This window comes from Amia ocellicauda, chromosome 9, assembly GCF_036373705.1.
Source record: "Amia ocellicauda isolate fAmiCal2 chromosome 9, fAmiCal2.hap1, whole genome shotgun sequence".
Classification (NCBI taxonomy): Eukaryota; Metazoa; Chordata; class Actinopteri; order Amiiformes; family Amiidae; genus Amia; species Amia ocellicauda.
Window position 1 is genome coordinate 38,045,820 of NC_089858.1, and position 144,179 is coordinate 38,189,998.

At 39.9% G+C, this 144,179-nt stretch overlaps 5 protein-coding genes, 2 long non-coding RNA genes and 1 pseudogene across 10 annotated transcripts in view; 4 read left to right on the plus strand and 4 right to left on the minus strand.

The window, feature by feature from the left end:
• The window catches only part of LOC136759420 (lysosomal membrane ascorbate-dependent ferrireductase CYB561A3), an 8,699-nt gene extending 763 nt beyond the window's left edge, over positions 1-7,936 (plus strand). Inside the window, exons 1-6 of one of the 3 annotated variants that reach the window (XM_066714411.1) lie at positions 1,838-2,139; positions 5,209-5,405; positions 5,702-5,910; positions 6,028-6,182; positions 6,723-6,891; positions 7,217-7,936. In XM_066714411.1, the coding sequence (XP_066570508.1) occupies positions 5,219-5,405; positions 5,702-5,910; positions 6,028-6,182; positions 6,723-6,891; positions 7,217-7,240 (744 nt within the window). In that variant the 5' untranslated portion in view covers positions 1,838-2,139; positions 5,209-5,218 and the 3' untranslated portion in view covers positions 7,241-7,936. Of the gene's footprint in view, positions 1-1,837; positions 2,140-5,208; positions 5,406-5,701; positions 5,911-6,027; positions 6,183-6,722; positions 6,892-7,216 lie in introns of those variants that run through there. The other 2 variants (XM_066714413.1, XM_066714412.1) reach the window with 2 other exon arrangements.
• Positions 7,937-16,844: 8,908 nt separating this feature from the next.
• On the minus strand, positions 16,845-18,061 carry LOC136758298 (D(1B) dopamine receptor-like). The gene has a single exon (XM_066712545.1). It carries the CDS (start codon positions 18,044-18,046, stop codon positions 16,871-16,873), a length of 1,176 nt encoding a protein of 391 aa, XP_066568642.1. The 5' UTR covers positions 18,047-18,061; the 3' UTR covers positions 16,845-16,870.
• A 3,084-nt stretch (positions 18,062-21,145) lies between these two features.
• Positions 21,146-71,255, plus strand: loxl2b (lysyl oxidase-like 2b). Its single transcript, XM_066714414.1, has 14 exons — positions 21,146-21,445; positions 26,662-27,054; positions 28,753-28,928; positions 46,318-46,529; positions 50,158-50,374; positions 55,349-55,532; positions 60,570-60,721; positions 61,502-61,669; positions 62,451-62,616; positions 63,556-63,796; positions 65,688-65,803; positions 66,335-66,471; positions 67,081-67,192; positions 69,098-71,255. The coding sequence occupies exons 2-14, from the start codon at positions 26,712-26,714 to the stop codon at positions 69,166-69,168; spliced, it is 2,295 nt and encodes a 764-aa protein (XP_066570511.1). The 5' UTR covers positions 21,146-21,445; positions 26,662-26,711; the 3' UTR covers positions 69,169-71,255.
• A 3,043-nt stretch (positions 71,256-74,298) lies between these two features.
• Positions 74,299-75,239, minus strand: LOC136759423 (uncharacterized). Its single transcript, XR_010820025.1, has 3 exons — positions 75,132-75,239; positions 74,739-74,787; positions 74,299-74,367 (listed from the first exon to the last, which is right to left on the minus strand). It is a non-coding gene; the product is annotated as an uncharacterized LOC136759423 (long non-coding RNA).
• A 4,488-nt stretch (positions 75,240-79,727) lies between these two features.
• Positions 79,728-89,238, plus strand: LOC136758299 (uncharacterized). Of its 2 annotated transcripts, none has more exons than XM_066712546.1 (4): positions 79,728-80,121; positions 82,425-82,567; positions 82,952-83,057; positions 87,651-89,238. In XM_066712546.1, the coding sequence occupies exons 1-4, from the start codon at positions 79,869-79,871 to the stop codon at positions 88,946-88,948; spliced, it is 1,800 nt and encodes a 599-aa protein (XP_066568643.1). In that variant the 5' UTR covers positions 79,728-79,868; the 3' UTR covers positions 88,949-89,238. The 2 variants fall into 2 exon arrangements, with proteins under 2 accessions (XP_066568643.1, XP_066568644.1); XM_066712547.1 differs by having other exon boundaries at positions 82,425-82,516.
• A 20,118-nt stretch (positions 89,239-109,356) lies between these two features.
• LOC136758300 (E3 ubiquitin-protein ligase TRIM47-like) lies at positions 109,357-111,436 on the plus strand (annotated as a pseudogene).
• Positions 111,437-120,183: 8,747 nt separating this feature from the next.
• Positions 120,184-124,834, minus strand: LOC136759424 (AF4/FMR2 family member 4-like). Its single transcript, XM_066714416.1, has 6 exons — positions 124,025-124,834; positions 123,069-123,548; positions 122,650-122,694; positions 122,174-122,260; positions 121,761-121,831; positions 120,184-120,712 (listed from the first exon to the last, which is right to left on the minus strand). Exons 1-6 carry the CDS (start codon positions 124,124-124,126, stop codon positions 120,673-120,675), a joined length of 825 nt encoding a protein of 274 aa, XP_066570513.1. The 5' UTR covers positions 124,127-124,834; the 3' UTR covers positions 120,184-120,672.
• An 11,385-nt stretch (positions 124,835-136,219) lies between these two features.
• LOC136758302 (uncharacterized) lies at positions 136,220-137,962 on the minus strand. Its single transcript, XR_010819954.1, has 3 exons — positions 137,532-137,962; positions 137,139-137,187; positions 136,220-136,767 (listed from the first exon to the last, which is right to left on the minus strand). It is a non-coding gene; the product is annotated as an uncharacterized LOC136758302 (long non-coding RNA).
• Positions 137,963-144,179: the final 6,217 nt, after the last annotated feature.

Below are 144,179 nucleotides of genomic sequence, written 5' to 3' on the forward strand. Positions count from 1 at the left end.
CTGCAGGATTTCCATGGCCTTATCCCTTTAAATCTAAGATTAGCTTAACATGTGGCCTGAACTAGTTCTAGTGTAGTTATTTCTCGGGTCAGCAACAACAAGGGCATGGTTGCTTCATTGCAACTCTGTGTCAGAGCAGTTATGACTAATTGAGCATTATCATGTATCTTCTGACAAGTCCTAGCAACTACTTGTGACTTTAATCTGATCTTCATCTTACCTACAGCTCTGGAAACAATTAAGAGACCACTCCAAGTTTAGAAATCAATGGTAAATGGTCTCTTAATTTTTTCCAGAGCTGTATATGTTGCAATGGGTAATAAACACATCTAACATGTGTTACAAACTGGGGGACGCATATAACTATTGTATTACTCTTTCAAGACTACAGTATAGCTATCCTTTCGACCAGTTGAACAAGCATGGTCAAGAAGATCCCTTGGGAATTCCTGGGAAGCATGTGAAACTTGCACAATAAAATAAATAAGATCAAAAGGGGAAATGCAAAGTTGCTTAAGCTACTCCCGACAGTCTATTTATTTTATGGCATTGTGTTCAGATGAGATAAAGCAGAAGTAAAATGTGTGCAAGCAAGTGGGAGTGAGCATTAATAACACTGTGATAGCTCTCGCCACTATAAGGTGAGCTGACCATCACATTTCAGTGGGATCTGAGAAAGTAGATAGACGCAGCTGGTATTAAATGCTATACAGGTGAGGGCCGTGCTCTACTGTCCACACAAGTGCAGGTGGTTCCTCAGCAGCTAGACGTTCATCAGACCGCAGTAAAAGTGGGTTAAGCCGCTCTGGTTATTTATGGCTGAGGTTTTGCATTGGGAAGGCTCTCGGTGAGTCACAATACAGTCTTTGTGATCCACGGCAGCCACATGACTTGGCACAATCCAGCCGGGCCCATTTTTTTATGAATCTGTTGGTTTTGATGCTCTTCTTCGACAATTAAATAAACAACATGATCCCATAATCGAACTTGAGCTTAAACATCCAAATTTATATGCAGTATGTGATGTCAGGTTTGATTTAGCCCAGACATGTGCATTCTTGCTCAGTAGATGTAATTTTAAACTCATGATAGAATTATGATATTGTGATAGAATGTACACCCAGTAAATGAAGCCTTTTGTGTGTGCGCTTACATGACATTTACTAATTAAGTTAGGGATAATTTATTTCAACTCTAAGTCTTGTACAATCATGGGTAAACATTGAAAGGCTTTATAAATGGTATAATGAAAATGCAGCAAAATTGAGCTTTTATAGCTGAAACTAAACAATACAGGTTTGCAAGGTCAGGCTATAATAGGTCTTAATCCTTCTATTCTTCTTTTTATTCTTTCCAGTTGCTTTGCCATTTAAGAATCTGTAATTATATGTGACTTTGTGGAAATAGTCATATCAAGTAAACAGGATACAGGATTTGCCTTGGGGAAGGTCGTGACAGTGATACAGGTTTTATAAGCGGGCGGAAAAAAATAAAATCTAAATCACTCAAGTTATCAAACACTTGTGTAACAGAGAAGCATAGCTGGCACACAAGTCCCTCGAGTCAATTACTTGAGATTGATAGTGCACTCGAGATCATGAATTTGTATACTTTTTATGCTCCTCGAATGCTGCTTAAGCCCCCCCCCCAGTTACATAGGACACAGCTGTGTGAGAGAATGAGGAAGCAGTCTCAAATTTCAGTTCCAGTCACCTGCCTCTCTCTGCGCTGGTGGGTTGTTATGGTGTGACAAATAGTCACTCACTCTCTCTAGCCCTAAAATAGAGGGGAAACTTCAGAGAGGTGGGTGGGGGTGGGGGGTGGGGGGGGGGGCGAAGTGAGGAAAGGTGGAGGGGAGGCAGTGACTGAAGAGAGAGAGAGATGTCAGGCGAGCTGAAAAAAGTAAAGTGAAAGAGAGAAGTAAGTGAACACAAAAGAGGAAGGCTGCACCAGAGGGGTGGATGAATGGAAACAAGAAGCAAGACTCAAAAGGAGTGTAGTTAAGAGACGGAGAGAAAGAGTGAAATAGGGTCGAGTCTGATAAGAGATACAACTATATGTATTGGAAGGTCTTGGGAAGAGAGAACAGAAGAGGCACACAGAGGCAGAGTCCCTGCAGTGTGGACATAAAGAAACGGAGTGAGTGAACTGCAGGATTTTAAAAGTGTACTAAAAGTGGTAGTCTGTGAGCAGTACATTTGCTTGTTGAGGGACTTTCCCTTGCCTACTGTCTTTTGTTTTTATATTCGATTTGGCTCTGTACAATATTTATTCTTTTAGGGTTTCTTTTAAGGATTATGTGACAAAATATTCTGTTGTCATTTTACAGCAATCATGATATTACTGTTTGTTTTCAATTCTGGGCTTAAATTCTGCTATTCTAATTGTCAGAAATCAGGATACTGTTTCTCAATGGCAAGAACAAATAGCTACTTTTCACTAGTACATAATACTACAGTAGTTGATGTTACTCTTAATTGTAGTTGAATAACTAGAGCATAATATATCACTGTGTCCGGTTATAACGCTGCTGTAATATAACTGATCTGAACACAAATAATAATTATGATTTATTATTAACTGGGCAATCTCTGAAGCTTTTCCTATAAGAACACTCTATCCAGGGAAAGCTGTGTAACTGCTCAGTCTGGGTGCTGATTATTATAGCTGCTGCAGATCCTTTGCAGTGAAACGAAAAGTATTCACTTCAACGTGCCACACAGAAAACCAGAGTCAAATGTCTCTGTTGTGAATCATCAACTCCACCAGGTCACTCAGTTTTGCTGCCCTTAGATCTGACACTTTCTCCAGCCAGTTCTGAGACGATGATGATATTACTAGCATTGCGCCTGGTTTGATGATAGCAGCTTACAGAAGCGATCCTTGCAGTGATAAAATCTTGCTTCGTAAGCATTCTGTGTTTGTACTCGTGTTCGTTTTAAGCAGTCAGGTCCTCTGACGTACTTGCAATGCCGTCCAGTGCACAATTTTAAAAATCTTCACAGCACTAAATGTTCATTGATTAGTTGTTTTTCCTCATTGTACTAGATTCTTTAGCCATTGCTTGTTCCTGATTCAGAGAGATGCCTAAAGGTTAGTCCACATAATTAATGTATATCAGAATGAATGCACCACAGTGAAGCACCTCCGTGAAGTAGATTACTTATTCCTTAGGCCTATTCCTTATTTTTCAAAAATAAGTAATGGTTCCTTATTCCTTATTTTTATTAAAATATGTAATGATTTCTCAAAATAAGTAATTTTTAAATATTACATTTTTTCACTGTTTCTTGATAAATTAATAATGGATAAGGTAAGTGTACCTATTAAGCCCACCAAAATCTAAGTTGAGACATTTTAAAGACATAATTCACTGGTTTCTGGAAGAGAAGTGATGAGAAAATGAAAGATGAATCCCTCATGTGAAGCTATTTTACGTCACTTTTATATTTTCAAAATAATTAAATAAAGATATATTATTAAAAATGTGAAAAGTTCTGACTGAGCATAATGGGTACGTGATTTACCATTTAAGCCCATGTATGCTCCAAATAAGCCCACTACATGAGTTTTGTCAATTCATCTATTTTAATACAGAGTAACAGTTACAAAAAGGGGCAGGGGTCTATGACAATGCAGAAAGCACAAAAACGTTGAAAACCAGGCAAACTGAAAAAGTAACCAACAAGGAAATTTAAAAATAAGTAACCGTTACTTAGGCTATATTTCGAAAACCGGGAAACGGAAATAAGGAATAAATAACCATTACATATTTTTACAAATCAGAATTAAGGAATGAGCCCATTCCTTTTTTTGGAAACTGGTTCAAAAATTTTGTTGAAAATCTGAAAACAAGAATACGAAATAAGTATCCATTATTTATGAAATAAGGAATAAGGAATGAGTAACCATTACTTATTTTTCAAGAACCCCAAATCAGATATAAAAAATAAGTAGGCCTAAAAATTACTTATTTGGCAGAAAAATTGACAATAATAACAAGAAATAAGTATCCATTATTAATTTATTGAGAAACAGTGGAAAATAAATATTTAATCATTACTTATTTTTAAGGAACCATTACTTATTTTTTGAAAAATAAGGAATAAGGAAAACTGAATCAACTTCACAGAGGTTTGTGAAGCTGGCTGTGCTGCACTTTCCAAAGGAAGATCTCTGATGCTCTCTGTTGGAAGTAAATGGAATTGAGTCTTGAGTAATCTGCAGTAGCTTTGTACTGCAAGCAGGTTTTTTAAAATATTTGCATTTTATTTTTCTCGTGCCAAGTCAGCAAAAGCTCTTAATCCAGTGTTTACCATACCACGTAGATGTTCATTAATGTTGAAACTAGTCTTTTGCTGACCACTCTTATACAAGTCCAGTGATTAGCTGATTCATATTCCCTTTCCAGCAATTGAATGTGTGACATCAGTCGTCCTGTTTGTGTGTGAGTGTGTAGAAGATCTCCACATGAATGGCTTTGGGAAAGACGACATTGAACTCTATAAATCTCAAGTCAGATTTACTTCCTTTCTTTCAAGGGAATTTATTATTTACCGGTCTGCTTCTGTGCATTGTGTCCTCCGATTGCCCCTCAATGGCATGGCCCAGTAGTGACATCTTAAAGGGATACTTAAGTATTTGGGCATTTTAGCCTGATGTCTTACCCACTCAAAGCCATACAAATCCATGGAATCTTTTTGTGCGCCCAGTTTGAAGGAATTTAAATGTATCATTTTGTTAGCTGAGCACAATTGCTGGAAGCAAATTGTCCCAAAATGCTGACTCTCAAAAGTGGCTAATAGACCTTTTAAATACTCAAACTTGGCCATTTGTCATTTGTACTATAGTAAATCGTTCAATACACTTGTTAATTTACTGGTAATCGTAAGACATTCATTTCCTCATACATCCTTATTTACGGACTACTTTCGGATCTGACTGCGCTCAGAAAACGTATACTTGTGCCGACCTCATCACAGCTGATGAAATGCATAGTTCGGCGCGAGAGTTCTGAAAGAAAAATGTTTAAATATATTCATCAAAATACTTTTGATTTTGTATATACTTATGGAGAATACTTAATGTACAAATGTGTTATCCACCCAGCTAAGTTTCCCTTTAAGACCATGACCCAAGTCTCACATGGCTGCCTGTGCGAAACCCCCTAACGTAAACACCCTGTCTCTATCTTTTTCTCCCACCCAGGTGCTCCAGTATGAGACCACTACTCCTCTTCTATGTGTTGTACCTGGTGTGTGTGTGCCTGGGGGTGCTGTGCGTGGCATTCGTCTCCTACTGGAACCACCATTGGCGCGGGGGGTTTGCTTGGGATGGCTCCGGGCTGCAGTTTAACTGGCATCCCGTGCTGATGGTGACTGGCCTGGTTGTGTTGTATGGGAATGGTGAGTCAAGGGTGGAGAGTATTATTACTGACTGTGTGGCAGGGATAAAGTTGACTTCATTGCTATGTTATGCCACTGTGAAATGCATGGATACAATTATTGTTTATTGATTGATTTTGAGGAATTTAATTAAAACATTATAAGATGTTATAATGTCCCATTCCAGCTGTCCTTTGCATGCATAAATACAATGTACACATGAGCATTAAGCAAGAGCAAGCAAGGATGCCACCTCCTGGTTAAAGACATGTATATTGTACTTCATTAAGACACTCATCTCTCTCTTTGTGCTGTAGCGGCTGTGCTGTACCGAATCCCCCTGACCTGGGGGCAGAATAAGCTGCCCTGGAAGTTGCTGCACGCTGTGCTGATGTTCATGGCCCTAATCATGTCCATAGTAGGCCTCTGCGCTGTCTTTGACTTCCACAACAAGGGTGGTACCCCCAATGTCTACTCGCTGCACAGCTGGCTGGGGATCTCCACAGTGGTGCTCTTCACTGCGCAGGTAACTGAGGTGCCCCTCTCTTCTACAGCAGACTGGTATAACTGTAGCACCATCCCAGCTCCGCAGTGCAAGAGAGGCGTTCTTTCAGTAGCAGACTCTTTTCGTCTCTTCCCACAGTGGGCTCTGGGCCTAGGTGTGTTCCTGCTGCCCTACTCTCCAGTAGAGCTGCGCAAATTGGTCAAGCCGGTGCACGTGTGGATGGGCAGTGCCATCTTCATCCTGAGCATTGTGTCCTGCATCTCCGGTATCAACGAGAAGCTCTTCTTCTCTCTGTAAGCCACCTCGTCGCTCTGCGGTGTCAGGATGTGTTGTGTCGTTTTTTGGGTGCAGTTCTAGTTGTGCATGGGGTTCCATTTCAGTGTGACATCTGTATCTATTGCTGATCGGTACTGTGCATTTATGTGACTAATTATAATAATTATACAGTTTAATTGCATGTGAGAGTACATCTGTGGTTGAGTGTGAATGTACGCTGTAATTATATAGTGTGTGTTGTAGTTCTCGGTGTCAACAAGGCATTCGGATCTTCTGTCTATCTTATATCTCCCATTCGTTATTTGGGGAGGATTGTATAGTCAAGTACGGCAGATATCTTGAGTATGTGTTAGTGTAAGGACAATGCTTGTCTTTGAATTGTATAGGAGTTGCAGATTTTGAGCGGTCCATTTTGTTCAGCAGAAAATCCAAGCACAATGATCTAAAATCTAATGATCCTTACAGGAGACGTGTTTTCTTGTAAGTGCTTGCTTTTATATGCAAATTTGAAGCATTTTCGGTGAATCTGTGTGTGTTTCTTCGCTGCGTCTCTACAGGAAAGGGGGCAGCAATGTGACGAAGCCATACTCGGCCCTGCCCCCAGAGGCAGTCTTTGCCAACTCATTGGGCGTCTTGATCGTTGCCTTTGGACTGGTCGTCTTGAAGATCCTGTCCAATCAGACGTGGGAGAGGCCGGAGGCGGGCCAAGTGGACGGGAGCTCTCGAGTGAGTATGGAGACTCGTTCAGAAAAGGGAGACGTACCTGCTTCCTTTCCCACTTCCTGTGTAGTGCACAACGACTTGCTAGACTATTACACCATTTTCTTGCAGTGACAGGACACTCCATTTTACACAGTGTTTTTTCACTTTATATTCAATATGTGTGTCAATATGTAAACTAGGCCTCTAGTGAAAAATCCTAGAATACATTTTTCTATGTAAATACATGGGTTAACAAATTGTAGTAATACTCTGATTTCCATCTGATGACTTAGCTAGAGAGTTTTCCAGTATTTCTTGTTTTGTGACCACATGTTTTTCTGATTCACAGCCGCTGCTACATGACGAGAACTGATATTTGCAGAGAATTAAGTTTCCTTTGAAGGCCAACACCAGGATGTGGGAGTGAGTGTAGCTGGCCTAGGGCAACAATGAGGAGTTGGCACAGTCCCCACACAGGTGCTGCTTCTAGATCAGTGATGCTAAATGGAAAAACCCTGCTTTCACAAAAATTATAATTATAATTTATATTTATAGGAGCTGATGGGCAAATATTTCATCAATATACAGAATGGAGAAATGTGTTCGTCATTATCGGTATTAAAGAATCAGAACATACATTCCCCTTTCAAATTGCATTCCGCCTGTAAGTGTGTGTGTGTGTGTGTGTGTGTAATATTTTATATCATTATATATATATATTTGCGTGTGTGTTTCAATGGCTAAAACTGCATTGGCTGACAGCTGTGAGCTACTGCTGGTGAGGTTGATGTGATTAAGCAAACAAAGACTGCAGGAATGTTAAATGAATTTCTGAATGTTAAATAAAAGTATTTTCATTAAAGGTTTGAACTGTCCTGCTGTTCAAACATGCTCAGAAATCGATTTCAACATTTGTTTGTTGTGTGGTGTACCACATTATATTAAAATCACATTTAGGGTACAATTGGAAATTATGTATCTGCCTAGTTGTTAGCATTTAATTTCAAAATTTTATATGATGATCTGCGATTAATAAAACATTTACCCTGGATTGCCATTGAATAGTCAACTGATGCACTGGGCCCTTTTGTGTGTTTAAGTTCTGTAATTTCTCATCCATCCTTAATGATTTTCAGCAACCTATCTATTCTTTTGTTATTCTGTTCCTGATTTTTGGTTTTGAGATTCTGTTTTATAGCCATGCCACAAAGTTTTATATCCTACTTTCACATGATGTACCCTTTGTATAATAGGCAATGTGATTCCCATCCTGTTGAACAGCATCCAAAGGTAGCAGGAGTTAGCAGTCTACCAAAGTGGTTATCTTTTGTTTTTCCCTAAACATGAGAAATGTTGACTCGAAAGCTTTCTTGTATATATCAAAGTGGCAGCATCCATCTAGAGAATATTTGGAATTGGGAAATTGGACAGCTTGGGAAATATCAAATCCATCCAGCCCCCCCACCCCCTTTCTTGTCTGAAGCTGTCTTTTGAATTCAGTAGCTATTTCTAGCCTTGTCAAATTCTAAATGCCTTTTGATAAGTCAAAAATCCAGATATAAAGATTCTTTAACTTCTTATTTATTTATTGATCTTACCCCTCCCTTTTCACTCTCAGTGCCCTGTAATCTTTGAAGTATTTTTGAAGAGTGGGTGTCGGGTTTGTGTTTCCCTCTGAGGTTGTGTTTCTGATTCCAGTGAACACTTATGTGCCTAAAATATGTGACCAAACATCCCAGCTTCTTCCAGCTGTAGCTTTAAGCAAATATCACGAAGCTACGACTGATTTCAGCTGCTCTTTAAAGAGGTAATCTAGCAGGGCTGTCTTGTTGCCAGTAAACTGGAATCAGAATCAGTAATTGTAAGTATTAGGTGATGAAGGATCATGAAAGGATTTCAGGGTAAACCGTTCTGACTCCAGAAGCGCACTGGCAAATTAAATCCAAGTCGGTTAGTGTCTTGTCAGCAGATGCGAGTCCTGCAATTTGGGAGATCAGAGCAGGGCTCCAAGATGTGAACATCTTCACAGTGGGGGGGCTCCTCTCTCTGATCATGTGCCTGTGGATCAGGCAGGGTACAGCTCGGCAGGAGGTCGGCCCAGGGAGACCCTCATCAGCACAGAGATACGCCAGCTGTAACTGATCACATTATAGAGACGTGCACAGCAGTCTGCAGAACAGCACAATCCTGGTGGACTGGCCAGCTGAAGTTGGCTGAAGCCTTGCTACTTGTTGTATGATTTGGATTGTGCATCCCTCAAAGGAATTAAACACTTTACCATATGTATTTAAACTTTTCAAATGCTGCTTTGATCATTTTGATCCGTTTTAATGAATGAAATCATCTGCAAATAGTGCTTTAGGTATGTACTAGCCACCATAGTTTGCTTGTGGAAAATAATTAAATATAGACACACTCACGTGATACCAGAATATCGCTGTGACTCTAATTAAATGAGCAAATGCCCAGGAAATGCAAATTAAACAAATAATAATAATAATTTTGCCTAAAAGTAGATTTTTCTTTTATGGTCATTTTCTTTTCATAGTTTAAAGCAAAGCACAAACCTAAAGATTGTCTAATGAGAAATCTGAACAGGAACTGAGAAGACTCGGTGTGTTCTCGGATGTGAGGGTCTCACTCAAGGGGAATTTGTTGCGTCACAATGAAAGGCTGGAGGCAGAACAAGGTGGGTTATTAGACGTTCTAATGACAAAATCTGTCAGTGAGCTGGAATTCAAATTATATGTATGTAGGTTTATGAAATCAATCACTTGGGGATATATATATATGTTAATTGTATAGTCCTGGATATATATCAAGCACAGATTTCAGCTGTGGAATCATTCTTATTTCGATCCCATGTATCTCTTGTATGTTTCACATGTGTCTTTGAAAAGGACCTATTTTCAGTGAAACATACACAGGAAACTCGTAGCAGCATTTACAGAGGAAATGGGTCTCACCCATATACTTTAAAGTGTAAGTTGCAGTTATTCTTCAGGCTTTGGCCATTTAACACTAACTACAATGGGGTACTGTAGGAAACTAAAATAGCAGATTAAATAGCATTATTCAACTTAATTCTTCAAAATTGATTCCAATAATCTCTTGCTCACCAAAAACTAATAATACCAACAACAACAACTTGGGAGCTCAGCATGGGGCTCTCCGTTCATTTCATACTTTTCTGATTTGATTCCCCGCCAAGCTGTCTCTCTGTATCCAAATACAGGTCTGCATGATGTACAGAGGATCAGTCAGAGATTGCTGAGAAACTCCAGGAAGTAAAAATCCCACATCGTTTTTAAAGATGACAATATTACTCTATTTTGTTTTCCATAAGGGTCATTCCTCTAGGTAAAATCCAGAAATTATGAAAAGGTAATCTTACACATTTCTAGTGTGTAAAAATAATACATTTCCATACATATCAGTTTGGTTTGGGCTGGTAAATGCACCCATGTATGTTTTGTAAACATATGCATAAACTCACCATACATTTCGGGCAGAAAGAATAGTTCAATGGCACTAGCTGAAGTAAAATCCCAGTAAAATATATTTATTCTATTGTACTCTTTTTAAATAGATATTACACATCCTCGGGTTATGTCTGATTTCTCCCTTCCTTGTACAATTCTAGGAAAATGTTTTGATGAACACATTGTTTTGACCTGCTCATGTACAGCTGAGGGATTTTCTCATGCTATATGTAAATGCTTTCTATTTATGCAAACTAGTCTCTTGGTGACTTGTTGGCCAAAACAGCATGTGGCCAATTCCAATATAATAAGCCAATTCAAATATCACCTTTCCCTGTAGTTGGAGAGCAGCTCTTTTGTATGGATATGGATGGTATAAGTTAACAGACCGTAACTCTAAAACTGGAGTTTGTTTTTTCATGCTTGACTTGAGATAACATTTCTTAATTCAAAATTTGGCGGAGTGAACTCGCAGTCAAACGGATTTGCAGCCTTCCTTGTATAAATTCAGAAGAGTGGCTAAGCTGGTTGTTGTGTAATGTATGACACTGATGCAAATGAACCACATGAGCTTCATTAGGACTGACAGCAACAAAGAGATGGGCTTAGGAAACGCCATTGCATAATGTTCGGGTGCAATTTAAATTCCTCGACTCGCACATCTAACTGTAATTGACCAAACATGCTGAACGCAGCGTGAAAGAACAGTTTGAGAGCGTGCCTTTTGGCGAAGGGGTTGATCAGGGATGAATCACAGTGTAAATGGAGACAGTAGGGGGCTCAAATGAGTGATTCCTGTGGTGATTCATTGAAGACAGCCTAAGCAATTCAGATGGGTACTTTAAATATACAAATTAGGCTGCAGTATGTGTACTATTCTGGTTTTGTTCTGTTGTTCTTAGCCGATTTTCTGGTGGGAAAGGAAAAATGTAAGTAGAAATAAAGCCATGTTTTAGATTTTCTATGAAAGAGAGTCCAATTTAGTGCCTGCTTAGGTTTTAAAGCCACTGTGTTTTGTGATGCTGAAGAAATGAATGGTCCAATACTTTCTATTTTTACTATCTCCTGTGTGGGTGCTGGCAAAAAACATCAGCAGTCTCCCACTTCAGCGTCCCATGTTTTATCATAGGCGCTGCATGACAATTAAAAAAAATCTCTTGCATGTTTTTCCGTCACTCATCTTGTTGCCTCTTGAAGCTTTTTGGTTGGCCCTCCCGGTACATGGCCCACATTGAACAAGCAAATGCCATAATAAAGACATCAAGTTCAGAGCATCGTTCAAACTCCAGAAAATGAGGCATAGCCTAGTGTAGGTGCCCTATATATAAAATTAAATCTTTCTTTTAGGTTTGTGTTGGGTTTCTGTAATAGCATTTTTATAACAAAGGTTCAAAAAGCACGATTTGAAAGTTTTTTAATGATCTTTTAAAAATATTTTCCTAACTACAAAGAGATCTGAAAATGCTAATGCCTTTTTATAGTCTTGACCCTGCCTTAACGTTCCTATCCTAAACAGAATAATGCATTTCTTCAGGAGGCAGTACATCATATGACAGCACAGCAGGTGGCGAGCTCTCATCTGTAAAACCTTAGAGGGATGACTGATATATGTTCTTGCTTCTGATTGTTTTATGTCCGAGACTTCAAAAACAGGAAGCTGACTTAAAGCACCGGATAGAAACACTGGTTTGCCGGTTCGCTTTGCTGAAAACAAACAAACAAACAAAAATGTGGATGTGGACCATATATACTTCTATATATACTTTTAAGTAATAACTGTCCTAATTAAATCAAACTGAATACAATAATCCACAATGACTTTGGATGAAAATATGTCCACTAAAGAAATATGATTTATTTTCAGCTACTAGTATTTTAGCACAACAACAAAAAAAAAAGATTTTTAAGATTTCTTTATTTATTGACATATGTGCTTAATTACTTATTTACTTGTATATATTCCCACTACATCACCACACAGTGGAAAGGAGTTCTGATACAGTTATCTTTTATAACTGATCCTACAGTTGCAATAAGTGTCGCCACGTTTTAACATCTTGATTCTATGTAACTTGTTGCATTGATTATTATTATTGGGTCAAATGTACCCATAATGCAGCTGTTATGCGACTCCAGACAGACTTTGATGAAATGCTGATTCTATTCAAACTCTTTCACAATCATGGCATTAGAGTTTGCGTTTTAGTGAGAGAAAATATCTTCTAAACCCCAACCTTACCTGCACTGGTAAACATTTTCCGTTCGATCCCTCTTACAGTTGGTGCGTTCCTTTGGTAAAAAGTTTTCTTTCTTAGAGAATTATGAGAATTATTCAGAGATGCTTAGGTTACCTATTGTTGTTGTATCTCTACATGTTCAAAGGGATTTTATGATTCATGGTCCAACAAGGAGCTGAAAATGCAAGAACGCTGTCAGACTTTTTTCTGAAGTCTCCCTCCCAGTGTGCCGGGGTAGAAATGTACATCAGAGAGCACGATACAGAGGCTAGAATAGGAATAGTTACGGAGTGAGGCCTTTATATTACACATGGAAGTATTGTGCTGTGAAGCCAGATGGGGAAGCTAGGGGCAAAGCGGGGGACATCAGACGATAAAGTACAGAGGCTAGAATCGGAATAGCTAGAGGGAGAGGTCTGCAATTTACAGATGAAAACACAACTCTCATACGTGAATTTTTATTTTCCTCCTCCCCGCACACAAACCTCAGCTTGGAGAGCACTGTCCTATTCTGATTAAGCCCGTCTGATCCAATTTCATAAATATGTTTTGTTTCTTCTGGAGAGGCCTGAATGGCCGTGTTTCGCATGGCCAGCTATGTGGGATGGTTATCGGTGCAGTGAAAGATTCTTTTAATTCACAGTTTCACAATTGATGTATACGCCAGCAACATGTGATGGCCCTTCCGGATCTCATTTCCTCAGTTAATCAAGATATAAGCCATGCATGGACCATAACACAACATCAGTACCGAAAGTGACAACACCATCCCATGTCATTAACTCCTGAGGATGGGGGACCTCCCAACTAACCCACAGGCCTGGGAAGTGAGAAGTATTGATTAATATTTCTTGGTTAAATACAGCAAGAGCACAGGACAAGAAGTCTGTCACTCTCTGACACAGGGTAGAGGGGAAAAATATCTATCATATCTATATCTGTTCTCCTAAAATCCCTTTAATAAAAGATGGGTGAATAAAAAGCTGTAACCTAATCCAAAATAAGGAGAAAGCAACCAAAACTAAACCTAGAACTATTGCTTTTCAGACTCTTTTCTCCTTGGTTCAATTCAGAGAAAGACCCTAGCTCCTCCGACAATGGCAGGTAAGTACTTTTCATTCAGGTGGGCTTCCAGACTCCCCTGGGACACCGCGCTCCCCGCCGGATCTTCTCCAGGACGACTCCACCAGGCAGCAACACTATAAAACTCACTGGGAGAGAGCAGGTTCTTGTGGCTTCACCTTGGCACAACAGGTAAGTAGTTTAAAAAATGTATGTACAACTTGTCTTTGTTATTCCCACAGAGCAAAGAGTCCTTCTGGAAAGCAGAGATGGAGCCTAGGAATGTATTTCTCAAAAGAGACCTGTTTCTTCTTACACATCTCCCCAAACTCTGTTACTCTATCTCATAGTTACACCACAGAGCTATACTTGTTTTCTCGGCTGCCATGTCCGGTAGCCTTGTTAATCACAGGTGGATCTCGTTGATGTGAGACTTTGAGACTTTAATGATTATATAAACAAATATAATCATTAAATAATCACAACTAATAATTGGAACATACTCAGATAAATCTAACAAACCAATACATAAAAAAAATAAAAAAAATAAACAGTGATTAAGGCCTGTGCTTTGGCACTTCACAATACAAACGCTCTGAAATGGGTGGATAGCTGGCATCAAGTGATCAAAAGGCAGAGAGTGTTGAGGCTCCTTTTTTGGGCAGTTCCAAAGCAATACCCAACACCTGCAGTATACAAATTCCAGAAAGGCATGTGGATTAAATAGGACTGAGCTTTCAAACCACTGACTGGGGAAATGATTCATTAATGGGCAGATGGACTGCATTTGAAGAAAATAATTATGGTGAGCGAGCAGAGAAGGGCAAGCCATAAATCAAACAGATTCAGAGATTTCCATGGGAGATGGCTGATCAATTGAAACAGTTTAATCAAGAAATGGCAGTGGCATTAAAGTAATACAACAAAAGACCCAAAGGCTGGTATGATAACATATAATACGATACAAAATGGGGGGAGAGGGGAGGGGAGAGACTTACGTAGTGCAGAAAAAAAATTGCTGAGGATGCAGGAAGTTGCTTAATCCATTTTTGTTGTTAAACATGGCCAATAGAAAGCTGGAGTACATAGCAAGATCGAGCAACTGTACAGTAAACCAAACCATGTTTAACATTTGAAATACTACATTCATTATAGTTGTCATTACTTCACAAGAATACAAAAATACAGACAGATAAAAAGATTAAAAAGTAGGTTGAAGAGTAAACAGACTTGTTCCTTGTCTGAAGGGAATGTGACAAAACTAAAAGAAGACGTAATGTTGTCAGACTTCTTAAAAAAAAAAAAAAAAAAAAAGGACAGCTAAAAAAGTTTTTAACATCAGAAGGAATAAATAAATATCCATATCTTATTTCAAAGGTTATCTAAGTGCAAGGGCATAACTCAAAACTTGTTGAGGACTTAACCAACATGAACATGAATTAAAAGTTTAAACATACACACACACACACACACACACACACACACAGTTAATATTGTAGAAGGTACAAAGCTGCAGTCTTACCAATTAAATCTTTGTTTTATGAGAGAGCAGCTAGGCCTGACTGAATGGCCTATTTAAACAGAAAAACATCCTTAATATCTGATCTCACGTTACTCTTCTATGTTTAGGTAAATAAATGAGAGTAAAGCCTTTATTTTGGTGTTTTGTTATTGGACATGTACATATATATGGAGTTTATATTAACCCTTCCACTAGGAAGCCTGTCTTGTGTAGGTTACACCTAAGATCACAGGATATGTGGGATAAGGTACAGAGAGCTGTAATAAGAATACAAGCTTTTCAAATGTGTAATGGTGATATTAAATCCACAGTACACCTCTGGAAGGAACTGCAAGAGACCAGCTTCTCTCCCATTAAGCTCTAATGATACCTCCTTGAAGAAAAAGAGGTAAGCTAGTGTTTTCTTCTATAATGTTATACTGGCCAGCTCCAAGTCTGAAAGCAATGTTATTTTAAGCATGAGATGCACCAGTGTTTCATCCTAGTTTGGGCCGGGTGCTTGTCCTTCAAGCCAGTCATTAAAACAAACTACAACAGTGTAACCAGAGGGGGCTTATTCAGCACAAATGAACATGATCACTGAATCTTTTAAAAACAAGATCCCTGCAGGAAGCTAAATTATCCTGATCTATCAGCTGAGTGTAGCTAAAGCTCAGACAGGTATCTCACTTTTAGGATATTAGCAAAATAATCTAATTTTAGACTCCTCTGGATTAGGAGATGTATTTTTTCTGCATCAGCTCTGTATATATTCTACAAAAAGCTATTTGATAAGGTACCATTTTTGCTAAGGACTGTAATTCAGACAGAAATTAATGCTATGACAGTTACTTGGTGTCCATGCTAAGCATACACTGATAGCCCTGCTGAAATATTCTTTGTACCAAATTTTTACTTTGTCTTTTTAATATATACTCATGCATTTCCTTTGGTTTTGTGCTATTTATCTTTAGAAATATTTTTGTCACACATTTTAAGGATATAGTGTTGTCTAAGCACAAAAGAGGCAGTAAAATAGAAAATCACAATTTGTGACATGACTGTTGTATACTTAACATGAACAAAACAAACACAGAAAGCTTCCACAACAATTGTTCATGATGTATCTTTATATACCATGTTGATATCTTTTACAAATTACTCTCATAAAGGTATCTAGATGTTAAAATAGTCCTGGGAACAATGCAAGATTTATTGTCTATTGATAAACTGATGCTGTGGTATTACTTTGTGTGACTTGCAAAGAAAATAAAATCTGTGCCACAAAGAGGTAAATCAAAGCTCTGCATAGATACAAAAAATGATAATACATCATAATGATACATCAATATGTCTTAAAAAGAAAGAAAATACACATTACACGTTTTAATGGCAGGTTTATTTAGCAAATCAATTATCGGATTGATTTTAATATTGACCTGTATCCATACAGAGCTCGTTGTCTATAAGCATTATCCACTCACTGCAGAATATTTCTTACCTTATTCTGCTCTTCAGTCTCAGCTCCTTTCCATCATTTGTGTAGAATAATAAATAAAATGGTAAGAACAGAATTATGTTTAACTTTAACCCCCATGAAATATATACTAATAGTGTGGTACTTGTAAACAAAAATGATACCATTAACCTCACTTGAGTCTAAACCATGCTGAAGGAATTGACAGATTGGTGAATGCTGAACTGGAAACTGGTAGCTCTTTTCATAATATCGCAGAACCAGTGCTTGGTCTCTGCCCGTGGGTCAGATGGCTCTTTGTGCAGAAATCTCCTGCCGGAGGTTTTTCTGCTGGGGTAAAAGGAGTGATCTTGTCCAGTGACACATCTGTCTCGCAGTCCGTGTGGACGATGACTGGCAGGCCGTCCACATGCTTGAAGCCACACTCCTCCCTGCAAGAGGTTTGGGCGATCTGGGACACGTCATCAAAAGAGACCTCCTTTTCACTTGGCTGCCTGACGACATGGGGAAGGAGGTAGGGGTAGCTGAGGGTCCGGATTTCCTTGTTGTTGTTGGTGGTGTCATGGTGGTAGGACACCAATTCATTACTGAAGTCCACGGTCTCCACTATGTTGCTGGAGCACAGCCGCCCACAGCCCAGCAGGGCAGCGAAGGCCCGGCGGAAATCAGCATTGAAGGCGTAGACGATGGGGTTGAGGGTAGAGTTGGCCCAACCGAACCAGACAAAAACGTCGAAGGTGGTCTCGCTCACACAAGGGAGATGTTCAGCGTGGTGGATGCCTGGGTTGCAGAAAGGAACCATGCAGTTAAGGATGAAGAAGGGCATCCAACAGCAAACGAAGACCCCCATGATGATAGAGAGGGTTTTGAGGACCTTGGTCTCCTTCTTGAAAGTGCTCTTCAGGCCAGTGTCGGGTAGACATCCGTCGGCCCTGCGGCTCTGGGCATGCTCAGCTGCTCTCTCCTGGCTGGAGATGCGGCGGATCTGTCTCTGAGCTATGCGGTAGATGCGGGTGTAAGTGACAATCATGATGGCCACTGGGATGTAGAAGCTGATCAGGGAGGAGGTGATGGCATAGGTGCGATTCAGGCTGGAGTCGCAGTTTTCAGAGGAGATCCGGGGAGGTGATCCAACCTCAGGGGGGCTCCCCTCGGCTTTGTGCCAGCTCAGTTGCACTGGGATGAAAGAGATGAGAACTGAGAGGGTCCAGGCCACACCAATCATGACCAATGCTGCCCGACGGGTCATCTTGCGCTCGTAGCGGAAAGGGCTTGCGATGGCCCAGTAGCGGTCCACGCTGATGATGCACAAGTTGAGAATGGAAGCTGTGGAGCACATGATGTCGAAAGCCACCCAGATGTTGCAGAAGCTGCCAAACGGCCAGAACCCTGCCACCTCGGCCACAGCCCGCCAAGGCATGACCAAGGTGGCCACAAAGAGATCGGAGACGGCCAGAGAGACCACAAAGACATAGGTGACCTTGGAACGGAGGTGGCGGAATTTCACGACGGCGGCGCACACCAGAGTGTTGCCCAGCAGAGTGCTGAAGATGAACAGGAAGAGCAGGCAGGCGGTCAGCGATTGAGTTAAAATCCCTTGGATCTTGCTGCCAGCAGTCTCTGAGAGCAAGGTTTCATTGGTCATCTTTCACTCCTGCTCTGTCTTGCCTTTTCTTGTTGAATTTCAGATAGAGATGCCCATATTGACCCTGTGCCAAAATCCCACAGCACCAGCAAACAATACCTTTTTTAAAACAAAACTCATAAAGTTGTATCTGTGTTCCAGGTGCTACTTCCTACTTGCGATCTCCCCTTTTCGATTGCTTTACTTTACTTATTCCAAAGCCACTATCCCATTTGTGCCTCCCGGTAGACATCCCAGGCAAGTCCATTCTGAACCATGAAGAAACTGTGTCTGCAGCTCAAGCTAATGAACTGCCTGCCAAGTTGAATGAAAAAGGGGGAGGAGGTGGGGAGAGCAACCGAGAGAGAGAGAGAGAGAGAGAGAGAGAGAGAGAGAGAGAGAGAGAGAGAGAGAGAGAGAGAGAGAGAGGTGAGAGAGAGATAGAGGGGGGATAGAGACAGAGAGAGAGAGAGCAGGCAAGTGGCAGAAAAATTAAGTGGTCGGTTGCTTCCAATTCAGGGCTCAGCTCCAGTCTGCTCACTTTCCCTCCCCTTCACTGAAATAGCTTCTTTAAATATATATATATTTCAAGATTTTTTAAATAGAAACGTGAAACATCAAAGCTGCCTCTGAACCAATACCAGAGGGGGGGCAACTAAATGTACTGAAGTTTTCCTCTGAACACTGCTATCAGCAACATTGCTTTCCCTCTGCTTTTATTTGTTTTATGTATGCTACAGTAGGTAAAAAATTCCTTTCATGGAGTACACATAATATTAGATGGTGATTTAAATATTTTCAGTCTGCTGAAACCAAACAAACCCCAGACTTGGTATGTAATTAACTGCTCACAAAATGTAGGGCATGTCAGGTGTTAAAATGGAATTGCGAAATGACACCTGAATAGATCTGGGATACAATAGTGAGATGAACAGATGCACAATTAACTTTGAATTTGCATCATAGTTAAAGCCCTGTACAAGTCTTGGGCATTTTGTTTCAAACAGCCAGACTGCAGTTTGCAGTCTTATACCTTGAGGTGTCAATCAAACCTCTCCAGTCAAGTATACCATAAATAATAATAATCAAGTAATGTACCATAATATTCTGTAATCACACAGGGAGATTAAATAATCTCATTAATAAATAATGCATACAAATAACCAGATGACGTAGAAGTATTTGTCTTTGCTAACAGGTCCCAGATTTAAACAAGGAAAGCAAAGGAATGTACATTCTTCAAATGCAGCTGTGGATTGCACATCTGTCTGGAATATGCCATTGTTATTGGCTCTGGATGGTCGTGAAGATGATGTTTAATGGATTGCGAAATACAGTCCCACTGCAGGAAAGCATGAATGTCTCAAAACATACTGTGTGGAGCTGGGGGCATATGAGCCCATGACCATATACTGTCCTACCCCTAGCTGAAAGAGTCTGGCCAGCATATATACACTGCTGTAGTCAAAAGTGATGAACCTTGTACCAATGGACACATAAAGTTTAAGTCTAAATGCTATACACAGTTGTAGAAAAGTTAATGGGGTTTTGAGCTTGCATACTTATTCAATTCGACACAACATTAACCTGCAATTGTTCCTTGAGATTGATATGTGGGTGGGGTGGGGTTGGGTGATCAGTTACTTCAGACAATTACTTTTACAGTCTATTTTGTCTGACTACTTTTCCCTCTGTAAAATACAGAGCAGCAAGGGCAACAGAACCCCATACAGCCTATTTTCCCTTGAAACCAAACTCTCCAGATCGTGTAGTTTCCATATTCATCTTAAAACTAATTACAAAGTTTGAACATTGCTGTACAATGTTTTGGGCACTAAATAAATAATGAAAAAAGGAAAACAATTGAAGAAAATTCAAAAGCTTTTCATATTTACACATGTACTGAGAGGGTCCAGGCACATATGTACACAAGAGGGCACCAGACAAGTAAGTTCTACCCCGAGGGAGGAATGCACAAGTCTGGTGTGTGTTCTAAGGTTCTTTAGCACCCTCTACCACAAAACTGTGTGGGACAGCACAGAGCCAGTCCGTTTCACAATTGTTTGTGACTTCTGATATTGCCGTCTTTAATTAAAATATGCTGATGAATTCCTAAGAAATGCAATATATTAAACTGCAATCTTCAGCTTTCATTTCAAGATACAGCTGGGACAGCTTAAATAGTTTAGTTGTTTCCTTATACATGAAAGTATGGATGGATTGTGTATAAAATAAAACAAGGGCTATAATACATCTTCAGACCAACAAACCTTTTTTCACCTGTGTCTGCATAACTTTTTTTGTTTGTTTTCAGTTAACCTTTTGTTCAAATTACACTCTTTGTGTAGACAAAACCCCTTACAACTGCTATTCCTTCTGGATACATGCCAACATCAATAACTTGATTTGAGTTTTTATAGCAATCTGTGATTACTTGTATTACTTAGTTTTACTAGATGGACATAGTTAAAAAAAAAAAGAAAAAAGAAAAAGTAAAATGTATAATTATTTTACTGTAATCCAGTATAGACTTAATTGTTTGCACTCAAGGTCAATCTTATGCACACTTATTTATGTGAATATCTTAGAATGACAATTATTACACCTATTATTATTATTGTTGTTGTTGTTGTTGTTGTGTTATTATTGATATTGGTATTTGTAATATTTTAGTTTGAAATGCATTACCCCAACACCACTGACGCCCTGTTCAAAAAGTGGTAACCTGCCCCAGATATCTGATTGAAACCAGGTGGGGTCTCTGTGCACTTAACAAATAAAGACACAGTGTAATGAGACGTGAGAGGTACCACGTAAGGCTTCTGGAGTTGTGTGCACTTTGTTTCTTGACAGACTCGACAGCAGGGAAGCTGCTGCACAGACCTGCCAAGCTTTCCATGTGCGGAGCCAAGCCGCGGCGATAAGGATGCGGATGATGTCATTGTTCCACCGGAGTGGGCGTGGCCGGGGCTGCTCCTCTAGGCGTGACGTGCTCTGCCAGGCCAGTGAAAATGCGGGAGGTGGTGAAAGTTCCCAGAGAAACTGGGAATAAAGGGAAAAGTAGACTTCAGAAGACTTTAGTGGGATGTTTTTTTTTTTTTTTTTTGCATAAGAAAATCCTCACTGTCATAGTCGGACAGCGCCTGTCTTTAGGTGTACATAGAAGGAAACGAAGCAGTTGACTTCCCTGGGAAAGTAAGTATGCATGGATTTAAATTGATTTAAGATGAAGCGTGACCATTTTTCCCCCATGCATTGTTTTGCAGGTACATCTTTTTCTTTTATTTGTCTTCTTCCACTGCAGAAATGATTGTTTTAGTCCTAAACGTTGGTAAGGGAAACTCAGTTTGTCACTTTGTCACAACATACATTGCTCTTAGAAGGTATTAGTGGTTTTACTTTAATGTACTGAAGCAATACTACTACTACTACTACTACTACTACTACTAATAATAATAATAATAATAATAATAATAATAATAATAATTATTATTATTATTATTATTATTATTATTATTATTATAAATTTAAAAGCACAGCTCACAGAAACGGCTGTTTACAGTGGTCATGGAATATGTTGCAAAAAAAAAAAAGAAATAATAATAATAAATAAAAAAATCTTGTTTCACTGCTTGGCACAACGGTGAATTATTTGGTTGGTTTGCCTGCAAGCACCGAGATGATGAAATGTGCATAATCTGGGGCTTTTCAAATTGCTTTGAAAGTGTTTTTCGGTCCACCAAGTGTCATACCATTCATTATTTGTTAAGGCAGACAGATTAACTTTTCGTTTTTACTTTGGCTTTATGTGAAATACTTGTGAAATGTACTTCCTTGTCTATATACTCTAATATGCTGTATTCATATACCGTAATGAATGTTTGCTTTCTTGCACAGACCTTCTCTCTGTAGATTTGCCTGGTTTGGTGCCAGTATGACATTTTAATAGTAATGAATCAATTTTTAAACTTGTGCTTGTCCTTGTTGATAATGTTTTTCTTGATGTACCATAAGTTAGACAAAAAGCAGCTTATAGAGGAATACTGTTATCTAGGTTTACAAAGTTATGTTGTTTTTAGGTTCAGGTTTTAGTCCCTGAGTTCGTATTCTTATATGAATAATTGTGTGTGTATATATGAGTAACAGTGGTCGGTGCTGTTTTGACTTAATTTTAAGTCTCCCATAATTTCCATAATTTAACCATAGAACTACTTGAGCTTGACATTTGGTTTATATAGTTTTATTTATTGCAATGGAAGTTAGTTGGGAATGCACTGTAGTCCAAGGAAGATTGCTTTTGCATTTTGTTGTAGTTCTATTGTAGCTCTTAGTAGTTTCTGTATATCTTTCAGTACTTCCCCCCTCAGCATGATTATCAAGACTGTGAACATAGTGATATACAGTAGACTTTGCTTACTTATAATTATGAGGTTAAATAAAACAGACAAGTAAAAGGAAGAAAGGCTGAACTGTACCTGGGTTGTACATTTTTCAATGAAAGGTACAATCACTGTCTCAACGGAAGTAAGCTTAAAGGAAAAAGCCTTTCCTAACATCTTAAATCATAAAACAGAAGTCATGGGCAATCATTTTGGCATTTCGTATCGACAAAAACATCTATTATTGTGTGTCATTTTAATCCTTTCCTATTTCTTACCAATGGAAAGACTGAATTGAACACAAGAACATTTCTCAAACACTCTTTCTTTCTTTCTTTCTTTCTTTCTTTCTTTCTTTCTTTCTTTCTTTCTTTCTTTCTTAAAACTTCTGACAAACTGGTTTGTCATGCACAGGCTATTCAGCACTACTGTTAATTTCTGCCCCAAATTAAACTTGCCAAAATTAAGCATTGTTCATTACTGGTAACCAATGCATTTTGTCTGATTTTATTTCAATTGATTTGGAAAGAATGAAAATGTTGCAAATCCAAACTAAACAATCCCACTTTGCTGATAGGTTAAAGCTACTGGGACTAATTTATAATTATTTTTTAAAATCTTGTATTCTTGACAGTCATAATGTTTCTTTGCTTCTGCTGATATTCTTGATTTTTATTTGTTGTTTTGTTTTGTGTGTTTTTTTTTTGGTTTCTCGTTTACAGGAATCCTAATGAGCCATATAGTTTCAGGTTGCGGTTGCATAAAAGGATGATATCAGTTACTTGCAATTTGTACCATATCACTTGTCATGCAATGACAGGTGTTCCTCATAACAGAAGGACGCGAAAAAAGGTTTATATTCCCCCTTTGCATGCCTAAGCATGCAAGTTAAAGTTAAAAAACACTCAACATCAAATAAAGCTCTTCAGGAGATCTGTAGTAGCAGGATTAGTGAATGCTCTTTTCATAAAACACACAATTTAAAAAGACTGGGATTGATCTTAAGTGCTAATGTATTTATTCTTGCATGGGTTAAGTATGAAAGGTGAGAAACAACAGCTGCTTTAAAGAGGGGAGAAGAGTCATACTGCATTATAACTGTGGTATTAATATCCTTCAGCTGGACAGACAGCTTTGTTGTGATCAAAGTTCATAGCCGTGAAGCCAATATGGTAGTTTTTATGGCCTGTGTGATATTTTTAAATGTCTTCCTGGTCGTGAGATTTTCCATTGGTATACTGCAAAGTTCTCTGATATCATTGCTTGTTAGAAGAAGGTATGGGTCTGAGAATGCTTTCTTTTGTCTGAATTATGGAAAAGAAGGAGAGCAGTAGATGTTTTGCAGCACCTCTGGAGTTTTTTCCTAGCTGGGAGGTGCCAGACTTCTTCTACCCCCAGCTGAGGTGAAAAAGGTTAGAAGTGTAGTTGGCATAGCGATGGCATTTCCTCTACTAAAACTGGCTGACCCTTGAATTCTTGCCAGTTCTCCCTGCTGCTTGGTGGGGGGGAAATGAGCGATTAGCAGTCCTTCTCAAGTCTCAGAGAAAGGATAATTACTGTCCCACAAACAAGAGCCCATTCTTCTGACGTGATTGCAGAGCTGCCGTGGAGAACAGCAGGGCCAGGATGAAGCTGTGTTTAAAATCAGAATTCCCTCATTACAGGCGCACAAAGCCTGCAGCAGAGAGAGGAGTTATAAATCTAACAGTGAGTTATTTCGGTTCCCCTTCCTACCCTCTCGCCAGTGGGAGTCTGCGCTTCCTGCAGACTTCGAGTTGTTCTCTTCTGCGCTGCCGTTGCTAGGAGATCACCTTCAATTGCACCCATTGCTTTGCAGTTGAAAATGACAGTGGTCTGTTTGTTATCATGCCTTGGCACTTAACCCAGGACTCACCGGATCTAGGACCTTTGCAACGCTGATCCAAGAGCAGTTATGGTCCGCTACAATTCTTCCCCCTGGATGTGTATTTTTCCCATCAACCATCCATGCCTGAGACACCCATGGGAAGATGGTCAGTGTTGGAACCTCCTGTGATGGCAAACATCTGTGCAATGGTAGCTCCCACTTGGCCACCGATAAAGAAGCCCTTCTGGAAGTCTCTGACGTGGAAACTGTGACAGGATCTAGTCTACACACTTTTAACTAATCAAATCACCAAGACTTTGAGACTGGATGGCCTTCCAAAATCTACAATCTAGTTGGTAGTGGAGGCATGGCTCTTCAAAGTCCTATGTTCCACGCTGAGCTTATCAGGTGGTCACACTATGAAGATACATATACACATTTAATTAAATCCTCTAGGCTAGGCAGGATTCTCCATTTGTATTACTTTGTGTTGGATTCATAATATCTGTGTGGCAAGATGGGTTTCCAAAGGGTTAAACAAGGAAGCCAGGCCAATTCTGCAGTTTAAATAAGTGCAATGTTAAAAAGGAATCTGCAGGAATCATGAGCAATGAAAACAAGACATGATGAGTGGACTAGAACTTTCTCCTTCACTCTCCTGTCAGAGTCTAGGGGCCAACTGCCCTGAGGCTGCTGTGTAATCGGCTGTTTGCCACGTCTGACAGAACGCTTAGAAAACCAAATATTCCAAATGTCAGTCCCTGTAGCCCCAGGGGATTGGAGGTGCCTGTGCTCGCCAGAGTTAAAGTGAAAGAGAGAAACGCACAGCCAGCAGGATCCCATATGTGTGGGAAATTGAATGCGGATGACGATCTGTAACAGGTTACATGCGATTTCCGTTAAGTGTGATAAAATGTATACTAGTGTAATGATGTGGTGTGATTTTAAGAAAGAAGGTACAAGAATATGATCCCCAGTCAAATGAAAATAAAGTCCTGGCGCAGATTTCATTTCCTTTGAATTGGTATCTTGTGCAGAAAACTCCCAAAGTGACCTTGCTGACATTTTACACACAGTCCGCACACAAAGACACTCTTCAACATGATAATGTAGTGGTTCCAGACATTTATTAAAAAGAAAAATATATTCATAACATGGTGGATATTTTGAGTTCTTCATTTTCTAATGGAAAGTACTGAATGTCATACTGGTTCTCTTTCAATTCATTGGCATTCTCCTCAGTCCCCAAGTCCCCAGTATTGCAGATATGTTGAAGCTGTGTTTGCTCACCAATAATAAAAACCATCAGCTCTCTTTTATAAGATAAATTCTGTGGTATTTTTTTACATTACTTGCCTTTCTAACTACAACCGAATGGAAGTAGACTAGACTAGAGTCAGTGTTTAGTCTAGGTGTAGATTTTTTTATTTTCTGAACGAACCCATTTGTGTGGTGTTGTACTTCTTGAAAACCAAAGAGGGTGGGTCTGTTTTTGTGCGTGTGTGTGTGTGAAGTCATGCGCGAGCTAAACTTCAACCCTCATATGCAATTCCCTTTTGCTTAGCTCTAAGTTTATGCATTGGGGTGCTCAAAGGATGTATACCATATCACAATGATTTCTGTGTCCTTGATTTCTACAGTCTTGTTCTAGGCTCTGTTTATTTATTTATTTTTTAACTTTTTGATTACCATAGGGAATAATTAAACTCTTGGGCTTGGAAAGGAAGGAAGTGTGCTGTCAGCCTTGCTTTTGGATCTTGCGGGAGAGTCTGCTTCTTTTCTACGACTTTCACTTCTTCAAAGCTGTCAGCCGAACCTTTTTTTATCTTCACCAGAGAATCTGAGTGAAAGCACGCTAAGTTCACTCGTAGTAAAAGACAGCCAATTATTGTCTAACAAGCCGATGGTCATTCCAACAGTGTTTGCACTAGGACCACTTTATCTCTCCCGTGAAATCAGACAAAGCATTCCAGCAACAGCGGTTATTTACAGGTCTAAAACGATTGTTGTTAAATAAATCCATAAAAAAAAAAAACCTTGAGCGAAACTGGGTTGTTTACATTGACATGCTATTCATGGTACCTTAGTGGTTTAACCTGGAACACTCCATCAGTTTTCCACCCTTTCCCCCTAGAGCCCAGATGAGTAACTTGTTTTGTTTGTTTGTCATTTTTCCTTCCCCTCAGGAAACCCTTGATGCTACACTGAAAGAAAACGTCTGTGGGAAGTATTCACCATGCCAGTGTCTGCGCTCTTCCATTTGGTTGCTGTCCTTTGGCTGACCCTGCAGTGCCAAGCCCAGTATGAGCAGTGGGGCTACCCTCAGGGCTACCCAGAGCCTGCCCAAGAGCACTACCAAGCCCCCCAGCTCCCCCCTGACACCCCCAAGATCCAGCTGAGGTTGGCGGGTGACAAGCGGAAGCACAACGAAGGCCGCGTGGAGCTGTACTACAACGGGGAGTGGGGCACGGTCTGTGACGACGATTTCTCTATCCACGCCGCCCACGTGGTGTGCAGGGAAATGGGTTACCTAGAAGCCATCTCCTGGTCCCCAGCCTCCAAGTACGGCAAGGGAGAAGGTAGGATTGGATGTCAATATATTACACACATGTCGAATCAATTAGCTCAGCCAACTAGAGGCACATGGCCATCCCTAACGTCCTAAAACTGTGAAACTGATTCCCGTTTGTAGGGCTGAACTCTGAACATTTAGTGTGTGTTATGCTTTCTTTTCTCACTTGTAAGGCAGTGTTTCCGTGACTTCCCCCGGATGAATTCCGTAGCCATCCAATCCAGCTCGCCAGAAAGTGAGACGTTCTTGTCCTGTGCTAATTTACAACCCCCGACTTATGATTATACTTAATCCTCTTTGTGTGGATCGCCCAGCTCCATAAATCAGCACGAGAGCAATAAAGACAGCACTGGATCTGCGGAGGGCTCTAGTCTTTTACACTGATATTGGAAGTGGGGTCTTAATAAAAGCCAGATGATGCCGAATTCAAAGTTTCACTTATTTTACTGCTCTCCAGTTTTTTGAAGTTCGTTCACCTCTCGTGAAGAGGTTGTTGTTTGTGGTGGAAACAGTGGAAATGTTGCAGCTATGTAGCTCGTAAAGGTGTGCTGGAAAGTCCCCTGCATTTAACCAGATGAGCTTGGGATCATTGTGCGATTGAGTTGCTTGCCGAGACTGTGTCCGTCCCAGTACTGTTACAAAGAATGGGAAAATACAACATGGGCCTATGACTCATTTCCTTAACCTCCCTGCTTGACTGATATTTCAGTCCCACTGAGCCCCAGTTTAAAAGAACCAATATCATCTTTGCAATTTCTATATAAAAAAACATAAACATCAGAAAGAAGTTCCTGGCCTCATCCAAAGGAATTATTGTGGTAGGAAGCTGTAGCTATTCAGCCTCAAAATGTCTCCTGCAATAAAAAAAAGAAGTCACATATGTAATTTAGTATATGTGTATATGATCTTAAATGTTATCTAGTGCAAAACAAGATGTCAAAGCAATGCATTCACAGTGGGTGTGTGAATTGAGAACTTCGGGGAGAAAAAAATTATGTTTGGGCAAAGTCTGTGTATTTGATCAATTTCAAGTCTTGCCTTTAATAAAGCACATATGTTCTACACTTGCTTGTGAACTAAACACCACCGTTTCTGTCTGACAATACAGTGGAAAATGGGCTTAGGAGATGTGAAGAGATTGGAGGTTTCTCTCCAGCTGGATGCAAAATAACCACCCTGTTCCCCTGTTTGGTTTCAATTTCACTGGTTTTAATTAAATATAAGATTCCCAGTAAAATCCTAATATGGCTTCAGGAGCTCAATGTATGCAATCCCTCATCCTGAGACCCAGCTTCACCGTATGTTTGTGGTTTGATGTCCCTAGTGATCTTCAGCTGCCCCTTTCCAGGAGTTGTGTTCACCATTGATATCCATGCTTTAATTTAATTGGCTGGTGTCTCTGTGTTCGGATGTACTATGTGCATATTTAAAGGACTGCCAAGTTATCCCATAAGACTGGAATTCGAAGCCTCTCAACCAGACCTGTTGAATGAGCTCTTACATAATAAGCTGGAAATTAATTAATGACTGCTTGAGATTACAAGCAGGATTAGTCAAGTGTTTTGTTATTAACAACTGTCTCTATTAGAAACTAAATCACTCAACTACATTCCAGAGAAAACAGGTAGAATCGGGAGATAAGTTTCATTAAGGAAACTAGTGGTTCCCGATCAGAATGTATCATCCATTCTCCTCTTTGTTTTAGGTCGTATATGGATGGACAATGTCCACTGCACAGGCAAGGAGAAGACCCTGGCACTGTGCACCTCCAATGGTCTCGGCGTGTCCGACTGCAAGCACACTGAGGACGTGGGAGTGGTGTGCAGCGACAAGAGGATTCCCGGCTTCAAGTTCATCAGCAGTCTGACAAACAACATTGAGGTAAACCTGCCCTTCAGCTCATAGCATTGCCAAGCTTTACTGCTTATTCACGTGTAACTGTGAGTACACCATTGGGTTGGAATCCCACCTTGGGCATGGATTTGTACAGTGTCCTTAGGCTGGAAACTGCTTAATAGACAGTCCTGAAATCACATTTGCTGCGGAAATGACTATAAACCCAAAATATTTGTACATACTACTTTTTTTTGTTTTTTATTGCAACACTAGTACATACTACAATGTTACAAAACTACGCCTTGATGTCACACACTACACCGCCACCGTTCCCACTTTTGGGTATTTTCAGTCTTGCCTGCATTCCCCTCAGATTGTGTTGCTCTGCTTTTCCGTGCTTTTAGTCAGCTGCTGCACTTTGATTTGTGTACTTACTATAATTTTCTTCATTTTCTAGTATTACGATTATGACTTAACCATGTTATCGAAAATAAAATAATCTGGTACAAGTGAATCTACTTCACAGAGTTCAAAGAAAGCGATGACTATCACAGAAATATGAAGTGTAGAAGTGTCAACTGTTGGCCGCATGTTTGCTGTTAACAAGTCCACTGTATGCTCCATTAAAAGCAAAGAAAAAAGTCAGTTTGTTGAATATTTATATGGAATTGATATGGAATTTTAAATACATTAAGCTTACTGTGCTTTATACACGTAATCTATAGTATGTATAGTATATCTAGTGCTCAGTTCACACATTTTCATTTGCTTTTCACTGTTTTCTATTTTTTTCCTAGATTTGTTTGGCCTGAGAACTGTAATTTAAGGGTTAGTGTTAATATGTGGCAATATGAAGGTTGCATATTAAGTGGGGGCAGTATAATCACCTCAAAATGCTGCGCATTCCTATATATATTTATTTATACATAAAAATATATAATCTCATCACTATCTCCATCAGCCCATATCGATCCACTGCTGGATGGAGGCCTCCCCAAGATGTTTCCACTTGCTTCGATCTACAGCTTCTATTTTCCACGCCACGCCTGCAAAGTGTATGATTTCATCTTCTATGTGGTCGTCTTCTAGGTCTTTTTTCATTTCTTGGGATCCATTCAATAACTTACTTTGTCCATCTTTGATCTGTTCTTCTTGCAGTGTGTCCGACCCATTGCCATTTTAAAATTTTCACTGTTGTTCACAGATCCATTAATTTATTTTCATTATTTTCTTGTTATTCCAAGCACACATCTTTCCATGCTCTTATGTGTCATCCGCAGTTTCTGTATCATTTGTGCATTTTGTGACCAGGTTGCACTTCCATAATTGAGCACTGGTTGTATGCATTGAACAAATATTTTACTCTTGAGTCAAGTGGGTAGATTTCCTCAACAGTGTGCTGATTCTTCCAAATGCACTCCATCCCATTTTTACTCTTCTTCTGATTTCTTCCATAATATCTCAGTCTGCACTAATTTGTTTATATACAGTTAGGTCCATAAATATTTGGACAGTGACACAATTGTCATCATTTTGGCTCTGTATGCCACCACAATGGATTTGAAAGGAAACAAAGTTGTGCTTTAAGTGTAGACTTTCATCTTTAATTTGAGGGTAGTTACATCCAAATTGGGTGAACGGTGTAGGAACTACACCTATTTTTATGTGGTCCCCCCAATTTTAGGGGCTCAAAAGTATTTGGACAAACTAACATAATCAATCATGAATTAAATTGTGCGTTTCAATACTTAGTTGCAAATCCTTTGCAGTCAATGACTGCCTGAAGTCTGGAACCCACAGACATCACCAGATGCTGGGTTTCTTCTCTGGTGATGCTCTGCCAGGCCTGCACTGCAGCTGCCTTTAGTTCCTGCTTGTTCTTGGGGCGTTTTGCTTCAGTTTTGCCTTCAGCAAGTGAAATGCTGCTCAATTGGATTCAGGTCAGGTGATTGACTTGGCCATTGCAGAGCATTCCACTTCTTCACCTTAAAAAAGTCTTGGGTTGCTTTCGCAGTATGATTCGGGTCATTGTCCATCTGCACTGTGAAGCGCAGTTTTGAAGCATTTGGCTGAATCTGAGCAGATAATATAGCCCTATTGATTTCTAAGGCAATGTTGTTTCCTTTCAAATCAATTGTGGTGGCGTACAGAGCCAAAATGATAAAAATGTTGTCCTTGTCCAAATACTTACGGACCTAACTGTATATAATATAATATAATATAATATAATATAATATAATATAATATAAGTATTTAGTGTTTCCAATTCTGAGTAGTGGGGGGTGTGATAAGATATTTCAATCCAAATCCAAATTCCATGCAAATATATCTCTTTTGGTATTGCATGGATTTCATTCACTGTTTTATTCTTTCTGAAGTACTTTCATTGAAGTCTTGCTGCTAAACTGTTAAAGTATGAAAGGGTCCCGAAAAAAAACAAAAAACTGTTCTTCTTGTAACCTTAGATTCAACCATTTTGATCTGAGGGCAGCACAGTGCATTTTCACTGGGGATTTGCAGTTGAGAAGGACTTTGATAAAAAGCAGCAGACCACAGGGAAGAAAGATATTTTAGGAGGGCGGGCGTTTATTTGCCATTATCTCACCTCAAAGATATTTAAGGTGTTGCTCCATGGCCCTGTAACCCACAAGGCCTCAGCATTGCTCTGCCTAAATGAGTCCTGATGAATGATACAGCAGCAGCAGCCCCCAGTCTGTCTGTGATTCACAGTATTCCTGTAAAGGATCCATGTAACAGCATCTGACTTAAAATACGGATGTTAAAGTTACTCATATTCAAAACATTACAAATCCACTTTGACACCCTCTCTCTGTTTGTCATCTAGTGATTTTTATCTGTTGGGCCTCGCTGGTGCATTTTCTCACACAGCCAAGAGGAATGCACACTTATTCAGACTTGGGAACTCCATTCTAACCTCAGAGTCCAGCTGCATTGGGAAGAAACCAACCTCCTTTATCCCAGTCACAGTCCTGCTCCATTGTGCATTCCTCCCGCTCTGAGTCACAGTTCTGTTTTCCAAATGAAACCATGGAACCAAAGAGATCATGCTTACAAATTGCTTGTACACCTTATATAGCAATGTAAAACTACCAACAGGAAAATGCACTATAAAGTTAAAAAGAAACACCACACACAGGAGTAAAACAGAAAATCAAAGAGGATAGTCTTGGATGTTTGTTTCTGTCTGTGTGGAGACTTGAATTCTTTTCCATAAACCAACTCTGGGATCAACTTGAGTGGTCAATGGACAATCACACAGAGACCCAATTCTAGTGAGTTGCTAGGGAAGTATTGGAAGAATGGGACACTATTCAATCTATGAGAGAGATGGCAGCTGTGATTCAGAACAAGAGTGGGCCTACACCCTAGGAAATGCATTGCAAACAGCTGTCTGTTGGCCTTTTTGTTAACACACTTTTGGTGTCTCAGGCTTTTTCAGAAGCTGGTTCACCTGTGATTTAATGTCAAGTCAATGTAGAAGCAGCCAATTCAAGAATGGAGAAACACATTCATGTCTGGCACTGTAGAGCATGGTTGGGGTCAGTTCCGCTTGTGTTTTTCAGACCCATTCCCAATTACAAGATCCAGTTCTCTTTGCCATTGATGTAATATGCTCTCCTGGAATTGGAGTTGAATTGAAAAAGAAATTACAGACAGAAGTGGAATGGAAAAACTGGAATTGACCCCAACCCTGCTTTAGAGAAAAATAAATAAAGGAAATAGCAAGGAAATTAATGTATCAGTCTGACACTCATTTAAGTCTGATCCGGCTACTCTGACAAGTGTTCATTCAACTTTATGGCACTGGATATAGAGGAAACAGGGAGATGTTTGTGAGAAGCTACAAAAAAGGGCACAGAAAAGTCTAGACGGGGACAGCCTCTGATGGCTACAGCAAAGGTATTTACTGAGAGCATCTAGCTCAGCTTTTCCATTCCTCACACTGTACCGTGGGCTTCACTAATGGCTTAAACATACCAAAGATCTGTTCATGTTAGACCTCTCTCAATGCTCTGTGAATTTTAATAAGATGAATCACAGCTGCTCTTGCTGTCTATGGGGAACTTATGACATCAAGTCTCCTGTGGTCTGTTGAGAGGAGAGGAGAGGAGAGGAGAGGAGAGGGAAACCCTGAGATTATTATGCAAACATGGGGGAACATATGGGAATAAAGTGTAATGCACAGTGATGTTACACAAAGCTGGAATTCATTGTAGATACACAAAGGACAAACAATCTACACAAGACAAAATTCAGAAAACATCTGAACTATTCATATCACATGAAAACTAAATCTACAGAAGATATACAATTATTTATCTTTTTCCAAAAACAACATGTTTGTAAATGTACTGGTTAAAAAGAGAAGTGTACCAAATAATGTTCTGTAGGGGGGAGTTCTTGAAAATATATAAATATATATTATATACACGTGCAGGGACGAGAATTTATGTTTTTAGCAGATGATATATGTTAGAAAAACATCTGGTTTACCAATTAAACATATATATTTTAGTTTGAAAAGGAAATATAGTTTAAAAAGCTGACAATTCCATAGTGACCTTGCTTTTCCCTGTATTTCAAACATGTTATTTACATAAAGCCCTATGAGAAACAAAACTTCATGTAGTCACATTCTATTAAATGAGAACAACATTCACATTCAGTTAGTGCGGGTTTGTATTTTTGCAGTTGAAGATTACAAAATACACTTCAAAAATAAGTTTCAGACTTAATAGCCAGGCGCTATGTATAGTTTTTTGTTGCTGATACCTGATCTTATTTTGAAGCGTAATTTGTATTTGTTTGTCATTATGAATTTCATATTCTTCACAGACTCTTTAAATTCCAGAAGATTTTTCTCAGGTTTCCCTGGAGCACTAGCAAATTGCAAGAGAACTAGTGAAACTAAATGGGAGGCAAAATTAAAGGGAGAAACATTATTGATCTTTAGCAGCAGCCTACTTTTTCTGGTGACCTGTTTTCCACTTTAGACTGAAAAGAAACATTAGCTATACATTACATAGAAAACATTTCTTCTTCTTAATTTGTAAGATTGTCACCTGTGCTTATTTGATAGTCCATTACCAGTCAATCAATAATGACAGTTTTAATGTTTATATGCAAGTTCCTTTGTAACACTCACTCTCATTGTTGGTGTAACACAACTGGGCATTGGGAAGCATTTTACATGCTTAAAAATGTATTTGTTTGTATCTTCATTATTTTCAAAGTAGGACTCAAACAAAGTGCTGAAAAAGCATCTGTACAGGCTGCTTTGGATAGTCTTGGAATCTGTCAGCCCCTCTAAATTTTTCCCCTCATATATTCTGTATACATAGTTGCACACTTTATACACCTAACCCTGTTTATGTTTGGCATCAATATTTATGTCTCACAGAAGATATTTTTTATGAATGCTTCCTGCTTTCAGCAAATATTTTCTCTGATTAACCTGAGACTTTCAAGTATTGCAGTGGGGGGAAAGCTACAGAAATAAGGTGTATTTTTAAGCAAGAGATCACATACATCACATTCTATTTAACCGGAAAGAAGTCTGCATAACTGGTGAACAAGGAGGTCTCTCTTTCCTATTTCTGAAATAGCTAGATATGCTGGAAGCCGGCATTACCCAAAATGTAAACCACGTGAAACAGCAGTCTATGAATGGAAGGTTTTATGTAGACACACCTACTTAAACATGGGATAATTTAATCATCCAATCAGGTCATCCAATGTTTTTTTTCTCTTGGGGTGGGAGGTGGTTAAACACTCAAAAAAAGAAAATTCATGGCTTTTCTGCACTGAAATGTTTATGCAAGTGCTAGAGGAAATATTTTATTTTTAAAGATTTGAATGCTGAAATAAAAAAAATAAAAAATAAACAGCATTGCAGGTAACATAACAAAATATATATTTCTGACATTCTGTGGTTTGTGAAATAAATAGACAGTTAAGGAAGTACCAAATTACTAATTGTAGAGTGGAATTGCTGTATTAATAGCATTTTATGGGAATTTTATTAAAAGCATTTTAAAATCATTTAAGCAAATAGTGAAAAGCTGTAATTGTGAAAAGTCATGTGGTAATGATTTGCATTGGGATCATTCCAGTTCCTGTATACCTAAGATATTAGCAAACAATCATTTATAAGCTTATAATATTTTTCTATAATCCACATCCTTTTCATATTGTAAGCACATGATTTGTTTTTATAGCTGCTTGGTAATATTCAGGTAGACGGTCAGCACAATTACCTGTATTTCTCATGCTGGTTGTCAGGTTACAAGAACAGAAACACAGGATTTGGTTTTCAAAAGTTTTCAGTTACCAGTTTTGATATTGTCTGCTGTACAGTATCATGTTCTGCTACGAAACATAATTGTTTTCAAAAACAATAGTTAGTCACAACAACACAATCAACACAATCAACATAGTACATTGTTTTTCTAAATGGTCAGTACTATGTGACATAATTTGAATGCATATGCCTTTTGGAAATATGGAAAATTACTGTATACCATTTCTTTAAAAGTACCCCTAACCCCAGGTTGTCAGGGTGAGACCATTTTTAAAACATTGATGGAATTAAAGATATGCTGTAAAAAGAGAATAAATGCACAGAATAAGTAAGCAAAAAAGAACACTGGAAGTTTAAAATTCCCCTTGGCAAGTCTGTCTCTCAGGCTATTTACTCCCCACCAAAAACGTACTTTGGAAGAATATTCCATGAATGTCTTACTTCAGAGAATGACACACTTGAAGTGACTTTAGCTTGGAGTTCAGTCTCCATTCCTTAATTGTTCACTTGCGTCCAGTTGTTTTGCTTCAGTGGATCCATTACTGATCAGTGGCTGTTAACCTGTTAACCCGGTCTAAGAGCCACCCCTACGATATCCTGTCATCAAGCCTGTTATAACGCAGTAGCAGAGAGATCAATAAGAGGGGGGCTTTGTGGGATCATTCAGCACAGAAACATTTACTGACCAAGAATGTAAAGGTTAAGCTTCCAGCCCACTTTGGTCATCAACACAAGGAGTCCTCTGTCTACCAGGTGCATTGCAAGCAGCTGCATTGCATTGTGGTTCTCCCCAGACACTGGCAGTCTGCCCCCAAGGCGCTTCCCTATTCAGGAACGAAGGCTATTTCAGTCCACAGACCCATCTATCTTCAGCCTCATCTTCAGTGATCAGGAGCTCCTAGGCAGCTGTACCCAATAATTGGCAGAGTGTGGCTGGGGTTGGTTGGGCTGACTTGAGGGTGTCCTCCTTGTCTGAAGTGCCAGAGAGTTTGTTAGGTTACGAGCTTTTTTTATGAGCTGTCTCCAATCCCATATCCCATGCTGTCAAAAATGCCTGTGGAGGCTTCGCATGTATAATTTTTACCTCTCCTGGGACTGGTTATGCTATGGAGAGCATACTTGGTACTCTGTAAATCTGTGAGTCCATGGGAAAAGCGCTCTACAAAAGGGCTTTTGATCGATAAGCTCCTAACAAGCACATTGAGCCTCTTGCCCATGGCCTCTTTTATGGTCTTTTAAACTACACGAGACACTGAGCCTTCACCGCACTGGCCACTTAAATACAGTAATTTAATCAGTTTCCAATCTATCCAATTCGTCACCGCTTGCACTTACTCACCCCCACCTACCAATTATATTTTCCTCAAGACTGTGGCATTTTCTGTAAACTGCACGTGACTGCGCTTGTGCTACATTTTGTGGCCTTAGGGGGGATTGATTAATAGTCTTAGAAAGGAGTCTTCTAATTGCCATGTAAACCTCTAACCTGGCCAGGGTCGCCACTCCTACATTTTCTCTTCTACGTGTTCATGCTAAGGACTAGGGCATTGTGGCTTTTGGTTCTAACACTTAAAATGTCAATGGCATCGCACAATTTCTACCCTTCAAATGTAACTCGATAGCCTGCTGTACATCAGAATAGTTAGGATTGAAGATAATGAAGTATAAATGTACTGCTTTGGTGGCATATTTCACCAAAAATATATGTTACATTAAGGAACCTTTTTGTTATGTTTTACCCGCACTGAAAAAAGGCATCTGTGTTTGCATTTGCTAATAGTTACCCACTCTGTTTGTATCCAAGAGACCGCTAAGCAATAGTCACTCACTATGGTGTTATGCTGTTCCTCCAGTTTGTCTAAACAATACACCATGAGAATGCAGTATATCTTTCAGTGTGTACACTACAGAGAAAACCAGAGCAGCAGTCAGTCCTTAAAATGCGTTTATTCATGTCTTCTTGAGAACATGCTTGGGTTGGAACAATTAGTCATTGTATTGTAATCCTTGACTGCGAGATTCAAGTAGCCAATCTTGAAGTGGAACTTGAGAAAGTTAATTATTATTAATAATATTCAAATAATAATAATACCATTCCTTTGTGCACTTCCTGCCAGGATGCTTTGAGCAGTTTTTGGGAAAGTTCTTCTTTGTTGTGACTGTAAAGTTGTTTGTTTGTCCAGCAAGCAAGCTAATCAAAGCAAATCCTACTGTGAACCCCACAGAAGGGACACACTAGTTTATGAAAGAAATAAGCAATGAGATCATGGAAAATGAAGACATGACCTGAGCTTCCTAACAATGAACTAATCAGTAATACTTTCTCTTCTCTTGATGAGGCTGTCTGTAGTGAAGTTCTCACTTTAAGGGGAACTGAAGGTTTGACTTTTTGAGAAAACAGAACCAATACATTCCTTCAGTAGTCACCTTCATTATCTTCTGTCCAGTAGCCAATGGAAGAGATTATGGTTCCTCGGCTTTGAAAGAAGAGATGGAAAAAACACCAGCAACAAGAGACTGAAGCTAAGCTATGGGTCATGAAAGCATAACCAACTTGATCCACCATAGTCAAATATTCACAGTTGGCTTGTGTGCCTCTTCTTCCACACAAACCCCGTCCCCAGCTTTCCAAAAATATGTCAAATGAAATAAAACTGCTGCTACAGTTTGCCCAGGGATATTTGCATTCTCTAGTAGAGATAAAGGATACCATTCGTTGTGAAACTGCAATCATTGCATAGGCAGTGCTTTTTGCAGCTTTGTTCTAGCCTCTGCCTTGGAGCTATTATTGTTCAATCCTTTGTCTTCCTACTATGTGTTATTGTTTATATTCCCCTTTCTTGGTCTGTCTACTTCTGAAATTCCACCAAAAATATTTCAAAACCAAGAAGTGGGTTGGCTATCTGTAGGTTTTCCATCTAAGTAGGAGACTGAAAACTGAAAATCCAGGTAGTAGCAGCTGTTTAAGAGAGTAGGTTTTGATTCTGTTGATCAAGGGTTGCACAAGTTTGGGTAGTGGAGTTTTTTAAGCTGTGAATGGGAAGAAGTTATATATAGTTTAATAGCATTTGTGTTGTTTCTCATCAAGCACATTGTCAGTGACTATCACAATGCGTAAGAGTGCTGTAGTCTGTGAGCTAGAACCCGTATTCTGTGTTAATGGTGAAACCCATTTGCTAAGGTAAACACTGAAACCAACTCTTCGGCCTGTTGCCATAACAAAGAGAGAGTGTGGGTTTTCTGCTTTGCGCTGTACATATGGGGCACAGAGGTTACATATTTCTCCTGTTGAGGGAGTCAGTTTTCACTACTGGATTCCTTGAATTCCCAAGAGAATATCAGAAAGCAACCTGATCCTTTTTTAACAGTTACTTGGGTTTTAGTATGAGCCTTTGTGAACATGACCAGTTTGAAGACGTGACCTCCCACTGAGTCAAGAATGAAGGGTAAGGCAGTTAGCCTGTTCATCAGAAGCTGCCCTGTTGATAAATGGGACAGGTCAGACCTCTGCTAGGCTAATTTATCTGCCATGGGGTTGAGGCAGAAAGGCGTGGCAGAGTGAGTGAAGGCCTCACTTTGGATCTGTTCATGTTTTGCTGTGAAATCTGCAATATCAAAATACTTCTTAGGGTCATATCTTTTCAGTGTTTTTTTATTTTATTTTAATTGGTACATATCAGACTTATGGAACATCATGTGAAATTTACCCCCAAAAAATGTATCAGAAGAAAAACAAGCACCCACTGAAAACATGTAGCTTTTACACTGCTAAAAAAGGTTTTGATTTACTTGTTTAAAGTGTAATTAGCACTCATGTCTTAGGTGACATTTCCATTTCCATTTGTGTTTTTTCCTCGTAAGGGAAAACAGGTGGTAAGTCATAAAAGTTTTATGAATAGCATGAGGTATACCTCTTTGCAAAAGTGTTAATTTTCCCTGCTAAAATATTGTCTACTGTACTATATGTTGCACATAGTCTGCACACAGAAATCATCTGCAGTACATGTATTAATCTAAGCATGCTTGAAAGCTAAACAGAAATATTATACCTTGATACTATATTTGATACTGCTTCAGCCGAGATCCTAATAAGGTAATAGAAAAATAAGTATTTGCTTAATTCAACCACTGTAATCCTTTTCCCAGGTGGTAAGCAATTAGAATTAGAGACTTAAACCTGCTTTCCTGACACATTTGATACATGGACTGTGAGGCTAATGCTAAACTAACTGGAATTCAGCGTTTGCATTGTTGTGGCTGCACACCTTGAAGACGCACTGTTCTCACATCCGAGACAAGCGTGGTGCATTGCGGCATGTAACTAATATCGTGGAGGGTAGCATGTTTTTTCAGCCTAAAATAAGGCAGAAACATCTTCCACTCTAGAAATGTAATTAAGAAGGATCATCCAGGGTGATTTTTATTTTGCCAGCTGCAGTGGGGAATTGCAGTATTTGACTTTGATGTGTTCACAAAGTGGAGGACATATGTTACGCATTGAGGACTGTGTTTCCCTTATGTACTGGGTCTCCTAGTAAATACATAACTGAAATGGTTCGATTAATAAAAATCACCATGTCTGTTTTAATGTCTGTGTAGATGTCTGTGTAGACCATAAAAAATATGCTCTGTTTTGGTGAAGTCATGCAAAATATATTGTGGCATTAAAAAAAAAAAAAAAAAAAAAAAAAAAAAGGAGACCAGAATAGTTCCTGGCATTAAAGGCACGTCGTGCACAGACAGGTTAAAAGGAAAAGCATTCTCTGTCTTGAACAATGGACAGGGTTAGTGGATTGTCTTCAAGTCCTATGGGAAAAGTCAATGCTAACAAAGACTTCAAGCTCATATCTGACACAGGGACCTGAATTCACTTATTGAAATTGAGGAGAAGGAGCATGCAGCACCGAAAATAGGAGGCATAAAATGATGTGGCTATGGAACAAACTTCCCAGCCATGTAATTGAAGCACTGGGTTCCTTCAAGTAACAGCTGGAGAAGATTCTGGGATCAATTAGCTGCTTCTAATCCACTGAAGAAGATGAGCTCAAAGGCCTTTTCTTATGTGCCCCTTTTCTTCTGTTCTGTGGTTTCCTGTTAATTTGTTTCTTACTTTTTGCATAACCCGTTTAATCTTTATTGAATGCTTTATTTAACCACGATATCCTATAGAGATGAAGATAGTTGTTTTCTCAAAGAAATACAACTTATGGTTTGGTACTTAAAAACATGACCCAGGGTGGATGTAATGCACATTTTAACAGGCAGAAGGAGTCAATGGAATTGGGGTCTGCTCAGTTTTCTTCTCAGGAAATGAGAGTGCATGTACCCACTGCACAATCTTAGAAAACTTAGAAAACAGGTACTTTAGCTACAGGTCGCTGCACGCACGCTCTTTAAGTTTACAGAGCGTGTCGTGAAAACAAAAGTTCATATGCCGTTGAAACACTCTGACAGAAACGTCTGCTGTTTTCCCACCACTTGTGCCTATAGATCCTTCTGGATTTGACTGGGTGGCCAAAGCTGGTAAAGCGAGGGGGTGGAAGTTTCTCCACGGCCTCTGCCCCCTCTGAAAGTCGTCTATCTAAGAATCGATATTCCAGCTGCACATTTGCCTCCTTTTCAGTCCCACTCTCTTCCCTTTGTAGGAGGTAGGGTGAGGGGTGGAAACGGCACAGATGTTAAAGGAATCTCAGTGTTCTTCCGAGCTCCAGCCATTACGTCACAGTAGGGGCTGCTGGCAGACAGCTTTTTTTTCTTTTCTTTAATTTTATTTTGCAAGAGGCACGTGCAGCCAAAACGTGAACAGTACAGTGGAACATTTAGGCAAGAGAAAAAAAGAGAAAGAGGGAGAAAAAACGTCTGATAGCTGGGGGGAAAAAAAGAAGAGCTTGAAGAGTTTGTAATGTAATAAGTGAGTCACCAGTGAAACAAGCCTTGCCACACGTTCACACAGAACTGGAAAAAAATATTTAATAACATTTTATACAAGGCTTCCCCGCTGGCTGCTGATTTAACAGAAAAGGAGTCATTTTTTTCCAGCCTAGGAATGTGGTTGCTGAGCAGAGTTTTGCCTTCCCAATCTCTTGGGTCGACTTTTGGCTCAACTGTTGCAGATTCCTGAACTGAGGATTATTGTTTAAGTGGATTTTGGTGGAAATACAGCTCCATGTTTTGTTTTATTGCTGCATTTGCATTATATACAATGTCGTTTCTCTTTGGGAAAAGCATACACTCTCCCAGAATGCTGTCATGTGAAAATAAGTACATTTTATTTGAATTTTTTAGATTTTGAAGTCTGTGGTCATGGTCCTTATAATGTTAATATGAAACGTTACATTAATTCTATTCATATGATTTTCCATTAAACGGCACCAAACAAAGCGTCCCATAGATAACTTTCACTGTCAGAACTCCGAAGACTCCATTCACTGACACTAAATAGATTTGAAGAAATGTATCTTAAAAGGCAACTCTCAAAATAAATAGTTATTATTTATTTATGTATTTTCTTAAGCAGCACTGCACAGATGAGGAAAGGAGCAAACACAAACACTGTGTAAACAATTAATTTCTACATAAGATTGAGACCTCTTTTTCTCTCTCCACATCACCCCCATTTGAGTCAAACCCATGAGTCACAGCATCGAATTGCTGTTATTTTACTGTCAAAATACGGCCCTTCGTGTAAACAGACGGCTCCCTTCCATATAGACACTGCACTGTCTGAGTGAACCCTGACAAAGACGCCATCACCTCAGAAGTTCAAATGATGCAATTACGAAGGATGTCAGTTGAAATGATTGATGCAAACAATAGCACCACTGAAACATGTCTCTGAACCTTGTGCCACAAAATATGGAATTCCAATACAGCTTTTTTGTCCATCCATATTGAGCTCCCACCCCCAACTCCACCAGCCCAGCGTTGCTTTACCTCCCATTACTGCTGCCGCCCATGTGCACCAAGAGGAAATGAAATTCAGATAAGTTTCCCCCATGTTCACCTACTGAAAACCAGATCCTGATTTATTTCTGTCTTTATTTTTTGATGCTGGGATCTGTGTGTGTGTATGTGTGGGTGGGGGGAATAATCCAGCAAGCTCAGGCTCAATACAAGCGATAATAGTGACACTCTTGTCATTTTTGTCGTATGGGAATCTAAACATGAAAGATTACAAATGGCAGGAAACTGTCTTGTTTAGTGCGTACTCTGCAGGAGTTCCCCCATAAATCGTCAGCTCTTATTATAGGGGCCATTTGTTGTTTAAGGAGTCAGGTTTTAATCACTTAGGCCTTCTGTTTTCCCAGCTTGGGGGATTTACACTTCTTCTGGCAGTAACATCGCCATAACGGGCTCACAATCACAATGATCCCTGTTAGCCCTGACTTAAATCCACCTAATATAGTTTATTTATTTCACCCTGAGCTGCAGGGGAAAGACAACAAAGATGCCTAATTCGTGGGACATAAATTAAGCTTTTATGAAGTTGTCAGTCAATGCAACGCTGCGTGGCGAGATCAGTGAAACGGCTCTGCTCCCTCGCGAATGGGCTACGGAGCTGGGGTTTGAGCGTTCCCTGCCTGTCAGTTCATGTCTGGGTTCAATTTGGAAAATGCCGTTTAAACCCCAGGCTCCCGAGTATTCTGGTAGCTTAAGCTAATTAAGCCTCAGATGGGTTGATGGCTGATAAGAGAGTTGCTTGTAGCTAGCTCCAGTCTGTCAGTGAGAAGGCTAGATCAAATGGGAGAGTGGGAGAGCTGTCAACCACCTCGTCTGCGTAGGAGAGGTCTCGGTTGACTGTTTCCTGTTCATTTCATACCTCCCTCGTGCTTCTCGTCCTCCCCCTCCCTCTGTTGTTGGGCTTCCATTGGCATTTCTAATGGTAACTACCCATTCCAGCCAAGACAACTTCCTGATTCCTTGAGGTTGTAGGTGAGGGATCAAGGTGGGTAACAGAATCGGGAGAAGTTAACAATGTTTAGCTTAGGAGTCTCTGTGTCCAGCATGATACAAAAAAATGGGTTTTGTTTCTTCAACACTCTTTAGCAAATCCAAAATTAAATGTTTCCCTCTATATAGACTACCCCCAAATATATTATTAATTGATTCTAGGCTCAAAATAATCCTAAATGTTTCTTTTTCAAATACCATCATAGGACAAGGTCTTCATCAGAGCATATTCTACTCCCAAAAGTGTCTTAGAGAAACAGTTTTTAGTACATAGTGACTAACAAGCCAAAACAGTAGCTGCAACAGCTAAAACTCCCTATACTCTGGAAAAACGGCATCACGGGGTATGAAACTGTGAAGAAAAGGTCTTGAAGGAAAGTCTCACGTAAGTCCTGCCTTGATAGTAGGAGAATATTGCTCAGTTTGATTTGGGAATTCTTTTGTGAAGCTGTCGCCTTTTCCCTCTCATTTGCTGCCTGGGGTAGAGACAGTGGCAGTTAAATTATGGTGCTGCAGTTGGTTCACCCCCCCCCCCCCCCCCCTTCCACTGTGTGAGGCAACGGCCGCTGCCAAAGAGGATTGTCAGTGGGTAGCCGAACAGTGAGGTCACTCGCGCCACTCTCGCGGGTTTGGAGTTTGGCTCTGCTCGAATGCCGGCCTGGTTGCTGTTCTATTGCCACAGGGGAAGCCTGGAGGTTTCCTTTTGGGTTTGCTTTGGTTTTGCCACAGTTCTCTTGTCATGCTCTCCTCTGCTTCTTCTCCGTGAAGCATCTAAGACAAAGTACCAGTGTGATTTTTTCTTCTTCTTTTTTTACCAAAGATGTGTTCATTTTAGGGATCTCCAATTAAAGGATTTAGTCTTTCCAAAGCCCTCTTGAATCTTCCCCAAGATGTTGTTATTAAACCAAAGAAGTGTAATGGGGGGCTATGAGAGTGTGCTAGCATATAGTTATGAACACTTATCCTTAAGTCTGCCTGCCTTCAGCCACCTCCTTTTCATTTGTTTATCTAAACAAAATTGCTTCTTTTGCATCTCCATATTTTTTCAGCCTAAACCGCACATCCCTTTTCTCTCTCTCTAACCTAAATTTGTAGTGGAATTTGAACACAGAGGAAGGGTACTTTTGCAACACAGACACTGGATTCAATTATGAACACCCTATTTAATTCCTTCCCCCTTCCCCCTTCCCCTTTCCTCTTTTCCCCTAACCAACCCCCTCCATTTTGGTTAATGTGGTCGTTTAAAAAAAAAAACAGAATGGCAAGTCATCTCGCTGCAGTGGAGCTGTTTTGGTGTGGTGGGGCATTGCACATTCCTTAACACTGATGACAGTTCAGGAAATCATCTTTTGATTATAAAGTAATGTAAGAGGACTTCTGGGTAGCTTTTGGTGGGAGGGACATCAGGGGAGCAGCCTTTCCAAACGTATGAAGTGCTTATCGCAGCATTTTTCCTGGGGGATCGGTTTCAGAGCTCACAGAGACAGAGGTTCTGTGCCCTGTGGCCTGTGCCGTCATGCACAGCAGGAATGTGGTTTCGGTCTTGGGGAGTTCCAGCAGGAGACGTTTGGAAAGGACAGCTCTGTGAGGACTTCTATAGGCCCACCATGTCAGGGGAGATTTTGCCCTTAAGCGCATTACAGAATGAGTAAAAAGACACTGATGAGTTTTATTGCTTTATTTGGTGACGAGAGGTGAAAGAGAAAAGGTTTACAGCAGCACCATTGCTGGCAGTAGAGATGTGCCAAAGAGACGGGATGCATTTTTTGAGATTTGAGATTTGACTCAAAAGCAATTAAAGAAATGAATTTGTAATAATAATAATAATAATAATAATAATAATAATAATAATAAAACTTCCTTGGAGCTACTGGCTTCCCTTATAGAAGTTTATTGTAGTATAGCATGGTCAAACCATAGTTAAGTGTTGGAAAGCATATTAATAGGTCATGGAAATGCATTCAGAGATATAGTAAACAACTTGTAGAAACCCATCTAACTCCATGTATTGAGTAATGGGTTACTGATGTGAATCAAAAGAAAAGATGAAGTGGAAATTCTCTTCTTTCTGATATTAGAGGTCTGTCCGTCTTCACTTCTGACCTCCTCTCATGCACAGTGACAAAATTACTCTTCCCCATTACATCAAACCATGTTGGCGAATTTGCAGCTTGTCAAACGGTCAGGGTCAAGAGTATGAAGGCAAGCAAGACCCCAGAAATGTTTGAATCATTGGAGACACTTGTGGTTTGGAATCTGCCTAGCTTGCGGTCTTCCTGCGGGATTTAAATCAGAGACTTTGTCAGTATTTTCCAGTCGGATTATGAAACAAGGTGATTTATTCGTTTCCATTCCCATGGGAACAGGAACATTTGTTTGAAGTAGCAATTACAAAGTTCTCAAAATGCAGCTGTGCAACCCCCCCCCATGTATTTCCACCATTGAGAAAAAGCAAAGGGTGAATGTATTTTTTTTTTAAAGAGAGAAACTTCATAAGACTTTGAAGGGTCTGCTTTAAAGATTAAATGTATATGCGATGTAAAAGAATAGCACCTTTCACCTATGGGAGCAACACTTGAAGAGACTGCATGAAGCAGATTTTAATTTTTGATAAAGTCTATTTCAAAGCAATAACACCTGAGGCCAAGAAAGGGAGGCTGACTGAGGTTATCTCTCTTCTTTTTCTTTTTCTTCTCACATTCCTTTGGTACAGGCCTGTGCTTTGTACAGGCAGAAATGTATGCCTGGAAGCTTTACCCACAACTGTGCAGACATAGAGCAACCTCTGACCTTAGAGTTACAATGTCGAGAAGAGCTTGGACTGAGGTTTTTGAGAGGACGCTGTCTTGGTGAAAGTTGATAGTTTATCCCAGAATTTAGTACTACCTCCAATTGACCTCGGGGGAGCCCAAGTCATGTTGAGTGACCTTCACACCCACGTGGCCTTATTGAAGTAGCTATTAAACCAGCAGCTCGAGGAACCTCAGGGCTCGTTCAAAGTCTCGGCTCACCAGAGCTCAGTAGACCGAGGATTCTGTTAATGCTTTGATTGATTGTTTTTGTTTTTTTTTTTGGTGCCATAAACATTTCAGAGTGAAAGTTCAAGGGCTTTAAATCTTTATCTCAGCAGAAGATGACATCACTGGTTTATCTCTCCTCCAGAGTTTGAACATCCAAGTGGAAGATGTTAGAATCCGTCCGATCCTGGCCACCTATCGCAAACGGATCCCAGTGACAGAGGGCTACGTGGAAGTGAAGGATGGGGGCAGTTGGAGGCAGATCTGCAATGAGGAATGGTCGGAGATGAACAGCAGGGTCATCTGTGGCATGTTTGGGTTCCCCGGGGAAAGAAAATACAATGCCAGAGTCTACAAGTAAGGGGTACACTGTCCACACACACACACACACACACACACACACACACATCATGCACAAAAAGTTATAAGGTGTGATCTCAACGTAATTGTTTCCCTACTTGTCTTTCAGGTAACTGATGAATTGTATAGAACTGCTTTGGAGATAAACAAATATCCACAAACGACACAATCTAAATACACAGAATTCACAGTTTAAGTGAAATGAATATAATATATCAAAATATAATGTATGCCTGCAAAGTAATACAGTTGTGCTTGATATGAATTGTTCCAAAGAGGGACCTATGATATGGGCAGAGAGCATTATCATGCAACACACAGGGAACATTAATGTCTCCTTATGGTTAGGGTAATATATTAGTGCAATCGTCTTTGTCAGAAACAAAATACTACCTAAGACAATGTTGCCAGATAGAAATATAAGAGCTGGGCTGTTTGCCAGTATCATAAAAACCCTTATATAAAGGTTTCATATTGAACTATTTTCAGAAGCTCTATGGTAGGAACCCTAGAGGTTCCACAGCATAGAACCAAATGGTTCAAAATGGAATCATGTATGGTGTGAAACACTCTTTTCACCCATAAAAGCTGAATTATAAAATATATTAGTTTAATTGTACCCCACTTTTAATAATTTACAGATGAAATAACATCCACACAAGCATTTACAAGTCGACCAACCCCCTCAGTCCTGTCCACCATGGTCCATTTTCCTGTGGATGGCCACTCCATTATGCTAATGCTAGAGCAGCCGCCCTCTAGCGCTACAATATATAAGATTAACTTAAGGGAAGGGCAGAGAATTTTCATCTCATCAAGCAACAATAAACAACTAGAAAAGGAAGTTTGAAGACAAACAGCATAATTAAGCAGCTGTGCACATTAAATCTTATCACTTTAATACAACTTACAACAAAATGTTTGCTAATTAATTAATTAATAATTGCTCCTTGAAGGTTATTTTCTTCATTCATGGAACCGTTTTCTCATAAATGGTTCCAAATTTGGATGCAAGAACCAAAAGGTGCTACATAGATCACAATTTTTGATTAACGCTTAAGCAGAGTAATGCAAAGTGTCATTGGACTGTAGTATAGTATGATAAAACCAAATTATGTCACCCATTTACAAATCTGTAAAACTTTGCTTGGGGATGTGTAGCCTACCGCTGACTCCATTCGACATGATTCCCGTCACATATTTTGGAAAGCACTTCTTGACACAAGCCTAGCGTTCTTTGCTCCCAAATTCCTGGCAGAGTCAAACAGGATCAACACCCTTTAATTCAAAGCTAGCAGATCACTGTGCAAAGGCCTCGGTAATCAGCTTTTAAGACTGGCCTTTTGAAGATCCAGATAATGTCCAAAGACATGGATTTTCTTGAGAAAGATAAACGATGAGTTACAGTCTGCTTGCAAAAGCAACAGCCCAAGGAGCAGACTTCATGAAAACATTTGAAACACTGTGATAACTTCTGGGATTTTGCAGCGATACAATTTCAAGTTGGGATGTGTTGCCAGCAGAAGAACTACAGACATAGTACAGCAGGATGTTAGTGCCGGAGGGCTGCTTCTTATTTCATTTTTTTTTTTTCCAGTGAGGAAGCAATTCACTCAAACTTTCCAGTCTAAAGATAATCGTAGTAATAAAAAGAAGAAATTAAATGTGTCCGTATTTTCCATTTAGTACAGGGAGCTATTGAAACCACGGGCCATTAATTCAAATATGTAATTTGTGACCTTTGTATGGCTTCTTGCTGATGAATGTCTCTATTTTCTTGTGGGCCTTTTTCCTATTATAGATAAGGTTTCCTATGTATGTTTCATGTGAGTGTTTAGTAGCTGTGTCTTGAGATCTCAATAACAGTTTAAAACTGATGTAGGTGCTAATTTAATTCCATATATCTCTTACTGTTGAAGTATGAAGAGATTTGGTTTATCACAATAAAGTTTTCTTCTGTGGGAGGTCAGATGGACCTTGAGGACAAGCCTCCTGCACTAATGCCAGCTGCCATCTTGATTTCATATGACATCATATGCAATCATGGTGCTTAACAACAGGTTAAGAGATGATTTTCTGGTAAACTACATGGAAAATGAACTCTGACCAGACAAAGGGAATCATGCCGATCAGATATACAGCCATGGAAGGAAGAAGAATCCTAGGGTTCTAAATGCCTTTTTTGATAGCATTTCTATAACAGATGGAGTAGACTCATTGAGTACAGTCAATATGTATATTAAGCCCCGACACTCTCTACAGAATCAGACTAATTAAAATAATTGTCTGGGACAAATTTACAGTACTTTTTCTTCCCACATGTTTTTGAGAAATCCTAATTCAGAAAGACATTTGATTTCTTCTGGCTGCAAGCATGTATACAGACAAATACATCCCAGACACAGTGACTGGAACTAAGAGAAACAAAAGAACATTCATACCCCTCAAACTCCTTCAGAGAAATCAAACGTGCAGTGTGTCTGTGTAATGGACTGTGCTTAAAATAGCCAAGGCTTAAGGCCCGGGTCCGGCACTGTAGCTTTTAATAAGGCTTCAGAGAATAGCCGCTATTCAAGCTCTGTACTGTACCCTTCAGTTAGCAGTCTGTCTGCTGTGATGAAAGCGCCACTCAGGGCAGACAGAAAAAGGCGGACGGAAAAACTATGAGAAATATGCAGCAGCCAAAGGTCAGGACGATAATTGTTGGGTGTGAGTATTGCATTGTTACCCTGTGTGCACCAGGTCCTGACAAATAAACGGGTACCTTGCAGTGGCACAGACTGCCCTTTGTCATCATTATCAAGTCAGTGAGAATAAGACTAAAACAGATCTTGCGCTGATGCTAACTTGCCAAGCGTTTTGGAGAAGCTTCCAAATGGCATTCGGTAGCTCAATCTTAATGAAGGCCACTCTAAAACCACGTCCAAGGTTTTCCACGTTGCCCCAGCTGTCATTATCTGAGGCTGTCTGAGAGTTGCAGTCTCCAAAGCCATGTACATAGCAAGCTCCCCTTCAGCCGCGCCAGTCTGGCTTGGCAGTGCGGTGCGAGGGCTGTTGGGGACCGCAGTGATTGAGAGTAGATAGCAGTTGCAGAAACAGAAACAAGGATATGATTTTGTTTTTGTTGTTCTCACTTGTTTTCTTCTTTTTTTCCATTACACCTAACATTAACAAAAATTTCTTCACTGCCTGGGACAACACTGCAATTTTCTGTTGAACCACTTCCAGCTGCCACAATACAGGACACGTGTATTTTAATTTTTAATTAAAACCAAATGTGCATCCTTGTTAGGCTACAGAAACATGAATACAATTGCGGTTGTAGTGCAAACTGAACCACTGGTTTAACAATGTGCATTCTTGTCTAAGAGGAGCCTGGTATGTTGGCTGGTACCAGGGAAGGTCATGTAATTAGTATGTATTGTTATGAGGCAAGAGGCATCCAACTGAATGGAAGTAAAAATGCATCATTCCACTGTCTTTCTTCTATATTTTGCATATTGAATGAGAAAAACAAAATAACACAAAAAACTAAATTTTTCCACAACAAATCTTGAAGATGGATGGGATGCATTTCAGAGGCGAGACTCACCTTCTCACCTTCCCCTTGTTTGTGTGTTTTTAGGATGTTCGCCAGGAAAAGGAAGCACAACTATTGGGATTACTCTGTAAACTGCACTGGGAACGAGGCACATGTGTCTGCTTGTAAACTGGGCCATACGGTGGTGGAGAAGGGAAATGGTACCTGTCAGCAGGGGATGCCTGTGGTAGTGAGCTGTGTCCCAGGAAGAGCCTTTGCTCCCAGCTCCATGACAGGCTTCAGAAAGGCCTTCAGACAGGAGGTAGGCCTCAAATACACTCACTTCATAAGATAATAAACTCCCTTTTTTACATTTTATTTCTTTAACTCACAAATCTGATGTGATTTATTGTATTCACTGCTAAGGGTTTGTTGGTGAACTTTTGTTAAAATCAATTAAAAAACAACATGTTTCTAGCTGTCAAAACCATTTGAACCATTTAAACGGTAAAACAGTAAAAGTTAAGTAAAACTTTACATGTTTAAACTTCTCCTGTCCAACATTTAATAACATGATATAAGCAAAATTGGTGAGACTTTGTCAAACTATTTTTGTATATTGATGTTTTGCTGCTGCACAAATGGGATCTATAGTAAAGGCATGATTTCATTCTATTTATTCTTTTTTTTAAATTAAATATCACTTATCAAGCTTTTTTAACACATCTGTAAATGCTTACACTGGTCACGGGAATGCAATCTTTTAATTCAATGGAAAGAAGTATTTCTGACACAGCTCCAAGCAAAACATCAAATATGAATGCACCCCCATTGTCTGCAATATGTTCTTTCTAAGAACATAGAAAGAGTTGTTCTGCATGCCTGAGTTCAAAACCAATCAATATGTGATATTTAATTCTCTATAACTTCAACAAGAATGTATTTTCCTCTTATGATGTAGGTACACTCTAATCCCACAAGGGTAATTGTTTGTTTCAGTTTGAATTGAACTTCAACCTGTGTAACTTGTAAGCATTTCCACAACTGGATGTATTTAACATTTCAGCTATAGGTCTTATGATTGAAACAGATCCTTGTGATCCAAGGGAAAATATCCATCTATACAATCTGATTGCTGGAAACAAATGTGAAATGTGAATGCTGAATCAAATCCTTATACCTACCAAGTAACTGTGAGCAACAAAAAGCGAGCAACACTGCATTCTGAGGTTTGAAACCTTTCATTTCTGTAAATCTCACAGTAGCCAAGTTTGTTCACCTGTAAACACACTGTTCAACGTGACGCAGATATGATCTAAACACCATCTGGATGCACAGCCTCACTGAAATCCTGGTTTATACAATTTGGGGCAGTCTATATAGATTACACTGTCTGGCTCTGTGATTCTGCTGTCCCAGTGGAAAGTTTTAAAGAGCTCTTGAGAAGGGAGGCCACATTAAAGCAATTACCCAATAAAATAAGAGGAGGCAATGCTTCTCAGAGAAATGCCAAATTTGTCCACTGTAATTCACTGCCATGAGAATAACAGATCACAAACTATCAGAGACAAGAACAGCTCTTGCCTAATTTGCAGGGGCCTGTGCTGAGAATCAGCTGTAACTTGTATGACACATGAAAAAGATCAATCTCTCTTTTGATCTAGCTTCTTTCATGTGCAAAACAGAATTGCAAAACATCCAGAAAATGTAGAAAGATGCAACATGTGAAGCATTCTTGTTTTAATATTTTAGGCACTGTGATGTGAAGTATGACAGAAATACTGTAGTAGTGTAATAATTTTTTGGCCGTGGAATTTTTGGAAGACCAAGGGCCGGATTAAATCAAAAATTCGACCCACCCGCTAATTGCAAACTACAAACCTGTACATCATAGCGGTTACATTTCTGATTAGAAGAAAGTGGCATCTAACTAAAAATTAAGCCGCAACTGAGTACAGTTGTGTAGTTTTCCATTAGCGGGTGGGTCGAAGTTTTGATTTAATCCCAGCACAAGTATGATATTGAGCCAAACTATTCATTGGGATAAAATGTCATCCACTTACTTAATCTCGTACCTGCCCATATTAGAAAACTATATATATACACTCACCTAAAGGATTATTAGGAACACCTGTTCAATTTCTCATTAATGCAATTATCTAACCAACCAATCACATGGCAGTTGCTTCAATGCATTTAGGGGTGTGGTCCTTTGGCTTTTACCAAAACGTGGATGGTCTTGTTTTGATCAGAAGACTGTCTGGTTCCAGAATATGTCAATATGTTCCTTACAATTGTCAATATTTTCTGAGATTTTGTATTCATACTCAGACCAAGTATAAATGAGGGGGAGGTGGTATAAAAAACTGATTTTCATCAGAGAATGCTTCACATCGTTAGAAAGCAGTTTTCATGGGATACCAAACACTTGACAAACAACACACTAGTGGAGAGTACACTTGGAATTGAAGAGAAGCACACGGATTTGGTGCCCTTCTAAGGTACCAGAGGGGTTTGTCAGCTTAAGGGGTAAAATTTTGTTAAACAAACCGATTCCATGATTTCTTTATCTCCAATCATTGATTTGTTCTATGCTTTAATTTCAGAGTACATTGGGACATTAAACTGTGTACATTTCAATAAAAAATTTAAAATTGAGGTGTTCTAAAACTTTTGACGGTAGTGTATAATAAAAAAGGTTGTCTTTTCTTGCTTTTAAAAAGATTCATGGCTACTTTAAAGCAGTAGGTAGTGTATTCATATATATAAATCTAAAACTGTTACCCAAAAGTCCATACAACTAAAATGCCTATACTTCATTGCCATTTTCAATAAAAACAGATTGTTTTTTAATTGCAAATTGGATTCAGCATATCTTGGGTTAATATATCTTCCATCATCTTGTTGGTTTCCCTGGTTAGTCTTTGCAAATAGTTTTTCCCAGCCCATTGTATTGTAGAGCCAAGATAGTGGCAGAAATGGCCAATTATCTTAACTTTAACATTATTCCAGGACTAAATATCAGGCAGGGATGTTATTAATAGGCCCTGTTGTAAAATGAGATTCTCGCACCTTGCCAACAGCAGTTCATGAAGAGCAACATTGAAGAAAATGTGAAATGATTATAGAATCTGTCTGTGGCTATTGTAGTCTGGTGCGTTGGCTTTCTCTCCTTGGCAGGCCCAAATTGAGACTCATTACCAGTTTGATGTTTGGTTTTGCAGTTGGGTATCCAGTTGTTTCCAGTTATGTTGCAGCATGTTTTCTATTGTTTGCTTTTCATAACCACGCTATTATGTCACTCCTTATAAATAAAAAACAATGGCATGTGTTAAACATTTTAACTCATTAATGTGTCCTATCTATGAGACTGTGTGAAGATGTGTTTCAAATGATTAGGTCTACATTCATTACCGATTTTTTTTTTTTTTTTTAAATACTACCCTGACAGATCTGATAACTTCTTGTTTACGCTATATATATCCTTTTTTTCCAAATTGACGGTTATGTCCAATCAAATGCATCCCAGTTTATTCATGCCAATTACTCTCATTCCGACTCCTGGATTACTGTCTGCATCATCTATATATAACCATTGTATTATAATTATTTCCACAATGTTTTAATGTACCTTTATTAGCCGTAACTAATTGGAATAGCTAGATTTTTCTCATAGGCATGTATTATACAATTTACTACTGAATGGTTCCATTTCAAAATACATAAAAGGGAGTCCTACAGATTGGAAAAGTGACATTTAAAATAGTGTATGTTTCTACTCTGTTTAATCTTGTCTTGCACCAAATATCTGCAGTCGCACTTTAAAATGCACTTCATTGTTTATTTTCCAGCACTTTGGCTGCTCTGCCATTGACCTAATGGACTGACTCACTTTTTCTCCAAGTGCTTATACGTGTCTAAACGAAGACTGTAATTTATGTGCATAATTCAAAACTGGGATTTGATTAGACTTTTCACTTTCACATACCTAAAAAGCTCCTCCTCGTGTTCATCAGACAGTTGTACCTCTAGCATTAGGATATATGTGCAGGTCCTACAGTCTTACTCCTAGTGTATGTCCTTCAAATGAGCTTATGTCATGTGTCATTGTAAGCTGTCACTCTCTGTCTGCACCAATAACGTGGATATCCCTCATACTGGAGAAGAACAGATAGAGAGAAGGAGATGGAGAGAGAGAGGCCTTGGCTACAAGACTGGCTGTAGCCCACCAGGTTGCATTAGTCTTTAAACAGGCTGTATTTGTGGAACAGTGTGGCACTGATAGTAAAACATACTGGATGACTCAGCAGACTGCTCTGAGTCTGAGACTACATGTGCATGACCGGGGTCAATGAGACAAGGGGAGATTCTTCTCAGTGGTTTGTGTCAGACAGGCAGCCTGGAGAGACAAAAAGGGCCCCTCCTGCCCAGCGCTGTTATTTTCTCAGGCGGACGCTAATCTCTCCTCTTCTCCCCTTGTCTTGCCCAAAGTCCTCTGAGACTGGTGTGACTCAGGACTGCAAATACCGGGGATTTTTCTCTCTTGCATGTTTATTATGAAGACAGCTTGTTTCCCCTCATTGGGAGAGCAGGCAGACTGTGACTAGGGCAGTCACGGATGGCTCTTTTCTACAGAGACATCTGTGACAGATCTTCCCCCCCTCTTCCCAATCCTTTCTAATGACCCTCCTCTTAGGCCTAGCAGTTCATTACTTCAGTGCATGACTGCTTGCTAAACGGGTGCTTTGCTGTGAAGTGTCTTAAGATTATGCGTTGAAAAGCGCTATGAAGGAGGACACAGTTGGCAAGTGAAGCTTGGCAGACTGGCAGACATTGGCAGAGGATGGCATGCAGTCTATGCTGAACAAGTAAAACACTCACAGAAACACTTCTGACCTTGAGGTTGACTGTCAAGTTATTTTTTCTCCTTTGCAGTTCCTGTTGGCACTGTACTGATTTGAATGGCATTCATTTTACTTACAGTGTAAACTACAGACAAGTTGATAAGTCTGTTCCATTGTTTGTTTATTTCTGCTTTAATGAGGTTTGGTGGGAAATTACTGTTTATTTATTGAATAAGCATCTGCAGTTTATATCATTGTAATTATTTATGTATTTTATTTATAAGCAGATGCCCTTACCCAGGCTGTTGTATATAACAATAATAACAAAATAAAAACACTATACAATTTCAGTCCTGATCCAAGTAATTTCAAACCAATCTATCTTAGTAAGCCAAGAAACTGACATCGTCCAATAGAAATGCCCCCTCCTAATTGCCCTCCTGTCTTCCCAGCAACCTCTGGTGCGTCTGAAGGGCGGTGCAATCGTGGGTGAGGGCCGCGTGGAGGTCCTCAAGAACGGAGAGTGGGGCACCATCTGCGATGACAACTGGAGTCTCCTCGCCGCCACTGTGGTGTGTCGGGAGCTGGGATTTGGTAGTGCCAAGGAAGCTCTGTCTGGTGCCAAGCTTGGGCAAGGTAGGCCGTCGCCGTCAGTCTCTGATTGTCTCTCTGTAGCTTTCAGTTGTTTGTTGACCCAGGACAGGAAAATGAGTATAATTTGCAATAACTGACAAAATGGTCCTGAAGGATTAAAAAAAAAATACTTAATTGCAAAGTCGACACTGCAGAGACTCCGCTCCAGTTCTGCTGACAAACTCAACCAGCATTAAAAACAGAAACCAGTACTAAGATATGTGCATTCAGCTGTTCGCTGGCCTTCAGTCACAAGTTAGCTCAGTGGTGGAAGAATCAACCTTCATTCAATGGTCAAAAAACTTAAAAAGATGAAGACGTTTCATCCACCCTCTTGTTGCAGCAGATGCTAACATGTGTTGGCCAAATGCCAGTCTGGGGAAGGAGAAATCTTTTACACATGTCAGCAGTAGCAGTCTTTTATGTAATGTCTCCCTCCTTAACTGACTGATCTGGGGCCACGGACTCCATTTTGAGCCAACCATGCTTTGTAGGCAGTATCTGACTTTTAATACTTGGGAGACAAGCCTTTTTACATCTACATATTTTAAATGGTAACAGTCCCCAACTGAGTTTTGGCATCACTAAAAAGTGAATAATCAATTTTACAGCAAGATGTAGATGTAGTGATTTTGGAATTTGTGCACTTACTAGAGTCACTGAACAAATACTGTAGTTACCTCTAGGTAAAGTGGCGATATTTGTGAATTTTCTCTGTGTTTCTCAGTACCCCAATATTAAAGACTTATTTCAAATGTGAACCTTAATGGCATTAAAACATTAAAAGCTCACTAAGAGAGCAGCTCCAATGAGATGATCTGTAAAGAAGGTCAAACCTGAATGGAAACCTTGTTTGCTTGTTTGGTGTGTTTGGTTTTACTAAGGACAGCACCCTAACAGGAAAAGTATAGTTGTACAATAAAAGTATAGTAAGGATAGTAATACTAGAAGGCATATTTTCAATTTGGTAGATAAGAGGTATTCCGGGACATGTAATTCAGTGAAGGTAATAAAGGTTTTTTACAAGGCTGTATTTAAGCCTTAACACGACACTAAAAGACTGTATGAAATAGAACCATGAAGGCTTGAATATATGCTTTAGGAGCTGTACAAAAAACTTTTTTGTTTGGTTGCCAGATTTGTCCAAGGTGGCTCTCATTCAAAAATGCAAGCAAGTAAGTGGAAGTGAATGTCACATTGCACATAGGGGCTTTACAAACTATGTATAATCACGCAGTAAGTTATTTAAGTAAGATTGTTATTTAACATCATGCAGAACATAATATAGTTGACAAAATTGGTTTTCTTGACATAAACAAAAAATAACAATTCAGTAACTTGTAAATGTAACATGAATATAGTGGCTTTATTTAATATTATTAACTATAATCAGCAGGATGATCTTAATCTGTATGTACAGACAGGTGACAGATTAAAGGAAAAACCAACATAAAGTGTCTCAGTAAGGTGTTGGGCACCACGAGACGCCAGAACAGCTTCAATGCTCTTGGCACAGATTCTACAAGTCTCTGGAACTCTATGGGATGAACACCATTCTTTCAAAAGATATTCCCTCATTTGGGGTTTTGATGATGGTGGTGGAGAGCGCTGTCTAACACGTCGGTCCAGAATCTCCCATAGGTGTTCAATTGGGTTGAGATCTGGTGACTGCGAAGGCCATAGCATATGAATCACATCATTTTCATACTCATCAAACCATTCAGTGAGCCTTCGTGCTCTGTGGATGGGGGCATTGTCATCCTGGAAGAGACCACTCCCATCAGGAGAGAAATGTGTCACCATAGGATAAAGGTGATCACTCAGAATAACTGTTTAATGATTTGTAGTGACCCTTCCCTCTAAAGGGACAAGTGGACCCAAACCATGCCAGGAAAATACCCCCCACAGTATAACAGTGTCTCCGGACCCCCTCACTGTAGGGGTTAAGCAGTCAGGCCTGTACCGTTCTCTTGGTGTCGCCACACATGCACTCGCCCACTTGTTGAGAACACTAGACAGTTGAGCGTCTTTGTGACTGAAGCTCCTGCCATTCGTGCCCCAATAATGACCCCTCTTTCAAGGTCACTTAGATCCTTTCCTCTTGCCATCTTGATCCAAAATTGAGGTCAATTGGGCCTGCTCAGCATTTTTATACATGTCACAGAGCATGATAGGCTATTAATTGCTTAATTGTATCATGCAGTACACCTGTTTGGAGGCAACTGCATTCTTATGTTCCTCCACTCATTTATTAATGTTTTTCCTTTAATTTGTCACCCGTCTGTATGTATGTATTGCTTCTTTATCATTAACACTACCTGAAATGGAATGGGGAAAAGTTGCTAACCATTGCTATTGTAAACACTCTACCATTTTGTCCATCAGAATTTGATTTCTTAAAGAAACATTAACGAATTTAACCCCTAATGCTAAGAGCCTGTCTCACAGCTCACAGCCATCTCATTCTTAATTTACCATGACAACAGACAAACGGCCCTGGGCTCCCTTTTCTTGTCGTACTATAAAGTCATAAAGGCACCTCCTGTTAATTGAGTCAGAGAAGTAGCCTTGGTCTCTATTTATGTAGTCCCCTGTTTGTAGTGCCAGCCTTGATCTACTTCCAGCTTATTTACATTCTCCAGGGGTTGCCAGCTATTAGACTCGATCTTCAATAGTACTAATTAGAAAATGTGGCAGACTGTTTTGGTCTGGTGTTATTGTCTGCAGGCATTTTATTTCACTGCAGCGCTGTGCTTTTTGATGCCTGTAGAAGATGCTTGATGAGAAGATCTTTGATACAGATCCAGCCCAGACAAAGACAAATCCCACAGTGTCCAGAAATTGTCCTCTCTACTGTCTCATAAAAGAGTCATCAAGGGAGACGTCCATTTCAATGGAGAAGAAAGAAGTTTAGTTTTTTATGGTCTTCATTTATCTAGCTTCCCTTTGACAACAGCACTTTAAGCAGACCACTTCTCTTTGGAAGTGTTTTGATCACGGACAAACTTTTTGAACTGTCCTTAGAATGTAAAAGCTTTCTGATTGATGGATCTTATGTTGCTGCCTTGGGTGGAAACAATTATTAAGTAGTTTTGCAATAGTAGGTGAAGAGACGCAGAATTTGAAGTCCTGGTCTGTCTTGCAACTCTAATGTTGTCTTCTCTCCACTGTCCAGATAGTGTGGGTCCCTGGCTGTTCACATTCCTTCCAGCATTTTAGCGTGTTCGTCTTCTTACAATGAAATGAAACTCCACCTCCCAGTTTTGTCCCATAAAAAGTGCAAAACGCATTTAAACACATCTTCTGGTTCAGTTACAGCACCCTGTTTCCAACAGGTTGTTAAACTATTAAAAACATCACAAGCAGAATGACTTACAAGCAAAATCACATAGGTAAATAACCGAAAAGCAAAAACACAATTTGGAAATAAATTCCAGAATGATGGCATACCCCTTGCGGATTATGGAAAATCAATTATTATTTAAGCTTTGGCAACATGGGGGAAATAAAGTAAATTTTGTTACTAAATGTTCTTGGTACTTTTCAATTTGTCTGTGTTCCAGTAACGGGAATAACAGAAGATGTTTTTGTGAAAATGTTTTCTGACCTGACCAAACGCATTGGACTTTTCCAGAAAAATAAGTACTCATGTCAGAACAAACCTGGACAGTGGTCAGATTAAAGGAAAAGTCTTTGTGAGCAATATTAGTATAGCTTATTATAAATATTGTAGCTGTTGTTTAGAATTGTATGTGTTAATTTTATTTTTCTGCTTGGATCAGCTTAAATCTTTCCTAAACTTACGACTTTTTTTGTTTCACGTTGTCCTATTTCCTAATTAAACTCATATGGAGGCTAATAATGTGTTCCAATATTTTTTAGTGTTCTATTGTTTTAGGCTTTTAAAACATTGCCTTTCAAAAATCATATGTGATCTTTAAGCCTTCCAATTGTATAGGAGTTAAAAACAATGCCAAAAGTCCCAATTCAATTAAGATCTGAGAGCTTGGTCCAAATGAGAAGAACCTGGACTCTCAACCAATCAGTTTTTGTGATTCCCTCCCACATCTGAAAAGACACCATGCACTAAGAGTATAGTCAGACTGAGAAAGGGAACAGTAGCTAATATAGATGGGTATCAATAAATAGGTACAGATTCAGTGTTGCAACACTAATGGTCAAGTTATTGGAAGGCCTGTAATTGAGGCTTTCTGTCTGCCAGAAAATGAAATTGTTATAAATGTGCACTCAACCGCATGCAGAGTCTCTTGAGGGGCGAGTTCAGATCTGGAGGAGGACATTCCACACCGTGTTCACTACCTTCTTTCGTTCCCATCTGGCCTCACACTGTAAATGCACATTTTTAACAGCCAAGTCTAATTTGATGTATGAATGGAGAAGCAATGCTCAGGAATGGAACACTCAACCTTGTTATATAAAATCACTTTTTTGTAACTACCTCATAGTCTCCTGGTTTTAGTAGGGAATTATATATCTGTGTAGCATCTGAAACCAAATTTTCACTACCAGTCTATTGTGTAACCTTTTGGAATTACATATTGCAATGGAATGCATTTGCCCAAAGACTGACAGTCATGTTTACCTGAACATAAGAAAGAACCAGTCTGCTTGTCTTTTTCTGGCTTGGCTGCTCACTTATTGATCCAGGGACTTATCGTGGTCTGGAACACATATGAAATATGACCCACTTGCCAATTCCACGTTCCACATCTGTTGTTTAATGTTGGCTTCCAGAATCTTCCTAATGGAAAACTGGCACCCCCTGTTGGCTTTGGAGTTTTGTTGGCTTGCTGAGAATACTTTTTTTATGTAATACAGGCCCCTGACATGTTTCAATACTGGTTTAATGCACAATAAATATGTATTGTTCGATCAGCTACGCAAAAATAAACAAAGCCTGTGATCATATCTGGATTTACATATCTTTCAAACCTATACACTCACAACTCAGGCAAATATAGAACAGCTTTGTTCCTGTTCACTGGTTTGTGATCGCCTGTGTTTTTGTGATTTCACCAGGAATGGGTCCAGTCAACATGAATGAGGTGGAGTGTTCAGGGTTCGAGAAGTCCATAACTGAGTGCTTCTTCAACAAGGACGCCCTGGACTGCAACCATGAAGAAGATGCTGCTGTGAGGTGTAACGTACCTGCCATGGGATTCCAAGAGAGGGTAAGAACCATCCTTTGGCTACACAGTGCTGGTCAACTGTGGTTCTGTGTTGTAGCACTTAGGAATACATGGGCACCTGAGATCCTTGCCAATATTGGTTTCTTCCTGGAAGCTTTGTCACCTTATATCTGCAAATGGCCAGACTCCTACAGTCCTAATGAACTGACATATCTCCATTTGTGATTCAGACTAGGTATGCTGTTGCTATAATGTATGTGAGATGGATTTTAAAAGTCTGTCAGTTCTCACAGGGCATGTGAACCAGCTTATTAAGATCAGATTGTCTTATTTATAATATGGATCCGTGGTTTATTTTCCCAGTGAGACTTCTGGCTTGCACAACAAGAGTATGAGCTAAACCTACCCTCAGATTCTACCGACATGTATTTCCCAGAATCCATTACAGTCCCCAGCTCCAGCTGTGAGTGCGGCCTAGAAAAGCAGGATGATAGTTCCACACTTTGCAATGGAGATTTCTAAAGCCTTATACTAGTCTGAGTGTTTTAATTTGTGGAGCATCTTCTTGAATTATGATTACAGAGGAAGCCACAAAGCCTGTTTGTTTGCATAGCATGTGTGTGTGTGCGCGTGCTTCTCTTTGCCAATTGCATATTGATTCTATTACTGTTTTATTGTGGCTATTGTTAACAGATAACATTGCATAAAGTTTAAAGAAAATAAAGAATATAAAATATATGTGATAAGGTGAATTTTGAATGGATTTACAAAACAAATCACAGCAAAAAGACTAAACCAAAAGGATGCCATTTCTTGTTTCAGCTGCGCCTGACTGGCGGCAGAAACCCCTTTGAGGGCCGGGTGGAGGTCCTGGCAGAGAAGAATGGCACTCTGGTGTGGGGCACAGTGTGCAGTGAGGGCTGGGGGACCATGGAGGCTATGGTCGTGTGTCGGCAGCTAGGCCTGGGCTTTGCCAACCATGCATTCCAGGTATTCCCGCTGAAATACCAAAGGTGCTAGAAATTGTTAAGGGAGTTTCACGTGTACAAATTATAATGGATAATATTACTACACATTATATTTATATATCAAATTATAATACACTTTGCAGGCATGATGTGGAAAAGAGAAGCTGTAGATTGAAGCAGGTGGAAACATCTTGGGGAGCCTTCATCCAGCAGTGGAGATATAGACAGATATAATACAATGCTCACACATTAGCCTGTCTCACTGCAACAAAAAAAAAAGTGCAGCAAGAAAACCATAGGAGGAATTCTTACCACGAGGAAGATTGATACTGTAGCAAAGACATTGCCCTTCTTTAACAGTCGTGCATTTTTATTACTTGTTCATCATGTGAGAATGTTTCAAAGGATTTGTGTTTGGTAACTGAATAGGTGAGGCCTCCATTGTCAGTACTGTCATGATCTCTGTAACCCCAGCAGTACGGGTAAGGACAGAAACTGTGTTTAGATTAACAGCTGCAAGCACGGAGAGTTGTAATTCTACTCTGTTCTGTAATTCTTGTGCTAATGTCTTTGCCAAATCCGACTTATTCCAATTGTAAAGCGGGACTGGGTTTATGACTAAGAACAAGAGAACAATGGAATATTGTCTCAGTTGGAAAAAGCCGCTGTGGAGCATGGCTTCAAACAGAACTAAGAACAAAATGTACAGCCCTTCTAAAACATTAATAAATAATATTTTGTCCGATGGCCGGGGATTGTTAGATAGTAGACGTGTAAGATCTGTCGCTCTTGCTTCTTCGTAGGAAACATGGTACTGGCCAGGGCAAGTGAGTGCTGACAATGTGGTGATGAGCGGGGTGAAGTGCTCGGGCACGGAGATGTCCCTGTCTCATTGTCTCCATCACGGACAAGACCTCGTCTGTCCCAAAGGAGGGGCGCGCTATGCTGCCGGAGTCTCCTGTACAGAGAGTAAGTAAAAAATGATGGTCAGCTAATACAAGAACAACTGAAATACCTATGACTTACATATAAGAACAAAGGCCAGGTAACAAAAGGTCAAATCCTTACAGAGGTAGTAGGTTTAGTATCCCAAATCAAATCCCAGTTAAAAAAAAGTAGACACGGGCTAATCTTTGAAAACCTTTGGAGACAGTCTGTGTATTTTGCATACTCTTTATATATACTCTTTACTCTTTATAATCGAATTTCGGTGGTCGCACAGTGTTTTACATGACTTTCCAAAGCAAAACATTTTAGAAGTGCTGTAGCAAAATAGCACTTGGCAATCAGCATACAAAATGTTTTTATAAAATCATTCCTTCTAAAGCTGATACTTAGAAATCCAAACAACACTCATAACAGGAAGTGGGTAAAGTTCCCTCAGATATATTTGTATCATCCTGTGGTTATCATTACATTTTTAAGTAATTTTCACTCCAGTGGAATTTCTGGTTATGGGTTTCAAAATATCTTTTCTGAATTCCGAACTGTGATTGCCTCATCAGCAGCAAGCTTTCTATTTCAGCACATTAAATAGAGCTGCCAAGGGAATGGTTGCACTTCAGAATTTATAGCAAATTGAATTGTAAAGAGAATGTGTGTATTGTAAACATTCAGTAACAGTAAATATTTTCAAGAGGTTTGGTATCTGTGTAATACTTATATGTGAAAACACAGCACATTTCTGCATTTTTGACATATTGGATTTAACGGAATGGTTGCGCAATATGCTGTCAACGATTTCACATCCAAATAAACACCATCGTTAGCACTTACCCCGGCTTTAAACAATCTGTCGCAAAAAACAAACAAATTACGAAACTCTTAATTGTCATGACTTTCTTCAGTGGACTCCACAATGGTGATGACACAGTGGATAATGTGAGCTCCTCTTTGTTTCTTCCTCAGCTGCCCCTGACTTGGTGCTGAATGCAAATGCGGTTGAACACACCACCTACCTGGAGGACCGGCCCATGTTCATGCTGCAGTGTGCCTACGAGGAGAACTGCCTGGCCAGCACAGCGGTCAACGCTCCCGCCAACTCCTATCGCCGCCTGCTCCGCTTCTCCTCGCAGATCCACAACAACGGCCAGTCTGACTTCCGGCCCAAAGCAGGGCGCCACTCCTGGGTCTGGCACGACTGCCACAGGCGAGTAACCAGCCCACCTAGATATATTTTAAAAGAGAAGCCTTTGATCTAGATCCCAGATTATTTATTCCATAAATTAATATTATTTTTATTGTAGTGAATTAATAGGACTCACTTTAGCCAAATTGACATATGTATTCAAAGATGCATGCAAATTCACAAATCTCTTCACCTCACTCCTAATAAATGAATATTTCCTTCGATATCCATGTAAAATATGGCAACTCTAATGTGGCAGCTGCAGATTGAGTTTCACACCATCTTTGGTAAGGATATCAGGTTCTATCCCACACCACCCTACCCTATAATCTGACTGTCTATATATGTATACATACATGTGTTGTGTATACTTTACCGCAGTCCTACAGTCCTATGACGTGGGCTCTCTCTGAAAAACGGGACTAAGCTGTCAAAACCTGGCAGCAACATCCAAGCTTTCAGCGTTGATAGTCGGGTGTTGTTCATGGAGGAGAACACAGTTGAACATTAGCAGTTGCTTTGCATGGGATCATATGAAATTGTTAAATACATATCATTTAGGATAAAAAGTTTATTCTGGGGGCTGGTGTGTCTAACTAGTGGTAAACTCCTCGATTTCAAATTAAAGCCTGTCGTTTCGGTTGAGGGAAATTGGCCTTGAAAAACATCACGTCTAATATTAGCCACTGTTCTGATGATCACCATTTGCGGCTGTATTTGGGTCTTCATTTTTGCAGGGTAAGTCTGGTCTGTAATTACTGAATCAAGGGGCAGATCGCTTGGGTTGTCAGCAGGATTCGTTTTAATCAGTTCTGTTGACCTCTTTGAGCAGGTATCTCGGCGAACACTTGTAACAGAAAAAGCAGCACAGCTCCCAGACTCCCCTGGAGTAAACATGAAATCAGAGGAAAGTAATTGAAAAGATTTAGCAAAGAAAAGAAAACAAGAACTCAGGAGCAGTCGGGGGGGATATTGTGTGTGCGTGTGTGTGTTTGGTGAGGGGGGCGGGGTAGCATGTGGAAGGGGAGGGGGGGATTGTTTTGGAAATGAACAGTCAGTTTTAATAATATAATGAATTCCTGAAGCCATACTTTTATCCTTCTCACATTAATAGCATTACTACCAAAAATAAATGCTGAGAAATATACTCCTTGCAGAGAGGTTTGTGGGGAGTGAGGGGATTAGAGGGAGGAGGGCCGAGGAAACAACTGGAACGGAGGCGCTTTGGCTGAAGGGCTGCGTTTGCAAGGCAGAGCAGCTGAAGGAACATTCTCTATTTTAATTTGTATTCCTTTTTATTTAATTTGGGGAACAGACACGATATTGCTTGGGGCAGACTTTTTTATCAGTAGTAGTATTATGGAAACATACAGTTCAAGACTCTGCAACATCATGGACTTTTGAACCTGGCAAATAGTATCCGTCTCTCTCCGGAGGGCAGACATTGGAGCTTCAGCTCACAAGGACCCCAACCGTGCATCTGAAAAGGTCTGTTGGCATGGAAACACACCTGCTGTTGGCTGCTGACCTTTGCCAAATGACCCTGAGCCTTGACTTCATTGTACAACTTAAGTTTCACTATTCAAACACACTAACTGTGTAGTGTGATTCCTAGGTCGTCAATTGAACTACAACATCAAAAAACTAAACTTAATGTTAGATGACCACATAATTCACAATGCTCTGAATGATGAATGACAAGAGATAAGATAAGACTGTCCCTGCCTGCTCTGTAAATGAGAGAGATTCAAATGTACGTTCCCTGAAATATAATAAATGTTGAATTATGTTGCAAATTATGTTATATTATCCGATCAGTAGCAAGCGTTGGTATCTTGAGTAAGAGATCTGGGTGTCAGGGTGTCTGTAAGAAGCACCGGGTCCTAACAGACGCACGCGGTCTCCATTCCAGGCACTACCACAGCATGGAGGTCTTCACACACTACGACCTGCTCAGTCTCAACGGCTCCAAGGTGGCTGAAGGGCACAAAGCCAGCTTCTGTCTGGAGGACTCGGAGTGTGACGAGGGTGAGTGTGTTCTCAGGGATTCCTCCTGGAGCGACTGCTTCAGCAAGGTGGCCAAACACATGTACTGCTGTAAATATAGATTGAATATGTTAAACAATATATTGATTATGTTCTATTATTGTGCGCCCCCTTGGATAAAGACCTTTTCCTAATTAAGAATAATAATAATCCTCAAATAGCCTGGTTAGCTGACTTTACAAACCATTTTTTATCAAGCTATTATTTGGAAACGATTTCCAGAAGGGAGAAAGACAAATAAATCTTCCCACTTGCTGGGCATAATCCATTGTTCTTTACCACCTTTAATCGTTGCCAAGCACGAAAGCCTAAGAGAATGGAGTTAAGCTGGTTCAGCCCAATGAATACAATTGTTGGAATGAACACCGAAAATGTATTGACCCCCCGAGGACTGGATCAGAACAGCACAGTTTCTGATTGTGTGTGAAATTGTTTTTTCTTCCAGACTGAGAAATCCTCGTGTCCAGGCAGTTTCCTTGGTCCTGACTGATCTTGTTTTGCTTTGTGTTGAAGGGATTTACAAAAGGTACGAGTGCGCAAACTTTGGCGAGCAGGGGATCACCGTGGGCTGCTGGGACACCTACAGGCATGACATCGACTGCCAGTGGGTCGACATCACAGACGTCAAGCCTGGAGATTACATTTTCCAGGTGAATTTAGCAATCCAAGGTCTGCTAACAAGGTCTGTTACAACAGATAATTTTAGACTTAAAAAACAAACAACAAAAAAACTGCCCTTTTATATACAGGCCTCAAACCACCACCAGAAGGGTTTTATATACTCATTACTAAGTGGAGGTAATTGTTGGTTTGTTTGCACATTGTTCTTCTAGTTCTTCCATTACTGAAGCAGTTGTTTCATTTCCTTTAGTGCCAATGCTGGAATGGATAGCTGGACACGGCAAAAGGTGCCACATATACAACTGCAGCAAAAACATCTTAATTAGATGCAGATACAGTTTTGTAACACTGTTAACACTGAGCAAGGCAAGGGTTAACAGCCAATGGAACTGTAGCTCCTGGTCGCCACCTACTGGATCTTACTAGTCATTGCATGTCATGTTTTGTAAATAGTTTTACTGGTTAGGATTTAATTTCATAATAACAGTTATTAGTATTATATTTCTTAGTGGATTCCTTTATCCAGGGTGACTTAAAATTGTTACAGTATACCCAGGAGTATTCCACACTGCTGCCCACAATTGCTTTTGATATTGTAGAAAAAGTTATAACAATTGTATTTTTCTGTTCTCTTTTAGGTTGTAATCAACCCTAATTTTGAAGTGGCAGAGTCCGATTACTCCAATAATGTCATGAAATGCAGGTGTCGATATGATGGCCACAGAATATGGATGTACAACTGTCATATAGGTGAGAGCTTTTATTAAAGGATCACTGTAGTCTAAACCTTCCCCACCGTGTAGTGCATCGTACTGGATGTACTTGTACTGGATATATTCCTACTCAACAAATTAACGTTTATAAAAGTTTGTATAAAACAACAACAAAAATACTGGAATGACAACAGATAAAAGTTCTTAATGCATGTATAGTTAATCAAATAATATTAATAATGTTTCTCAATCAGTAATATATATATATATATATATATATATATATATATATATATATATATATATACACACACACACACACACACACACAATTCAGTTTTCATATGAGAGATACATGTTCTTTCTGTTTTCATTCAAAATATCTCTTTTCCTAGGTTTACTGAATGTTTAAAAGGAATCATTTTATTAATTTGTTACTTTTATGTTTTTTTGTTTTGATTGTTTGCTCTCAGAACTATCCTTTGTAAATAGAGATGCTATTGTCTTTTCAGTGCCTCAATTTCTTCAATAAATAAATCGCTCCCCTGTAGCCACTGAAACAATTCCTCATAAGTCAACAATGAATAATAATACACAGACACTTAATATTCTGGTTTTGCCTGAGCCCAAAGGCTTCCTGAATCAATAAACCCTATTTATAAAACCCAGGAATTGGTGAAGGGTGAGTATTCATGTATATTTAAGGGGCGAAGAACATTTCTGAAAAAATTAATCAAGCAAATGCATGAGTTAATTGATTCAGGGAGCCTAGGTAATTCACTGCTCCGTTGCAATGAAAACAAGAAAAGACAGAGATTCCCGAAGACCAGGCTTGACAATCAGTGTTTTATGCTGTTTCAAGATGGTCTGGATTTCTCTCCAGGCTGATTTGAGACAACATGCAGACAATTCACATTGAAGAATAGCTCTCCTTCTCCTAATCAGGTTTAAGCAGTAAATGTCCTGACCAGGATAGTGTAGACTTTTTTTTGTACTGAAGTATAAACCCAGAATACAGTCATCTTTATGCAAATTATGTTATATGATTTTTTTTTATGTATCTGATGTACATAGATTAAAATTAACTTTTAGGATGGGATCTTCAAAACATAAATAGCACTGTATGATTATTATACAATCCTTTTAGTTTTCTTTAGTTTTTCTTTGTTTTCACTAAGATTTAAGCATACTACATTTTGCTAGTATCACAATTAAACTTGCAAAAAAAAGCCTGTTTTGCAGTCTCATAAAAATTGCAGATATGTATTGTCTTCTTAACTAATATAATTGTTGCTCCTTAAATATTAAGCCAGTTCCAATGCTAAAATTCAAAAAGGCTAATTAAAACATGCACTCTGTATGGCGGTTCATTTTTCCTCATTGATTGAAAGTGTATATAAGACTTGACAAGCTATGGTATAGTTATTTAAGATGGCAGTGTTTCCCACAGAAAACCACATAGGCCCGGCGCTTAGTTGTCTGTTTTTCTGTGTGTGGGTCTGTGTGTGTCCAATCCCTTTGCAAACATGGCCTTTAACGGCTTCGTTATCACGATATCATGCATGTAACCCTCAATCCAATCACTGTACCCCTTCTTCTGCTTTGACCTTGGAATTCCCCCTTCTTCATCTGCCCACTTATCTATTTCCACCCGAGTGATTTTTGGTAAATACTCAATATCTTTTTACCAGATTGCCATGTCTGTCTCGGCAAACTGTCTGCCAGAATATTTGTTTGCTTTCCGAGCCTCGTTTTCAAACTAAGATAGCGCATCAAAATAAGATGGTGTATGAATTCTGTTGACATTGTTTGGAGGGTCTCTGGGGTGGTTTTGAAAGAGAGGGTGTAAACCATTTCATATCATATAAAAAAATAAATAAGAATAACTATTTTCCTTGTGACCATGACATCTAAGTTTTACTTCCGTTTACTTTTTTTTCAGGTGGCTCTTTCAGTGCAGAAACTGAGGACACCTTTCCAGGACTCATTAACAACCAGGTATCCCATAGGTAAAAGGACAAGAAGAGCTGAAGACCAACCCAACCACTAGAAGATGGGTCAGCCTCTTTCTGTCCCTACACCAATTCTGCACAATCCCTCTTGCTCATTTGCAAGTCAGAGGTGCTCGTTCCACACAAAGAAAAGAAAACGAAAGAAACAGCATCAGACAGACACATTTCCACTTGTTTAACATCATGTAATCAGAACCTTCTTGTGCTTTATCCTTCAATATACAAACCCAAACTGCGCCCCTGTTTTATTTATCCTCGTGGCAGTTTTATTTGCTCGAGCTGACAGATCAATGCCCCCGACAAGAAAGGTGCATCATCGGCAAATTCACAATGAATGCTTTTTTCTTCTTGCCTTTTAAAATAAGATGCACTATGAAGACTCTCTCTCTCTGTATAAGTGTGTGTGTGTATATATATTATACACACGCACACATACTAAAGAATTCTAAAATAAAATGGAGGGATAATGCACATTTGTAAGCTAAAAGTCAGTTTTCAAATAGGGTATGTGAGTCATTCAGACATAAAAAGATTATTAGTGCAGTAGTGAAAATATACTTTTTTGTTGTTTGTTTGTTTGCTTAAGCTTCCAAAGCTCCACAACTCTGCATGGAAGCTCAACATCTAAAGATAAATCAATTCAGATCTCATACAATACATAACTGACATCTAATACATGAATTAATTTAACCTCAAACCAACCTCCATTATGCTACATTATACAGGGCATTCGACTGAGCTTTTAATCCTGATCAATTTCTTTTAGCATCTGAGGTAGAAAAAAATTACATTTTAGCAGTCCCTTTATGGGTTTACAGTATTGTAAACATATGTTACACTAAGGTTTTATATTCCTTTGTATATGCATCACTCTTGAGAATATTCCAAATATATACCTCGTGAAAACAAACTTGTTAATGCCATCTAGAGATAATATACAGGGAAAAGAGCCATTGCTCATTATATTTCCATACGTTCAGTGAAACTATATAATAAATGTTCTGATTACAGTGTTTATGTGTAATAGCCACACTGATCCACGAGATGGTATTACATCTTTATCAAGAACAGCATCTTTTGCATCCTTTTTCCAAATTTCCCGCAAACCAAGTACTATAATTTTCCTCTTGTAGTTCAGAAAAAATAATCATTTATTAAAGTTTCCTATTGGCCCTCAGTGGAGTTCATTCCAATACGCACTAAACTACACTACTGCAGCTTAATGCTTCTCTCGGAGCCAGTTCTACCCAAGCCTGAATACAATTGAGAACAGTATTATAAGAGAACTGGGTGAGTGTTGTTTCGCCATCGTTCCTCTGGGATACCACTGTCACCAGCCATCTTATTCAGTATTAAATTGTGTGCGTATTGGGGTGATTCCTAAAGATGAAAGTGCATGTGGGCCAATGACATAGTCAAAATTGCCAAAATGGCAAAAATAAGATTGATCCTCAGGTGTATCAAATATCAGGAAAATGCTGAGATGAGTCAGAACATATGCCAATGATGTAATATAGAAGCACAATCTTTGGTCATTTGTTTATAAAGGTGCAGAGATCGGGTGCAAACAATAAATAATCATTTTAAAGAAAAGGATATTTTGCATTCAAACCGCAGTGCCTCTGTTACACTTTTGAGTTTTTATAACCTGTTTATTATTATTACGATGTTTTATAAAACCACACACATCAATCAGTGTTGCTAATAGTTTCCTACCTTTGATCAACAATCTCATCTGTTACAGCAAGCATTTATGAATAACTTATTGTTGTAAAAGTCAGGGATTTGACTGTTGATTTTTCCATGTATTTTTATGAAACATTTTTCAAAGGATAAGTAAGGAGTGTAAGGATATTTCATTATTTTGTGAATTTATTATATATCTATATTTTTTGTTTGTTTGTTTTTGTTATTATTGTTGTTATGGTGCTAATGAGCTGTGTTCCTCTGTTTTATGAGGATACACATTTTTGCCAGCCGAACGGTTACGTATGCATATACTTGAATGAGAAAAAAAGGAAAACAAATCCATATTGAGCTTTTTTTTTGGTTTCCCATAATAATAAAGGTATGATTTATTAAGCAGAACCTTGCAGTTTCCAAGCCGGTTGTCTTTATGTTTGAAGTTAGTTTTGGAATTTGTTTAAGTTCAGTCTCTGATAGTGTGTTTCACAGGAGTTACATGCATTTTTACCTCACCAGTTTCCCTGGTAATATAAAGATCAATCCCCTTACAGGTCCCTTTCTCACCAACCCATAAAACCTCATCCCATCTGTGGTGATTATTGTGGCACGAATGGCCGGAGCTTCAGTCACAAAGACGGTCAACTTGCTAGTGTTCTCAACAAGGGGCCGAGTGCATGTGTGGCGACACCAAGAGAACGGTACAGGCCTGAATGCTTGACCCCTACAGTGAGGGGGTCCGGAGGCTCTGTTATGCTGTGGGGGGCATTTTCCTGGCATGGTTTGGGTCCACCTGTCCCCTTAGAGGGAAGGGTCACTGCAAATCATGACAAAGTTATTCTGAGTGATCACCTTTATCCTATGGTGCAACATTTCTATCCTGATGGGAGTGGTCTCTTCTAGGATGACAATGCCCCCATCCACAGGGCACGAGGGCTCACTGAATGGTTTGATGAGTATGAAAATGATGTGATTCATATGCTATGGCCTTCGCCGTCACCAGATATCAGCCCAATCGAACACCTATGGGAGATTCTGGACCGACGTGTTAGACAGCACTCTACACCACCATCATCAAAACTCCAAATGAGGCAATATCTTTTGGAAGAATGGTGTCCATCCCTCCAGTAGAGTCCAGAGACTCGTACGATCTGTGCCAAGAGCATTGAAGCTGTTCTGGTGTCTCGTGGTGCCCAACACCTTACTGAGACACTTTATGTTGGTTTGTCCTTTAATTTGTCACCTGTCTATATAATTATATATGGCTTCCTCCTCGCCACTCTACCATACAGCCCCGATTTATGGAGTACTTGAGCTATTGTTGACTCATACACAGTTACTCACATCTCAGTTACAGCTCTTGGAGGGCTGTTTTCAGCATCTTGGTTGCTTCGCTGACCAATGCCCTTGCTCGGCTGGTGAGTTTTGGAGGACAACCTGGACATAGAAGATGGTGTGGTTAGTTTTATGTGAAACTTATCCAGGTTTTTATGTTTTTTTTATTTTTAATGTATTTCTTCTGAGAGAAGCTGTTCTGGTTTAAGAAGACTTAAATCTTGACTCCGAAGTACAATGTTGCAGACAAAACCGATCCATTTCCTTATTTTACACTTACACGAAGCAAAAGTTGATGATGTTGCCCTTGAGGCCATTGCCATTTTTTGTATATAAATAGATACATAATTCATTTAATTCATGTGAAACCACATTATGGTTTCCTCAGTTTTCCATTGATTATTCAAAAGTGACTGAATGTAATGCTTCGACAGGTATTGAGTTTTGAGTCTCTAGTGACTGAAAGGCATCACTGCTGTCCTGCACTGGATAACACACTACAGGTTGTTCAGTACTAAGCTCAGTACTAAACTAGTATGCAAGTTAAATACCCATTGCAACCAATGGAAAACCAGTGTGACTGCAGCAGACTGAAAAATGTATCCATTGCCATGAAGCCCAACAGAACTGCTGCTTCCCTCTAGAGGAGACTGAGGGGACTAACTCTTACTCCTGCTATGTACTAACTATGGGTAGTACTGTACTTAGTGGAACAGATAGTAAAAAATCACAAAATTTATAGACAGCTTTTGTAACTGAACTATTCAAAGCTCTGTTCATAACTACACATCTTTTAGTTTTTTACATATAAAATACATTTTCGTTTATTGACATTGACAACATATTTGTAATGAGTTAGAAACAGCTGCACATGCTCTGGTGCTCTGGTTCTCAACCCTGGCCCTGTGTGATCCTCTATCCTGCTGGTTTTCGTTCCAGCTGAGCTCTTAATTACTTAAGTGGACCCATAATGTAAATAATGATTTCCTAGATCAGAGCCTTTTCATTATTTTAAACAGTAGGGGGTTTAATTTAAATATAAAATTGGATAAAGAACTTATTAAGGAACCAACTTTTTTTTTTTTTTTCCAAGAACTTATCTATTTGTTTTTCTTTTAAATGTTGTTGGCTACAAGATATGAGAAATAGAGAATAGGGTGGGAGATAGAGAAGTGTAAACCTGGGATGGGCATGGCACCACCAACTCACATTGTCCCAAATGAGGACATGCTTGTGCTGCTGAGGATCCCCTGGCCCCGTCTGCTCTTGCTGAAAATATTGTTGTATAGGGTGTTGTTGACGAGGACAGTGTGATTAGGACTTTCAAACACAGTAAAGTAAAAAAAATCTCAAGGGCCAGATAAAATAGGTGGTCATCTGCTCAGATCCTGGGCAGAGGAACTAGTACCAGTATTCTGTGACATTTTCCATATATCACTCAGGCAGCAGAAAGTGCCCATCCTATGGAAACAGGCCACAGTAGTCCCCACAGCAAAAAACACACATCCTAAGGTCCTTAATGACTTCCATAGTTATGAAAAGTTTTGAGAAACTGGTGAGAGAAGAGCTACTGTCAAAAACCCAGAATCTCTTGGACTCATTACAGTTTCTCACACAGAGATTGCAATGCGCTGCACACCTGCGTCTCTGCAACACTGCACAACTAATGCCACTCCATATTTGAACGAGAACTCGGATATAAAACAGGCTCTTTAGCCCAGGCAGTGCTCTACAGAATGGACACATGCTTTTCAAATGAAAAGCCCCCTACTCTCTCAAGGAGTCCATGGCTTAAAGGCCCAAGCCTAATGCCTGCCCCCCCTCCAGGCAAAATAACATGATCAGCATCATGAAGATCAGGATGTCTTCCCTCTAGGATGGCCTGCCTGCCATCTGGGGGGGCCTCGTCTGTCCTCTGAGATCGGGACATGCCTGACATCATGTGGCAGATCGGTCCACAGTGTAAGTCCACCCATTGGATCCTCCCAGTCCCATGCAAACACTATTCAGTTCCTGTGAATCTGTCCAATCGCTCCTTTCAGACCAGGAATTGATTTTCTCAGTAAAGCATTTCAAGTAGCGATAGAAATGGGCTCAAGGCTTTTCCTAAAGTACCTGGCATATTGATAATCACAGAGTCCTGCAATCCTGGGTTCTGGGGCACAACAGTCTTGGGCCCATCCTGTCACATGACCAAGAGGACATTGTTAATGGGGAGAGCAGATCTGAAACGCTGTCTCTAGTAAACATAAAATCAAATAAAATGTAGAACTTCCCCATTGCTTTGAATACATCAGTGAATACAGTATCGTAATAGAGTGTCAAGATCACACCTCTAAAATATAATTGTTAATTATGAATACATGTTTATTAATGTTATCTGTTAACTGTGCTGTTAGTCTTGCTGGGAAAAGGGGATGTTTTGTGCAAGCCTGTGTGCAAGTTACATCTTTCTAGGCCCGACCAAATGTACATTTATGTTAAAACAGATTTCCAAAGACAGCAGCAATAATGTATTATAAGTTGTTTATCAACTCAGAAAACAATCCTTACCATCCAGACTGTGTGGAATTGTGTCCTCTCCTCAGCAAAATGGTTCAGGCTGCAGAAAACACATTGTTAGTCTCAGTCACAGGTCCACTGGATTAACACTAGCCTGGCAACAATTTACTTTTCAACATCTGTCACAAGATTATTCTCACCCAGTCAGACTAGACCAGAACTGAGTTACACTTGTGTGCTACTGGTTCAATTTTGCTATTCAAACGTGTTTGTGAAAATACTGGCCGCAGTAAAGGTGTCTGGGATAACTACAACAATAGAGTGCTTTTCACTTTGTTGAACTTGCTCTGGTGAATGAATGAATGCTCACTTTTCTGGATTAATAAAGTTGGCCACTGAAGTGATCAATATCAAAGGGTCATGTCCCAGAAAGGTCAGAATTACCTGTTGGCTGGTGGCTCACATCTGAAGACACAGACTCTTCTGGTTGATGTTCCAGGTGTATTCAGCTCTCTGATGGTGATCAACTGAACAAACACAAGTGGAGATGAGCTTCTGAGAGTGCACAACTTGTTACTGAAGCCTATTTTAATCCTCTCTGTCAAGTTCAACTCTAATCCAGGGCTCTCTAATTAGGGCTGCAGTGTCGTCTGGCTTTTGTTTCAGTCCAGCTTCCAGTATATAAATTGGTCTGATTAGCTCATTCGCAAGGTGAATTAAATAGTCCCCTTTTATCTTAATGTGAACACACATAACTCAAACACCTTCTTTCTCAGAGATATAACATTTTTGTAGAATTTTAAAATACAGGGGCCAATCACATACATGACCTTGAGTACTGAAAAAAGTGAAAATTCAATTTAATGGTTTTCCCTTGGTAATGAAATTAACTTTGGTTTGTTAAACAACACAAGGGGAAATGAACAGGAAAAAGGGTAAAAAGTGACTTCAGTTTGACTGGCTTCAGTTGTAATTGCAAGAAGACAGGAAATCCTTATTTTTTAAACTACACATTGCACATTGACCCATTGCTTTATCCTTTTTTCTACGCAGCAGCTCCCTCATCTGCCCATATCGCACCTGTGCAGTTATAATCCTCAGTGTTTCCAGCAACATGAGGAGAGCTGTTACCAGAACCCTTTGGGACTTTTCTCTCCAGCGGGGAAGATTTTTGGAGGGGAAGATTTTGTAATTTATCTGCAGTCCCCTGTTTAAGACTCAGAAATCTATTGTTCAGGAAAACAGTAGAAAACCTCACCCAGGGCCCTTGTGTGGGACTTATATATGAGGGAGCCAAAAAACATTTATATTTTAATATTTAATATTTATTTTTTTATAGCATCATGTTCATCTAAATAAATCCAAAGCTAGATCAGAGACCTCTCCAAAGTAATTCTTTCAGTGTCTGGCTTGACAGACAGACAGCCCAGCAGGCACTCGACGTAATTTCAACGTTGTTTTGTGGTTGACATCTAGTTGCTACGTGGATCAACAAGAATACAACCGCTATTCAACGTGGTTTTGGTAACGATTCATCAACGTCGAAATATACGTTGCTTTCAGGTTGAATAGACGTCGTGACAGTCAAAACAATCAAACAGACCAGATAACAAACACAATATCCTCTCAAACAAATGTATTTCCCCAGTCCGTACTTGAGGGACATGGTAAAAAAATGCACAAAATTCCCCCTAATAAATAAAACAAAGATATATATAAACAGCAGACATATATGATATATATATATCCATTAATATACATACATAAATACACACACACACACATATATATATACTCACCTAAAGGATTATTAGGAACACCTGTTCAATTTCTCATTAATGCAATTATCTAACCAACCAATCACATGGCAGTTGCTTCAATGCATTTAGGGGTGTGGTCCTGGTCAAGACAATCTCCTGAACTCCAAACTGAATGTCTGAATGGGAAAGAAAGGTGATTTAAGCAATTTTGAGCATGGCATGGTTGTTGGTGCCAGATGGGCCGGTCTGAGTATTTCACAATCTGCTCAGTTACTGGGATTTTCACGCACAACCATTTCTAGGGTTTACAAAGAATGGTGTGAAAAGGGAAAAACATCCAGTATGCGGCAGTCCTGTGGGCGAAAATGCCTTGTTGATGCTAGAGGTCAGAGGAGAATGGGCCGACTGATTCAAGCTGATAGAAGAGCAACTTTGACTGAAATAACCACTCGTTACAACCGAGGTATGCAGCAAAGCATTTGTGAAGCGACAACACGTACAACCTTGAGGCGGATGGGCTACAATAGCAGAAGACCCCACCGTGTACCACTCATCTCCACTACAAATAGGAAAAAGAGGCTACAATTTGCACAAGCTCACCAAAATTGGACAGTTGAAGACTGGAAAAATGTTGCCTGGTCTGATGAGTCTCGATTTCTGTTGAGACATTCAGATGGTAGAGTCAGAATTTGGCATAAACAGAATGAGAACATGGATCCATCATGCCTTGTTACCACTGTGCAGGCTGGTGGTGGAGGTGTAATGGTGTGGGGGATGTTTTCTTGGCACACTTTAGGCCCCTTAGTGCCAATTGGGCATCGTTTAAATGCCACGGCCTACCTGAGCATTGTTTCTGACCATGTCCATCCCTTTATGACCACCATGTACCCATCCTCTGATGGCTACTTCCAGCAGGATAATGCACCATGTCACAAAGGTTGAATCATTTCAAATTGGTTTCTTGAACATGACAATGAGTTCACTGTACTAAACTGGCCCCCACAGTCACCAGATCTCAACCCAATAGAGCATCTTTGGGATGTGGTGGAACGGGAGCTTCGTGCCCTGGATGTGCATCCCACAAATCTCCATCAACTGCAAGATGCTATCCTATCAATATGGGCCAACAGTTCTAAAGAATGCTTTCAGCACCTTGTTGAATCAATGCCACGTAGAATTAAGGCAGTTCTGAAGGCGAAAGGGGGTCAAACACAGTATTAGTATGGTGTTCCTAATAATCCTTTAGGTGAGTGTATATATATATATATATATATATATATATATATATATATACACCAATCAGCCATAACATTATGACCACTTGCCTAATATTGTGTAGGTCACAAAACAGCCCTGACCCGTCGTGGCATGGACTCCACTAGACCTCTGAAGGTGTGCTGTGGTATCTGGCACCAAGACGTTAGCAGCAGATCCTTGAAGTCCTGTAAGTTGCGAGGTGGGGCCTCCATGGATCGGACTTGTTTGTCCAGCACATCCCACAGATGCTCGATTGGATTGAGATCTGAGGAATTTGTAGGCCAAGTCAACACCTTGAACTCGTGATTCATCAGACCAGGCCACCTTCTTCCATTGCTCCGTGGTCCAGTTCTGATGCTCACGTGCCCATTGTAGACTCTTTCGGCAGTGGACAGGGGTCAGCATGGGCACCCTGACTGGTCTGCGACTACGCAGCCCCATACGCAACAAACTGCGATGCACTGTGTGTTCTGACACCTTTCTATCAGAACCAGCATTAACTTTTTCAGCAATTTGAGCTACAGTAGCTCGTCTGTTGGATCGGACCACATGGGCCAGCCTTCGCTCCCCACGTGCATCAGTGAGCCTTGGCCGCCCATGACCCTGTCGCCGGTTCACCGCTTTTCCTTCCTTGGACACTTTTGATAGGTACTGAGCACTGCAGACCGGGAACACCCCACAAGAGCTGCAGTTTTGGAGATGCTCTGACCCAGTCGTCTAGCCATCACAATTTGGCCCTTGTCAAAGTCGCTCAGATCCTTACGCTGCCCATTTTTCCTGCTTCTAACACAATCAACTTACGAGGACAAAATGTTCAATTGCTGCCTAATATATCCCACCCACTGACAGGTGCCATGATAACGAGATTATCAGTGTTATTCACTTTACCTGTCAGTGGGCATAATGTTATGACTGATCGGTGTATAACGCACTTATACACAGCACCTACTCTGAGAACCCTTATGAACGAAAAAGGTTCTTTGCTATTAAAGGGTTCCATATAAAACCTGTTTTTGCAAATGGTTGTTTGATATGAGGTAAATAACTAGGTTTTTTTTAAGAGTATACAAAACTTAGTACAGAGCTCCATAGTAACTCTCTACATTCATTGCAATTTACCCGATGTGACTGAAATGTTTGCAAGTTTTAATTTAATTTCGCATTTTTGTTTTTAAAGCACCTTTGATCTGAATGTCTGTATAAAGATCAATTAAAAATATCATTTTGTATTTGGCATTTTGGAAAACGTCTCCTGTTTTTTAAAGAGCGACTGCTTTTCCTCGTTTTTGACATATTCCAAGGACTCACGCACCTGTACTGAACAATTGTTGCACTTCTTATGGGCGCAGTAACTTCTCTGAGGTTATACCAGCCTGCCACACACATCTACCCATATTATATACCAGCCTGCCTGGAATACACTGGATATAGTGGCAGGAAACTGCGTTACATTTTACAGGAGTAGATTACATTATTGCCCAGCGGTAAAGTAGATAGTATAAAATAATACTAGTATATGTAATACAAATGCACATATTTGTAAACGTATGTATTTAATGGGTTTATTATACTCGAATGAATTTTAAAATAAAAAATATATACATGGTGTAAGCCATTGTCTTTGCACATAATAATATGAATGAACGAATACTAGTGACCTTTTATATTAATAAATTACAGGCAATTCGCGTTTTTTATTTGATTTCGTCAAAAGTTTTCACGCAAAAGTACAGAAATATGAAACGGAAGTCGCCGCTGGGATACGAACTGGTCTGCTATGTCGCTGATAAGCATTCGTTTACATAGGCTACACTTTTTCATAATCAGCATCCACTTTACCAAAGGGAAATAAATTATACTCTTTAAAACGTAATTATAAAATCCTGTGTATTGCCACAGTTCCGAGTTCAATATATTTTTAAAAACATACCTGCACGGCTTTTTATTGTAAATTTGAGACGGAACCGGAAATGGGCCGGGGAACTGATCTTACACCCCGGAAGCACATCCCTGTCTGTGTAAGCCGGGCGTGGGCGGGCTGGGCTGCTTTTGACAACATTAAATACAGTTTCGTTGGAAGACAAATAACTTTCTCTCTATTTAAAATAAAACGGCAACGCATTTTCGATATACACGTCTGTGTCTGGGACTGACTGATTTTGCGATGACTTTCCGATCCCAGCTCGGCTCTGTCATGGAAAGTCTTGTCAAACAGTCTGTTTGTGAAATTACTAAACTTTTCGAGGTTTGTTTGGCCGATTTGGAGGTGGAAATGACCATAATTAAGATAGAAAACGACAGCTTGAAACAGAGACTGGTATGTGGGCAGACAGGGGTAGGTGCTGGTGCCGGGCACTGCCGCCCCTCTGCGCACTGTGATGGGGGCGCATGCGCTCACCTGAGAGGACGTGTGTCTGGTGAGTTACTTTGCACCGTTAACTTGTTAACAGCGTTGGGGTGATTATATATTTTCTGTTTAATTAATAACTGAATGTAAGCATGTTCGTTGTAATCGTGCATTCGACTTTAATTTAAACGCCTCAATGGGTAGGCCTATACCGCAAAGAAAACGAAACGGACATGTTAAAGCGTAACTGCACCCCATTTTTTATCTTGATTATGTTAGCTGTATATATTGTTATAAATATGCTGAAAATAGTCTGAAGTGAATATATATTTAGGACAACGAACACATAGACGGCCACCGTTTTCTCTGTAGCAGACAATCAGTGACGTCAGTGCGGCCCCGCAGTGCGGTGAGGCTGGGTGTGTGTCTGACACTGGCCCCTACTGGGGCCACACTATGGGTTTTGGCTGCTCACACATAGTGGACGCCGTCAGAAAGACAAAGACCATGATCTAGATGAGGAGCAGGAAGTAAAATTATTCCCCTTTCCAAAAGATCGCTAGTAATTTACCAGTCAATGTCCTGTTAAAGATGGGGCAATTTTGCAAGTGCCGCGAGCTAATACACGTTTTTGAAACGAAAACAAATAAAATGGAGAAGAAAGATCTAAATAATGAGATAATTGTCATCTAAAGATCTATAACATGGGGGAAAACAAACAAACAAAATGCCAGCTAAAATGCATGTTGTTAACCAATAATGTCCCATAAAATAAATCTGTACTCTCTCCCCCTCTCTCTGGGCACACACACATTCAAACTTTGAAATGCTTTATTGGAATGAAAAGCAACAAGTGTTTCCAGTGCTAAAATTTAAATATTTCAAGTGTATTGAAAGCAAACTTTCTTGTCTCAACTTTAGTGTTGAAGCTTATTATAAATTGTTTTGAATATTGGTATACCTGTACTGCTATATATTATATATTAAAATAATTTGTTTATGTATGTGGGCTATGTATGTATAGCATACTAAATAAAGTGGTAATGGTTAGACATGTGAATAATTATTTAACTGTAAAAAACATTTATTTTGTGTGATTTTCAACCCAGTGTTCAATATTATATATTATTTAAAATACAATTTCGTTACTATTTAACACATGTAAAATAACTAACCATTTCGATTAAGTTATATATTTATATATATTTAAAGTTATGTATTTCCCCCCAGTTTCTCTCTGGGATGAACAGGGATCAAATTATAAGTGCGTGCACAGACAGTCACTCCCTGAGGTTAAAACCTGACATGGTCGTTAGGCCTATATATATTTTGAAACAATCTTAATATATAATTCACTTAATTCAGCTTATTGGTTTATCCAAACACATTTACTATCTTTTAATACCTTTTGCCTTGTAGACACCAGGCTAGCCAAGGCAGGCCGGGCCGTAACTACATCACGTTTGTACATAACCTCTTTTTAAACCAAAATGGGGATACCCATACAGAGAAAAAGTGAGCCAAAACGTGTACAAAATTGTGAATTTCTTTGAAATGCCGCATATCCTGGGTCAGATGCCTAGTATAGTAGTACAGCTAACAGAGTTTAAATAAAAAAGATTGGCGTGCAGTTCCCCTTTAAGCATATGCATGTTCATATTACTTAATGTTGGTTTATCAAAAACATAAAATATGTTTAATATTGTACATTCTGTTGCACTTTGGGTATTAAAAAGATTATAAGAGTTTTTCTGAATTGAAGATTTACAGTTACCAATCAGTAACGGCTTATCTGACTAATTTAATGAGTTACACTAGACTAGAGCACAACGTAATTGATTTTTAAGGAAAATAAACTGGACAAATGTACTCCTAATTATATGATTGGATATACATGTAATATGTACATACATACAGTATATAATGTATGCGTTTATGTATACTCACACATTTCTCTTGTTTCTTGAGATCTTTTTATCTTGTGATGTATGGAGTCCTGCAAAATTCTCTTGCATTTTCCATAGTGAACATGATTTTTTTCCACAAATGTTTGATGCATGAGAAGCAATAGTTGTTATAAGTGGAAATTGATAAAGTTTTCAGGTGGATAGGGACCTTTATTGCTATCAACCCATAAGCATAGAAAGTTCATTATTTAAATGTTATTGTTGACTCGTGTTGCTAAGTTAATATTAATTGAAGTCAGTTGGCTGTCTGGTTATATCATCTATGGTGATATAAAAGGGAAATCTATGTGGAAGGCTGTCACCCACCTTGCCAAGTCATCATTAAATGTATGAAGTCACTCAGTTTTGTTCCAACATACAGCACAACCTGAATTTCAGCTTTTCCTTCTTTAAATAATTTCCACAGTTCCAAACGTAGGGACATTTCCCATGGTGGAAAAGGTCTTCGATAAAGAATGGTGCAGCAGTCTTTGGAAAGCTGGAAAGCCCATGTCTATGGTAACTGAAGACGAAATTACGGGACTGTATCCTGTCCAGTTCACAGAGAAAGTCAGTAAACAGTCATGAAAGAGAAAGAATGATGACACTTTTCAGTAGAAATGCACAGTAGAATTATAATTTTATTGAGGAAATGTACTTTCCACACTACTGTAATTATACATATGTGTATTGCAAAATGTAAATGAAAATGTGCAATCCAGTAAAACAGTGTTACCAGATCACATTAGAAAACAATCTAAAAGATAAACCCTGAGCAAGCTAGAATTAAAAAAAAAAAACTAAGGAAGTCAAGGGGAGGGGGTTGTAGGTTGTATGCTCCACTCTGGTGGGGGTTGGCGCTATGCAAATTGCAACATTGTATTCATCTCTTGAGCTGCTCTGCACTTTTGCTATACAATCAACACATAATTCAACTTTACCCCTCTGTTACAGTCTAGAGAAGCAGACAAGGAAATGCCTGAATTCCTTCTTGTCAAGAAGGAGGCATCTGAAGAGGACTTTGACAGCAGTGACATTCAGGAACAATTGATGATCAAAGGTTTGTTCAGAAATCTGGTATACACTTTTTTTTTTTTTTTGTCCTGATTGAAAATATTGAACTTTTTTATATAAACAACCCAGACGATATGCATTCAAACACTCAAAACCCAAATGTTTTTATTTTACTTTTTAATATTTCTACAGGATGCATGATTTAGGTTGATGATACAACCAAGACAAGAAACAAAATATGTATCAAGCAGTATTCAAATATAATAAGTGAAGTCTTCAGCACTTATGAGCACATGAAGTAAGGTATACCTCTCTTTGCATAAGAGAGAGGTCCCAGAACAAGTCATGCTAAACAAAATCTGTTCTAAATGGAGACCATTGTATTATATTAACAATAACGAAAATACTTCTTAACAAACAAAAAATGTATCAGTTGTTAATAACTAACTAAAAATAATGAATATAATGAAATAGTAATAAACCAAATCAATTTAATGATTTGTTAGCGTTACACCTGTTTTGGTAAAACTAACATTCCATTTTACAGTGAGGGGAAAAAAGTATTTGACCCCTTCGACTTAGTACTTGGTGGCAAAACCCTTGTTGGCAATCACAGAGGTCAGACGTTTCTTGTAGTTGGCCACCAGGTTTGCACACATCTCAGGAGGGATTTTGTCCCACTCCTCTTTGCAGATCCTCTCCAAGTCATTAAGGTTTCGAGGCTGACGTTTGGCAACTCGAACCTTCTGCTCCCTCCACAGATTTTCTATGGGATTAAGGTCTGGAGACTGGCTAGGCCACTCCAGGACCTTAATGTGCTTCTTCTTGAGCCACTTCTTTGTTGCCTTGGCTGTGTGTTTTGGGTCATTGTCATGCTGGAATACCCATCCATGACCCATTTTCAATGCCCTGGATGAGGGAAGGAGGTTCTCACCCAAGATTTGACGGTACATGGCCCCGTCCATCATCCCTTTGATGCGGTGCAGTTGTCCTGTCCCCTTAGCAGAAAAACACCCCCAAAGCATAATGTTTCCACCTCCATGTTTGACGGTGGGGATGGTGTTCTTGGGGTCATTCCTCCTCCTCCAAACACGGCGAGTTGAGTTGATGCCAAAGAGCTCGATTTTGGTCTCATCTGACCACAACACTTTCACCCAGTTCTCCTCTGAATCATTCAGATGTTCATTGGCAAACTTCAGACGGGCCTGTACATGTGCTTTCTTGAGCAGGGGGACCTTGCGGGCGCTGCAGGATTTCAGTCCTTCACGGCGTAGTGTTACCAATTGTTTTCTTGGTGACTATGGTCCCAGCTGCATTGAGATCATTAACAAGATCCTCCGTGTAGTTCTGGGCTGATTCCTCACCGTTCTCATGATCATTGAAACTCCACAAGGTGAGATCTTGCATGGAGCCCCAGACCGAGGGAGACTGACAGTTATTTTGTGTTTCTTCCATTTGCGAATAATCGCACCAACTGTTGTCACCTTCTCACCAAGCTGCTTGGCGATGGTCTTGTAGCCCATTCCAGCCTTGTGTAGGTCTACAATCTTGCCCCTGACATCCTTGGACAGCTCTTTGGTCTTGGCCATGGTGGAGAGTTTGGAATCTGATTGATTGATTGCTTCTGTGGACAGGTGTCTTTTATACAGGTAACGAGCTGAGATTAGGGGCACTCCCTTTAAGAGAGTGCTCCTAATCTCAGCTCGTTACCTGTATAAAAGACACCTGGGAGCCAGAAATCTTGCTGATTGATAGGGGATCAAATACTTATTTCCCTCATTAACATGCAAATTAATGTATAACTTTTTTGAAATGCGTTGTTCTGGATTTGTTTGTTGTTATTCTGTCTCTCACTGTTAAAATACACCTACCATTAAAATTATAGACTGATCATTTCTTTGTCAGTGGGCAAATGTACAAAATCAGCAGGGAATCAAATACTTTTTTCCCCTCACTGTGTGTGTGTGTGTGTATATATATATATATATATATATATATTTTTTTTTTTTACGGTTAATAAAACGGGTTAATTTTTAAAACAATGTAGGAATGTAATTTACGTTCTGTTGTGTGTTAGCTGAGATAAATGTGCATTAGCTAAGAAACCTCTGTATTAATTCCAAAAACAACAAAGAAACAACTATTTTCTTACACAATTTAAAAAGTAAAATCTAAACAGATTGTTACTTCAATTAAGGTTCAATTAAGTAATTGAGAACTCGGTTGGAACAAAAAACAGCAGGGTAGGGGGTCCCCCAGGACCAGTTTGGGAACCACTGTTATAGGCAGTAAATTGTAATCGAAGATTTTTTTTTATCGAATTACTTGAGTTACTCGATGAATTGTGACATCCCTAGTTGCATTACAATTTTGCTAACGTTTGATGTTTTAATGATTTTACAATTTACATTAATTTAATAAATGTGGGCTATAATGAATCCATACAGAGAAGGGTCTTGCAAAGTGGGGTATACATGTATTTTTCATTCAGAATTTCCCGCAACTATATCCTGGCCAAAATTGGTGCTGTCTGGCAAACAAATGCATGATTGCACCCTTGCTCTCACTCTGCCCGCGCTCTCAATCACCACCCCAACCCTGTTGCTCTCATTCACTACAGATACACCCACCCCCACCCCCAAAACTGAAACCAAACATCATGCCTATGCCATTTTCTGGCGGAAAATTTATTATATGCATTATTACATTGGTTTTAGATAGTAATAGTTTGCGAGTAATTGTGACATCAGCTTTACAATAAGTTTGTCCCCATTGTACTGTTGAACTCTGAGAAGGGATATTTACTTAACCTGTTACAGGTTTCCATTACCATGTGCAGTGTCTGTGTTGTTCTTTATTGGACATTTATTGTATCCTAACTCTTTGTTCTAATTCATTGGGGGGACTATGTATATAAAAGGCTGTAATTCCTACACCCTACACCGTTTATGGATGTGTATACCCTCAAATTTGCACTTTAACCTTGTAGTCATTGTTTAATTTCAAATCCAATGTGCTGGAGTACATAGCCAATACAACACACATTTTGTCACTGTTCATATGGACTGTACGCAGGCGCTCGATATGTCGAATGCGAGCGTGGTGAGCCTTAAAACTTGGATTAGTGAGGGAGGGGGAAGGTTAGGCGCAGGTTACAGAGGTGCTGTTGATGCGACAGTGCTATGAGGTGCAGGGATAGATGGCATCTTTTTAAAGAGCATACCTGTAGGGTGCAGAAAAGAGGACGAGCACAAGAAGGCGCAAGGTAGAGGTATGTTAGTCATTATTCTTTATTTATTTCACCTCATCTGTTGTCGAGTGATGCTTGTATGTGACCTCGATGCATGCAACAAACTAGCTATTAAGGATTATCAAACTAATTTTCAATTGGAATCTGCAGTTAGCTTTTAAATCAACACAAGATACCAGGTAAGCAGATAACTAGCTAACCACATGTTAAGGAGCATTGACAAAATTAATGACCTGTTGACTAGTTCTAAATGCTGCTGCAATTTGATCATTGATGCATTAAATGTTTGCGAAAGGTAAAAGAAAAACACATGGAAAAGTAGTCAAATAATATAATTGATTTTGAGTTTTCAGTGTTTTCAGATACTAAAACATCTTAACTTTCAATTTTGGAAGTTATCAAATATAGTGTGTAAGTTCTTTAAACTGGACATTTCTTGAAGAGTACTTGCATTATTTTACATGGATTCTCTCATAAAAAGACATAAAATTATGCTGTCTATATTGTTGTGGGTCTGTTGTGCACTGTTCAGTGCTGTACATTGTGTTGTAATCTTAACTTTATAAAACATTTCTATTCACGTCTTTGTAGCTCCATCAGTGACAAACAAAGTATTACACAACAAGGCACAGGAAACCACAGCTCATCCCAAGTGCAGTAAACTAAGACCATGTAAACCTGAGAGGGAGAGGGGCACTTAATCTGTGACTCAAGCATAGCGTCTCGAGTGAGGTCAAACACATGTCAGGGATATGCATGCTAAATGTATAAATTATGGATATAGGTGTATATTGCTAAAGGTTGTATGAAGTGAATGTCAAGTGGAAATTTAACAGTGATTTTCTCTGTTTTGTAGTACATGTAGTGGGACTTTAACATGTCCTAACTTTATGAGGAATTAACATAATCTTCACAAATTATATATAAAGCAATAATCCACCTCAATCAGAAGAAATAATAATCTCATTTTTGAAAATGTTGGTGATGTGACACATCACATCGATAGCTAGCCTTCTGCCAGTTGCCGTCCAAATGATGATAATGTATCTAATCATTATCATCATTTGGACGGCAACTGGCAGAAGGCTAGCTAACTACAGTAGTTTGCCAGTTATCAGCTAATGATTTTTGATAGTATTGTATTTATTTAATTTTGTTTTTGAATATGCACTGTGCAATATAATGCAGGTGAAATATAGTATTTTCAGTACTGAGCATTTTTGGTGTGGGTGTTTTTTTACCTGAACTGCACCACTAAAGTATTTTGCAGTGAGGTGGGGAGCCCCATAATCAAACCTCACCTATGACCCCAAAAGACTAAGACCGGCCCTGACTGTGTGGTATGCTCAGGCTGTAAACATTCTCTCTCTCTTGTCTTTCTTCCTGAAGCTGTCACTCCTGTTGCTGATACTGGTAAAATGAGTCCCACTGAGCAGCAGTGCATAGAGGAACAAATTGGCTCCATTATCAGGCAGGATTCAGAATCCACAACCACAGAGGGAAAAGTGGAGCTTACTGATCAGCAAAGAACCACAGTGAATGCAAAGCCTGAGAATGGGACACACCGACATAATGTGTTACAATCTGACCATAGTACAGAAGGAGATGATAATCTGGGGCCAGAAGACATTACAGAGAGTCTCAGTGCAGTAGGATCCGTCATAACAGAAGAGGACGGTAAGATAAATGTAGACCAACTGAGTTCAGTTGATGTCACAGAACCAGAGCACCAGTCTGGTCACACTACAGAGGAGCACTCTGAGCTACAGTGCACTCCCAATGAAGAAGGTTATAGGAATGCTGCACAGGGGCCCTATTTAAGATCTTACAGCTCCAATCCAGGTGCAAACAATTTGGGTTCCATCACTGTTAAAGATGAGACTGTGCTGCAGTCTACACCCAGTGAAGAGAACAGAGCTTCATTAGAGTTAATGCAGGAGGTGCAAAACGGGAAAGGCCAGGATAGTAGAAGACAAAAGCCTCCTTCATTGCAGTTTGGGAGGATTCTGAGATCTTGCTCTGTTCGAGTGGAGAGACTGTCACTACAGCAAAGATGTCCGCAAGACAAAGAGAGTGCACCCAAGTCCAGTAGAAACCCTAACAGCTCCAGTCACTGCACACAGTGTGGTAAGGATTTCATTAGCGCTCAACACCATAAAATACACCAGTGTTCCCCAGCTGGAGAGAAGCTGCACTGCTGTGTCCATTGTGGAAGAGGTTTCAGTCAGTTAGCTAATCTAAAAATGCACCAGAGGATGTATAAAGGTGACAGACCACACTGCCTCACCCAAAAGTGGAAAGCACCTCGCTATGCCTGTCCAGAAGAAAACCCTTACTCTTGCACTGAGTGTGGCAAGAATTTTAGTAAGGCATCGAATCTCAAAAGACACAAGCAAGTTCATACTAGAGAGAGAACACACTGCTGCACCCAGTGTGGGAAACGGTTCAGTCATTCAGGTGACCTCATAAAGCACTGGAGGATCCACACTGGAGAAAAGCCATACGGCTGTGCCCAGTGTGGGAAGAGTTTCCGTCTGTCAAGAAAACTTCAGACCCACCAGAGGATTCACACAGGAGAGAGGCCTTATTCTTGCTCCCAATGTGGGAAAAAGTTCACTCGGGCAGCAAACCTTATGACACATTTGCGAATCCACACAGGAGAGAAGCCCAACCACTGCGAGCAATAAGTTTCCATAAACTGATAAACCTTCAAACCTACAGGTGCATTCATACTGCAGAGAGACCGGATTTCTGCACCCAGTGAGGAAAATGTTTGAATCATTCTGGTGATCTTACAAAACACTTCAGTTCATACTGGAGAAAACCATAACGCTGCACTGAGTGTGGGAAGAGTTTCTGGCCGTCAAAAAAAGATTCAGACCAAAGAATTCACACGGGAGAGAGACCACACTCTTGTACCCAGTGCAGGAATAATTTCCCTAATCCTTACAACCTTAAAAAAACATGTCAAATTGAATATCTGTTTATTGTAAAAATAAAATTAATTGTTCAAACAATTAAAGTCTGCATGTCTGTACTTTTATGTGCACAATGATACAATTCCATAATCACTTGCACATTATTTTTAATCCAATATCTATGTTTTAATAACGAATTCACACATCTGCCTTTAAGTCGTTAAGTGTATGCAATAGACTATTGAAAAATGTAAGAAGAGTTCAGCCTTGAATTGAATGCTTATTTATACCAGGTAATAATTTACAAATATAGTAAATCAAATCTGTAATTATATATTTTTAATTTTTATTTAATATCCAAGCATTTTGTAACACATTTATAGGTTTTAAACAAAATTAGATGATAAAGTATGCAATTACGTGAAGTCATTTAAACCTTTACATTCTGCTATGCAAATAATGAGCTCATGCAGTGAAAGAACTGATATATGGGAAGGTTGCTTTTAAGTTCTCTTTTTTTTGTTATACAGTTTGAAACAGTGCATAAACTGTTTAAAATGCTTAATGTAATATTGTTTTTCTTACAAATATGTACATTTCAAAAGCAAGAGCCAGGAGCAGTGTTATTAACATTTATGGAAGCCAATCAAAAGTGACACCATTTGGTAATTCCAATAGTGACTCATGCGCAGTTTAAAATGTAAAAGTGTTAGCTTCATCAGTATTCTATGGTCTTTGTTGTTGATGTTGGCTTGGCTTCCAAGGTAAATTTTCACAGCAAAGAACAGAGATTTACTTTTTTTTTTTTCAGAAAGGAAGCTAAATTAATAACACAAAATGATTACAAATTAAATAATTTTACTTATAGGTGGCAGTCCATAAAGTCTGCATCCAATTGATTAAATTCTGAAATTGAATCCATGAAATATGAAAGAAGAAACGGGTTATAAAAAGTAGTCTACTGGACTAATGTTATTTTATTAATGGCCCATTCCAGCCTTGTGTAGGTCTACAATCTTGTCCCTGACATCCTTGGACAGCTCTTTGGTCTTGGCCATGGTGGAGAGTTTGGAATCTGATTGATTGATTGCTTCTGTGGACAGGCGTCTATTATACAGGTAATGAGCTGAGATTAGGAGCTCTCCCTTTAAGAGAGTGCCCCTAATCTCAGCTCGTTACCTGTATAAAAGACACCTGGGAGCCAGAAATCTTGCTGATTGATAGGGGATCAAATACTTATTTCCATCATTAACATGCAAATCAATGTATAACTTTTTTGAAATGCGTTTTTCTGGATTTTTGTGTTGTTATTCTGTTTCTCAGTGTTAAAATACACCTACCATTAAAATAATAGACTGATCATTTCTTTGTCAGTGGGCAAATGAACAAAATCAGCAGGGGATCAAATACCAGAATACAATTTTTAATTTTGTTTAATTTACCTAAATTCTAGCAGGTGATTTATTGATCCTATATGAGATGGGTCTAACCAAAATAAGACGATATTAGATTACAACTCTCAATCTCTTTCTAATATGATGAAGAATTACAAATTAAAGATTTTGGTAACTATTGAACCCTACAGGTAAAGACTACACATTTGTTCTTTTTCTACAATTGACTTATTTTTTATATCTAAATCAATAACTAAGAACATTATATATACACAGATTGAAAGTATTCACATTTCCAACCACGCCCCTATAACAATTACATATTCAAACACTAAGGAGATAATATGTCATGATAGAGATATAACAATTCCCTGAACAAGGATACAACATTTTAAGAAATTTAGGAATTCCTGATAATAAACAAAATTTCAAAAAACTCCTCAGATGTATTATGGGATGCTCTGTAAGCATTTATTGGGGGTGTTGTATTATTTATTTTTGCACAGCAAAGCAGAAAAAACAACTAAGAAATACAGGCTTATGCATTCAAATATAAACAATTACCGAAATCAGGATATAATGCAGATATTACATTACTACCAAAACCAAACAAAGATGCATTAGAATATGCAAATTTTCTTCAAATTTCTCTCTCAAAATTTGATGGAAAAATATTAACCAAAATATGGGTCACTGATTAAAGAAAGTCATTCATAAAATTATCTACCCAGATCAAACCAAGTTTATTAAATAGAGACACTCCTCAGATAACATTAGGAACATTATTAATGTTACTAGCAAAACAAGATCCATCTCCTTTGGTTTTTTTGTCCCTTGACACTATAAAGCATTGGAAAAGATGAGTTTCGGATCTTCATTCCAGTATGGATAAAAATTCTATACAAAGCCAATTTCGGTAACACTTAATAAGGTCCCCATATAAATGCTTTATGAAGTTTTAACAGATCATGAAGAACTAATTTATAAAGAATTAACGACTAAGTTAGAATCATGAACAGACACTTTATTTATGCCATTTCTAGTTTATAAAGCGCATTACTAAGGATTTAACTATCACTTTTTAAACCATTAATAAATGCTTTTGTCAATGTTACTAAAGCCATTTATAATTGAGTATTTATTCAGCAAATTAATGCGATTCTGCAAGCAAGTTCTAACTCTCAAAATTAACACTATAAATGTAAGCAATAAACACTTTATTAACGCCTTCCTTCCCAATTAATAATCGATTCATCAAATACTTTTTATTGTACTATGATTCTAGGCATTTTATTTCAACCCAGTTCTGAAATGATGCTCCATTAGATTAATTAATATATGCGTGGCTTTAATCAGCAACCAGTGTGCCGTAGAAAGAATCAGTGGGTGTCCTGAATACAGCAGTAGTTTTTGGATATGGGGAGTTTATTATGAAGTGTTACCCCAATTTCTTACTGGTTTTAAAGTTTCTGAATCCTTCTCAGTTTCTAGGGGTGTTAGAGAAGGGTGCCCTTTATCTCCTCTTCTTTTTATTACAGCTATAGAACCTCTAGCCACAGCCATTCAACAGGAGAAATACATTAAGGGATTAAAAGAAAAGCACTTAATCAAACAATTAATCTGTTCGCTGATGATATTTTATGAACTCTTAAAAATCCAACAACCTTAATGAACATAATCGACTAGTGAAATTTCAGGTTATAAATAAACTGCTTTGCATCAGAACATGAACTTCTAAGTGCCTTAAGTTGTACACAGATGTGACACAGTGTGTGTTCATTTTGTCTTTATTTGTATTTACATTTTCACCATTTCTGATTGTCAGGTGACCTGTGAAGTCTGTCATTGACTTGTTTGTCATTGGATATTTCCAGTTGTGTATCTGGAAGATATTTACATCTGCAGGAGTACCACATTGTGTCCACAGTTAACTACAACATACACTACTAGTCCATTTGGAGGTCCGCTGCAGCACCGGGCTGAGAGACCAGCTTGATTGCAGACTTCACGCTCTCATGCTGGTTGTCCCTCACAACTCTGTGGTAGGCTTTGCTGAGCTGTGCAGTCTGGATTTATTTACCAACACCATGGATGACTTTGGTGATAAGAAGGCAATGGCGATGTTTGCCGTTGTACTCAGTATTAATTTGAGTTTGACAAATGCCTGCAGAATGGTGATTTTAAATGTGAAACCGTGTGAAAGGATTTTAACTTTGAATGAGATTGCCAAAGGTGAACAAGTCATTGACTGCAGTTTTGATAACATCTTGGTTGTGAAGGAGGTTGTCTGTTCTCCTGTTACTGGACTGCCACTTTAAAGTAGCGCAGACTGGGAAGGGGGGCATGGTTTTATTAGGAAGTGAAAGTAGTTTAGTAGTACACTCTTTACAACATGTGGCCAGGTGGGTATGGTTTTTCTTTTGCTGTATACGAGTGAGGTTGTTAGTGGAGGGAACAGTATTAGGGCCTGTGCTTTTTCTAATCTATATTAATGATCTGGACTCTTGGATAGTTAGCAAATGTATCACCTTTGCAGATGATACTGAAATAGGTGGCTCAGCAGATACAATCTTGGCAGCACAGGCTATTCAAAGGGACTTGGATAATATTCAGATATGGGCCGACACCTGGCAGATGAAATTCAATGTGGACAAGTGCAAGGTATTACATGCAGGTAACAAAAATGTCTACTATAATTACACTATGGGAGGAATAGAACTAGATGAAGTAACGCATGAGAAAGACCTAGGAGTCTACGTGGACTCCTCACTTTCTCCATCCAAACAATGTGGGGAAGCAATAAAAAAGGCAAACAGAGTGTTAGGGTATATTGTCTAAAGTGTAGAATTTAAAACAAGGGCAGTGATGTTAAGACTGTACAATGCACTAGTTAGAGCTCATCTGGATACTGTGTACAGTTCTGGGCTCCACACTTCAAGAAAGATATCGCTGCTCTAGAGGCAGTTCAGAGGAGAGCAACCAGACTTATTCCAGGTCTGAAGGGAATGTCCTGCTGAGAGACTGAGGAACTGAACCTTTTCACCCTGGAACAGAGGAGACTACGTGGGGACTTGATTCAAGTCTTCAGAATCATTTTCATATCTGCAGGGACACACGGACCCGGGGACACACATGGAAATTGGGCTTCAAGGCATTCAAGACGGAAAACAGGAGACACTTCTTCACACAGAGAGTTGTCACAATCTGAACAAACTCCCCAGCGATGTGATTGAATAAGCCTTCAATAAGCATAATTTTCCATCAGACCTTAATGGTATTAATTGCACCCGAGATTGTACAACAGTTTATTGATTTCCTCACTACAGCATGCAAATACCGCCAAAACAAGCCATGTTCATATTCTATGATTATGCCTACTGTATATAATCAGTGGTTTCCTAATCAATTCATAATCAATCCTAGCCTATATTCAGCAAGCTTTTTACATTACACTGATTCTATATCCGACTATTTTTAACAAAAATGTAAGTAAAAAATAACCCGCAAAATGAATGAAAAATTCACTCATAAAAAGCATATTCATAATAAACTGTAGGCGCGGTAACAAATGCATGTTAACTTTAATTTGTATTTTATTCAATACAGAAAAAGTGTCTGAAACGGCAAATCGGTGAAAAAAACCCTTTATCAATATACCCCAGTGTTTCCAGCTGTGGACAATTTCCTATGTACAACAGAAGGATAAATAGTGTTAAACGTAAGATGTTTAATGTATATTTTATGATTGTGATTATGAATGTGAAATTAATCTAGCATTTTAATTCTATGTAGCACCTTAACATCCTTGTAATGAAGGAATGAGGGGGAAACACATTATTTTGTGTCAAATTATAAACTTAGAAATGGCTGAATTAGCTTTAGCTTGTGGTTGTCTACATGTGTTTTTTTGCTTTTCCAAAATGAAGAAAATATGTCGCAGATGTTTTATGCATATGGGCCCTGGACCTCTTCCAGCACTGCAAATTTGCAAGTGTACATATAGCTCTAAAAGTGTACACTTTACACTGAATGAGTGTACATATGAGTCCCACTGAACCAGTGTTAAACACTTTATCAAGTGTTAAAATAAACTCTATTCCGGAGTTTTTAATTTCAATTAACTCTATGGCAGTGCCCAAATACCTTCAATGTAGAGTTCAGATGAACTCTGCAGTGTTTTCATTCTGACTCCTATGCAGTGTACATTTGACATTTTCTGGTGTTGAATATGAACTTATCAGAGTACATGCCAAGTGTGTATAATGCACAATGTAGTGTGAATTCTACATCTTGCTGAGTGCAAATAAACTTGTGTCCATTACAGCAACAGATTACAAAACAAAGACGAGACATTGTTTCACTTTCAGCAAGAACCAAAATGCGTAATCCACAGAGTCAATTCACAGACTTTGAAGAAATTAAGATGCTCATCAAAATAAACTGTTTCAAATGTCTTTGTCCCAAGAAAATACTGTTCACTCTGCACAATAATCTGTAATATCGCACTGAATGTTGGAATCTTCTACTTTGGTGCAAATGAGAATGGCAGGGTGGTATTCTATGCCTGAACATGTGATCCAGGAGGTAACAAAAATATAATTATACAATTCGAGCTGAAGACAATCCATTACAACTTCTCTGCTAGACAGATAATTTATCTCCAGTGTCTGCCAATGATTCCCAGTGAAATGCTATAGCCATCTGGTGTGTTTGAGCTAAAGACTTTGTGATGTTTTTAAAATGCTTGACACATTTAGAAAATTCTATGCTTTGCCTCAAACCTCATAACCCAGCCATGAACTAGCGGCCCTGGTATGAAGTTGTGGTGCGGGTAGAGTTCTTTAAAAAGCTTGTGATTCTCTACAGTTAGATACTTGAAAAACTATGTCATTCCATCAGTAATTTCTGGAGAAAATATGTTAATGATCTGCAACAGCAGAACCAAAAGGCCCCCCTGACAGTGGCGTGGCTTCCCAACACGCAAACCATGCAATTGCGTGGGGCCCCACAGGGCTGCCTAGTAGTAGTATTACATTACAGCCTGAATTTCAAGTTGCAACAAAATTCTTATTTTCTCAGGTAAAGCTGTCATGTATCAAAACAAAGCATAGTTCTTCCTCTTCCACATGTTATGTCGTTTTAAACCACGGGGTGAAATCAGACCAATCTGAAGGCTTTCAACCAAGGCTACGTCCACAAACAACCTGGGCTTGATAATGTCACCGCAGAAGCTTCAATGATTGACAAGATCTAACATGCTTATGCGCTTTAGCAGCATCTTGACCGAGGACCACTCAGACATACAGGAAGTAATTGCTACGGGCTGAACACCTACGGGAACGATGAGAAACAAATGTGTACTGTTAATATCAGAACACCTTCACAATCATTCACACTATTTGTATACATGCGTAGCACAGTAAAGTAAAGCACAGACACATTGCAGGGAATTAACGAGAATGTTAGTATCCTGGTATCCTCTTGTTATCCTGTCTCACATAGTTTTTTGTTTTAATTTCAGTTTAGTCCTCTCTCGGACGTGACAATAATAACAATCCAGTCTCCTAAGCTCTCAAACTCTCTCCCCTGTGGAGATTATATTTACTAGTTTATATCATCTTTTCCCTTTAAAGCAGGCCAAATGCGCCCCTCAAGGATATTTGGTGCGGCCCCCCAAAGCCAACCTTCAACCACTGCTTTTCTGAAACTTTACTATGTTTTTACACATTCTGAACATTTTCTGTTACAAAATGGGGTGGGGAGGGATAATAAAACAACCATTAAAATGCATAAATGTTCCCTAACAGAAATGAAAGGAAATAAAAATATATGATTTGGGACATATTTAGTTTTCATCTATTATACATAGGCAATCCGAACTTGCCATCTACCAACACAAACGTGTAACTCAATAGCTTGCTTGCATACAGAACAGTAAAGATGACTATTAACATTGATGATGGCAACTGACCCTATTTACCTTCCCTCAAGAAATCACGATAAATTATTATTCTGGCTGACCTTTTCCCTACCATTTCAACCAATTACGCCGGTTTTGGGGTTAGCAATGTACTTCCAAAAATCATATATATTTAGACCCCTTCGCTGCCTCAAGCACCAGCTGGGGGCACTGCAGCCTGGCAGCACCCCTTTCCATAGTGGAAGTGCTCGGTACCTTTTTCTGTGATCCTGGCCCTGGATCCAGGCCCAGGCCTGGCTGCTTCCCCAGATCCATAGACTTTGGCTCCTTTTAACACTTTCTTTACAGGAGCACATCACAGATTGATGCGAGGAATTTGAATTTGAATTACAATGTTTGCTTCTTGCGGTCAAACAATGAATGCCAGCCTGCCCTGCTGTACTGTGATTAAAGTCTGCCCGACCACCAGAAACTGGTTACTGTAACCCATCACCTCCTGTGACGTAACACATTCATAATGCCACGTGACGTAGTACGTTGAAAGGCCTAGTTACCGAAAGTGGAAGTGATTGAAGAGAGGGCAACATTCAAGTTTTTTTTTTAATTAAAGCACTGTTATTGAATGTTATGTATGAGCAGTATTTCCATAATAAAACTAAGGAGGCTCATGGTTACTCCTCCTTTCCATACAATTACACAGTAAAAATGTGCCTTAGGTTGGATGTCCGCTGAGGCCTCGACCAATCAGATCTGTATGTCAGGGTGTCAATCATAGTAGTCATTTAAAAATGCATATTTGAAACGGTGGGAATCCTAAATCACTTATTTTTGTTCGGTGTAACTTAAAATACAGCCATTTTCTGCTTTTAAATCATTTTTTTAATTTCCTGATATGAGCGAGTTAGAGATGTCACTTAATTTCTGTGTTCATATTAAATGGTTATCTCAATTAAAGTAACTGAATAAGCTAGTTTTGTGAACTTTTATATTGAAACTAGAACATTGCAATATTTAGTTTGATTGTATAGTGTTGGTTTATTTTGTACCTTAATAGCCTGCATAGCAGTGAATTCCATTATTATTATTTATTTATGTATTTCCTAGCAGACACACTTGTCCAGAGCGACTTACAAAATATAAGAACAATGCAAAATGCAATAATACAGTACAGTTCAAGCCTAGAAAATATCTAACAGAAAAAAAAATGTTGCTCCCCAATTATCGGTCAGGCTCTAGATACCACTCCCTCGAACATGTATTTATCAAATGCACAATAGGCCTATTACACTTTACAACGACTTTTGATTACATTTTTGGCCTGAGAGTTTGATTCCCAGTCGTATCAGTATAATGACCTAAATTGTTATTTATTTTAAACCACTCCAGATCTCCATCCTTGTATGAAACTATATTGGAATAAGACGTGTACATTTCTACATTCGGTTCATTGTCTCACAGAAATCCTAAACCATTCAATGAACCAGAGTTTTGACAAACTATTGATAAGGACAAACCTGAATTCAGAAGTGTGTCATGCAAATTACAGGACCACCAGAAATCTCCTAGAAACAGAAGAACAGACTGCTGCTGTCTTTCTTAGTGCAGATGCATCAACTCAATACTCATCTCCGTAATTAATTAATTAGTGAAAGACACAACAGCAATACACACAATAATAATAATAATAATAAAATGGTGATGATAATAATTATTATTACGGAAGAGTATTAGGGCCACGAAAAAAAAAGCCAATGCAAGTTTAAAGTAGAAATTTCGAGAATAAAGTCGGCATTTTTACTTTAAAGTCAGAATTCCGAGTTTATTGTCGGAATGAAGTTTTGAGAATAAAGTCGGAATTCCGAGATTAAAAAAGAAATGTAGAGAATAAAGTCAGCACTTTAATAAGGTCTAAAACGTCATATGGCATCTGAGTCTCGTCATAATGCCGTCTACAGAGGATGTAGAGAAAACCTACTTTAATATGGGATTTAACAATAAGGAAATTCTCTCTCTTTTAGGCATCATGTAGGCATCATGTAAGCATAAGCATTAGGTCTTTGAAAAGATTGTGCCAAAAGTTGAATTTGTTTAGAAGGAAGAATGCATCAAATGTGGGCGAGGTGGCTTCATTCGTGCAAAGTGAACTAGCGAACAATGGCCAGATGCAAGGATATCGATGGCTACACCTGCGGGCGATACAGAGAGGATATGTTGTATCTCAAGACACAATAAGACAACTAATCAAGCTGATCGATCCTCAGGGCTGGAGCTAAGGCGGATGCGACGTCTCAGACGACGCCATTACAGCACTAAAGGTCCCAACGCGCTCTGGCATATGGATGCTTATGACAAATGAAAGTCATATGGCATCGCAATTAATGGATGCATTGATGGTTTCAGTCGATATGTCGTCTGGATGGAAGCTTACAATACAAATAGTGACCCAAAAGTAATAGCCGATTACTTCATCAAAACCGTTACACGCTTGCAAGGATGCGAATACGCGCCGACAGAGGCACCGAAAACGGACACGTTGAGAATATGTTGGTGTTTTTGCGTAGAAACCACACAGATGCCTTTGCTGGACACAGGAGTTTCATGTATGACGCAGCACAGCAAATCAAAGGATTGAGTCGTGGTGGGGCATCTTAAGCAAGCCAAGTGCGCAGTTTTGGATTCATCTTTTCCAAAGACTCCAGCATGACGGATACTTCTCGGGTGATTTCTTGGATAAAAGTCTTATCCAGTTCTGTTTCCTCAACCTTATTCAGGTAAACATACCTTTCATTTTAGCTTTCATAATATACAAATCATCATCCTCTTGTGTCGGTGAGCAATGCACATCCTAATTGTTTGCGTCCGTGCTGTATATGTGCCAATGTGCGTAATAGTACGCATATGTGCTTACGTGCGTAATAGGTTACTTACGAGGATAGCGCTCTCTATCTCTCTCCAAATATATATATATATATGAGAGAGAGAGAGGACCACTGTCCCATAGAGAATAACAGCAGAGAGACACAGTTCTAACCTTGGTTACTAATGTCTTTGTTTATTGTGCAGGATGAAGTTGATGAAGTGGTGAGGACATGGAATTCTCACAAAATCCGACCATTGAGTATACACTCCCAGAAATGTAGGGTGCTGGAGACACACTCAAGCAAGTGGCTGTGTGTAAGGAGGAATGTGTAGCTAAAAGTCAGTACCCCTGTGATGAAACTGTTTTTGTGATGAAACTTCTAATGCAGGAAAACGGATGGGATGCTCCTAAAGATGCATTTTCCGCAGCAGAATTGTACACCTTGCTGAGAATGGAAATAATAAATAGTATCTAGGATATTAGAATTACTGTAGTATAGGTCAGCTTCTACCAGGTGTACATATTTAGTTTTGGTCGTTTGAACAGGCTTTGTACACTTGTGAACAGCAGCACTACAGTTTTTTTTTTTACATATTTGCTTTCTGTATTAAGTTATTATGATAAAAATATGAGGATAGAGTTAATCGCATATGGTATGTGAATAGTTGAATAGTTGATCCTTACAAACAAATAGTGCAACATGCAAGCACACTGAATAGTGAAATAACTTTGCAAACATACGCAGCAACATTCATGGATTTTAGACATGAGGACACATTTAAAGTGTGTGAGTATATGTATTGCTAGCTATGTTAATGTGTGTGTGTGTGTGTTAATTGGTTAAATTAAGTTCTATGGGCACACTATAAGAAATTGAAGCATGTTAGTTTAATTAACCTCTTTTAATAAACCATTGTGGCTCATCCAGACTTGAAAGGACATTTCAAATACAAAAAACAAGTTGTTTTAGTAACAAAGTATTGTTTAATTACCCTGTATGTCCAACAGACATGTTAAAATAAACGTACGTGTTAAGAGCATCAGCAATTTAAAAAAATCTAAACAAAAAAGTAAAACTCCCTTCAAAATGATTTGGAGATGAATAGCACAACATGGTAAAGCTATAAGCTAAAAGTGCATGGGGAGTATAAACATTTTAATCTGAAATGTGCAGTGTATAGCCTTAAAACACAAGAGGTAGTAATAAAACACTGGAAATGTTCAACAATGTAAATGTAAAATGTATAAAATGTGAAGGAATACTGCATAATTAACACCATAAAAGCACTACAGGGTTTTTTTGTGTTTGTGTGTGTGACAACACAGTTGACTGTTTTCACTGTCTTCCTAATGTATCTTTTGGACAGCAGATGAGGTGAGGAGTATTTTTTCTGTGGTTTTTGTTAGGCCATAGATAGGTATAGTTCAGGAGAAGTTCTAAGGATGGGATAAGCTGTAGCGCCGATGTAGTCTGGAATAATGCACATAATGGAAAAATGACCAGCTAAAAGATACCGTCATGTCTAAGAGGGCTGTAGATGGAGGGGATGACTGCTCGTGTTCCTCTAAAATGTAAAAGCCTGCCATTTTTCAGAACCTCATATTTCTACATAAACTAGACTATGTCCATCACCCAGATATTGCTCTCCAGAACAATATTGAACTCTGCACGAAACTGTGGATAATTGTCATAGTGGTCGCACAGCTGCAGTATCATGCCACATGTGCGTTCAACTGGCCGTCAACTGAAATCAGACATCACCTCAAATTCGATGCTGATGCTGCGCGAGACAATAAGATTGGAGCCTGTGCAGAAACATAAAAATGTTCAGAGTTTTTCATCATCCAATTCCCGGATATACTTTCTCAGGTGATTCTCCACTTCTTTTTGTTTTCCCGTCATCTCAGCTGGGAATGCCAACAGCCTCAACACCTCCTTTGATGTTGGATGGAAGTCATCATAGAGCCTTTTCAGTTCTTCATAGTCCACTGCAATGCATGGTTTTATGATGTCCCTCCAACAGTCAATGACAAACATTGGTTTTTGAACAAGCTCTTTGTGAACTAGTTCCATTAAAATTGCTGAAAGTGTATCAGCAGTGACTCTTTTTCTGCATTCATAGTTGTCAAGCACCTCTATGAGGTCCTCGTAGTCAACAGAAGTGAAGTCTTGTAAGGCTTGCTTCAGGATCTCTCGTTCTTGGGAACTAACAAAATGAAGAAAGCTATCTATTAAGTTGCTGTACACTACTCCATATAGCATCTCCTCATCAAAAGGTGGTGCAAGTTTGATGGGAAGGTAGTGGACATCTTGATACCCTCTCAAGAAAATCCGGCCAATGGCTTTCCATGTGTCAGCATTAAAATCATGTCAGATGAAAGGCACAGTGAATGTTGTTCCTAGGGTGCAGAGTTCATAGAACTCCTGCCAGAAAGCACTGTAGCTATCTCTGAGAACCCCTGAACCAGCTGCTGGTTCAACAGAATTATCTGGGAGAATGCGCCTCACCGTCAGTGGTCTGGTGATTGTTTCTGGGTCTGAAAATGCTTCTATCATGTCACTGAGGACATTTACATGACATACAGTCAAAACCTTGGCTTCAGGCTCATAAATCACTGTGTCATTCTGACAAAAAGCAGGTTCTTTGATTGGGCCAAATGTAATTTTGGGATCTGATACATTATGTGGGTGATCTGTTACTACCTCTAAAAGATGCATTTGCACAATTCCATCATCTTCCAATCTTCCCTCTTGGATTGCTGTGCGGTCTGACAGACCTATGGTGACAAACTGATTTTCAGAAACTGACTGACCTGCCACTGGGTGATGAAGAGAGAAAAGGTCACCACCATCTTCTGAGTCTGTGGTAGAAAGCCTTTCATTTGACTGTAGTTTTTGCTCAGTTGCAAGGTAAAAATGCAACATTGGTAATTTGACAGTGTCATATATTGTGCCAATTGACATATCCTGAGAGAGAGAGTTTTGCTTGAAGTCCCATACATCAAATGTGAAGTCTGACTCAGAACCTTTGCTTGATACACCATTTGGGAAAAAGAGGGATTTACCTTCAATTAAGATCTCATTAAATCCAGAATGAATATCCATATTGACTTTTCTAGTGCCTCCTCCTTGTTTAGCTCTAACCTGTTTGGTGCTACTTTCATCTTTATGTATCCATCCTAACTCGATATTACGTGTTTTGTTCCTTGGTCTGGATTTAGATGTAGGTTGAGGATCCTCATCACTTTCATTAGATTCCTTTCTTGATTTCATTTTCTCTCTAAGTTTTTCTAGAAGACCCATTTTTCGTTTTGGAACAGGCTTCTGTGTTCTACAAAAATTGTAGAGTGCAAATCTGTCTCCATAAGATGGAATGTAGTTTGCCAAAGCTCCATACTCCATAAGAAGGATGACATCTTGGTCTATCTGTAAAGAAAATGCTTGATGAGTACAGGGACACACTATTGATTATATATATATATATATATATATATATATATATATATATATATATATTAATATTTGATATACTGTATATAGCATATATATATATATATATATATATATATATACTGTATATATACAATATCTGATATCAATAGCTTTTACTACATACATCAATAACAGTAATGTGATATATTTGGGATAACTTCAGTACTTTCATATAATATTAAATCAGGTGATCAGCGATAAAACACTGTCTTCTGTTATTATTGTAATTATACCAGCCTGACATTGTGACACTCACTAACATGTGGTCACATTTGTGAATATGTAATATATGTGTTATTATTTTATTAGATTTGTTTTAACACAATTCAACACTGCTGTCCTGCCCCTAGCAACATAACCAGGCACAACAACTTTAGTTGGTTACGATATTTTCACAGTAGGCTACTTCATTCACATGCACAGTTCTGTATCCCATACAAAGGTAGCCCCATATATGGCCCGGAGCTCCATTATATAAGTAACGTAACTACTGCGGCGGTGGCGTAATGTATTACGTTCCGTATATTACGGAGTGGGGGCACAAATGGGGCTACCCAGAGGGCCACCTATGTAGGCTATGGGATACAGAACTGTGCATGAAAGAAGTACTGTCTTCATATGGGGAGTGTTACCTTTTGCTCTTCGAGGAGCTGGAGAGCTTCCTCTGGCACTCCCCGCTCCCGGAGGAACTCAATAACGGATGTATTCATAACTGCACATAACTGCAAAATAGCATAACAACTCTGTGACAAATCTGAAATGTTAAAAATGTATAGACTATTGATTTTGGTGTTGTTTGTAATGTGGAGTAGGCTACATGTGGTAAATAAGGAGAGAGTTAATTGTATGGACTTGTGCTGTCGCGTACACGGACAGCTGTGGACACTGTCCATGGATGTGTTTAGTTCTGTTTATAGCCTACTACTTTCTGGAGTCTCTGCACATTATCAATCCAGCCATATAGCCTACTACATTTTGACATGGTCTTGTTAATATATACGTAACGTTTAACTTGATACAGCATACCTTTAGTACGTACTAGCGTGCATGTGGCTTGCTCTCATGTGATGGTATGTGATCCCGCAGTTTTCTCACAATGTATTTTGACTTTAATCTTGAAATTGCGACTTAATTCCGACAATAAACTCGGAATTCTGACTTTAAAGTCGAAATGCCGACTTTATTGTCGAAATGTTATTTCGACTTTATTCTCGAAATTTCTACTTTAAGCTTGGAATTCCGAGTTTATGCTCGAAACACAGGGGTACTTTTTTTTTTTGCATTGCCTTTTTTTTTTTTTTCTCGTGGCCCTAATACTCTTCCGTAAATAATAAAACCAAGTGTGTGTAAACAGAATAAATAGGAATAAATATGAAAAACAAGCAAATAGTGAGTTAATGACAGCCCTGTGCACTGCTGTACACAAAATGCCAGAGCTCAGCTTCTACATCCCTGGGAACAGTTCAAACATTTGCTATTATTAATGCTCTCCAGATTTCACATTGTTTACTACTAAGCAGTTTTGTTAAAAACTATACTTTCTTATTAGTTTTGAAATTGTGAAGTTACATTGCTATTGTCAGACTCAGCTTTTAAAGACTGGGAATGTAGAGGGTCCAGTGTCCAGTGTTAAAATCTCTTGTTCTCTTGCAGGAGTCTATGTGGCGTTACTCTCAGGAAGCACCTCACACCCTCCCCTGAACCAACTCTGTGCAGCTACACAGTACAGTGAATACAGTGAAGGTATAAGAGGAGATGACATTGGTCTAGAGCAGGGGTTCCCAACCCTGGTGCGGGAGGACCCTCTACCCTGCTGGTCCCAACTGAGCTCTCAGTACAGAAGAATCGCGCTGCCAGATGAATTTTCAAATTTCGATTTCAAAAAACAAAATTTCGAGTTAAAAACTCGAAATAGCCACTTTAAAACTCCAATGATGTAGCTCCAGCAAAAGCTAATGTGAGGGGAATGCATTGTGCCTCAAAATCTACAAAATGCCTCAAATAGCAGATCTTGTAAGATTCTACTTTAGACTTGCATTTAGTAATTAGGAGATATAGGCAATGTTAGCACATAGTCATGGTGTTATCATAAGTTACAGAACTTTGAAGGGAGTTTGCCAGAAACGTGGACTATACAGGATAAAACACTATTTGGACTTGGTTCATGTGATGACGTTTATACAAAAGAAATCAGGACAGTACACCTGCTTGCAATTCAAAGAGTGTTTATTGTGACACAGGATATTATAAGACAATTTAAAATGTAATTGATCCACAGGGTGCTCAATTCAGGTGAGCTCGCCGTTTAGAAAGACGGCAATATCACAGTAGAGGTCCAAATGTAGGTGGTCTTCATCTCCCTGATCCCGGAGAAAATCAGTAATCACCCATTATCACTATTAGTAACTTAATTTCCACATCACGACATACCCAATCCAAAGTATTGCTTCCTAACAGTTGCCTGTGTTTAAAAGTTGCACTTTCCAAGTTGTCGAGTCAAAATTCTGAATTCAAAATTCTTTCACCTGGCCCCAGGGCTCTTCCATACATCAGCATATCTCACTACAAAGGAAAGAATTGTGCTTGTGCGCAGTTCAAGCAAGTGCGCAGCTCATTGCAGCTCATCCTCTCATCTCTGGGAGTGCACGACACACACATCTTGGAAAGAACTTTGGGGAGCGCGCCTTATCATTGGACCGCACAGCAAGGATAATACTCATCATATCCTCATTCAATGTTGGCTAAATATAATTTAAGCTAAAACGTATTGCAAACTTTTTCCCCTGACCATGAAGGCTGCCGGAGCTCCAGCCCAATTTAACCCCTGCTTGTGACGGTGTTTACAAGTGTGTAGCAAATACAGCACTAAGAGTTCGGTTACAGAAATAGACTAGTGACCGATGGTGTAAACAAATCATGAGAGAGAGCAGATAACAATTAACTCATCTTTAATGTAATGAATTAACTCAGTGCAGCACTGTACTTTACTGTATTCTATATCTGAAAACAAGAGAGTACCTTATTATTAGTCATGTATGCAGAAGAAATACTGCCACCTATTGGATGGAATGTAGAACTTATCAAGAGAATGCTATAATTGAATACGGTAGCAGATACAATTGAACAGAAGACACAACATAGGCCTAATGGAATAATGAGAGTAAACATGTTTTTACTGCAAAATCTTAAGTATGGCACATTACAGTATCCCCTATGTTACTGTAATGATGATAGTAACTTACTAACCTTCTTCCACCCCCACCCACCTTCTCTCTCTCTCTCTTCTCCTCCTTTCCTCAGCAGTTTGTGCTCCACCTGCTCAATGCTCACTGGCTCCAGTCCCATCCCTGCCCCTGTCAGCTCTATATCAATCAATCAATTTTTATTTGTATAGCGCCCTTCGCAGGGTAGCCACAGAGCGCTTTACAGACAGGTAAACATACAACAAACGTATAGCAAAATAAAAAACATAAATAAAATCAAATCAAATATAGACCTGTAAACATTTTACATGATCTAGAATAAAGTGAGTGAACATTTAAGTAAATAAACCATTTAGGCACGGAGGAGAGAAAAACAAAAAACTCCTATGGATGGCATGTAGGAGAAAATGAATCTCTGGGGGTCCACGGCTTAGGGCCTAGGCCTAATGGTTGCCTCCCCTCCAGGCAGCATAGTTATTACAGCAGCAAGGTGATCAGAAAGTTCTATATCTGTGCTGCTGGCTGTGCTCTTCCCTCTGGAGGAGGCCTCTCGCTGGCCATCGGGGGTGGAGGGTTTGGACCATCAACAGGCTTTGGGTTGCGATGGCTCGTCAAACCTTGGGTGTGGATGCCCCGTTGACCCTCCGTGGTGAGGTGCTTCTGGGATGGGTTGTGCCTCATCAGACTTCCATGGTGGCGGACAAGGTGCCTCGTTGGACCCTCAGAGGAGGCTGTTGCTGGAAGACAAGAGGGCAGTCGTGCTCAGATACTGGTCATGCAGTGCAGGACATTTCCAAAGACAGTTGTGCAATTGCATGTCCATGGCACACCGGCAGCACTATGGGCTGGAAAAACAGAGACTAAACAGATGAGTCTTCAGCCGTGATTTAAAGGTTAAGACAGAGGGGGCATCTCTTACATTGGCTGGAAGATCGTTCCACAGCTTCGGGGCCCTATAACTGAATGCTCTACCACCTGCGCTTTTCTTGTGTATTTTAGGGAGCGCTAAGTAACCGGCTTCCTGTGATCTCAATGGCCAACCTGGAGTGTATTCGATAAGGAGATCTTTTAGGTAGGGAGGTGCCAGTCCCTTTAGTGCTTTAAATGTTAATAAGAGCACTTTAAAGTCTATCCTGTTGTGCACGGGCAGCCAGTGAAAAGAAGCCAATACTGGAGTGATGTGTTCATGTTTTTTTGTTTTTGTTAGGATTCTTGCAGCAGCATGAAGTGCAGAAATAGCTCTGTTTGTGCTGCCTGACAGAAAGGCAGAATGGAGTGAATCAATTTCTCAGTGTCCTGTAATGAAAGGAATTGTCTTACTCTAGCAATGTTTCTAAGCTGGAGGAAGGAAGATCTCGATACAATGTGTGATTCAAAATAAAGATTATGATTACAGATGACACCCAGATTTCGTGCCATCTCCTTAGGGGAGAAATTAAAGTTATCATTACTCAGTTTTGTTAGTGCATGATGAACAGTTCGATTTTTGTCTCCTAAAATTATGACTTCTGTTTTGTCAGAATTAAGCATAAGATTTTTTTTTGTCATCCATGTTTTAATCTCAGACAGACAGCACATTCGTTTTTCTAGGTCTATGGTGTTGTTAGGATTTACTGACAGATATAATTGTGTGTCATCTGCGTAACTGTGAAATTTAATATTATGTCATCTAATGATATCACCTAAAGGGAGCACGTATAATGAAAAAAGTATAGGTCCGAGGACTGAGCCCTGTGGGACTCCATACTTAACCTCAGTTAAATGTGAGTGGTTCTCGTTAATCTGTACATATTGGAGTCTGTTTGACAGATATTATTTAAACCATGAAAGCATATTGCGAGATAGGCCAATACGGTTTTCTAAGCGGTGTAACAAGATTTTGTGGTCGATTGTGTCAAAAGCCGCACTTAAGTCTAGTAAAATAATAACACTGGCGTGCCCTACGTCGGAGGACTGAAACACATCATTCAATACTTTTAACAGGGCCGTTTCTGTACTATGGCTGGAACGGAAGCCTGATTGAAGTTCTTCATAAAGATGATTATTGGTTTAAAAATCTTGCAGTTGGTTTGCAGCTATTACAGCTATTTTAAATGAATCAGGAACAGCTCCTGAGGATAAAGAGACATTAATAATATTGTGTATTCTGTGAATAATTAATGGCAGAGATTGTTTTAGCAGTTTAGTGGGTATAGGGACTAGTGCGCAGGTTGTTGTTTTCATTTTAGTAATTAAGGAGACCAATTCCTGGTGATTTACTACGTTAAACGAGTCCAAGGTAGGCAGGGGCTGTGAAGGACTGCATGTGTCGGCTATAGTATCTGTGTATGTTTCCTGTTCTATCTGTTTTCTAATGCTGTTCACTTTGCTATTGAAATGATCCATGAAGTCACTACAGGTGAAATTGGGGGGGATAACCTCTGAAGGCTTTACCTGCTGGTTAGTAAGTGTCGCTATTGTATTAAAAAGAAAACGGGGGTTATTCTTATGCGTCTTTATTAAATTGGAGTAGTAGGCAGACCTAGCAGAGGACAGGGCTGCTTGTATCTTATTATACTGTCATTCCATGCCATGTGGAAGACCTCTAGTTTTGTTTCTCTCCATTTACGCTCACATCTACGGCATTCTGTTTTAAGTGACCGAGTGTGTTCGTCAAACCATGGTGAGTGTTGGTTTAATTTGTTGTGTCCTTAATGGGGCTACTGTATCTAAAGCAGTGCTTAGTGTATTGTTGAAATTATTTAATAATTAATCTGCAGATCCTGTTTTGAGAAAGCTAGCATTTGGCAACAGGGTAGTGAATTTATGAATAGCAGTGGGATTTAGGCAGCGAGTTTCTATGTTCCTCTCCTGTGTGTCTGATTCTACTCCAGGCAGCTCAAATGTAATAAGGCAGTGGTTGGAAATCATCTGGTTTTGGGGTGATATTATTAGGTTATGAATCTGTACCCCACAGGTAATAACTAGATCTAGTGTGTGATTGTGACGATGTGTGGGTCCAGACACATGCTGAGTGAAGCCTACAGACTCCAATAGGGACAAGAAACTAACAGTGAGGGGGGGGTCAATATGTCAATATGTATGTTAAAGTCCCCCAAAATAATGAGTTTATCATAATGTATGGCTAAGTCAGATAAGAGATCGCTAAATTCGGTCATAAAAAATGAATAGGGGCCTGGTGGCCTATAATTAGCTATAAGCTGAAGAGGTGGATTAAGCCTAAATTCTACCTGGTGAATTTCAAAAGATGTGAAGCTGTCTAATGGCTTAGTAGACAGCCCCCCCCGCCTTTTATTAGATTGTTGAAACGAGGGCCCCGAGAGGAAGGAATACATCCAAGCCTATGACAAATTACTGTTTTAATAGGATAACTATTGATTTTGTTTGTATAAGATTTAATCTTAGGACAATGTAGTTTATTGGATGCCCCCAGGCAGGGATCTAGGATCGGGGTCAGGCTGTGCTGGGAGTTACAGGCAGACTGCAGTGTATGACTGCGAGGCTGCAGCCTGACTGGTGCTCTGAGGAGTCACGTTTTTAAACAACTAGCTATATTATCAGATAACATTAGCGCTCCTCTCCAGCTCGGATGGAGCCCATCTCTTCTGTATAAGCCAGGCCTTTCCCAAAAACAATCCCAATTGTTCACAAAAAAACGAAATGATTTGATGCACACCAGCTTGTCAACCAGCTATTTAGAGAGGACAGCCTGCTGAAGGCCTCATCCCCTCTGTGTAATGTTGGTAGTGGCCCAGAGACAATTATATTCTGACATCGTTTTTCGCTGTTTTGCATAGCACTGTAAAATTTCTTTTTAAAATCTCTGATTGTCTATGTCTAATATCGTTAGTGCCAGCGTGAATAACCAGAGTAGAAACTTCGCCGCCTGGCAATTCGTCCAATTTAGCTTTGATGTCAGAGACTCTGGCTCCCGGGAGGCATTTTACTTCTACTGCCGGTGACACAATCTTTATATTTCTAACTATGGAGTCTCCAATAATGAGCACCTTCTCAGCAGTCGCGCCGCCGAGGGGTTCAAATCTGTTCGCGGTCCGGATGGGAGACCGGTGCACCGGAGCTCTAGCTCTTGATTTCGTGCTTCTAGAGCCTCTCTTTACTGAGACCCAGCGATCCTGCTGAGACTGCGCAGCCGCTGGTGTGGCCTATCGCTGACTACAGAGGACGGATCCGTGTTTCTACAGACCGAGTCAAGCCAATTCTTGGCCTCTTTTATTTAAGAGTATCTACGTGCTCCTCCAACATGCATACTCGTTCTGCCAACTCCTTATTAACTACGCATTTTGTGCAAGTAAAATTATCATTTTGGTCGGCAGATCTAACCATGGTAAACATGCTGCACGACGAACAGTAAATGGTGTTAGAAAAAGACATATTAGCAGTACTCCTCTTTTGTGTGCCGCTGTTGTTTTTGCTTCTCTTCTCAGAGGCAGATCCGCGGTGCAGGTGCTCCTGGAGTTCCTGCAGGCAGCTCAGGGATGTGCGACTGTGTGTATCTGGGCTTTTCTCTACTTCTGCGTCGTCATCTCTCTGACAGAATATGGCCACCAGCCTGTGGACAGAGGACCAGTACAGTTGTCCGGTCTGTCTGGATATCCTGAAGAATACAGTGACTATTCCCTGTGGATACAGTTACTGTATGGTCTGTATTTACAACTGCTGGGACCAGCAAAACAAATCTGGAATCTACAAATGCCCTCAGTGCAGACGGACCTTCACCCACAGGCCTGTTCTGCACAAAGTTAATATACTGGCTGAAGTGGTGGAGAGACTGGAGACAGGGCTCAGTCTTCCTGGTCCTGTCAAGCCTGGAGATGTGCCATGTGATGTCTGTGATGGGAGACAGATGAGAGCTGTGAAATCCTGTCTGGTGTGTCTGTCAGACTCGCGTCAAACCTCACAACCCAGGAAACAGACACAAGCTGGTCAACACCACAGGACAACTGCGAGAGAAGATTTGTTACAATCATGACCAACTGCTGGAGGTCTATTGCCGCACTGATCAGAAGTGTATCTGTATACTGTGTACAATGAATGAACATAAAGGCCACAATACAGTCTCAGCTGCAGCAGAAAGGGCTGAGAAACAGGTGTAGCGTTATGTTGGGTGTATTTTGATAAGAGCATTTTAGCTCTGAGCTGAAGCACTGATCTAAAGAAGACCTCTCCCCCCCAAAGTTATCAGATTTCCTTAACTCATCAGCTTGGAACTGGTTTACATCAAAGTGACAGTTTTGGGGAGGATGACACCGAGAATAGGCCAAATAGTTTGGAATCCTGCTGTGAAATGTCTGGGGAAGGGGGCCTGTAGGTAATAAAAACTCTTTGAAATGGACGAGAGAAATCCAGACACAGAGGTACGAACCCGGGCCAACCGGCATTTCCAAAAGATGGCATGGATTGACATTTTTGTTACCTGAATGTAATACCTTGCACTTGTCCACATTGAATTTCATCTGCCAGGTGTCGGCCCACAACTGAATATTATCTAAGTCCCTTTGAATAACTTGTGCTGCCGAGATTGTATCTGCTGAGCCACCTATTTTAGTATCATCTGCAGATTTGACAAGTTTGCTAACTATCCCAGAAACATGCTAATATCCTACTTAAGAGGATATTCAATATTCTTACTCCAACACTAACTTCACATTTTAGTATAGCAGAGGTAAGTTATTTATAAGTTAGTCTAATCAGTCTCAAAACGTTGGTCCGGGAGAGAAGATTGCGATACCATCCATAGGTTGTCAAATTACAACCTTTGACTTTATGATTGGACACAACTGCGCTAAATATAATTTAGATATCCATCTACAGTGGCCCTGAAGTAAAAACACAAACAAAATGTACGGCACAAACTAACACACATCCACAACACAAGCAAGCAAACTCAAATCAGCAGGGAAAAGTGATGCATTGCCCCAGCAGAGATTTGAAGCCTTTGACTTCTGGGACTGGCTGTGGACTTGGTTCTGGGAGAGTGATATAGGACTGTCCAGGAAAAAGACTGATAGGTGCTGCCTGCCCTTATTCTATTTGCACTTTAACCTGTGTGTCTATGCTGGACATCCCGAGATCCAAACCAGTTGTGAGGATATGGTGGAGATGAGGTTCCCCCGCCTCTATAGTTTAAACGGGGTGGTGTAGTCACATTGGATCTTTTGGTGACGTGGGTTTGGGTTGGGGTCTCCCTCTCTCCCCGTGGACCCCCACCCCCCTGTCATATTTGAGTTGTGGGTTTGAGTTTGCTCATGTGCTGTGGATATGAGTTAGTTTGTGCTGTACTTTTTGTTTGTGTTTTGCACAATATTGAATATAGTCTCATATTAGCTCTTGGCAGAGTGAAGATCTCTCTACATACATCAGTGATTCCTGCACCGCTATTGTGGAGCGGCAGTACGCCACTGCTGAATCTATACTGCGACTGCAAAATTTTAATATTTTGACTGAGTAGCGAGCCTGCAGTCCAAGTGTTATCGTCGGCATTTCCTTTACAAACATGTGGGGTTGCTATGCAATCCAGGTGCGAAGTGCAGTGCTACTGGGCTGGAGCGTGAGCTGCTACTACGGACGCACAAGAGTGACTACTTTACTCTGGTATCAGTTGTTACCAGCTAGACAGCTGAGGCGAAAAGTAAAGGGACAAGGCAGCTATTCACCTACTGTAGGATTTAGCTTGAAAACACTTTCTATACTCTATGTTGTGAAAAAGACATTGATTCATCCATATTGTTTTCCTTGTTGCAAAGTTAAGGAACAGCGCAAGTAAGCTTGACAAAATGAATTAATTGAAGCTAAAGATACCATAGGAAGGAGATCTCTCCTGTGCTTTTCTGTCTCCACTTGTTAATTATGCTAATTTTTTTTCCACTAAGCTGATGGGTCTTTAGTACACAGTCTCTTCTCTGGACAATGAATGTTCTGCTGTTTTTTTCATGTCTAATAATGTTTTTGCTGGTTTTATCAAAGGGGTCATGTAGGAGAACGTGTCAATCACATTTAGAATAGAATATTCTTGTTGGCTCCTGATGGCACACAAGATCAAATGTTTCGTTTAAATGTTATATTATTGATTTTTATTTTGAGCACCTGGCAGATGAAAAAAGGTGTGGGGGGGAATTAGAGTGAAGGGCAAATTATGTTCCTGTCTGCCGCTATACATTGGAATGAGCCGGGAGAAGGGTCAAGAGGAAAAACAGAAAGACGTTGAGGATATTATATAGGCCCTGCATTAATTCTTCCATTTAGTACTACATTTTTTTTCACCTGCATTCATTGCAAGGAAAGGTATATGTAGTGGTTGCTGATGTGAAAATACTGAAACCATCCTGCTTAAAGAGCTATCAGCTACAATGACCGGCTTTGGTGCTTGTAGGTAGTTTGAAATGTCGGCGCTTCGAGTGTTAAGCTGTGTATGAAGACTGGATCTACTTTCAAAGATGGATTCAGAAGGATGTGAGTTGAACAGGGGACAGAGCCGCTCTCTGAAGGTGAGATAAGCAATGATCGAGGAAGATCTCCGTTTAACGGTGCGTGTGAATTGTAGCTGAATAGCTGAATGCAAAATGTAATAAAATAAATCATATCAGGTGTTTGCCAGGCAAGTGTAGCTGAGAGGATAATGGCAATGTACACAGGCCCAATGTGCTGTACACGTGTGGGTTTGAGTCCCCCACGCGCCTTGTGGATTGCTGTTTTTGCTTGAACATATTTTTTTGTATTGAATTTATTTTATTTAATTGATGTTTACCTAACTTAATTTTATAGGTTACACATTCTCTCCATTCTCTGGCATCTACTCCTTACAAACCAGGCTTGTTCATCGAAAAACATGCTGTTTTTTTCCCGGCAGCCATCTTGGATCCAGTCTCTGCTATGTCCAACATCAGGTAATGAATTAAGAAAATTGAAATGTATAAATGAATGAGATCACACTATAGCAGAAAAAATACTTTGATTTGTGTTTTTTGATGCCATAACTATAATCATGCAATTATAATCAGGCTCAAAATAATACACAGAAACATGTATTGGGATGTTTCACCCAGAACCAGTTCAGCTTCAGGCAGTGGTGCTGGGGTCAGTGGGCAAGAGAGGCTGTTGCCTTTTGTTATTAGTTTGATGTATAAGTTATTAAGTTATTGTAGCCTAATTTATGTAAAGGTTGGTGTACTTGTCCCCATGCAATTTTAAGTACAAGTACACTTGTCCCAATAACCCTCTGCACTCATTGGTTCTACCTCTCCCTACCAGCTCCACTGACTCCACTCTGCCCTGCACTTAAACCCGTTTGCCCTTCACTAACCGTTAAGTCTGGTCTTTGTCACAGTCACTTCTAAGCATTCCTTATATAGCCCCTGTCTATTAGTGTTCCTGACCTCTCACGTTCTCCTTTCATCCTTCCCTTTGGATCTCCTTGTTTTATCAGTCTGCCCAATTGATCTACCTCTTGACTACACCTTTTGGATCTCTCCTTTGTACTTTTGCCTTTGCCCTCCTTTTGGTTGAGTTCTTACTTGAATCCGCCTCTATTAGTCTCCAGGACATTACAAAAGGGGTCTGGCTTGAATTATTTTAATATGTCTATGTCAGGGGTTTTCAAACCGGTTCTGGTGTACCCCTGCCCTGCTGGTTTTTGTTCCAACCTGGGTCTTAAATACTTAATTGAATGGTATATTGCTTTGTTAGGTCAACGGAGGATTCAATTAAGCAAATTAAAACCAGCAGGTTTTAGAGGTCACCCTTCTATTGCCAATTTATAAACACCTGTAAGTATTTCAGTCTGATCAGTGAAGCTTTGGTTTGGTAAATTCAGTAATTTAGAAACCAATTAAGCAATTATCAGAATACCTGCAGCTTCTCTGAGCAAGAGCTCCTTTGGTTGATTTGCTTAATTGATTAATAACTCACATGTGTTCCTAGTATTTAGAAATTGGTGATTTAGGGTGACCTATAAAATAAACTGGATTGGGGGCCTCTAGGACCAGGGTTGGAGACCCCCCCCCCCCCCCCCCCGGAATTCTGTTTCAGGAGGAGCCAGGTGTGGCCTGTTGGGTGTGAATTGGTGGCAGGTTGACAAAAGCTACTTAAAGCAGCTGTTGAGAAAGAGAGCTGCTCTGTTTCTCTGTGACAAAAAGTTAAGCATCTGACTAGGGAACAGGAACCAAGAGCCAGAAATGCCCAACAGATTTCAACTGCTTGACACTGAGTTGAACAGTGACAGCTCAGAGGTTGATGGAAGGGTAGTTGAGCACCAGAGCACCATGGTGCCCACTCCCCCCCCGAACAGGGAGGTGGTAATAGTAGGAGACTCAATTCTTAGAGGCGTAGATCAGTGTTTGTCATGGGTGGGGTGTGGCAGGCAATTAGCAGTTGATTGAGCACTTTTAATTTATTTATTATGATTTCTTTTCACTTATTTATTGGTTGTGTTCACTGATTTTTACTATTGTTTTATTTATGAAGTACGTTATTTTACTTCCTTATTGTTTTTCTGTATGGTGAATTGGTTATTCGGCTATTTATTGGTTGCTTGCCTTTATTTCACGCCACCACATGGACTTATGAAAGACCTGAGGTCTTGTGACATTTATTGTATTTAAATTTGACATCTGCTCTGCATAAATATTCAAGTGTATATGAATGTATATAATTTCTTTGAATGGAATATGTAAAATGATGTTGTATAGTTCTGTCTCTCTCCCCCTGCAAACCCACTTTTCTGGTTCCACGTGAAAAACACGTCGAACCACTCTCCCCCACAGTCCTTTGCGCATCCCAGAAAGCTTTGCGGAGGAAGCGGTGACGTCACACCCGGTGCTTGGTAACCCTACACTCCAAAGGAAGAAGTGAGTAAGAAGCGAGGGCTGAGCCAATCCACATCCGGGACACTGCCCTCTACTGATTGGAGATTATTCACCTTTTGTTTACTACTTTATAAAATGTAAAACCCGGAAGAGATCAGTAAGAAAGCGGTTTGAACACGAGTTCACTCTGGTTTTCTTCTGGGCCGGCCTGATTTAAAAGACTTTACCATTTGAAACGCAACTCCTGCGCTGCCATTTTCATCACTTTAAGAGGGTTTCTTCAACTTGCATGCACCTTGTCTCATTGATTGCCTTCACCTGCACCCCTACCTCTCTTGTCAGTATTTAAACACAGACATGGTCAGTCAGCAGTGCAATCTACTAGTGAGATCATGGAGCAGGAGACTTGACTGACATTTAAACCAAGGCGCAGGGCTGGAGGCAGAGGCAAAGGCAGATAGGGAGAATGGCGAAGAGCTCCCCAAAAAAGGATTATATAGGAAGCTGCATGTGTTAAAGTAGGCAGATGCTTAATTGCTGGAGATGACCGAGAAGTCTATGGAGCATTAAGTATTCTGCCTTGTTTCTTGAGAAGGGGAACAGTTAAAAGAAAGAAGCTACACAAATTAGAGATTCGATCTACTTTATTGAGACTCTTTGGATATTATTCCCTCTTGCCGTTTACCTCGTGGAGAAGGGTCCCTGTGCTGGGGTGTAGAGACTCTCTGCTTGGGCTCTTTACAGTCCTTGTGGTGGGGATTTGTGCCTGTGGAATAGAAGGAGAAAGATGGTGAACAATCATGCTTGGGCTTGTGCAATCTGAGACTTGATATTAATACTGGTTTCTTGCCTGCAGTCTGGTTGGCCGATGAGGTCCCTACACGGCCGAAAGAGACTTGTTTTATACCCTCTGAGGGAAAGGGGGGTTCTTCCTGTGCTATTGCACTTTCCTGTGAATGAGACTGTAAAATTACTGGTTGCTGCTATTTGTATTTTAGATGAGGAAATTGGGTTTTATTTATTCTTGGTTAGCTTTTTTTCCCTATTATTTCTTGTTATTTTTGGGTAGGGTTTTTAGTAGTTTTAGTACCCTGTTTTATTACAAGGCAATTTTATGACTAAATATCCCAATTTCTTGTATTTGTGCTAGTACAATCTTCATGCCCTGTCCTAGCAGAGTAAAAAGAAATTGTTCATTTCTGAAAAACTTGCCTTCTGTGTGCTGGTTTTCTGGCGTCCAGTCAAGCCTGCCCAGGGAGAGAATTGATGGAGGTGAACGAGTTCCTCTCATTTAATGAAGGAGGTGGTGTGGTCATGAAGCATGTCATCCCTAACCACCCCATAGGCGGTGACTACTTCTAGTGATAAAGAGACCCCCATGGTATCTTGCCTGCCTGGTGCTCAGGTTGCAGATCTCCCTAAACTAGTAGATGGGCTACTGGCGAAAGCCGGGAGGAATCCACTGGTCATGGTCCACATTGGAACCAATGACATAGGAAAAGGTAGGACAGAGGTTCTGCAAGACAAATTTAAAGAGTTAGGAAAGAAACTAAAGAGCAGAACCTCCACGGTAGTTTTCTCTGAAATACTTCCGGTACCACGTGCCAGGCCAGGGAGACAGGCAACGTGGTTGAAATCTTGGTATAGGGAAGAGGATTTTAGGTTAATGGAGCATTGGTCTTTCTTCTGGGATAGATGGGACCTGTACAAACTGGATGGTCTACATCTAAACAGACTGGGGCTAATGCATTGGGAGAGCGTATGTGCAGAGTAATTGAGAATCCTTTAAACTAGGGACCAGGGGGGCAGGGAGATCTGATAATGGAGATGTTCCAGGAAAGAAAACCAAAGGGAAACTGCTAGTAGGAAAGTCCTGAAATGTCTGTACCTCAGTGCCAGGAGTATAAGGAACAAGATGTTCGACCTAGAAGCCACAGTGCCGGCGTGTGACTATGATGTTGTAGGAGTGACGGAAACATGGCTTACAGAAAATGATGGGGATGAATACAAGTTGAAAGAATACACAGTTTAGGAGAGACGGGCAATATCAAAGGTGGTGGGATAGCATTATATGTCAGAAATGGCGTTGAGGCAGAAGAACTCAAATCAGATCCTAGTAATGAAACAATCTTTGTGGGTTAAACTTTTGAACAAGAGATCCAGTGGATTAGTGGTAGGAGTGTGTTACAAACCACCCAACTCATAGTCCGAAAGATGTTGCATTGTACAATGTAATTAGAATTGCATGTAGCAAGGATGTGGCTGTTCTAATGGGGGATTTAAATTTCTCAAACCTAGACTGGGAAAGCCCGGTTGGGACTACAGAGGCAGAAATAGAAATGGTTGAGATGGTAAATGACTGCTTTCTAACTCCGTTTTGTCAGGGAACCAACCGGAGAGAGAGTGCATGCATTGACTTGATATTTTCAAATGACCAAGAATCAATGGCAAACTGTGATCACAATATGGTTAGCTTTCCAAAAACCACGGACCAAGTCTAAAACAATGGTCTACAATTTTAGAAAAGCAAACCTTGAAGGTATGAGGCAGCACTTAGAAGAGTTAGACTGGAGCACACTAGGTACAGATTCAGTAAATGGATGGTTATATTTTAAGACTATAATACTTGAGGCTCAGGAGAAAGTTGTATCAAAACTTGAGGACCAAACAACATTGGCCAAAATGTTATACAATACAATAGAAGTATGCCAAAAAAATCTAAATATAAAAAAATGTTGTATAACACATACAAAAATTACAGAGATGAAACAAAATACAAATAATATGTTGAATTGCAAAGTGATCTTAAAGGGATCAGGAAAGCAAAAAGGGAAATGGAAAGAAACATAGCTCTTGGAGCTAAAACTAATGCAAAGAGCTTTTTTAAATACTGCAACAGCAAGAGGTCAATAAAGGAGGAAGTGAAACGGATAAAGGGCAAAAATTGAAGTATCTTGGTGTTGTGATGTCTAATCTATCAGTGATCGATTCGGTTATGCACTGTAGCTTACGTAGCCGGAAGGGAGTGGTGGATGAGGGGAAGTGAAAGGCAGAGAGAGAGAGCTACTCTGTGGACTGACTGTTGCATCTTTTTTGTTTGACCAATAAAGTGTTTGAACCGGAGCCACTGCGTCTTGGTGTCTTACATGACACTTGTCATGTCATGTCTTACTAATTTATTAGTTTTTTGAACATGCAACTGCAGTTGTAGATCATGTGAAAGCTTATGATATGATATACTAAGATTTTCAAAAAGCTTTTGATAAGGTTCCACACCAAAGACTGATCCTCAAATTGGAAGCTGTAGGCATTCAGGGTAATGTAAGTAGATGGATTATGAACTGGTTGATGTCTAGGAAATGGAGGGTGTCGATTAGAGGAGTTGCTTCTAACTGGAGTGAGGTTGTTAGTGGAGTTACAAAGGGATCTGTATTGTTCTGCTTGGATGTACACTACAGGTGAAACGTTTTAGAACACCCCAATTTTCCCAGTTTTTATTGAAATTTAAGCACAGTTTTTAAGTAGTTTCCTACAACATCAAAAGGCACTTAGAAACTGGATGAAACTCTGACAGGAAGGGGTCTGGCAGACCCAAAGTCACAACAGAATCAGAAGACAATTTCTGAGAGTCAACAGGCTCACAGGACAACCGCTTCAAGCACAGCTTAACACCGGTCGAAGTAAGCAAGTCTCAGGTTCAACTGTGAAGAGAAGACTTCGAGCTGCAAGTTTGACAGATCAAGTGGCAGTAAGAAAGCCATTGCTAAGATGGCAAAATAAGACAAAGAGGCTTGCCTGGGTCATGAAGCACTGCCAGTGGACTGCTGAAGACTGGAAGAAGGTCTTATGGACCGATTAATCACAATTTGAAATCTTCGGTTCGTCATGCAGGGTTTTTGTATGCTGTCGAAAGGATGGTTCCTCAGTGTGTGACACCAACTGTCCAGCTCTTTGCTGGATCCAGAGTCGGCTACTTGCACAGAGTGAGTGGCACCATGAACCATAACGGCTATCACAGCATTTTGCAGTGCCATGCAATACCCTCTGGTATATGCTTAGCTGGTCAGAGGTTCATCCTACAGCAAGATAATGACCCAAAACATGGGATGAACTGGACAGAAGGCAACCTACAAGCGCAACACATTTGTAAGAACTTCTGCAACAGTGTTGGGAAGAACTTGCCAAACAATATTTGATTTCCATTGTAGAAAGAATACATTGAGACATTAAACTGTGTACATTTCAATAAAAACTGGAAAAATGTAGGTGTTCTAAAACTGGGAATTGGGCACAAGATAACACCACACAAGGCAGAATGTTCATACAGACTTGAGTCTGTGTCTTTATTGATTCAATACTCAATACAACCAAAGGGCATCTTCTGTCTCATAGTCAGTTCAGACAGGGGTTCATTCCAGGTCGGGTTCTCATGCAGAAGTGTTGTAAATAAAGTGCTTATTTTTTTTAACCTTAATTCAGTTCCCACCTCCTGGGTGCCACTCACAACAGAAGATTAGAACCAGTTAAAGACTGAATGTTTTAATGAGAATTAATGAGAATGACAGTTGGGCCATTCATGTTCTCTTGTATGTAAAAAGAGGCAGACCGAACCCCACAACCGGTCACTCTGCCCATCTTAGCTCTAGTGGGGTACTTGTCCTCAGTCTTCCTGTGTTCGGAGGAGGAGCTGTTGCTCTTGCTGCCGCTGCTCTCTCCCCCTTCATTGCTGCTAGAGATGGTGGACTGGCTGGCTGTCCTCTTGCGGCTCTGGTGGTCTGTCTTAAGAGTCTTCTGTGCTGCCGTCACTGATAGAGAGGGCTTGTTTGCCTTTGGAGGGTCAGGCTAAATAAAATAAAAAGACGAAGCAGATTTAGTAGTGATACAAATTCTGAATCTATTTAAGACAAAATGTATTGTATTCATACACTTAACAAGTTTTATATGACGGCAACCAGTATCCACTCAGATAAACATGCATTTTATTTAAAAATCAAAAAACACTTGTTACGCCTCAAAAGTAAGATCTAGATAGCAGTAGTGGAAAGGTTTAAATCCTCTTTAACTTCAAAACATCAAAAAAACAACAATAAAAAAGTGTTTTTCCTTCGGTCACTCATCACTGTGAGTTGGAACTAAATGTTTTCTATGACAACTGTCTGTTACCTGTTTGCCACCGCTGTCTTCACTGCAGCTGAATTTAAGGTAATCTTCCAACATGCTGTATGACAAAGGTGGCGGGGCAATTCATTATAAGAACAAAACAACTGAAAAAATATGTAGCATCAAATCTCCTCACTGGGCTAAGTTTATTGATGAATGTAAACTCCAAAAGCAGCAGAAACATTTTGATAGGGAGGTATGTGGTGGATTACTCTTAAAGCATTGGCAGAAAAACAAACGCATATATACATGTAGTTTTGATGGGTGTATTGGTTGGGAGGGTACACACTGTCCTTGGTGGGACCTGGGAGAGCCTAATCTATCACACACATTAAATTGATGTTGGTGTAAAGTGAGACAGATAAATGGATTAGAGATTGCTTGCTTGATTGGCCAATTTCTGAGCAGATATCTCACCTTTTCTTTTAGGGGTCTTTTGTCATTTATGCAAGCAAGCAAGCTTGACTGGTAAAACCTGTCTGTGAATGAAAGCTGTACCCACAGCTATTGTCTTTTTGCAAATCTGGTCCCCAACCCATTATGCTATGTTATGTTAATGCAGAGTTCATTGTGCCTTTAGGAAAGATATTTTTTTCTTCAAAGTGTAAAAAGACAAATCGCTGCTTAAATATTTCAGACCGTATTCAGGAAACTTAGGAAAGTGAAACATGAAAATAACAATTTTACAGTAAGAGTGACAGAAAACAAAAAACATATAAAGCACACCTACATTTTGGGTAGATGACTGGCCGAAGATGCTTTTGAACCATATTTCTCTGCAACATGTGAGTGTGGTGTATCCTGAGAATGAAAGCAAAAGAGTTTTTAATTAAAAAAAAGTTTTAAACCAGTTAAATCTCCTGCAGAGTGCATTGACTGTTCTGAGGGATCATTAGGCTTAATACCTCAAAATACACAACATATAAAACAGATGTGTTTAACAGGCCTCAACTTAATGTTTCAAAATTGAAAAAAAGAAAAGAAAATGTGGGGCCTTTAAAAACAAACTAAAAGAATGTAGAATTTAGAGTGGGTGTTAAAGTTAAACGAAAATTGTCACCTTAAAGGTTATTAACTTAAAAGTTAATTAAGACACTTTCAGCACCCCAATGTATTTCACAAGAAAGAACCTTTTTCTCTGACCTTGGCTGGGAATGGAAACTTCAAAAACGCAGTTTTACATGGAGACCGAATGGGTGTCAAAAGAGGAGGCCATGACTGAGCCATTTCCTAGAGAAGGAAGGACACACGAGCACAAGATAGTGAAGAGATGTTTTTAAATGTAATGCTATGGTGTTGATAGGCTTCCACATAGTTTAAAGTTTGTCAAATTTAAGTCATTAAGGTTAAGGCTTGTACTGCCACATTATTTACCCCAGTATGCAGACAGAATGGTTACCTTTATAGTAAAAAATGTGCTAATTCAAGGTTCACAATTAAGAGATACTGAGTGCAAGAAACTGGCTCACAAAGTTGACAAAAGTATAAATAATATTATCTAGAATTGTATACAATTTTGTGTTTGTGTGTGTGTGTATATATATATATATATACACACACACACATTAACATAACATATATATATATAAGGTTCCACGTTATTCTGAAATTTGTCTTACCTTTAAGATTTCATGCACACAATTGGCATCTCCAGACATGGATACCTGCGAAAACAAAAACATGACTTATTAAAATGATTAATCTAGAGCTGGGCCTAATTTTAAATACTGACTGCTGACTAAAACCTAGCAACATGAATTCCAATGATTTTGTTAGTTGGAGATGCAGTTCACAAGTTATGTAAAGACATATTTAAACCCAACATGCACCAACAGCTGGTCTCCTGTGATGTGATCCAAGCCCAGACCAATGTTTCTGTAGCCACTGTCTTGTTTCACAGGTTTAGGGGGAAATCACAAGAGGATGAGTAGAACTCCTTATTTATGATTTATGATTTTAACAAAATAAGGTACGATTTACACTGATAATGTGATACCCAATGGAAAAACAAAAGACATGCTTCAGAAAAAACCCTGACCTCCAGAGGCTGGGATGGGATCTTAAGCTTGGAGAGAGACACTTTGCTGCTGGACTTCATGTCTCCAACACTGCTGCTGTGCGCCTTAGTGCAGTGTTTTTTGGACAATGTCTTGGGTTTAAGAGATTTCTGGACATCCACAGGGCAGACATAGGCTGTGGGCTTCTGCATCAGGGAGCCGAGCTTGGGCAACAGCGACGGGGGGACAGCCTGGACGGAGTGCTGCTCGTTGGGTGCGAATGACTGGACGTGGGAGGGAGAGTCCCATTTGGCTTTGAGGTCGTGGGGGGACTTGGACCGTTGGCACTGCTGCTCCCCAAGACATGACTGAGTGGATTTCTCCACCGGGGTCGTGGTCACAGTGGGTGTAGGGATCACAATGGGCTTCTCAAGAGTTTTGTCTCCAATTGGGTCCTTCACTCCATCGTAATCACCAAGCAGGCTCTGGATGCGGCTTGCTAGTTTATCTCCTTTCCTGCACTGCAAGAAAAGTACTACCGTTAACACAAGAGACAGGGTACAACAGGTCCATTGTCTCCCTTTTCATCAGTGTAACTACAGCAACCAGCTGGGTACATTTGGCGTTTGAAAAGTAATGGAAATAACTTGTTACAATGGCTGGATTTTGTATTGATTGTGTATCTATTGTATTGATTATTTCTCCCCCTTTGCATTAGTACTCAGATTTAAATCGGCAGGAACACACTCAAAAAGTAAAACGGCGATCAAGTGAATTCAGGAAGACTTATCCTTGGAAGGAGTCTCATTATTCCAGTTAACTACAAATATGAAATGCTACAGAAGTCTCTTCGGTGTACCTGCAAACTCGTTTAACACTTTAAAGCAGTGGCACCAGGTCAACCGTTGGTTAAATCAACCACAGAGATGAATATGACAATGTGAGAAGTAAAACTGAACTGAAAAAATAAAAAGCAAATTAAATAAAACAAACTTACAACTTTGTAAGGTGCTGGAAAGGTCTCTGCAGCCCGTTGGATTTGCTGATTTCTCCTCTCCATTTTCTTCAAAAGCAGCGCATTCCAGTCCTCACGGCTCATGGCGCTTGGCGCTGCTGGAGATCAACTAACGCAGACCCGCAGATCTGCGCATTAAATACAACCGCCGCACCCGCAAAAAGAGCGGCGCTGCGGCATCCAGTCACCTCAGCGGGCGTTTCTGCGCCAGCGATTCGTCTCCGACTCTTGGATTTGCATATTCACTTCCACATGCGCCCCGACTGTCTCCTACAATCCAAAACAGCCCCTTTATTAAATCATACAGTTACCTCGGCAGTTTTAATTTTAATTTCACCCCGTTTCATTCTCACTGCCTTTTAACCTTTTATTAATGATTGATTGTTTTGATTGTCTTGATTTTAAATGCACTTGTTTTGTTTTTTGGTTGCTTTTGTTCTGTTATTTTGTCAAACGTGTTTTGTTTAATTGTGTTTCATTGGGTAGTTTTGCCCTTTATCACAATTTTATTGTTTGATTGATTTATTGCACGTTTATTTGAGTTCTTGTATCTTTTGTTCGAATTAAATCACATTAAGATTTTAAAAGTTTTAGGTGATTTTAGAATTGTTTTTTAAAACCTTTTAATGATCAGGACTGCACTGAATATGACCATTTCATCAGTGAAGGCTCAGACTTTCCGCAGTGACAAGGAAAGCGCTTTACATTATCTAATGTTGCAGAGAAATGCTACTCATATATGAGCCAGCATGGAAACTCATGTGCAGGACACCAGCTGAATATCTGTTTGTTTGTGGGCAGTCACTCAATGTAAAGTTTTTCCTGGTGTGTGGCATTTGTTTTAATTTGTAGCCTCCTGGTGTATTAACGTTTTAGTAATGCAGGACATACTGCGCAATTGTGTAACTGTGGGTATTGCCCGATGACCTTAAAAATATCAATAATAATTTTAAAAAAAAATGCATGTGGGGGAGAAGAAGTGTTTGAAATACATGTTTTACTTTTTGAAGTGCTGGGATAAAAATAAGGTCTGTGACATACAGACTTAGAAACACAAGGTTAATAAAACAATGCAAGAACTAAACATGAAAAATGTCTTAATTAACTAGTTTTGATCTAAGACAAAATACAAAACCTTTTCTCTTTGTCACGTTTTGTATGTGTATGTATATGTATGCATGTATGTATGTATATATATATATATATATATATATATATATATATATATATATATATATATATATATATATATGAATTAAAAGCAAACGGCACGAGTGGAAATCAAATAACTTAGCAGACATACAATTATAAAACAATCAGTTATAAAAAAAAAATAGCATAAAACTAAAATATACCATCTTGAAATGGCTGTCAGTCCTGCAGTGTTTATTCGTGTGCCCAGAGGATGAGGGCATGTCCAGTCTGTCGCCAGCTCTGTAAGTACAAAACTATTAGCATGATGATCAAACCGCGGACTGATCAAGGCATTGATGCAAAGATAACGTGATCAAGACTGAATTCAAGTTAGAAACTTGCTGATCCGATCAGAGGACAGGCAGAGAGCTAGGCAGCTGCGAGTCTTCAATTGTCTATATCTGATAATACAATTATCAGTGATAATAATAATAATATATGAATGCATGATCATTCCTTCACAATCACCGACTTGATTGCAGCCCAGATTGTCTTCTTTATTGTATTGAATATATCCTATGCATGGTCCGGCGGTTGAAGACAGTATTTATAACTTATTCAATTTGACGAGTTTACATCTGAAACGACGCATTTTATTAAAATGTGTAGTAACATATAAGAAATGATATGCCGGAAAAATTCACATATGCAGAATCATTTGCAGTTTAATTTGGAAAAGACGCACAAAAATGCGGGTATTGTTTTAATACTTACATCTACAAAGTTAAAAAAAAAAGAAAGAAATATAGACAGAATACAAATATTAAACCCATTCATAAAAACGAATTCAAATGGGAAATAAGAGCATGAGGCAGCCGAGCACAAGACAAATAGGTCAGTGAAAACAAATAATATATATGTGCTGCCAAGAAATAAAAAATAAAACAATAATGTGTATCCACCTTGTAGGGGTCTTAGGTAAGACTTAATATCACCCAGAGCCTTGGTGTTTTGCAGGCCATTTACAGCAGATAAAGACCTACAGTGTCTGACGTGCTGCACGCTTGTTCAACACTGTATTGAGGACGCGCTCGCTCGGGCAGCTGGCGGCCATTACTGCGGCTCCGTCGCTGGCTTCACTAGCTAGTTGACAGTGCGCATGCGTTGTGCCCAAACGAGCGTTTCCACACGCAGCTTCCCAGCCAGTTTATAAGCATGCGCACCTATAACGTTTTTCACTGGGAGACGCACCGAGCGCATGCGCAACTCAAGCTGAACCCAAGCCAGCTTTACGTAGGGCTGCAATCGCAAAATTAAAGGAGGTCCTTGTTCTTGGAAGAGAAAATAAAGGGGGCAGAGAAATAAAGTGAGAATAAGATCAAGTGATTACGATAATACAAATTAAATTAATTGTATGTATTGTGAGTTCAATGTTTGAATTGCTTCTGAACAAACACAGTTTAGCTAGCTTACTATGACCACTCGCCACTGCAAATACCAAAATATTATATTTCCACATGACTCATAGGCTTCAGCCGCGGAACTAACTAGCACAGAGGGTCCCCTGTATAAAGTCTACACTGCGGTCCCCCGGGCAGTCCGCTGCAGAGATACACCGATCAGCCATAACATTATGACCACTGACAGGTGAAGTGAGTAACACTGATCATTAGCGATGGCTCGATACCACTTTTTCTTTTCCGATCCGATACTATTTGCCGATACCAATACCGATCTGATATTTTTGTTTATTACTAAGCTGTTAATATGCTGTATGTATGGATGCAATGTGAAACACATTCTCTATTTCCTTAAATGAAAAAATACAAAGCCCACAATAACACGACTTATGCAATAATGCTGCTTCCTTTTATTTAGTGAAACTCTTTTAAATGACAAAATATATATTTAAGCAGCATTTAAACATTCAAGATGAATACTGAAATATCACTGAAAGTAACTGCAAAATTCAAATCTCAACATTTAGTTAACACAATATATATTCTAGTGTCATACACTGGATTAAAAGATGACAATATAAATAACTCAAACCTCAATATAAGCATTTCCATTAAAAAAATAACTTTTCAATGTAGAATGTAACTCAACTTAACATTAATGTAAATAGCATCTCCAGTGTTAGTCCTAAGTCATACATTTAAGTTTTCACTTAAAGATCTTCAATTTGTTTTAATTCATTTTTCATTCAATAGCCTAATAGTTTAGCAATATGAGCTGCACCGAAAATGCCTTAACATTAGCGTCCTTGTGGCAATGTTTTCTGGTCATAATAGCGAAATACAAAATGTATTAGACTATCTATGTAACTAATGTATACAATCTACTTAACTGAACGATTTACTTTTCCACGTTTCCAAACACACTGAACACACAGACACCGCTGCGCTCGAGTCCAGTCAATACAGAATAAATAGCAATAGCTGCTGTGTCTATATAGCTTAATAATAAGAATGTGTTGCTCCTCTTCCCTTTTCTGTCATTGCTAGTTTCACACAAGGGTGATTGGCTTTTAAGTGGGTTAACATACCAACTGCAGATTTATTGTAGTTTAATTGCACTGCACATATTACACACTTAACAATGTCTGTGTGAGGAAGACATTGGTCGCGTTCTTGTAGCGCAGATTTCCGCAGACATGCGCAGATCTGCAGAATTCCACCGATTGTGCTTGTATGGAATTTGTCAATGCAACTATTATAATCCTAGAACACTTTGATCCACGTCATTAAAAAGTCAATCATTAAGACTATGAAAAGTCATTAAAAGTCATTCGTTTTCCACATCCTTCACCTGCAGGACCCTTGCTCTAATGTGACTGTTATGGCCTCTATGTGACCGAGGTTTCTGAGGTCGCTATTATTGAACAGGATTATTTTATTCCAGCGCCGCCGTGCGGCTCCAGCGCAGTGCAGCTCTGTGGAGAACACGCGTGCGCAGTTCGCACTGCGGTGCTGGAATAAAATAATCCTGTTCAATAATAGCGACAGTTCACTTTTTATGACTACAAACCGATGGTTCTTTCGGAAAAATAAGTGTGATGGGTCCAATCGAACGTGCATAAAATGTTATTTTTAATGATTTTCGTGACTTTTCTGATTTCCCCCTTTGACTCTCAGGAAAGCAGCTCCAGAGTTAGGACCCCAGTGACGTCACGGTATATTTCTCAATCTGATTTCTGGTGCATAGAATGAGCTGGACATGAAAAACTCACTGCACAGAATATGTTTCTACTGATGGAATAACCTTAGAAAATATGGATTTTCGGTGGAGTTGCCCTTTAAGGCGAAGTTTCATGCTAGATTTGTCGTTGGATCGTATCGGATTACAACATCTATTATTTCTGATATCCGATCCAGTGTTTTTGGCCTGTATCGGACCGATACCGATACAGATTATCGGATCAGTGCATCTCTATTGATAATCTCGTTATCATGGCACCTGTCAGTGGGTGGGGTATATTAGGCAGCAAGTGAACATTTTGTCCTCAAAGTTGATGTATTAGTAGCAGGAAAAATGGGCAGCGTAAGGATCTGAGTGACTTTGACAAGGGCCAAATTGTGATGGCTAGACGACTGGGTCAGAGCATCTCCAAAACTGCAGCTCTTGTGGGGTGTTCCCGGTCTGCAGTGGTCAGTACCTATCAAAAGTGGTCCAAGGAAGGAAAAGCGGTGAACCGGCGACAGGGTCATGGGCGGCCAAGGCTCATTGATGCACGTGGGGAGCGAAGGCTGGCCCGTGTGGTCCGATCCAACAGACGAACTACTGTAGCTCAAATTGCTGAAAAAGTTCATGCTGGTTCTGATAGAAAGGTGTCAGAACACACAGTGCATCACAGTTTATTGCATATGGGGCTGCGTAGCCGCCGACTAGTCAGGGTGCCCATGCTGACCCCTGTCCACTGCCGAAAGCGCCTACAATGGGCACGTGAGTATCAGAACTGGACCATGGAGCAATGGAAGAAGGTGGCCTGGTCTTATGAATCACAAGTTCAAGGTGTTGACTTGGCCTCCAAATTCTTCAGCATCTGTGGGATGTGCTGGACAAACAAGTCCGATCCATGGAGGCCTCACCTCGCAACTTACAGGACTTGAAGGATCTGCTGCTAACGTCTTGGTGCCAGATACCACAGCACACCTTCAGAGGTCTAGTGGAGTCCATGCCTCGACGGGTCAGGGCTGTTTTGGTGGCAAAAGGGGGACCTACATAATATTAGGCAGGTGGTCATAATGTTATGGTGATCGGTGTATTTGCTTTAATAGTTACATGTCCGTTACAATATCGGATCTGCTTTCCTCCAGGTCACTGACTGCCCGTCCTCTCTGCACTCTCAGACACATTTGGGTTGGAGCTGTAAGCACGATTTGTAACGTAGGGAACATTGATATATTGATTGCATTTGTAATGATGCTTATCGCAAGTACTTCCTGAAGTTTAGATCCTTGATTATACAAGGCAATTATTACAGAAGTTACGTTTCTGATAATGCTGTATGATTGATTAGTTTAACCATTGAATGCATTGCGTGAAAGCTATTGTAGTTTTTTAAATGTTGTAGAGACGTAAAGAAAAATAGTGTGGGATTTTTTTTAACAGCCCTATATGCTATAGTTTGTATTAGTGTATGTGTGATCAGTTTATTGGTTGTTCCAGGTCCTATGGTGCTGTAGTGGCGTTTTTTGGAGAGTAACCATTTGTTGTTGCAATGGCTACATAAGAAACCAAGCGATCGGGCTGCCTTTATTCTTTTACACCACTGACCACAAGGGGGCACTCAATTGCTATGTTACTTGTGGAGCACAGACTCTCCCTCCTTTTTAACTGTCTCCAGAATTTCCTGCCAAAAAACAATTCGATTGATGGGATAAAGCCCCACCCCTGTATTTCCCCCTATACTATGTGCCCAACTCAGCTTCCTCTGAAATGGGAAGAAGCTGGACTGGATGCATGATTGATGGTTGCACAGTCAACAGGACCATCATGCTGTCTTTCTTACCTAGAAAGCAGGCAGGCAGGCTGTAGTCTTAAACACACCTACTAGGAAATGTACTGAGCTGGGCAGTGTCTTTGGTGCAAACTTGAGGGGAATCAACCAGGGTAAAGAAAACAAGACTCCAGCTACACCCCTTCTGTATTCTGTATTGTTGACAGTCTCTAATGATGTGCCCAGCCTAGCTGTCCCGGAGATTGACTGGGCACAGCACTGCCGACTCAAGTCTATGGCCAGCCTGGCTCTGTCTTCCTAACTGGGAAGATGGAGGCAGGTCAGCTACTGTTCTTTAACTACAGCCACCAACCATGTGTCCAGGGGGTGATTAACAAATCAAAGCCCCACCTCTAAGTTCTTTGGTAGGAAAATCTGGAGACACTCAAAAAGGGAGGAGCACCTGCAGTTTGCAAGAAACAATGCGATAGGGCACCCCTTGCGGTCAACAATGCAAAAACATTTATCGCATCGTTTCATACCAACTGATAGATAGTTAGGAACTGCAGTAAAGTGATTTTCCAGCCAAAGAACATCAGGAGGGGTAAACAACTGCATAACACTGGAAAAATTAAAGGCCAGAAATACACAATTCGTCAAGTCTTTATTAAGCTGACCACAGATGAGAAATTGTACATTAAACTGCAATAGCACAATTTGTTTTCTGATCACATTAAATTAGAATCGGCAATTGGACGATCTGTACTACATGGAAACAACAACAACAAAAAAGATTTAATTGAGCAACACAGACTAGCCAATAAAATAATAATAATAAAAATGGATATGAAATTAAGACAACCCTGCACTAGGATTCACAACCATAACTGCTAAAATAGGCATATTTCTAGCAAATAAGTAAAAGTAATCTAAATCAAAAAGAAAAACATTACACTTGCTTATCTCAGTGTTGACTTGGCTAACAATTATGATGTAATCAATACAATGAACCTGCCAAACACTTACACTGTCAAAACATCTCCAGGGTTTCTTAAGCAATTCAACTATCAAATTAAAATTCTATGAAACCCTTTTGAACCCAGATTTTTTTTTTTTTAAAGTTGGGGTCAAACATGAGGCAGCAATGAATGATTTAACACGGTCTTAAAACAATATTATCCACATAAAGGTTGCTATAATAGCAATAATGCATTATAAAATGAGCCTTTCTTACTTGTTGAAAGGTTATTTTGCTCATGGTTTTCAGCTCATGAACACAATTACACTTCTCAGTGAGTCAGTGGGATGTTTCATCCAGGAGCTCATAGATCTGGAGCTGAAGAGAAGAGAGGGGAGTGCTGAATGTGCAATCCCAAAATAACGACACCAATATTAAACTATCCCGCATGACATGCAAATAGAATGCTTCACACTTCCATTATTCCTATTTTGCCTTCTTTGAAATGATTGAATTAACAGATATAAAAAGTATTATTTTCAGCAGATTTGACTTGATCTTTTCTTGCATCGACTTGATCTTTTCAAATGACCAAGATACTAGTCAGAGAACCAACGGCAAACTGTGATCACAATATGGTTAGCTTTGAGGCATTCTTTCAAAAAACAAGGACCAAGTCTGAAACAATGGTCTGTAATTTCAGGAAAGCAAACCTTGAAGGTATGAGGCGGCACTTAGAAGAGTTAGACTGGAGCACACTAAATACAATTCAGTGTTGTTCTGAAATAAAAAAAAATGTATAAAAGCATCCTAAATATACATAAGAACATAAGAAAGTTTACAAATGCCATTCGGAGGCCAATCGACCCATCGTGCTCATTTGGTGTGCCAGTTGAAGATGGATGGTTATTTTAATTACTAGAGGCTCAGGAGAAATTTGTACCAAAACTTAGCAAATTGAGGACAAAAAAACATTGGCTAAAATGGTTTAATAGAAGTATGCAAAAAAAAATGTTGTATAGCGCACAGAAAAGGGATAGAGACGAAACAAAATACAAAGAATATGCTGAACTGCAAAGAGATGTTAAGAAAGGGATCAGGAAAGCAAAGAGGGAAATAGAAAGAAACATAGCTCTTGAAGCTAAAACTAATGCAGACTAGAGCTTTTTTCAATACTGCAACAGCAAGAGGTCAATAAAGGAGGAAGTGAAACAGATAAAGGGCAAAAATGGAAGTATATTGGAAAATGAACAAGATGTGGCAAATGTTCTAAATGAGTATTTCACAGAGGTTTGTACAAAAGAAAAGACAGATAACATGCCACAGGTTAACAACCAGTCCAGTCAAACCCTAAGAGAGATCAGGATAAATGGGGATGAGGTACTAAAGGGACTAGCAGAATTAAAAAGAAACAAATCACCTGGGCCAGATGGTATATTTCCAACAGTACTTAAAGAAATGAGGGAAATTATTTATAGGCCGCTAACTAAACTATTCCAAAAGACACTTAGAACAGGGGATGTGCCAACTGACTGGAAGACAGCAAATGTCATACCAATCCACAAGAAAGGGGACAAAACTGAGCCAGGAAATTACAGACCAATCAGTCTCACCTGCATTACTTGTAAAATGTTGGAAAAAATGATTAGACAGAAAATAGAGGAGCATCTTAATGAAAACCATATTCTTGGAGACAGTCAACATGGGTTTAGATGAGGCAGATCATGTCTTACTAATTTATTAGAGTTCTTTGAACATGCAACTGGAGCTGTAGATCAGGTGAAAGCATATGATATGATATACTTAGATTTCCAAAAAGCTTTTGATAAGGTTCCACACCAAAGACTGATCCTCAAATTGGAAGCTGTAGGCATTCAGGGTAATGTAAGTAGATGGATTATGAACTGGTTGATGTATAGGAAACAGGGTGTTGATTAGAGGAGTCACTTCTAACTGGAGTGAGGTTGTTAGTGGAGTTACACAGGGATCAGTACTAGGGCCTTTGCTGTTTCTAATCTATATTAATGATCTGGACTCTGGGATAGTTAGCAAACTTGTCAAATTTGCAGATGATACTAAAATAGGTGGCTCAGCAGATACAATCTCGGCAGCACAGGCTATTCAAAGGGACTTAGATAATATTCAGTTGTGGGCTGACACCTGGCAAATGAAATTCAATGTGGACAAATGGAAGGTATAGGACAAGGAGGAATAGAACTAGATGAAGTAATGCATGAGAAAGACCTAGGAGTCTACGTGGACTCCTCACTTTCTCCATCCAAACAATGTGGGGAAGCAATAAAAAAGGCAAACAGGATGTTAGGGTATATTGTCTAAAGTGTAGAATTGAGAACAAGGGCAGTGATGTTCAGACTGTACAATGCACTAGTTAGAGCTCATCTGGATACTGTGGACAGTTCTGGGCTCCACACTTCAAGAAAGATATCGCTGCTCTAGAGGCAGTTCAGAGGAGAGCAACCAGACTTATTCCAGGTCTGAAGGGAATGTCCTACTGAGAGACTGAGGAACTGAACCTTTTCACCCTGGAACAGAGGAGACTGCATGGGGACTTGATTCAAGTCTTCAAAATCATGAAAGGCATCGACCACATCAAACCAGAGGAGCTTTTCCAGATCAGCAGGGACACACACACCCGGGGACACAAATGGAAACTGAGCTTCAAGGCATTCAAGACAGAAAACAGGAGACACTTCTTCACACAGAGAGTTGTCACAATCTGGAACAAACTCCCCAGCGATGTGGCTGAAGCTGAAAATTTGGGAACATTTAAAAATAGACTGGATAGGATCCTTGGATCACTCAGTTATTAATGGACACCAAACGAGCACGATGGGTCGAATGTAAACTTTCTTATGTTCTTATGTTCTAGATTTAAGATGATTTGTATGCACTTTATACAATTATTTTAAAGTGAATGTTTTACACCGATAAACCCACCTGAAAACAACTTGATTTTGGATTTACACTCTTTAATATTCTTGCAGCTTTAAGTGAAAAGCACCTTGAATACATTTGGTAGTAACATTTACAAAATCAATTTCCGGCATAACTTAAAAGCCACGAAGCCCAAAGACCACAGACTTAAAATAAAGCAACTACGCAACAGCAATTGCACTTGTTATTTTAATATAATTGAGGTTTAAAAAGTTAGTTAACGGGGAAAAAAACTATAACTTTAAAAAGTGCATTCGGAGCAAAAAAAATTGAGTATGTGATACTTTGCAGAATACTACGCTAATATTTACAGACACAACCTAGTGGGTTGTAAATAAAGCAACACATATATAAACTATCTTTGAAATAATTAAATGGATAACAAACAAACGAGGACTTACCAAGCACCCATCTTCAAAAATACCCTTGAGAATTTTCAATTAAAAATTGAAATGCACTTGCACTTTTTCGGTGCAGCCCTGGAAGTTTAACATATAAACTAATTGAAAACGTTTTATATATATATATATATATATATATATATATATAAGTAAAAAATGCGCAGGAACTGCCGATCCTCCTTGTCGCCATCATGCCATTACCTTTCAAGGGGGCGGGGCCACAGGTAGGGATACCAATAGATGGGTGGAGTAAACGCCCACGTACAATAGAGTGATTGTATGTGCACCCATATCCAACTCCACTGATACACATTGAGTAACAGAACAAAGAGGTTTATTTGTATTCTTATATTCAAGATTTAAATAATAATAATTATTAACTTTACTGGCGTCCTGTCCTGGGTGTATTCCTGCCTTGCGCCCTATACCTGCCGGGATCAGCACTGCCTTCCCCGCGACCCTCAACAGGATAAGCAGTTTTGAAGATGGATGGATGGATTAACTTTAATAATAATAATAATAATAATAATAATAATGTATACACATTTTCTACAATTTGTTAAACTGAACTGAACCTACAATACCCACTGCCTGTCAGAATGATCTTGAGATAAAAGTTGTTATTAATTAGGTTTAATATGTATTTTCACAGCATTATCTTATAGACACAAATGTACAATATTTTAAGAAAGGCAAAAGTTAAAAACTGTCCTGACAGTTTCTCACACAGAGATTGCAATGCGCTGCACACCTGCATCTCTGCAACACTGCACAACTAACGCCACTCCATATTTGACGAGCTTGGATAACTCGGATATAAAACTCTTTAGCCCAGGCAGTGCTCTACTGAATGGACACATGCTTTTTAAATGCAAAGCCCCCTACTCTCTCAAGGAGTCCATGGCTTAAAGGCCCAAGCCTAATGCCTGCCCCCCTCCAGGCAAAATAACATGATCAGCATCATGAAGATCAGGATGTCTTCCCTCTAGGATGGCCTGCCTGCCATCTGGGGGGGCCTCGTCTGTCCTCTGAGATCAGGGCATGCCTGACATCATGTGGCAGATCGGTCCACAGTGTAACTGTAACTATACGCTGTACCTCTAGGGACTGCCAGGAATCAAGTCCACCCATTGGATCCTCCCGGTCCCATGCAAACACTATTCAGTTCCTGTGAATCTGTCCAATCGCTCCTTTCAGACCAGGAATCGATTTTCTCAGTAAAGCATTTCAAGTAGCGATACAAATGGGCTCAAATTAGCGCCATTCAAATTCAAAATAAAATATATCCATCCATTTTCAAAACCACTTATCCAGGTGAGGGTCACGAGGAAGCTGGAGCTGATCCTGGCAGGCATAGGGCACAAGGCACAAGGCAGGAATACACCCAGGATGGGACACCAGTCTATTGCTGGGCAACACACACACATCATACCTACAGGGCAATTTAGCAAGGCCAATTAACCTAACCTGCATGTCTTTGGACAGTGGGAGGAAACCGGAGTGCCTGGGGAAAACCCACACGGACATGGGGAGAACATGCAAACTCCACACAGGCCCCGCGAGCCAAGACTCAAACCTGGGACCCCAGAGCTGTGAGGCAGCAGCGCTAACCACTGTGCCACCATGCCGCCCCAATAAAATATATCATAAACCAGAAAAATAAAGGTGAAAAATTTGAAAAAATGTATGATATCAAAAAAAAAAAAAAAAAAGAATGATATCAAAAACAAAACTAAAAAACTTGAAATGATCTGCTCTGCAGGATCCCGGAGTTGCAGCCGAGAGAGGACTGGGCTGCTCATGGCAGGCTCAGCTCGGTCTCGGGGAGCCGCAGGATGTCCAGGAACACGGCTCTCGACGTGACGTCAACTGCAGGCACTGAATACTCCTCACACGACTCTCCATCCCAGTCTGCAAGACAAAAAACATTTTAAATTCAAGTTCAAATCAATTTGGAAGTGCAACTTTACTGCATGTCAGTTGTATTACTGGAGTGTACAGGTCTCTGCAGAGACGATAAAGCCAGACTGCACACAGGGATGTTTGTATTTGGAACTGCCCTGAAAATCAGCCACTTGAATAGGTGACAATATTGCCCTCTCAATAGAACATGATTTTTAGGCCTGTTAAAACTTTTCTTTCTTATTGATATTAATTGCATAACTAGACTGATTGGATTATTAACTTGGATTCTGAATTCTGGAATGAATCAACATTTTTCTATAGCACTAAAACCAAGAATATGATTCTAAGCTTTTCCTAAAGTACCTGGCATATTGATAATCACAGAGTCCTGCAATCCTGGGTTCTGGGGCACAACAGTCTTGGGCCCATCCTGTCACATGACCAAGAGGACATTGTTAATGGGGAGAGCAGATCTGAAACGCTGTCTCTAGTAAACATAAAATCAAATAAAATGTAGAACTTCCCCATTGCTTTGAATACATCAGTGAATACAGTATCGTAATAGAGTGTCAAGATCACACCTCTAAAATATAATTGTTAATTATGAATACATGTTTATTAATGTTATCTGTTAATTGTGCTGTTAGTCTTGCTGGGAAAAGGGGATGTTTTGTGCAAGCCTGTGTGCAAGTTACATCTTTCTAGGCCCGACCAAATGTACATTTATGTTAAAACAGATTTCCAAAGACAGCAGCAATAATGTATTATAAGTTGTTTATCAACTCAGAAAACAATCCTTACCATCCAGACTGTGTGGAATTGTGTCCTCTCCTCAGCAAAATGGTTCAGGCTGCAGAAAACACATTGTTAGTCTCAGTCACAGGTCCACTGGATTAACACTAGCCTGGCAACAATTTACTTTTCAACATCTGTCACAAGATTATTCTCACCCAGTCAGACTAGACCAGAACTGAGTTACACTTGTGTGCTACTGGTTCAATTTTGCTATTCAAACGTGTTTGTGAAAATACTGGCCGCAGTAAAGGTGTCTGGGATAACTACAACAATAGAGTGCTTTTCACTTTGTTGAACTTGCTCTGGTGAATGAATGAATGCTCACTTTTCTGGATTAATAAAGTTGGCCACTGAAGTGATCAATATCAAAGGGTCATGTCCCAGAAAGGTCAGAATTACCTGTTGGCTGGTGGCTCACATCTGAAGACACAGACTCTTCTGGTTGATGTTCCAGGTGTATTCAGCTCTCTGATGGTGATCAACTGAACAAACACAAGTGGAGATGAGCTTCTGAGAGTGCACAACTTGTTACTGAAGCCTATTTTAATCCTCTCTGTCAAGTTCAACTCTAATCCAGGGCTGCAGTGTTAGGTTAGGAATCCAGCTTCCAGTTTATAAATTGGTCTGATTAGCTCATTCACAAGGTGAATTAAATAGTCCCATTTTATCTTAAATAATGTGAACACACATAACTCAAACACCTTCTTTCTCAGATATATAACATTTGTGTAGAAGTTTAAAATACAGGGGCCAATCACATACATGACCTTGAGTACTGAAAAAAGTGAAAATTCAATTTAATTGTTTTTCCCTTGGCAAGGAAATTAACTTTGGTGCGTTAAACAACCCAAGGGAAAATGAAGAGGAAAAAGGGTAAAAAGTGACTTCTTGAAGTGGCCTGTGATTGGCTTCAGTTGTAAATGCAAGATGACAGGAAATCCTTATTTTTGTAACTACACATTGCACATTCACCCATTGCTTTATCCCCTGCCTAACGTACCTTTCTACGCATCAGCTCCCTCATCCGCCCATATCGTACCTGTGCAGTTATAACCCTCAGTGTTTCCAGGAACATGAGGAGAGCTGTTACCAGAACCACACAGCTGGGGAGAGGAGTGAAGGAAATAGGCAGCTCTCTCTGTCAAGCCAGTCACTGAAAGAATTGCCTTGGAGAGGTCTCTGTCTGTACTATGCTCTAAATCACTGTTCTGCCACCTTAGTCCTCAAAATCAGCAATTTCTAAAGACTGGGAACACAAGCTAGACACTGGCCAATGAAAGGATACGTGCAACCTATTCCCACTGGGCTGGCTGGGCTGGTGCCCATGCTCAGGTAGACGATGCAGTAGGTCATCACCAGCAGCAGGTGCAGGCACAGGCTGAACAGGAAGCAGGCGAAGCAACCGTAGTTGCTCCAGGCGATGCAATGAATAAGCAATGAAAGATGTATGAAAAAAGCACAAATCTGCAACATCTGGAGCTCGAATGGTTAAAGCCAGGGTCGGCCCTCCCATTAGGCAAGATTAGGCAGCTGCCTATGGCGGCACTTGAATTTGAGGCAGCATTTTGACAATTGACTGCTTCCCTCCAGCGTGACAATTGGCTGCTGCCCTCTGGCACCCGTGATTGGCGGCACTCAGCCACCAGCTCATAGCGTTGCTTCTCCCGTAGTTCCCTCCCACTATCCTTGGTAGCTATGGTGATGTGTGTGTTTATATGGGATTATCCGCTTGTGAAACATTAATAAAAATGAATCTGCTAATTAAATTATTGTCTTGTCTTTTAGTTTTGTGTGTGATAAAGACGATTAGTGATTAAGGCAGTAGCCTAACCTAGCCTGCTAATGTTAGCTAGCTACTACTAATGAATATAATTTTTTATAGCGATTTGAAATGCTTTGCTACCATGTCTAAGAGACTATCAAGGAAGCGAATATAAAAAAAAAAATGAATGAGAAAAGAGGCACAATCTGTAAACCAAAGAGATTTGCTGCTGAAATTGATCAGCGTGACTCAAACTCGTCTCCCCGTCCCCGATGACAGTGGTGGTGCTGCTGCTAAATCCAACTCCCAGACAAAAAACATACCGGTGAGTGGCCAAAATATATGAATGGATCTTTAGGCGATATGTTAATGCAGGCTGGGCCACATCAGGATAAAGAGGGGAATTCAAAGAAGATGTCTATCAAGTAATTATTTTCAAACAAGACACTGAGAAATATGTGTGTGTGGGAGGGTTTGGGGGAAACATTTTTTTGTCTTGCCTAGGGCGACAGAACGTCCAGGGCCGGCCCTGGTTAAAGCATACATTAATAAATAAAACAAGAAAACATATCAGTCATTTCTGGTCTTCTGCTTTTTGCTTCTTTAAGCAATGAGCCTGGTTTTCCAAAACTGCTCACTCATTCAGTTTAATACATTTGGCATTTATTCACATTAAGATCTGCCATGACTGTTTCACCTCTTTAACAACTTTTGGAGTCTGGAACAAGCTATCCAGACACATAATTGTATCCAATTCCCTGAGATCTTTACAGCAAGAAAGACACAGACAAGATCACACTAATAAGATGGGCTGAGTGCCCTCCTCTTGACTGTATCACTGGCACATCTTTACCTGGACACATCTCTTGCAGCGTTCACAGTGCTTATAAGTTCTGTCTACTGAACGGCTGCAGGGGTGACACCATCTCTGGGAGGGATCACATGTTCTGCCTCCTTCTATATTGTCAAAAGGGCGATCCTTGTCTGTCACTGTCAGAGAAGAGAGAATAGACAATCCATTATGTAATGACATATGTTGACCTTATTGTCTGTACAATATTCTAAATTATATTTGTTTTACATTCCTAAGCAAGAGGCCCTTCTTTACACAAAGAGTGGTGGGGGGGTCTGTCACAACTCTGGCTCTTTCAAGGAACAGCTGGGTGACATTCCATAGTTGATTGTCTACTTTAAACCAAAACCAGCAAGAACAGGCTGTTGTAGTTTTATAGACATGCTAGTATTATTATGGTTCGTATTCCTGCCTTGACCTTCTCTGAAGATGTGACTGACCCACCACCATTCTCTCTGAATTACTTTACTGCTCATGAATACTGTAACTGAAACTTGGCTTTAGTCCACAGCTAATCAGTGATGACTCATTTTAATCTATATACTTATGACTTCCATCACTCTATTAATGAAGTCTGGGTTTATCCTATGGATATATACCTCAGATTATAAAGGTCGGTTTGCTACAGGCAGTAATGAAGTAGCTTATGACCGACATCAGGAATGTCAAGCCGCTGGACAAACACAGGGCCATGCTGATATTGTCCACCAGCCAGATGCACCTGGGAAGAAGGGGACACTTAGCTTGTCAATGACTGAAAAGAAGGCCTTCACAGAAGACACTGTGCTGATGATATTCAGGAGCATTAGGAGGGCGCTTTGCCAATAAGCTACAATTTCTCTGTTAAACACAATCCTGCAGTCTTGCAGCCTAGCCCTTGTACAGTGCACATGTATATAGCAACTGACTGATATTGTTCACTAGAAGTCAGTTGTAATTTACATCACACTTTATCTTCAAGGAAATCTAGACCTGTTCGTTAAAAATCAGGAAACACAAGTGCTTAGAAATACATTTTGTGTAGTTAATACATATTGCCATAAAACTATGCTTGTTTATCAATTACACATTTTCAGAATATGCTGATTTCTTCTACGGAGTTGCTGTCAAAAGATTATATGCTCTTTAACTCTTTACTCAATTTAATCAGCTTCAATTGTGATTTTCTCCAGGCTGAATCAGTGCAATTGCTTAAAGATGTTGATAAATAAGTACAGTCGAATTCCTAATAGTTACTACACGAAATGAAGCACAGTTTTATTTAGTTTTTGATGTTTTTTTCTTTCAAATTAATCACTATCAACTTAAATTGAAAAAGTTGACGTTCAGGTATTTACTATAAACTGGAATATTACTAATATTATAAATTACACTGATAAAATACCCTATATTTGCCATTAAGATCAATGGTTTACTATTTCAGTAAGTCTTTCGATTTTTTATTTAAATCAGACATGATTGCTTTAACCTTTTTCTACAGAAAACTCAAAACTTACGGAAATGAAAAGAATAGTGCATTCACTGTTAGAAACATAACCAGGCAGAAGAAAGACATGAATCAGGTGTAAAACAGCATCTTTAGCCATTCTTGGGACTGATTCGGGCTCCAGGTTCACAGTTGTGTTTCATACATTGCTTCCGAGGCAACCTTGTTAAGCAATGATGATAGCATTATGACGTTTGGTCCTATGACGTAAAAAGACTCGGAAGAGTAACGTACTCGGTGGTACATTAATATTCATGAGCTTCCAGCAGTCAAATCTGTGCGGAAGCCTAGTGTTTTAAGTAGTTAAATCTGTATTTAATATATTTATGCACATCTATAATTTTTTTAAATAAGGATATTTACAAAAAAAAGTTGACAAAACTGATTTTTGTTGTGTTTTTCTGCTTCTTAACCCAGGACACAGGGCTCTCCCGCTACAGTGACACAGAATACACTCGCCTTCTCCCGCTGTTACTGAAACCAAATAGCATTGTAGATTTAAAAACATCCTCACCTACCCCGGCATGCAGGCCCCATAATAGTAACATCCCTCCAGCCCCACGACCGAGACTTTCTCAGGGGAGGGGACAGGTATGCCCTCCCGGCAGTAGTGGGAGAGCCGCAGGTCCTCAGGGGAGGAGAGTCAGCGCCAGTGTCTTCTGCCAAGAAGACCTCAGGGCCGCAATGGCAGAGTCACTGGTGCTGAGGGAGGAGGCCTGCGGCAGCAGACAGCCGGGAAGGGAGAAACCACCCCCTCCCCCACCATTAGTTAAAAGAACGACTAGCGGGGTCTATCCAGTCCTCTCCTCAGTCGCACACAAGGCCTCTGCCCTGCCATCTGCTTGTCGGGCCTCGGCTACAAGGGAACCAGGGAGAACCTCCAGCACCGCGGGCCCTGAGCCCAGTGGAGTTTCGCCAGCCTTACCGTGTGGCGGGAGCCGAGCCCCCCACATAGTCTTCCTAGAGGATCAAGTGGTGAGGCAAATGGTTGAAATGATGGGTGTGAGCGCTAAGCTAGGTGAGGGAGAAGAGAGAAGTGGGGAAGAGGAGGGTTTCTTTACATGATTTTTACGGAGCGGGTAATTGCCCTCACTGCCATTATGGCCTTAACTATTATATCTATAAACGTGAGGAGCATTGCTGAGGTGAAAAAGAGGGCCGATGTTTTAAACTCTCTGGCTGGAATGAAAGCAGACATCATCTGTTTACAGGAGTGTGGCATCCCGTTCCAAAAAGAATATAAAGCTCTCCGGGACACTTGGACCCTAGGTGAATCCTTTTGGTCGGGGTCCAACATGTCCCGAGCGGACGGGATTGCCGTACTCCTGAAAAACCCATTCATAGAAGTTAAAAAATTTAGGGTGATAGAGGCGGGCAGGTTGGCCAGCCTCGACCTTAAATACAAGGGGGCTGTATTGAGGCTGGTCAATGTCTATGCCCCCACCAGCCAGAGAGAGAGAGTCCTCTTTCTCCCTCAGCTACGCCCGCTCCTGATCGGCACCTTACCGGTTATCATTTCAGGTGATTTCAACTGTGCTCTGAGGGATGTAGACCGGAGTAAGCCCCGCAACGATAGATCCAACAGGGACCTCGCTGCGTTCGTGGAGGACTTTGAACTCTGCGATGCAGGTTGGGACCTGGTCCCCTTGTTCACCTGGGTGAGTTCTTCTGGCTCCTCCTTCTCCAGGATAGATCTCGTCCTCCTCAGTAAGCCACTGGAGAGGACCGCCATGTCTTCAGAGGTGGTCTTCTTTTCAGACCACAGGCTCCTGACGACAGAGGTGCTCATTCCGAGCACACGGGAGTCGGGGCCTGGGGTCTGGAAGCTCAACACCTCTCTGCTCGATGACCCTCGTGTTATTAAGACCTTTGGTAGACGCCTCAAGGAGTGGAGGACCCTGAAGGACCTTTTTGATTCTCCCATAGAGTGGTGGGAGATGGTGAAGAAAAGGACCATGGGCTACTTCATTCAGCTGGGGAAATGGAAAGCTCGTGAGAGGCGGGCGAGATATTCCCATCTAAACGCCCGCCTCCAGCACCTGAGTCTTTTACAGATCAGAGGCTTCGACCTAGCTGAGGAGGTGGCCTGGGTCAAACTGAGTCTCTCCGCCCTCTATCGGGAAAGGCAAGAAAAGATCAAGGTCCTTTCCAGGGTCATGGAGGACAACGAGAAGTGCAGCCGCTTCTTCTTCAAGAAAACGAAGGAGAGGTGGCCTGCAATGTCCTCCATGATCGACTCCTCGGGGCAGGAGGTGGAGGGCAGAGAGGCTGTTGAGACAGTGGTGCAGGACTTCTACAGGAAGTCTGATCTGATCCATCACTTTCTGTCCCTGTTGGAGTCCCGCAACGAGGGGGACGAGGAGGCGGAGGAGGATCCAGAGATCACCACCACTGAACTCTCCCAGGTGATAAAGAGTCTTAACTGTGGAAGGACACCGGGTACCGATGGGATCCCTGCTGAATTCTATAAGATCTTTTGGGAGGTGCTTAAGGAAGATCTGGCTCAGGTCTTGGGGTCGATGTACAGAGAGGGTAGACTGGCCCCTTCTATGAAGAGGAGTATCCTCTCTCTTCTTCATAAGAAGGGAGATCCAAAGGATCTGAGGAACTGGCGGCCGGTCAGCCTCCTGTGCACCGACTACAAGATACTGGCCAAAGCACTGACGCTCCGTCTGCAGCGGCCACTCCCTCAAGTCGTGGGTCCCGACCAGGTCTGCGGTGCCCGGGGAAGATCAGCGGCCGACAACGCCATGCTGCTCAGGGATGTCGTGGCCTACTCAAACGAGAGAGGGCTTCCCCTGGTCCTAATCAGCCTGGACCAGGAGAAAGCCTTCGACAGAGTGGGCCACGGATACCTGCAGCTCGTTATGGAGAGGATGGGTCTCGCTCTTGGCCTGAGGAAGTGGGTTAAGATCATCTACAGCGGCCTAAGCAGCAGGGTCCTTG

What these genes read in the sequence shown, in the direction of transcription:
- LOC136758298 (XM_066712545.1), bottom strand. Translation starts at nt 18,046, where the DNA reads ATGCCTTGGCGGGCTGTGGCCGAGGTGGCAGGGTTCTGGCCGTTTGGC.
- LOC136758299 (XM_066712546.1), top strand. Translation starts at nt 79,869, where the DNA reads ATGACTTTCCGATCCCAGCTCGGCTCTGTCATGGAAAGTCTTGTCAAA. An exon ending in CCTGAGAGGACGTGTGTCTG is followed by an intron (nt 80,122 to 82,424) that starts GTGAGTTACTTT and finishes TAATTTCCACAG; the next exon opens with TTCCAAACGTAGGGACATTT. An exon ending in GGAACAATTGATGATCAAAG is followed by an intron (nt 83,058 to 87,650) that starts GTTTGTTCAGAA and finishes TTCTTCCTGAAG; the next exon opens with CTGTCACTCCTGTTGCTGAT.
- LOC136759424 (XM_066714416.1), bottom strand. Translation starts at nt 124,126, where the DNA reads ATGAGCCGTGAGGACTGGAATGCGCTGCTTTTGAAGAAAATGGAGAGG. An exon ending in GTGTGCATGAAATCTTAAAG is followed by an intron (nt 122,261 to 122,649) that starts GTAAGACAAATT and finishes TTCCTTCTCTAG; the next exon opens with GAAATGGCTCAGTCATGGCC. An exon ending in AGTTTCCATTCCCAGCCAAG is followed by an intron (nt 121,832 to 122,173) that starts GTCAGAGAAAAA and finishes TTTCATTCTCAG; the next exon opens with GATACACCACACTCACATGT.
- loxl2b (XM_066714414.1), top strand. Translation starts at nt 26,712, where the DNA reads ATGCCAGTGTCTGCGCTCTTCCATTTGGTTGCTGTCCTTTGGCTGACC. An exon ending in TGGTGCCAAGCTTGGGCAAG is followed by an intron (nt 55,533 to 60,569) that starts GTAGGCCGTCGC and finishes TGATTTCACCAG; the next exon opens with GAATGGGTCCAGTCAACATG. An exon ending in GATGTACAACTGTCATATAG is followed by an intron (nt 67,193 to 69,097) that starts GTGAGAGCTTTT and finishes CTTTTTTTTCAG; the next exon opens with GTGGCTCTTTCAGTGCAGAA.